At 48.8% G+C, this 144,179-nt stretch overlaps 4 protein-coding genes across 8 annotated transcripts in view; 2 read left to right on the top strand and 2 right to left on the bottom strand.

Annotated features, from left to right (window-relative positions):
• Nucleotides 1-26,647, bottom strand: part of POGZ (pogo transposable element derived with ZNF domain) — a 122,037-nt gene extending 95,390 nt beyond the window's left edge. For both annotated transcript variants that reach the window (XM_083167646.1, XM_083167645.1), the window contains exons 1-2: nucleotides 26,559-26,647; nucleotides 7,238-7,419 (exon numbers count right to left, since the gene is read on the bottom strand). The gene's annotated coding sequence lies outside the window, so the exon portion shown is untranslated. The remainder of the gene's footprint in view (nucleotides 1-7,237; nucleotides 7,420-26,558) is intronic.
• TUFT1 (tuftelin 1) lies at nucleotides 14,374-20,920 on the top strand. Of its 3 annotated transcripts, none has more exons than XM_083165996.1 (13): nucleotides 14,374-14,446; nucleotides 15,284-15,352; nucleotides 15,542-15,649; nucleotides 16,035-16,121; nucleotides 16,684-16,761; nucleotides 16,897-16,959; nucleotides 17,045-17,149; nucleotides 17,236-17,364; nucleotides 17,980-18,074; nucleotides 18,303-18,408; nucleotides 18,540-18,623; nucleotides 19,296-19,396; nucleotides 19,601-20,920. In XM_083165996.1, exons 1-13 carry the CDS (start codon nucleotides 14,396-14,398, stop codon nucleotides 19,665-19,667), a joined length of 1,143 nt encoding a protein of 380 aa, XP_083022122.1. In that variant the 5' UTR covers nucleotides 14,374-14,395; the 3' UTR covers nucleotides 19,668-20,920. The 3 variants fall into 3 exon arrangements, with proteins under 3 accessions (XP_083022122.1, XP_083022123.1, XP_083022121.1); XM_083165997.1 differs by having other exon boundaries at nucleotides 15,284-15,358; nucleotides 16,035-16,103; XM_083165995.1 differs by having other exon boundaries at nucleotides 15,284-15,358.
• Nucleotides 26,648-28,419: 1,772 nt separating the features above from the next.
• SNX27 (sorting nexin 27) lies at nucleotides 28,420-40,974 on the top strand. Its single transcript, XM_083167649.1, has 13 exons — nucleotides 28,420-28,767; nucleotides 31,209-31,440; nucleotides 31,600-31,792; nucleotides 32,741-32,805; nucleotides 32,887-32,991; nucleotides 33,074-33,152; nucleotides 33,563-33,726; nucleotides 33,828-33,917; nucleotides 35,934-36,083; nucleotides 36,160-36,288; nucleotides 37,594-37,653; nucleotides 37,727-37,789; nucleotides 39,451-40,974. Exons 1-13 carry the CDS (start codon nucleotides 28,502-28,504, stop codon nucleotides 39,496-39,498), a joined length of 1,644 nt encoding a protein of 547 aa, XP_083023775.1. The 5' UTR covers nucleotides 28,420-28,501; the 3' UTR covers nucleotides 39,499-40,974.
• A 15,642-nt stretch (nucleotides 40,975-56,616) lies between these two features.
• Nucleotides 56,617-136,083, bottom strand: LOC146050496 (CUGBP Elav-like family member 3-A). 2 transcript variants are annotated; one of them, XM_083167540.1, is made up of 13 exons: nucleotides 135,514-136,077; nucleotides 125,378-125,460; nucleotides 106,508-106,556; nucleotides 105,898-106,026; nucleotides 84,946-85,025; nucleotides 81,264-81,419; nucleotides 79,050-79,212; nucleotides 67,525-67,674; nucleotides 67,364-67,429; nucleotides 67,138-67,236; nucleotides 66,908-67,051; nucleotides 66,632-66,768; nucleotides 56,617-58,515 (listed from the first exon to the last, which is right to left on the bottom strand). In XM_083167540.1, exons 1-12 carry the CDS (start codon nucleotides 135,656-135,658, stop codon nucleotides 66,641-66,643), a joined length of 1,392 nt encoding a protein of 463 aa, XP_083023666.1. In that variant the 5' UTR covers nucleotides 135,659-136,077; the 3' UTR covers nucleotides 56,617-58,515; nucleotides 66,632-66,640. The 2 variants fall into 2 exon arrangements, with proteins under 2 accessions (XP_083023666.1, XP_083023667.1); XM_083167541.1 differs by lacking the exon at nucleotides 125,378-125,460 and having other exon boundaries at nucleotides 135,514-136,083.
• Between the last annotated feature and the right edge of the window lie 8,096 nt (nucleotides 136,084-144,179).

The following is a 144,179-nucleotide window of genomic DNA, read 5'->3' as shown; positions in this document are numbered from 1 at the left end:
GAGAGGGGTATGTATAATGGGGGAGAGGGGTATGTATAATGTAGGGGAAGGTGAGAGGGGTATGTATAATGTAGGGGAAGGTGAGAGGGGTATGTATAATGTAGGTGAGAGGGAGAGGGGTATGTATAATGTAGGTGAGGGGGAGAGGGGTATGTATAATGTAGGTAAGGGGGAGAGGGATATGTATAATGTAGGTAAGGGGGAGAGGGATATGTATAATGTAGGGGAAGGTGAGAGGGGTATGTATAATTTAGGGGAAGGTGAGAGGGATATGTATAATGTAGGTAAGGGGGAGAGGGGTATGTATAATGTAGGTAAAGGGGAGAGGGATATGTATAATGTAGGGGAAGGTGAGAGGGGTATGTATAATTTAGGGGAAGGTGAGAGGGATATGTGTAATGTAAGTAAGGGGGAGAGGGATATGTATAATGTATGTGAGGGGGAGAGGGGTATGTATAATGTAGGGGAAGGCGAGAGGGGTATGTATAATTTAGGGGAAGGTGAGAGGGATATGTGTAATGTAGGTAAGGGGGAGAGGGGTATGTATAATGTAGGTAAGGGGGAGAGGGATATGTATAATGTAGGGGAAGGTGAGAGGGGTATGTATAATGTAGGTAAGGGGGAGAGGGGTATGTATAATGTAGGTAAGGGGGAGAGGGATATGTATAATGTAGGGGAAGGTGAGAGGGGTATGTATAATGTAGGTAAGGGGGAGAGGGATATGTATAATGTAGGTGAGAGGGGTATGTATAATGTAGGTAAGGGGGAGAGGGATATGTATAATGTAGGTAAGGGGGAGAGGGATATGTATAATGTAGGGGAAGGTGAGAGGGGTATGTATAATTTAGGGGAAGGTGAGAGGGATATGTATAATGTAGGTAAGGGTGAGAGGGGTATGTATAATGTAGGGGAAGGTGAGAGGGGTATGTATAATGTAGGTGAGGGGGGAGAGGGGTATGTATAATGTAGGGGAAGCTGAGAGGGGTATGTATAATGTAAATGAGAGGGAGAGGGGTATGTATAATGTAGGTGAAGGGGTATGTATAATGTAGGGGAAGGTGAGAGGGGTATGTATAATGTAGGTGAGGGGGAGAAGCATCCTGCAGTTGAGGTAGTGTTATGCATGAGGGTGTAGTAAGCCGGGTCAAGAATTCGGGAGCGCAAAGATGCCTCATGAGGACTCACAGCGTTGCGGGCACACTGACATGCCACAGGTTCTGTTCTCTCTCTATGGGGGTCGTGGACCCCTACGATGGAGAATAGCTCCTGTAAGTCGGGATCTCAGCTTTTGGGCAATTAACAGTAGGGATTCCTGACCATCGGGAGGTCATCAGTCACCCATGCACGATCCCCCTCCTGTGTAAATCCACCATCAGGAGAGAATGACTACACCAGCTTACAGTAACATTAGACAATGCGGCCAGGCTCTGAGCATACCATGCTGTGCACTATAAATGCAGCCATTAGGGATCGTGTGGACTACTCTCTGCCCTGTGACTGAATGCAGGAGATGCTGGTTGTAACAACCTGTCTGACAGTTTCCATCCTGTTTGTGGAGTCCTGTTACTTCCAGTCCAATCCCAGGGGTCAGGCATGATGGATAGGTGAGTAGTGTAACAGCTGGAGGGGACATGTTTCCCCTGGTCCATAGCCCTAGGTAACAGCCCTGAATACTGTATGTCCATGCTGCTCCTCGTCACCACACCTTCCCGTCACTGTGTATAGCAGGAGCTGACGTCTGTGGGCTGCGGCCTACGTGCTGGTTGTTCTGTCTTCCCAGCAGGCTGGGATGGGGAGTGGGTTTCTCCATGCGTCCTGGTGAGGTCATGCCTCATTCTTCAGGCCCCTGTTAGATTCCTGGAGCCTGAGATCATCCCATAAAGCCAGGACTATGCCAGGATCCAGCATAAACGGGCGTCTGTTTTCGGTGCTCTGTCTGAGGGACACGTCCATGGGTTCTGACTGGCAACCAATTACATTGGTAACACTGAAAACTCCACATTAATACTTTTATTCCTCTAGTGTCCCCTCTCTGGGTCTCTGCTGCGTGTGACACTGTGACCTCCCCTCATACAGACACTACATACCTAGGTCCTCAGATCACTGTCCTATCCTGGTGTCATCCTACTTATCTAATCGCTCTGTGTCCCCTCTCTGGGTCTCTGCTACATGTGACACTGTGACCTCCCGTCATACAGACACTACACCCCGAGGTTCTCAGGGCACTGTCCTATCCTGGTCTCATCCTACTTATCTAATCGCTCTCTGTGTCTCTGCTGCGTGTGACACTGTGACCTCTCCTCATACAGACATTACACCCCTAGGTCCTCAGGGCACTGTCCTATCCTGGTCTCATCCTACTTATCTAATCGCTCTCTGTGTCTCTGCTGCGTGTGACACTGTGACCTCTCCTCATACAGACACTACACCCCGAGGTCCTCAGGTCACTGGCCTATCCTGGTCTCATCCTACTTATCTAATCGCTCTGTATCTCCTCTCTGGATCTCTGCTGCATGTGACACTGACCTCTGCTCAGGATGTAGTATCCCTAGGTCCTCAGGTAACTCCTATCCTAGTCTCATCCTAGCTGCATGTGACACTGTGACCTTTCCTCATACAGACACTACACCCAGGGGTCCTCAGGGCACTGTCCTATCCTGGTCTCATCCTACTTATCTAATCGCTCTGTGTCCCCTCTCTAGGTCTCTGCTGTATGTGACACTGTGACCTCTCCTCATACAGACACTACACCCCGAGGTCCTCAGGTCACTGTCCTATCCTGGTCTCATCCTACTTATCTAATCGCTCTGTGTCTCTGCTGCATGTGACACTGTGACCTCTCCTCATACAGACACTACACCCCGAGGTCCTCAGGTCACTGTCCTATCCTGGTCTCATCCTACTTATCTAATCGCTCTGTGTCTCTGCTGCATGTGACACTGTGACCTCCCCTCATACAGACACTACACCCCTAGGTCCTCAGGTCACTGTCCTATCCTGGTCTCATCCTAATTATCTAATCGCTCTGTGTCTCCTCTCTGGATCTCTGCTGCATGTGACACTGTGACCTCCCCTCATACAGACAATACACCCCTAGGTCCTCAGGTCACTGTCCTATCCTGGTCTCATCCTACTTATCTAATCGCTCTGTGTCCCCTCTCTGGGTCACTGCTGCATGTGACACTGTGACCTCCCCTCATACAGACACTACACCCCTAGGTCCTCAGGTCACTGTCCTATCCTGGTCTCATCCTACTTATCTAATCGCTCTGTGTCCCCTCTTTAGGTCTCTGCTGCATGTGACACTGTGACCTCCCCTCATACAGACACTACACCCCGAGGTCCTCAGGTCACTGTCCTATCCTGGTCTCATCCTACTTATCTAATCGCTCTGTGTCTCTGCTGCATGTGACACTGTGACCTCTCCTCATACAGACACTACACCCCTAGGTCCTCAGGTCACTGTCCTATCCTGGTCTCATCCTACTTATCTAATCGCTCTGTGTCCCCTCTCTAGGTCTCTGCTGCATGTGACACTGTGACCTCCCCTCATACAGACACTACACCCCGAGGTCTTCAGGTCACTGTCCTATCCTGGTCTCATCCTACTTATCTAATCGCTCTGTGTCCCCTCTTTAGGTCTCTGCTGCATGTGACACTGTGACCTCCCCTCATACAGACACTACACCCCGAGGTCCTCAGGTCACTGTCCTATCCTGGTCTCATCCTACTTATCTAATCGCTCTGTGTCTCTGCTGCATGTGACACTGTGACCTCACCTCATACAGACACTACACCCCTAGGTCCTCAGGTCACTGTCCTATCCTGGTGTCATCCTACTTATCTAATCGCTCTCAGTGTTCCAACTCCTGTTGGTATTACTAGCCGAGGTGACGACTTAATAGCATCCTGCATTGGAAAGTTGATCTCTGCGTAAGCCGCTTATAATGGAGAGTATCGCTCAGTGTGTATGGCCCCTTTAGGCACCATGATGTCATTTGCAGCAGTGGGGTGGTCGGACTGAGAATGTTATAGCTGATTGGTATAATAAGACTGATGGTGTATGACTTCATGTTCTACACCCAGCCCTTTCCCCCTCGGCTACCTACCCTGCTGTAATGACAAAGGCTGCATCCTAATCACATTATTGTCCTATTAATCAGCAGAACAATACTAATATTATGCATACCAAGCATAATGATGATATCTCTTATCTAGTATGATACTATCTTCCCTGATACACCCAGCAATGCAATGTGACCCCCAACCTGGTGGCCCTAATCCGCAGCAGGGGCCTGGCAACAGCATATGGACAGGTAACATTAACCCCTGCTTCGCCGCCTCACAGACAGCATCCTGATTACACATTGACGTGTATCCCTGAGATGTGCCGGAACAATGCACCGAGACCTCACAGGAACCCATATGTTGGGGAAGAGACATTTCCATTCTCATGTATTAGTATATCAGCAGCACAGTGAGAGGCTGCCACCACCAAACTCTTACCCCTGGCACTTGGAACCACTTCCCTCTGGGTAGGAGATGACCGCTGCAGCACCTCCTGGATGGTGTCGGCTAATTCTTCCCTGTGCGCTTACTGTAGACCAGTGCTGCTGTGGTAGTGGGCGGAGATATGATTGGTCGCAGGATACAAGCAGTATTCCCAGCTGACTGTACCAGGTATACACAGCAGACAGAGGGACTACAGGTCATACACATACAACAACATGCTGGTGAAGATGATACACAAGGGATCCGGGCAGCATGCCGCGTTCTCCACGAAGGCCCGGAGACTGGCGCTGGAATTCTCAGGATGCCCCTCACTGGCATTTACACACCACTGACATCAGGGTTTCTCTTCAGGACAGAGAGTCATCACGCAGACTACACAGTCTCACTAGCTGTTTGGGTTTATAGAGGTATAGGATATACAATATGCTTCCTTAGTTGTACAGGAAAGTCACAGACTACCCAGTGACCAGCGCCATCCCTCCGGTTACCTGTACCTATTACTGGCACAGAGATCTGTACACAGACGCAGGTGTGCTCTCCCAGCACCACCCGGCTCCGGTTACACTAGCCTTTGTTAGTGCCAGGATAACTGACATATGGATTGCATTGGCGGCGGTATTACTGAGGCATCACATTCTGTAGCGTGCAACAGCCGCCACATAGTAAATCCTGAATGTCACAGAACAAGGTGAGTCCCCGAAGAGTTCCACCATCCCTGGTCTGACCAACCTATCCAGATGGTGTGAAACTACAAGGCTACCTATGGAAAAACTGTGGCAGGGCATGCTGGGATGTGTAGTTTCATAACAGCATTTTGCATCGTACCAATTTCTCCATATGCACATTTTAGTCCACATACCATAGGGGTGTGTGTATATCTGCCATATGTGCAGCACAGGAGCACACCTGGAATGGATCCCTATATAAAGCCAATATCGGCATCTTCAGGGGGAGTCATACAGACCACGCCGCTGTGACTGCACCATATACTGATGGAGGTGGGTGTGGCCAGTACATTCCCGCTGACCGCTCTGTCCTTCTGGCTGACGGGTGATATGCCCAGAGCACTACTGTGTGACGTGTTATTGTCAGAGCAAGGAGGAACATATATGTGATGATGGGGTTAAATGAATAGCCCGGAAAACCAAATTGTGAAAAATCTGTCTTTTTCACATCCGAAAACCGTACAGGTCTAAATAAATAATCCCCCATAGGTACTGTGTAGCTATATAGCAGCATAAACCAGAATACATGACTATAATAGGCTATACACAAAGAATACGCACATATACTAGGAACTACATCCGGCATACAGGAGTAGAGAAGTGATACTGTGTAACTAGTAATACATAGTGGCTGAGAATGTATACTAGGAAGTACATCCGGCATACAGGAGTAGAGAAGTGATACTGTGTAACTGGTAATACATAGTGGCTGAGAATGTATACTAGGAACTACATCCGGAATACAGGAGTAGAGAAGTGATACTGTGTAACTGGCAATACATAGTGGATGAGAATGTATACTAGGAAGTACATCCGGAATACAGGATTAGAGAAGTGATACTGTGTAACTGGTAATACATAGTGGATGAGAATGTATACTAGGAAGTACATCCGGCATACAGGATTAGAGAAGTGATACTGTGTAACTAGTAATACATAGTGGATGAGAATGTATACTAGGAAGTACATCCGGCATACAGGATTAGAGAAGTGATACTGTGTAACTGGTAATACATAGTGGATGAGAATGTATACTAGGAAGTACATCCGGCATACAGGATTAGAGAAGTGATACTGTGTAACTAGTAATACATAGTGGCTGAGAATGTATACTAGGAATTATATCCGGCATACAGGATTAAAGAAATGATACTGTGTAACTGGTAATACATAGTGGATGAGAATGTATACTAGGAAGTACATCCGGCATACAGGATTAGAGAAGTGATACTGTGTAACTGGTAATACATAGTGGATGAGAATGTATACTAGGAAGTACATCCGGCATACAGGATTAGAGAAGTGATACTGTGTAACTAGTAATACATAGTGGATGAGAATGTATACTAGGAAGTACATCCGGCATACAGGATTAGAGAAGTGATACTGTGTAACTGGCAATACATCATGGATGAGAATGTATACTAGGAAGTACATCCGGCATACAGGATTAGAGAAGTGATACTGTGTAACTGGTAATACATAGTGGATGAGAATGTATACTAGGAAGTACATCCGGCATACAGGATTAGATAATTGATACTGTGTAACTAGCAATACATAGTGGGTAAGAACATATACCAGGCATTTCATTAGGCATGCAGTATTACAGAAGTGATACTGTGTAACTGGCAATACATAGTGGATAAGAACATATACTAGGAAATACATTAGGCATACATGATAATAGAAGTGGTACTGTGTAACTGTCAATACATCGTGGATAGGAACATATAGTAGGAATTACATTAGGCATATAGGATTAGGGAAGTGATACTGTGTATCTGCAATACATAGTGGATGAGAACATTTACTAGGAATTACATTAAGCACACAGGATAATAGAAGTGGTACTGTGCAACCAGCAAGGCATAGTGGATGGGAATGTTATACTAGGAATTACATTGGGTGAGCAGGATTAGAGAAGCGGCCCTGGGTAGCTGGCTATACATAGGAATCGGGAGAAGTAGTACTGTGCATGTGTCCTTACAGAGTCTTACCTGCAGACAGGTGTGTCAGTCTCACAAGCTCATCCCGCCTGTGTGTTTACATCCAGCGCCCTTACTCCATATTAGGACATGTTGTCCTCAGAGACGTCACCTGGAGACATGACTCACACAATAATCTCCTGCTTTGTGTAGCACGAATACCTGGATCTCACCGCCTAAAATACCAGTTTCACCTGTATGAAAAGATGTATTGTAATGAGTAAATGTTGACTGATAAACACTTTAAAATATGAGATAATCCCTTCTGTCATAGACAGCAAAAGCAACTGCAACGCTGCAGAACATATTCTCACTGTCCTTATATTGCATCATCCTGTACCACCTCTGCCAGGGGACGGCTCAGTGCACCTACAACATACCTCACTCATATATCCTTCCTGGCTGCCCAACACAAGGAATACATGTCCAGACATATGGATGCTATAGTGAGTGAAAGCAGCAGCTCTGCCATACTTTACCATGCACGTGGACTACGCCTGCCAAACAAGTGGTAATGTCCCAAGGAGCTTGCACTCTAATGATACAATGACAGAACCTGTCCACAGGAGCTTGCGCTCTAATGATACAATGAGAGAGCCTGTCCCCAGGAGCTTACACTGTAATGATACAATGAGAGAGCCTGTCCCCAGGAGCTTGCACTCTAATGATACATTGACATAGCCTGTCCCCAGGAGCTTGCACTCTAATGATACAATGACATAGCCTGTCCCCAGGAGCTTGCGTTCTAATGATACAATGACAGAGCCTGTCCCCAGGAGCTTGCACTCTAATGATACAATGACAGAGCCTGTCCCCAGGAGCTTGCACTCTAATGCTACAATGACAGAGCCTGTCCCCAGGAGCTTGCACTCTAATGATACAATGAGAGAGCCTGTCCCCAGGAGCTTGCTCTCTAAGGATACAATGACAGAGCCTGTCCCCAGGAGCTTGCGCTCTAATGATACAATGACATAGCCTGTCCCCAGGAGCTTGCACTCTAATGATACAATGACAGAGCCTGTCCCCAGGAGCTTGCACTCTAATGATACAATGACAGAGCCTGTCCCCAGGAGCTTGCGCTCTAATGATACAATGACATAGCCTGTCCCCAGGAGCTTGCGCTCTAATGATACAAGGAGAGAGTCTGTGCCCAGGAGCTTGCACTCTAATGATACAATGACAGAGCCCGCCCCAGGAGCTTGCGCTCTACTGATACAATGACATAGCCTGTCCCCAGGAGCTTGCACTCTAATGATACAATGACAGAGCCTGTCCCCAGGAGCTTGCACTCTAATGATACAATGAGAGAGCCTGTCCCCAGGAGCTTGCACTCTAATGATACAATGAGAGAGCCTGTGCCCAGGAGCTTGCACTCTAATGATACAATGACAGAGCCCGTCCCCAGGAGTTTGCAGTCTAATGATACATTGACAGAGCCTGTCCCCAGGAGCTTGTGCTCTAATGATACAATGACAGAGCCTGTCCCCAGGAGCTTGCGCTCTAATGATACAATGACAGAGCCTGTCCCCAGGAGCTTGCGCTCTAATGATACAATGACATAGCCTGTCCCCAGGAGCTTGCGCTCTAATGATACAATGACAGAGCCAGTCCCCAGGAGCTTGCGCTCTAATGATACAATGAGAGAGCCCGTCCCCAGGAGCTTGCGCTCTAATGATACATTGACATAGCCTGTCCCCAGGAGCTTGCACTCTAATGATACAATGACAGAGCCCGTCCCCAGGAGCTTGCGCTCTAATGATACAATGAAAGAGCCCGTCCCCAGGAGCTTGCGCTCTAATGATACATTGACATAGCCTGTCCCCAGGAGCTTGCACTCTAATGCTACAATGACAGAGCCTGTCCCCAGGAGCTTGCACTCTAATGATACAATGAGAGAGCCTGTCCCCAGGAGCTTGCTCTCTAAGGATACAATGACAGAGCCTGTCCCCAGGAGCTTGCACTCTAATGATACAATGACAGAGCCTGTCCCCAGGAGCTTGCGCTCTAATGATACAATGAGAGAGCCTGTCCCCAGGAGCTTGCAGTCTAATGATACATTGACATAGCCTGTCCCCAGGAGCTTGCGCTCTAATGATACAATGACAGAGCCCGTCCCCAGGAGCTTGCGCTCTAATGATACAATGACATAGCCTGTCCCCAGGAGCTTGCGCTCTAATGATACAATGAGAGAGCCCGTCCCCAGGAGCTTGCGCTCTAATGATACATTGACATAGCCTGTCCCCAGGAGTTTGCAGTCTAATGATACATTGACATAGCCTGTCCCCAGGAGCTTGCGCTCTAATGATACAATGACAGAGCCCGTCCCCAGGAGCTTGCGCTCTAATGATACAATGACATAGCCTGTCCCCAGGAGCTTGCGCTCTAATGATACAATGAGAGAGCCCGTCCCCAGGAGCTTGCGCTCTAATGATACATTGACATAGCCTGTCCCCAGGAGCTTGCGCTCTAATGATACAATGACATAGCCTGTCCCCAGGAGCTTGCGCTCTAATGATACAATGAGAGAGCCCGTCCCCAGGAGCTTGCGCTCTAATGATACATTGACATAGCCTGTCCCCAGGAGCTTGCGCTCTAATGATACAATGACAGAGCCTGTCCCCAGGAGCTTGCGCTCTAATGATACAATGACATAGCCCGTCCCCAGGAGTTTGCAGTCTAATGATATGACAGAGTCTGTCCCCAGGAGCTTGCGCTCTAATGACACAATGACAGAGCCTGTCCCCAGGAGCTTGCGCTCTAATGATACAATGAGAGAGCCTTTCCCCAGGAGGTTGCACTCTAATGTTACAATGACAGAGCCCGTCCCCAGGAGCTTGCGCTCTAATGATACAATGAGAGAGCCTGTCCCCAGGAGCTTGCGCTCTAATGATACAATGAGAGAGCCTGTCCCCAGGAGCTTGCGCTCTAATGATACAATGAGAGAGCCTGTCCCCAGGAGCTTGCGCTCTAATGATACAATGACAGAGCCTGTCCCCAGGAGCTTGCACTCTAATGATACAATGACAGAGCCCATCCCCAGGAGCTTGCACTCTAATGATACAATGACAGAGCCTGTCCCCAGGAGCTTGCGCTCTAATGATACAATGAGAGAGCCCGTCCCCAGGAGCTTGCGCTCTAATGATACAATGACAGAGCCCGTCCCCAGGAGCTTGCGCTCTAATGATACAATGACAGAGCCTGTCCCCAGGAGCTTGCGCTCTAATGATACAATGACAGAGCCGGTCCCCAGGAGCTTGCGCTCTAATGATACAATGACAGAGCCCGTCCCCAGGAGCTTGCGCTCTAATGATACAATGACAGAGCCTGTGCCCAGGAGCTTGTGCTCTAATGATACAATGGCAGAGCCTGTCCCCAGGAGCTTGCGCTATAATGATACAATGAGAGAGCCTGTTCCCAGGAGCTTGCGCTCTAATGATACAATGACAGAGCCTGTCCCCAGGAGCTTGCGCTCTAATGATACAATGACAGAGCCCGTCCCCAGGAGCTTGCGCTCTAATGATACAATGACAGAGCCTGTGCCCAGGAGCTTGTGCTCTAATGATACAATGACAGAGCCTGTCCCCAGGAGCTTGCGCTCTAATGATACAATGACAGAGCCTGTCCCCAGGAGCTTGCGCTGTAATGATACAATGACAGAGCCTGTCCCCAGGAGCTTGCACTCTAATGATACAATGACAGAGCCCATCCCCAGGAGCTTGCACTCTAATGATACAATGACAGAGCCTGTCCCCAGGAGCTTGCGCTCTAATGATACAATGAGAGAGCCCGTCCCCAGGAGCTTGCGCTCTAATGATACAATGACAGAGCCCGTCCCCAGGAGCTTGCGCGCTAATGATACAATGACAGAGCCTGTCCCCAGGAGCTTGTGCTCTAATGATACAATGGCAGAGCCTGTCCCCAGGAGCTTGCGCTCTAATGATACAATGACAGAGCCCGTCCCCAGGAGCTTGCGCTCTAATGATACAATGACAGAGCCCGTCACCAGGAGCTTGCGCTCTAATGATACAATGACAGAGCCTTTCCCCCGGAGCTTGCGCTCTAATGATACAATGACAGAGCCTGTCCCCAGGAGCTTACGCTCTACTGATACAATGGCAGAGCCTGTCCCCACGAGCTTGCGCTCTAATAAAACAATGAGAGAGCCTGTCCCCAGGAGCTTGTGCTCTAATGATACAATGACAGAGCCTGTCCCCAGGAGCTTGCGCTGTAATGATACAATGAGAGAGCCTGTCCCCACGAGCTTGCGCTCTAATGATACAATGACAGAGCCTGTCCCCAGGAGCTTGCACTCTAATGATACAATGAGAGAGCCTGTCCCCAGGAGCTTGCGCTCTAATGATACAATGACAGAGCCCGTCCCCAGGAGCTTGCGCTCTAATGATACAATGAGAGAGCCCGTCCCCAGGAGCTTCCGTTCTAATGATACAATGAGAGAGCCTGTCCCCAGGAGCTTGCGCTCTAATGATACAATGACAGAGCCTGTCCCCAGGAGCTTGCACTCTAATGATACAATGAGAGAGCCTGTCCCCAGGAGCTTGCGCTCTAATGATACAATGACAGAGCCCGTCCCCAGGAGCTTGCGCTCTAATGATACAATGAGAGAGCCCGTCCCCAGGAGCTTCCGTTCTAATGATACAATGAGAGAGCCTGTCCCCAGGAGCTTGCGCTCTAATGATACAATGAGAGAGCCCGTCCCCAGGAGCTTCCGTTCTAATGATACAATGAGAGAGCCTGTCCCCAGGAGCTTGCGCTCTAATGATACGATGACATAGCCTGTCCCCAGGAGCTTGCGCTCTAATGATACAATGAGAGAGCCTGTCCCCAGGAGCTTGCGCTCTAATGATACAATGACATAGCCTGTCCCCAGGAGCTTGCGCTCTAATGATACAATGACAGAGCCTGTCCCCACGAGCTTGCGCTCTAATGATACAATGACATAGCCTGTCCCCAGGAGCTTGCGCTCTAATGATACAATGAGAGAACTAGGTCATCATGGGGAAGGTCGACAGTCAAAAGTTTTTCACTCTTTTTGAGTCGACATGTGCTGACAGGCGGTATTTCATGCCCTACCATTCACTTGGGCATTGAGGGAGGATACAATATTGTGCCGAGCGCAGTGCGCCATGCCAGGTGATGTGCTGCACCGATACAGTGTCTATGTCGACTGTGTCGACATTTGGGACAAAGAAAACGGGGAAAAACCCATGTCAACCTAATGCTTGTGTCGACCCAATGACCCTGTCAACCTTTTCAGGTATCGACCTTAGTGCTGTGGACAGGTCCGACAAGAGGGGGGGGGGGGGGAGCAGGTACAGTTTACCCGGGCCCAGACCTGTCAAGTTTTTATATTATTTGGTTGCTAGGTGCTCTGTGTCTGCTGCCTCCCTGCATGCTGCTGGGGCTGAGATCCAACTCCGGAAGTCAGCCTGTAACCAATGACTGAGCATGTACTGTAACTCCATGTTAACCCCTGGCAGAGAATGTTAACCCCTGGCAGAGCATGTAACTCCTGGCAGAGCATGTAACCCCTGGCATCAAGCATGAAACCCATAGCAATGAGCATTTAGGTAAGCGGAACTTACTGTATGTGGCATAAAATGTGTGGTATATGTAATAGGCATTGAAGTGTGTTGCATAATATGTAATGAGCATTATAGTGCATGGAATAACATGGGGTGTGGCATAATGTGTAATGAGCATTATAGTGCATGGAATAACATGGCGTGTGGCATAATGTGTAATGAGCATTATAGTGCATGGAATAACATGGCGTGTGGCATAATGTGTAATGGGCATTATAGTGCATGGAATAACATGGCGTGTGGCATAATGTGTAATGGGCATTATAGTGCATGGAATAACATGGCGTGCGTCATAATGTGTAATGAGCATTATAGTGCATGGAATAACATGGCGTGTGGCATAATGTGTAATGGGCATTATAGTGCATGGAATAACATGGCGTGTGGCATAATGTGTAATGAGCATTATAGTGCATGGAATAACATGGCGTGTGGCATAATGTGTAATGGGCATTATAGTGCATGGAATAACATGGCGTGCGGCATAATATGTAATGGGCATTATAGTGCATGGAATAACATGGCGTGCGGCATTATGTGTAATGGGCATTATAGTGCATGGAATAACATGGCGTGCGGCATAATGTGTAATGAGCATTATAGTGCATGGAATAACATGGCGTGCGTCATAATGTGTAATGGGCATTATAGTGCATGGAATAACATGGCGTGTGGCATAATGTGTAATGGGCATTATAGTGCATGGAATAACATGGCGTGTGGCATAATGTGTAATGGGCATTATAGTGCATGGAATAACATGGCGTGTGGCATAATGTGTAATGGGCATTATAGTGCATGGAATAACATGGCGTGTGGCATAATGTGTAATGAGCATTATAGTGCATGGAATAACATGGCGTGCGGCATAATGTGTAATGGGCATTATAGTGCATGGAATAACATGGCGTGCGGCATAATGTGTAATGGGCATTATAGTGCATGGAATAACATGGCGTGCGGCATAATGTGTAATGGGCATTATAGTGCATGGAATAACATGGCGTGTGGCATAATGTGTAATGGGCATTATAGTGCATGGAATAACATGGCGTGTGGCATAATGTGTAATGGGCATTATGGCATGCAGTATAATATGTAATGATGTAATGGATGTGTGACATGTGTAATAGGAATTACGGTGTCAATTTTTTCGGCGCACAAAAAAAAAGCAAGTCTGCAGACCACGCAACGGTTTGGGGGAGGCAGCGCCGGCAGAGCTCTGTCCGTGGGGAAATTTGTTTTACCTGGGCCCAGGATTTCTCTTTGCGGCCCTGGCTGTAGACCCTATGAGCCATCCCCCGTTAGGAGCTAACACTCAGTCCCCGCTGGCACTGCAGCACACAGGTGATAGCAGAACAGGCAGCTGTGTGTAGTACAGTTGAAGCTGAGCCTGAGAGCAGCATGAAGGGGTGTTCTTCTTTAGATGAAACATCCCCAGTGCCCAGGACCAATCACTGGGTGTGAGGTGGGTGGAGACAGCTGCAGGACATCCCCTGTCTGTTATATGCCCATGCTCCCCGCCCCCCGGCTCAGTGAGCAGGTGCCCTGGTACTGCGAGAGCAGAATGTCTGCCAGCCTGTGTACCCTGCAGCAGCTCCAACCCGAGCCGGAACCGGTCAGTCTGTCTGTATGTCTCTGTCTGTCTATGCAGTAGGGGATGGGGATATATATATATATATAGTGTACGGTGCTGTATCATTCTGCATTAATACACACGTAGATACAGATTACAGTCTATATGCTGGGTACTAGTCTGTATAGTAGCAGTGTGTATATCTATCTCATGTATGTAGGTGTTGGTCCTGTTTATATGACTGGCGAGTGGTGGTCCCTGTAACTGACAGATGTGGGCACAGTGATACTGTTGGTGAATGAGAGTAGTAAGTGGAGTGACTTCTAGCTGCATACTGTCCCCCAGAGCTGACAATCTGTGCGCAGGGGCACATGGCAGGGCAGCATCGCCCCTCTGGTATAAGCCCTTCTTATTGCAGAATGTGCCGGATCACATTACGCCCTGGGATGTCTGGATTCCTGTGGGGAAAAGATGGGAGTGTAACCCCTGCAGTGCTGGCACAGTGTGACTGTGTGTGATATGTGGGAAGAGGTTATTGGGCGACAGGAAGATAAGCGCTATATAGGACTCAGACAGGGGAGCCCTCCCGTGTACTATGCATTATGCGATGTGACTCTTCTGTAATAATTTACAGAAAACTGACTCATTAAACAGCAAGCCGCATAAAGTGTGTCATGAGCAACGTCACACAGTGACCCATTAAAGTGTGAGCTTACTGGGCAAGGGTTGAATAGTCGGTCAGGGGTTATGACTACCATTACCAGTAAACTGGATCTCGCTGTTCTCAGAATGATCACACTGCTGTGTTTGGAATCTGGAAGGGGGGGGGGGGGGGGTTTCTGGTGTGCATTGTTTGACAACTTTCTCTTTCACCCTCAGGACAATGTAAAAACTCTGCGCCTGACCCTCCGCAATGACCAATCTCCGGAGAGGGGCGACGCTGCCAAGGTGAAGGTGAGGAGGAGGAGGGGGTACTCCCCTGCCCACTCATACTTGGCTGATGACGTGTTTGCTGTGTGTTGACATTTCTGTGTAGTGTATCATTGTTGTGCAATCGTGGAGATGCGGCTAAATTTATCTCCCGGTATCTGTTACGCAGAAAACAGCTGTCACTAATTCTTTCTTGTTTGTCCTCAGCCAGTGGGACGTGCCTTTGCTCTCATCTCGTCCCGGCCGCTCAGGGGGTCCCGGACGCTTAATTCAGAACTGATCAAGTCCAGGGATGGAGATGAAGAAATCATTAAGGTACTAGACCCCCACAGCCCACCATGCAGGTGCCACAAAGCAGCCGCCCGCCCTATGTCACTCCTGTGGAATGTACAGAGGCGGAGTCATATACAGGGCTATAGGTTACATCCTGTGCACAATGCTGCTGGGACTTTGCAGTAAGATAGGATAATTGCATGGGTTGGAACACAGATAAGGTCCTGCTCATTCCCAGGTATTATTGTGCGGTGTGCTAAGGCCTTGTACCTGGCTAGGTGTGCCTAGTACTGCAGTCAGATGTCAGGGTCCCTGCAGACAGATGCCTGCCTGCTCCATGTCTCCTGGATGCTTTGTGTCACTGTGATGAAATGTTATAGCGCTACACCATACAGAATCATTATATTGTTTATCTCTGCTCCTCCAGGTGTACCTGAAGGCGAAAGCCGAGGACAAAGCCAACCACGAGTGGAACGTGAGCCAGCTAAAGAACGAGGTACGACACATCCAAGAGGTGAGGCATCTGGATTGGGGCACGAGGGAGAATGCTTAGATCCAAGTTGCCAGATTCTGGATTTCATAAGGAAGGGCCATGATGGGAGGGGTTGGTTGAGCTTGTGCGAGTCAACGCAAGAGTCATAAAATTGTGTGGAATTCAGGTGTAAAGGTAGGAAGACTAGAGGACAATGTTCAGGGATGTGACGTCAGACATTGCTGCTGCTGGAGAGATTGAGGACTGTAGGTATTCTCCACAAAGCCTTAGTACATGTTCCCATAACATAGTGCTAGTACTTACTGTCCCTGTAAGTATTGCCATTCCGCATTTCCCATATCCCTACCAGTGCATGTACTCTCTGTCCTTGGGGACCCTTCCCTGATTCTTCATAGATTGAGTTGCAGTGCTGATACAGCAGCTAATCAATTATTAATCGGGGTGTTCTGTTACTGTTCTCACTTCCTGTGTGTAAGCCTAGCCAGGAGTTCATAATATTCTAAGCTTGGGAACAATGGTTGAACATATTAGCAGTGTTTAGCGTGTACTTGATGTAACCCACCCATGTCTTTACTCCTCCAAGGCTCGCACCTCCCTCACACTCCTCAGGAAAGACATTGATGCCTCAAAGCAGGGAAACGAGGGACAGCAGTTGGACAAGGTAAGCCGGCAGTGGCTATCATACATCTCAAAGCTTGTGTAAGGTCCATGATCTTTTACAATGCCGCCCATCTGGGCTTGGCCTGTTCCTGCAGAAGACACATTTATCCTGACTTAGAGTGGTCTCGTTATTTAGGGTCTCCAGAATGGAGGTGGGCACTTTCCAGCACCATGGTCGGAGTCACAAGATGGTGAAGAGGTGAGAATGGACAGCTACCAGGGCTTCGGTCAATAGTATCCCTTATCGCTGTCCTTCCCTTATCTGATCATTAATCTCCTAACAGTTCCCACTGGACAATGGGAAGAGCTTGCGGGAGACCGCTCAGAGACTGTACGCCAAGCTGCAGGAGTCCGAGAAGCGCCATCAGTCTGACCGCAAGATGTACGAGGTTAGTTCTCTAGTGTGCTGCATTCACCCCAACACTTGCAGGAGGTCGACAGAGGTACCATAATTGTAATGGTCTCTTGTCTCCAGGAGAGATTGACCCAGTGGCAACGAGAAGCAGAGCAAAGCAGCAAGGCGCGGCAGGAGGCACAGGAAATGGCTGCTGAAAGACAGGAAGAGGTGGACATGCTACGAAGGCTGATGTCCAGTATGGAGAAGGTAACATAGATACATACATAGAAGGTGACAACAGATAAGAACCACTTAGCCCATAGTCTGCCCATAAATGGAGAAAAATATGATCACAATATGATCTGTATCTGGGCCAGACTTACTAATCTCTGCCCTCGAACACCCACAACACATTCTCAGATCATTGCCTATTAGGTCCATGCATATAACATAACATTCCATCAGTCAGACAAGTACCAAAGCGCTTAGGACAGTAGATTAAGGACACTTTACGTATAATTCTTGATCATCTTCTGGGAAATGCAACTCCTTTAAGAAATGTTCCTACAGCCTAATTGTGTGTCGATGAGTAATACCAGTTGTCAGAAATGATTACCAGTAATTCTGTAATAGTACTCAGTGATGAGCAGATGCCAGGGAGGTTATGAGATTATCAGTATTTTGCCAGAAATGTATTGGTGGCCTTGTTCTCTACTGACGGCCACTCTTGTGGTCTGATGTCGCCTCTGGACTGGCTACATACAGCCTTTGGCTCTCGCATAAACCCATGCGTGTGACGGTCAGCAGCTGAGCAATGGGCTTTTATGTGTTCACATGTTGGGTGTGGAGCAGCTTCTAATACCCCCTGATTTGTATCTCAAGGAACACCAAGAACTGCTGCAGAGGGTGCAGAATAACGAAAAAGAGATGGAGAATATGAGAGAGGCGAAACAACAAGATGGCCCCCTACAGGAGAGGTGAGAGTTGGCCCTGGGAATGGCGGGTGGGAAATACATTGGGAACATGAAGCTTGACCCCCGCAGGGGAGAAGATCACAAGCCCTAGAAATATGGTGGTGGTGGGGGCAGCCTGTTAGATACAGGACAGAACAAAAACTGCAGGTGTATGATAAATGGGAGTAGTCAGCTTTTCTCTCCTGTGATTATTCCAGCTCATTAATTATCCCCCCCCCCCCCCCCCCAAAGGTGTCAAGAGCTAGAAAAAACAGTGTCGGGACTTAAGGAGAAGATCCACCACCTAGACGACATGCTAAAGAGCCAGCAACGTAAAGTGCGTCAGATGATTGAACAGGTTAGTGTAAACAATTCCGACGTGGCTGTATGTCAACATGGAAACCCAGCAGCTTTACTACTCTATGCATAGAAGCATACTTTAATAGATGATGGAGAACCTCAGTTGAAGCTTTTATTTCTGGTCCTCAGCTGCAGAATTCAAGGACCACCATTCAAGAGAAGGACTCGATGATTCAGGAGTTACGGGAGAAAGTGTCGTGGCTTCATTCGGAGGTGAGGAAAATTCTGGATCCTGGCGCTCGAACCTCCAGGCAGAGTCCATTTTAGACTTAAATATGAGGGGGGCTATCCTGTGACCCAGACTTGTAAATGAGGAATGTCCTTTAACTCAGACCTCCATGTAGAGCCCTCATCAGACTTGTACATGGAGACTGTCCTGTCACTCAGACCTTCCAGTAGAGCCCTCATCAGACTTGTACATGGGGACTGTCCTGTCACTCAGACCTTCCAGCAGAGCCCTCACCAGACTTGTACATGGGACTGTCCTGTCACTCAGACCTTCCAGCAGAGCCCTCACCAGACTTGTACATGGGGACTGTCCTGTCACTCAGACCTTCCGGCAGAGCCCTCACCAGACTTGTACATGGGACTGTCCTGTCACTCAGACCTTCCAGCAGAGCCCTCACCAGACTTGTACATAAGAACTGTCCTGTCACTCAGACCTTCCAGCAGAGCCCTCACCAGACTTGTACATAAGAACTGTCCTGTCACTCAGACCTTCCAGCAGAGCCCTCACCAGACTTGTACATGGGACTGTCCTGTCACTCAGACCTTCCAGCAGAGCCCTCACCAAATTTATAGAGTGACTGTGGTTAGACTTGCTTCCTGCGTCTTTGATTTCTCATGTAAATAGTAGAATGATCTCATGTTTTGTTTATTCTCTAGAACCTGGAACTACAGGACAAACTGGAACACTTTCTATCCTCCCAACCAGGACACACATCCTACCAGCCGAGAAATTATCCCAACCCCAACCCAAAGAATGTGTACGTTACTAGGCTTCTTTATGTGGCTTTGCGATTTTTAACTGGGATTCTTTTTCTCTTCCACTTTGGAAATATTTTGATTTTTCAGGGCCAATATGGCGGATTTTTGGATACATAATAATAATGTCCATATGTTAGAGGGAGCTGGTATGTTTTTACTATACGTGTTTCATTTTGCTAATAATGGTTTCTCTCTCCTAACAGAAAGCGAGTGTACATCCCTGCAGGATCTGGCAGGCCCTTACCGCTTATAAAATTAGTAGAGACATGAGCGGTGATGTGGGTTGGACCCTGTTGTCTGGTATGTTGTCCATGGGCACTCACCAGACTAGGAACAGTGGATTTTACACTTTTGTTTACCCGTTGCCTTTTCTAAGACTTCCCCCAGTGGAATGTTCACTTTTCATCCGAGTCTTTGTGTAATGAAAAGAGCATTACGGCACCGAATTTGTAGGATTGTAGACCTTGCTGGATGAGGAGTGTGTTCCAGGAATCTGCAAACCAAGACACCTCATTGTGGACTCCTGAGCCTTCTGGATGTCTACTTCTGGCCAGAGATGGGACCTTCTATTTGGCTGTGCATTGGTCACTTAGTCTGGACCTTGGGCTATGCAAAAATGATAAGCATTAAATCTGTCCCTGAAACCAAAGATCTTCAAGAGGGACAACACACCGGGTGTTGCCCATCATGGCTGACCTCCGACCAGCTACCTCTACGTATTCCTCTCCTGGTTCCAATGTCCCCAGTAAAAGGTGCTGCTGTCTCCTCCCGAAACTGGCTGGGAGTGTGGAGACAAGGGAAGCCCCGGGAAACTCGGGCTCCCAGCTGTCTGTTGGGTCTCTGCCAAGTGTGCTGAGCTCCAGGTTATATAATCTGGTGATGTTCCAGGCCCCCCTCCTAATTACCCAGACTTGTAACAAAATGATTTCCAATGAGAACTGAATGTCCCGTCCTATAAATATATGTACCACTGTGATTCCCCCCCAGGCCCTTCTCCCCTCTTTCTGGATGCACGGCACGCTGAATGGAAACTAGCGGTTTATAACAAACGGATGATGGATCTAACATCTTATTAACCAAAACATTACAGCCCAAACCTGGAGGGTGTTCCGGATCTTCTCCTGCAAAGTGAAACATTACAGGAACCCTTCCGTCCTGCCGTCTCCCTTTTTAGGTGTTAAAGTACTGAGGTGTGGGGGCGCAGCTGTGCCTTATATTACCTCAGGGGGCAAATACATATATGGTTACAAAATCAATAGTGAACATATTTAAAGCAGACTAGGGCAAACTGTGGCTCGCCGTGTGACTGGTTATGTTGGGACTTGTAGTTCTATAACAGCTGGTGACAAATACATAATGCATAAAGAGCTGCTTTACGGTCTCACAGTCTGCAGAACAATTTGCCTGTAGCTCGGCCATGTCAGTACTAATGTCTATTTATTTAGGTCGCACCTAAACCTGTAACTAAAAGGGCTGTAATATATGTGCAAGTGTAGATAGTGTTAATAAATGCTAGTATGTAACGCTGTTTGTGTTACGTCTCATGTCTGGGCAGAGAAATGGAGTCTTTGATGTGCAAGCTTTTCTAAGGCTGGGAACATGTATGTGCATGATTGTGTTGTGTGGGACGGGAGAAGCAACTACACAGGAGTTTCGTCTGGGGCACACACCCAGCATAATTGGTGTCACACACCCACCAGCACAGCTCCGCACCCCCCCTCCCCTGTCTTATAAATATATCCAGGTCATGTTTACAACCAGATCACACTTCATAAGCAACTGTATGTAACGTGAGTAGGGGTCTGGGCCTTCTGAATGGAGCCTCTCTGTGTTCAGGATGTCATTTCACAGGATACACCAGAGGTGGTTAGGTATGTTTACCTTAGGCGTCTAACAGGAGATATGATTATTATATACCCATACATTAACCCCTTCAGTGGTGGGGTTTTTTTTGGGGGGGGGGGGGGAGCGCTTCCCACTGGGTGAGTTTTTTTATGGGGAGCTCTCCCTTAAAAAAAACCCACCACTGCCTCCCTGGGTCCGGGCAGCCGCACTGAACTGTCAATCAGCGGCTGCCCGGACCTGCGTACCCGCACCCCATCCCTGTCATAAGCCAGCACCGGGGACTTCAATAGAAAACCCGGAGGGGAGGGGGGAGGATGTGGCGCGTCAGAGGGGAGGGAGCCGGGCAGCGCCGAAGCTGCCGGCGTTCAGTGATTGAACTCCACTGTTTGGAGCGCTGCCAAGCTCCAAACAGTGGCAATCCCGAGAATTTTCCAGGCTTGCCAGACTGGACCCTGAGGCACAGCCTGGTAAATTCTCGGGATTGCCACTGAAGGGGTTAAGGGACAATACAAACAACTATAAGGTGAGGTTTACTAAAGAGGACTGTACACAGGACAGCGGGCACCCCCTAAGTTAAGAGGAGAGGAAGTTCCACACCCAGCGAAGGAGGCGATTCTTTACAGTAAGGGCAGGTACGATACGGAATACTCTGCCAGAAAAGGCAGTGATGGCGGACACACAGGATACGTGTAAGAGAGTTAGACACATTTTTAGCAGAAAAAGTATCCTAACCAGCCTTAACACTATATTCCCTGAAGGAAGGGGAAACAAACACACAGGTATACAAAACAAATGGTGACTAGGCGCTCCTCCAAAATCCTTAGGAGGGATGTTAAGCACAAAATGGAGTTAATCTTCCATTATCCAAAAATGTAAATATAAGCATCCTCCAAATGAGTTTATTAAAGAGTTCTTCATGCACTGCATTCAATATTTTTCATAAAACAATCCCAACGCGTTTCGTCTTTTATAGACTTCATCAGGGGTCACAATTTCTAAAAATGACATACAACATATTAAAATAAATAAAATATAAAGTACACTTATGCTTCACATTAATGATGTGCGAGTAAGAGTAGGTAGTGCTTAACTTTGCACTCAGCACTCCCTACTCTTATATTTTATATTGTATTTATTTTAATATGTTGTATGGAATTTTTAGAAATTGTGACCCCTGATGAAGTCTATAAAAGACAAAACGCGTTGGGCATGTTTTATGAAAAACTCTGAATACAGCGCAATACCGCATTTAGAACTCTTTCACAAAACTCATTTGGAGGACGGTATGTTTACATTTTTGGATAATGGAAGATTAACTCCCTTTTGTGCTTCACATTCCTCCTAAGGACTTTGGAGGAGCGCCTAGTCACCATTTGTTTGTTTGTTTTATACATACACACACACACACCTGTGTCCGTACAATAGTGGAAATAATAACCAACGGTTCGGGGTTAACAATACAAGGCATTGAGGCAGCTGTATATATGATTTGGGTTAGCGCCAATCCTCCCCTCACAGATACATAAAGTCTGTCAGTGACCACTAAACGCAACTCAACAGAGACAGACCAAATTACTCCTTACCAGAAAGTGAAAGCAAAATGATCTGTTTTGGATATGGAGAGAGGGAGCTGTGAAGACCAAGATTGGAGGTAGGGATGGACTTCGACCATCGATGATTCAAAATCATCGATGGCTTATGGCTGATGTAGAATACTTTTGCCATCAATGGGGGAGAACCAGATGGTTTCAATGGCACAGCAGAACCAATGTTTTTTTTTCCTTCAAGCTGGTGGGACGCTGAGTATAGTTTCCCCCGACAACCCTGAAGCCTTGCCCACACATTCTGATTGGCCCACAGGACAGTCAAAGAAAATGGATGATCATCGAACTACTGTATCAATGGTCATCATTCACAAAGTTTACCATTAATAGCGGATTGCAGTATCACCATCAATAGCAAACACCGACGGGGACTGCACCGATAGCCATCCCTAATTAGAGGTAGGAACAGACAGGGACTAAGACGTAATTTTCACAGGCTATTAACTAGTTAATTATTATTATTATTATTATAGATAGCGAGAGAGAGAGAGAGAGAGAGAGAGAGAGAGAGAGAGAGAGAGAGAGAGAGAGAGAGAGAGATTTGTAGCAGCCAGGCACTCCCCCTCTGTGTGCAGCTACCTCGTGCCTTCTGGATACAGTTGCTAGAAGGTAACACACAAACAGCGGCACTCAGCAGGTTTTTTCAAAATAGTGTATTAATGACCATAAGATGACCATACCAACATTTTGGGGACACCTGTAGGTGAAAAAACTTTTTTTCACCTACACCTTGACAAAGAGGGGACCGGTGCGTCCCCGAAAAGTTGGTATGGTCATCTTTTAAAACACTATTTTTGAAAAAAACTTCCAAGTGCCGCTGTTTGTGTGTTATATATATATATATATATATATATATATCAAAAGAAAAGTCCAATTAGCGCGCAAGTCCTTGTTCTTTTTATAGCAGGAATGAAACTGGCTTCTTCCACACAGAATATCACAGCACTTCAGGTCATATGAGACCGGCAGCTTCCTCAAATTACCCTTGCGGGCACCTGGATTCTCAGGTAGTGGATTTTCTAAGAGAAGAAAAGAGGAGCGCTCCAAATAGTGCTTTATCTTTTTTTATTTTTCAGCACAATAAAATATCCGACAGGTACACTTCAAAATAGCATCACGTACCGCAATGAACGGTTAGGCACAACCGCGGGTGATAAACAGCATAAATCAAAGCTGACAAGCAGCAGAATAGCAGGATGACTGGATACAAGTGCTCTCACCACTTTCTCCAACACGGAGTTCAGACCGACGCCAGGCCACGCCCCTACGCGTTTCGTCACGAGGACTTCGTCAGAGGGCTGGTCCTGGCGTCGGTCAGCACCCCCTTTGTAGCCTGGAACCAACCCCACGTCACTCCCAGTGACGTGTTGGTTGTTACAGCTGAAATCAATTAACAATGCTTATGCAGTTTCTATGGGTCTTTACAGGTGCAGGCACCCATAGAAACTGCATAAGCATTGTCAATTGATTTCAGGGTACTTATGTAATATCTGGGCTCCCATTTTTCTTATGACACCGCGTGCGCTCGCCACGCTTCGGGCACGGTGGCTCGCTGCGCTCGCCACACTATATAAAATCAACTCCATGCGTAATTGGATAGTAGGGGTATGAAAAAATGGGGTGCATTTAACATGGGAGCCCAGATAATACATAAGTACCGATTTCAGCTGTAACAACCAACACGTCACTGGGAGTGACGTGGGGTTGGTTCCAGGCTACAAAGGGGGTGCTGACCGACGCCAGGACCAGCCCTCTGACGAAGTCCTCGTGACGAAACGCGTAGGGGCGTGGCCTGGCGTCGGTCTGAACTCCGTGTTGGAGAAAGTGGTGAGAGCACTTGTATCCAGTCATCCTGCTATTCTGCTGCTTGTCAGCTTTGATTTATGCTGTTTATCACCCGCGGTTGTGCCTAACCGTTCATTGCGGTACGTGATGCTATTTTGAAGTGTACCTGTCGGATATTTTATTGTGCTGAAAAATAAAAAAAGATAAAGCACTATTTGGAGAGCTCCTCTTTTCTTCTCTTAGATATATATATATATATATATATATATATATATATATATATATCTCTATATATATATATATATCTATAGATAGATAGATATATAGATAGATATCTATATACAGAAAGATAGATATAGATACAGGGGCGGATTGGCCCACCGGCAAACCTGGCAATTTCCCGGTGGGCTGGCCCAAAACTCTGCCAGCCCTGGGCTGGCTGGGCCGCAGCACTTTGCCCAAATAAAAAATGGCAGCAGGAGGGCTGCTGCGCATGCATGCACAGCACCTCCCAGCTTTCCCCCCCGCTGCCTGATTCAAGATCACCACCTCAGTGACGCCTCTATCACCGCCCAGCCGGGACCAGAGCGGCGGAGTGGCGCCAGTAATTGACAGCCCCCACCAAAGAACAGACGGCGGGAGGAAGCCGCCCCAGGTGAGCCGTCCCCCTCCCCCCGAGCTCGCATCACTATAGCCGCCACCTCCCCCTCTGGCCCTCATTACTATCGTCCTCAAACCCCCCCCCCCCCCCGGTGCACATCACAACCGCCGCCGACACCCCCCGCTCCCACGCCGGTTTTGGGTCCCAATCTGCCCCTGTATAGATAGATATCTAGTGTCTGTGCAGCACAGAAGCACCCACTACCCTCTGTGAGACTACATCTACTAGCTTTAGAAGCATTTGCTACGAGCAGGCGTACTAGTAATGTATAACAGTCAATCTCCCCAGAGAGGAATAGGACAGCGTCTTGGGTCATCGGGGATTCTAGCTTAAAGCAGTAACTTCATCTGTGCACCGCAGGAAATCAAACATAGGTGAAACTGGATGCACTAATGTCTTTTTTTCACCCTCATCTACTATGTTACTATATGATATGCTGTTATGATAGATTGGCAAAATGGTGCTGTCCTAGCCTCTGCCTCCACCTGCTGGCCGCCTGTGGTATTGTGCTATATAACCCAGAAGACCAACAGTCCTAATGCTCAGTGTGCTGATGTATAAGAGCTATGCATTCATTCCCACACCCTGCAGAGGAATCTGCTGCCTGTGTACTAAACCTGCCATGTGCAATCATTTGTTTCCGGTAGCAGCTTCTTATGCTGTCCATCCAGCAATGTCCACAGATAGACTTGGGGTGACATTCTATGGGATGAGATTTTTTTCGCACTTTCAAAATCGCCCATTATTGCACTTTTTTCATATCGCATTTTTGCAGTGAATTCGCATATTTAATGAGGTGCGAATTTTGGAATGAAAAGTGCGATTAGGTGCGATAATGTGCGAATTTTAGGCATGAAAATGTGCGAATTTTAGGCATGAAAATGTGCGAATTTAAGGAAATGTGCGATTTTTTTGTTCATAAAAAAAATTGGCGTGGGGTCCCCCCTCCTGAGCATAACCAGCCCCGGGCTCATTGAGCCGGGGCTGGTTCCAAAAATACGGGGGACAAAAAGCATAGGGGTCCCCTGTATTTCTGAAACCAGCCCTGGACTCTTGGACCGGTCCTGGTTCCAAAAATACGGGGGACAAAAAATCTGGGGGTCCCCCGTATTTTGAAACCAGCACCGGGCTCCAACAGCCCTCGGTGTCATGCCACAGCCGGGGGACACTTTTTATATAAGGTTATATACCCTCCAACATGACCCATTCCATAGGTGCACAATGCTCTGCTCCTGTGCTTCACTCTTACTGTATGACTGCCCTCACCTGTGCTGCACTAGGTATGGCTGGGACAGGAGTCAGCACAGGTGGCTGCAGCATACCCTCCAACATGACCCATTCCATAGGTGCACAACGCTCTGCTCCTGTGCTTCCCTCTTACTGTATGACTGCTCTCACCTGTGCTGCACTAGGTATGGCTGGGACAGGAGTCAGCACAGGTGGCTGCAGCATACCCTCCAACATGACCCATTCCATAGGTACACAGTGCTCTCCTCCGGTGCTTCCCTCTTACTGTATGACTGCTCTCACCTGTGCTGCACTAGGTATGGCTGGGACAGGAGTCAGCACAGGTGGCTGCAGCATACCCTCCAACATGACCCATTCCATAGGTGCACAATGCTCGGTACTTGTTTCCTATCTGGGCGCCCAGGTTTTCTACGTACAGCACCGTAATGAAATCGGATCGCATCGGATTCGGTACTCGATGATGTACGATGGCATACGATGCTATCCGATCTGATTTCATTTTAAAATTGGATCGCATCGCATGCGGTGACGCGATCAACCTGATTTTTACATTGAAATCAATGTTAAATGGTCCCTGAGACCCGATTTTACATTGATTTCAATGTAATAACCCCGCAAACCCACGATTTGTATAGGAAACCCCCCCTGATGCTTTAAAATGCGCCTCCATTGTTAACGCCACCCCAGTATTGACGTCAACCCGAAGCGTGGCGAGCGCAGCGAGCGCAGCGAGCCCCGCGCGGGGCGGCGGTACGCGTCCTCCGACTTTTTCATACCCCCACTATCCACGTCGGCGTGGAGTTGAGAATAGAATAGTGTGGCGAGCGCAGCGAGCCACCGAGCCGGAAGCGTGGCGAGGGGACGCGGATACCTGTGAAGCCCGCGAGGGGACACGGATACCTGTGAAGTATCCGCGTCCGCTCGCCACGCTTCGGGCTCGGTGGCTCGCTGCGCTCGCCACACTATTCTATTCTCAACTCCACGCCGACGTGGATAGTGGGGGTATGAAAAAGTCGGAGGACGCGTACCGCTGCGCTCGCCACGCTTCGGGTTGACGTCAATACTGTGTTTCTGTGCAGATGTGACAAGGGGAGGGCTTTGAAGGGTTAATAAATACAGTAGTGTTACAGATGGCCCATCCTATGGGCCAACCATAAAAGCGGCAACGAAATCGGATCGGATCGCATCGTTCAATATCGTGTATGTGCATTTGTGGTATCCGATGCGATCCGATTTTGATACGGAGAATAGCATGGTGCGCAATTAACTTAGCGGGCGCCCAGATAGGAAACAAGTACCCAATGCTCTGCTCCTGTGCTTCCCTCTTACTGTATGATTGATTGTCATCACCTGTGCTGCACTAGGTATGGCTGGGACAGGAGTCAGCACAGGTGGCTGCAGCATACCCTCCAACATGACCCATTCCATAGGTGCACAACGCTCTGCTCCTGGACTTCCCTCCGACTGCCCTCATCTGTGCTGCACTAGGTATGGTACAGGTGGCAGTAATGTGGGACCCTGGTGACCAGTATGCCAGCAATGTGGGAGGTCTAGTTGCCATGGTTATCGGGCGCAATGAGCAGCAGAGAACACAGAGGTGCCCGGGCGGCCGGGAGAAGCGGGCGAGCCCCCACCGATTTTCCCGCCTCTTCTTACCTCACACACAGCACAGTCACATGACGGTGCCGCAGGACATAACAACTCAGCCTGGCATTCCCGCCCTCAGCCCTAACCCCGCCTTTTTCGTCCCTCTGATTGGCTGCTACCTTCCCTGTCAGAGCAGTGATTGGCCCGCTTTCCTACCGCTCTGGTTGGTGTTGCCCAGCTGTGATCGGCCGAGCGCTGTGAATCCCAACCCCCTGATCTGACAGCTTCCGCACTACATTTCCCACCAAGCCCTGCGTGTGACGCGCCGGTCCTGTGACTTCCCCCCCACCTCGCTCCTCCCGGTCTGTGGAAAGATGGCGGATGAGGACGGGATCCACTCCAGCCAACGGAACGGGGGCGGGGGTCCGACATTCACCCAAGCCGGTGGCCCGCGGGTGGTCCGGATAGTGAAGTCCGAGTCTGGCTACGGCTTTAACGTGCGGGGCCAGGTGAGCGAGGGCGGACAGCTGCGGAGCATCAACGGCGAGCTGTATGCCCCTCTCCAGCATGTCAGCGCCGTGCTGCCCGGGGGAGCCGCTGATCGCGCCGGGATCCGCAAGGGGGACCGCATCTTGGAGGTGTGAGTACCCGCATCCGGGATTCCGGGTGTTCCTCTGCCTGACAGGGTAACAGTGACCCGACGTGGGGTGTCCCTCTGCCTGACGGGGGTAACTGTGACCCGACGTGGGGTGTCCCTCTGCCTGACAGGGGTAACAGTGACCCGACGTGGGGTGTCCCTCTGCCTGACAGGGTAACAGTGACCCGACGTGGGGTGTCCCTCTGCCTGACGGGGTAACAGTGACCCGACGTGGGGTGTCCCTCTGCCTGACGGGGTAACAGTGACCCGACGTGGGGGGGACTAAGTAAAAACCGGACCCGGATAAGACACCGGAACGCCGGACCAGACATCAAACTCTGCATTCCGGAGCTTATAGTGTCTGGTCCGAGGGGTGTCCCATGCGGGGGGTGTCTTGTCCGGGGGGATGCCTGTGATTGCTCACACCAGGGACATGGGGAAGGGGAGATTACAGCCTCCCCGTGTGGTCTGGACCGTTCCAGTTTTTATTACACCCCCGGACCATGCGGTGAGGCTGTATTCTCCCCCCTCTCCTCTCCCAGGTGACAGGTGCGAGAGCAGCCTCATCAGATGGAGCACCCCCGGACAGGACACCCCCGGACCGGATACTACATGCTCCGGAATGCAGAGTTTGATGTCCAGTCCGGCATTCCGGTGTCGTATCCGATTCCGGATTTTACCCATACCCGACGTGGGGTGTCCCTCTGCCTGACGGGGTAACAGTGACCCGACGTGGGGTGTCCCTCTGCCTGACGGGGGTAACTGTGACCTGACGTGGGGTGTCCCTCTGCCTGACAGGGTAACAGTGACCCGACGTGGGGTGTCCCTCTGCCTGACGGGGTAACAGTGACCCGACGTGGGGTGTCCCTCTGCCTGACGGGGTAACAGTGACCCGACGTGGGGTGTCCCTCTGCCTGACGGGGTAACAGTGACCCGACGTGGGGTGTCTCTCTGCCTGACGGGGGTAACAGTGACCCGCCGTGGGGTGTCCCTCTGCCTGACAGGGTGACAGTGACCCGACGTGGGGTGTCCTTCTGCCTGACGGGGGTAACTGTGACCCTACGTGGGGTGTCCCTCTGCCTGACGGGGGTAACTGTGTCCCGACGTGGGGCGTCCCCCTGCCTGACGGGGGTAACTGTCTGACAGGGTAACAGTGACCCGACGTGGGGTGTCCCTCTGCCTGACGGGGGTAACTGTGACCCGACGTGGGGTGTCCCTCTGCCTGACGGGGGTAACTGTCTGACAGGGTAACAGTGACCCGACGTGGGGTGTCCCTCTGCCTGACGGGGGTAACTGTGACCCGACGTGGGGTGTCCCTCTGCCTGACGGGGGTAACTGTGACCCGACGTGGGGCGTCCCCCTGCCTGACGGGGGTAACTGTGACCCGACGTGGGGCGTCCCCCTGCCTGACGGGGGTAACTGTGACCCGACGTGGGGCGTCCCCCTGCCTGACGGGGGTAACTGTGACCCGACGTGGGGCGTCCCCCTGCCTGACGGGGGTAACTGTGACCCGACGTGGGGCGTCCCCCTGCCTGACGGGGGTAACTGTGACCCGACGTGGGGCGTCCCCCTGCCTGATTGGGGGGGGCTGTGACCCGACAAAGGGGCGTCCCCCTGCCTGATTGGCGGGGGGGCTGTGACCTGATGTGGAGGGTGCAGATAATGTAGCTGATCTGTACATTACACTCTGGGGCGTCAGGTGGTGGCTGTATTCTCCTATTATATAACGGCTCAGTCTCCCGGCCCACCCGCAATGATGGACTGCCCTATACAGGTGTCCATAATACTCTCACTCTCTACTCAAAGCCGCCAGCCTGTACCTGACACGCGGGTTCTCCTATAGTCCTGAGACTTGTAGTACTCCAGCAGTGAGTGAGCTCACAGGTTGTGTAGCAGTAGTATGGCTATAAATATGGCAGGATATGAGCCCTCAGGACGGAGTCTGTACAGATTCTCCCTTTGGGTGTAGTTCCTGTTCTGCGCTTCCCCCTTTCCTCCTATCTGTACAGTGAGGTTCTCTAATGAGCCGCGGCTAATCCACATTACTCGCTCTCTATTCATGTCGGTTATTGAGTAACGCAGGGACTGCCGGGGGTGAAGGGGGGCTGCAAGATGTTTTGTAAGACACCCTTGTTGTGGGCTGGGTGACCTCTCGGAGGGAGGAAGGAAGTGTACTGCTACTGCCACAACAATCTGTCTTTATTCCAGCTCAGCCCTAGAAGTCCTGTATTGCACAGAGGTTGTTCCCAGGTCCCATAATGGACCTCTGACAGGCAGTGAGCCTGCGCATACTGTGTGCTGGATTGTGATTTCCACAACAGATGTGATCAGCATTAGACTCTCCTCCCTGACTCACCTTTCTATGTCTCCTAGTTATACCCCAGGGGTCTATAAAGCCCTCATCCCAGAGTCTAAACATGTTCTGACCCATGTATCTCATCCAGGAATGGAGTAAACGTGGAAGGGGCCACTCACAAGCAGGTGGTAGACCTAATTCGGGCAGGAGAGAAAGAGCTGGTCCTCACTGTCCTGTCTGTACCTCCGCACGAGGCTGAGAACCTGGACCCCAGCGATGACTCCTCGGGACAGTCCTTCTACGACTATACAGAGAAGCAGGCGGTTCCCATCTCCATCCCCACTTACAAACATGTGGAGCAGAACACAGAGAAGTTTGTGGTGAGACTTAGTATGTGATGTATGGTGGCCAATATGTGGGAAAGGTTAATATGAGTGCCAAACTCCTTTCTGTTGGAGACAATGGCTGTTCATATTCTCACTTCTCCATAATCCTAGATCATTTTGTCCACCTTTATGAGTACGTTCTTATTCTCACAGGTGTATAATGTCTACATGGCTGGCCGGCAGCTTTGCTCCAAGAGATACAGAGAGTTTGCCATCCTGAACCAGAACCTGAAACGGGAATTCGCCAACTTCACTTTTCCCCGGCTTCCCGGGAAGTGGCCGTTTTCCTTATCGGAACAGCAGCTGGACGCTCGGCGGAGGGGCTTGGAGGAGTACCTGGAGAAAGGTGTGTTGTTGGCCTGGTCAAAGTGCCCGTTTGTTATGAATCAAGGCAGAGTATTACATGGAGGCAGGTGTGATTGGTTTACTGGACTAAAACAGAAGTTTGAGTGTATCTTGATGGAGGAACATCTAGTGGCAGGTGCAAGACTGGTTGGTGGACCTAGGTGGAAAGCTGGAAACATGTAAGTGGTTGGTGTACTAAGATGGAGACGCTGGAAGCAGGTGTGAGTGCATGGTGGACCAAGATGGAGAGGTAGAAGTGAATGCGTGGTGGACAATAATGGAGATGCTGGAGACAGGTGTGAATGCGTGGTGGACAATAATGGAGATGCTGGAGACAGGTGTGAATGCGTGGTGGACAATAATGGAGATGCTGGAGACAGGTGTGAATGCGTGGTGGACAATAATGGAGATGCTGGAGACAGGTGTGAAATGCGTGGTGAACAATGATAGAGATGCTCGAAGCAGGTGAGTTGCTTGGTAGATGTAGAGTTAGTAGTGCATCAATGGATCAGGGGTACATGGAATATGGTGTTTGGGTTGTATGAAGTAGATTAAGCAGAGGTGGTGTGATTGGTGGGGCAAGGCTGAGGACTATTTGTGAGGAGATAGAGGAATACCTTGGTGTAAGTGGAAATCATTGCTCAGATTTAGCTGGTGGTTTATCTTGGTGGGTAGTGTAAATTAATGGTGACACTGTGTAGAGGATGTGTATAAGGGTTGCAATCCTGGTGGTCTGAGATAACTACCGGTGGTGGACCAAGATGGAGAAGCTGGAGGCACGTGTGAGTGAAGGCTGCGGATGCATTCTTGTAGTGATCCCTGCTCTGGTATGCTGGATTCAGAGCTTTGCAGTATGGGTGGGTGTATAACTGGTATGGAGTATGTACCATTACACAGCTGGAACATGGACTGTTGGCCGGTTTCCTGACCTCTTCCTGTTTCTGTGCAGTCTGCTCCATACGAGTCATCGGAGAGAGTGACATCATGCAGGAGTTCCTGTCGGAGTCAGATGAGGTAAGGCCAATACTCCTCTCCCTCTGAGGCGCTTGGCCTGTGACATGGTAACCTGTATCTGACAACCCTCGCCCTCCACAGAACTACAATGGGGTATCTGATGTGGAACTGCGCGTAGCATTGCCTGACAAGACCACCGCAACTGTTAGGGTGAAGAAGAACAGTACTACAGACCAGGTGTACCAGGTAGGTGCTGGTGCTGTCCTAATAACAGGGGTCTTCTGCCCAGCTACCCTACTGTGCCTCTCACTGTGACTTCTTCCCACAGACACTTGCTGCCAAGATCGGGATGGATGGAATCACAGCCAATTACTTTGCCTTGTTTGAAGTCATTAATCATTCCTTTGGTACGTTGTGGCTGTGGATAGTCACTAGGCCCCCTACTGTCCAGTGTGCTCATCGCATACATAACACATTACCACTCCACTTTGTAGAATGATATGGGCTTGTGTGAGGTAATTATGAGCTGGCTGCTGGCTTGTTCCACCATAACCACCTGCATTTGCACTATATCACTAATGGAAACTATGGGGTGTATATACGAAGCCTTGGAGGGACATAAAGTACAACCCATGATAAGGCAGTTAGGAGATGAATGGCTGGTACTTTATCTCTCTCTCAGGGTTAGTACATAGAGCCCTACTCTGTGCTCACATGGAGGTAATATGTTCCATGTGCACCGCCCACATTGTGGTGATGGTCTCCTATGATTGGGTGGCCTGCTGTAGCTGCTGGTGACCTGCTTGTCCTCTCTCAGTCAGGAAGTTGGCCCCAAACGAGTTCCCCCACAAGCTGTATGTACAGAACTATACCTCGGCCGTTCCTGGGACCTGTCTCACCGTCCGCAAGTGGCTCTTCACCACCTCTGAGGAGTCTCTGCTGAAAGACAACGACTTGGCAGTATCTTACTTCTTCCATCAGGTAACGGGGCAGATGGCCGGGGGGTGGGACACACAGGCTGGGGCTCTACACTATTTCTTTGTGTTACTAGCAGTCAGCGATGGTGTATTTTCTGATTCCAGGCAGTGGATGATGTGAAGAGAGGGTATATAAAGGCAGATGACAAAACGTACCAGCTACAGAAGCTATGCGAACAGAGGAAGATGTTAATGGTGAGAACTCATCACATCCACATTTCAGTCTTCGTCCCCGCTCCCCGGCTGGGGCTGCCTGTCCTCTCCTGCTCTGTGCTAGGTGCTGCTTGTCCTCTCCCGCTCCCCGGCTGGGGCTGCCTGTCCTCTCCCCTCGCCTGCTCTGTGCCAGGTGCTGCTTGTCCTCTCCCGCTCCCCGGCTGGGGCTGCCTGTCCTCTCCCCTCGCCTGCTCTGTGCCAGGTGCTGCTTGTCCTCTCCCGCTCCCCGGCTGGGGCTGCCTGTCCTCTCCCCTCGCCTGCTCTATGTCAGGTGCTGCTTGTCCTCTCCTGCTCCACGGCTGGGGCTGCCTGTCCTCTCCCCTCTCCTGCTCTGTGCCAGGGGCTGCTTGTCCTCTCCTGCTCCCCAGCTGGGGCTGCCTGTCCTCTCCCCTCCCCTCTACTGCTCCCCGGCTGGGGCTGCCTGTCCTCTCCCCTCTCCTGCTCTGTGCCAGGTGCTGCTTGTCCTCTCCCGCTCCCCGGCTGGGGCTGCCTGTCCTCTCCCCTCGCCTGCTCTGTGCCAGGTGCTGCTTGTCCTCTCCTGCTCCACGGCTGGGGCTGCCTGTCCTCTCCCCTCTCCTGCTCTGTGCCAGGGGCTGCTTGTCCTCTCCTGCTCCCCGGCTGGGGCTGCCTGTCCTCTCCCCTCCCCTCTCCTGCTCCCCGGCTGGGGCTGCCTGTCCTCTCCCCTCTCCTGCTCTGTGCCAGGTGCTGCTTGTTCTCTCCGCTGTCCTGCTCTGTGCCAGGTGCTGCTGGGGCTGCCTGTCCTCTCACCTCTCCTGCTCTGTGCCAGGTGCTGCTTGTCCTCTCCTGCTCCACGGCTGGGGCTGCCTGTCCTCTCCCCTCTCCTGCTCTGTGCCAGGTGCTGCTTGTCCTCTCCCGCTCCCCGGCTGGGGCTGCCTGTCCTCTCCCCTCGCCTGCTCTGTGCCAGGTGCTACTTGTCCTCTCCTGCTCCACGGCTGGGGCTGCCTGTCCTCTCCCCTCTCCTGCTCTGTGCCAGGGGCTGCCTGTCCTCTCCTGCTCCCCAGCTGGGGCTGCCTGTCCTCTCCCCTCCCCTCTCCTGCTCCCCGGCTGGGGCTGCCTGTCCTCTCCCCTCTCCTGCTCTGTGCCAGGTGCTGCTTGTCCTCTCCCGCTCCCCGGCTGGGGCTGCCTGTCCTCTCCCCTCGCCTGCTCGGTGCCAGGTGCTGCTTGTCCTCTCCTGCTCCACGGCTGGGGCTGCCTGTCCTCTCCCCTTTCCTGCTCTGTGCCAGGGGCTGCTTGTCCTCTCCTGCTCCCCAGCTGGGGCTGCCTGTCCTCTCCCCTCCCCTCTCCCCGGCTGGGGCTGCTTGTCCTCTCCCCCCTCCTGCTCTGTGCCAGGTGCTGCTTGTCCTCTCCCCTCTCCTGCTCTGTGCCAGGGGCTGCTTGTCCTCTCCTGCTCCCCAGCTGGGGCTGCCTGTCCTCTCCCCTCCCCTCTCCCGCTCCCCGGCTGGGGCTGCTTGTCCTCTCCCCCCTCCTGCTCTGTGCCAGGTGCTGCTTGTCCTCTCCCCTCTCCTGCTCTGTGCCAGGTGCTGCTTGGCCGCTTCCCGGCTGGGGCTGCCTGTCCTCTCCTGCTCTGTGCCAGGTGCTGCTTGTCCTCTCCCCTCTCCTGCTCTGTGCCAGGTGCTGCTTGTCCTCTCCCCTCTCCTGCTCTGTGCCAGGTGCTGTTTGGCTGCTCCCCGGCTGGGGCTGCCTGTCCTCTCCTGCTCTGTGCCAGGTGCTGCTTGGCAGCTCCCTGGCAGGTGCTGCCTGTCCACCCCTCGCTCCCTATCCTCTTCTCGCTCTGCGGCCTGTCCTCTCTGCTCTTTTTGCCTGAGGGTTGGTGGCCTGTCCTCTCCTTGCTCTTGGGCTGCCTGTCCACTCCTGGCGGCCTGTCCTCTGCTCCCTGTGCCTGCAGGTTGGCGGCCTGTCCTCCTGTCCGTGCTCTCACCTGCTGTGGCTTGGGTGTCTCTCCCTCCTGTGCTATATGTCTCGCCTTTCTTCCTGTAGTATCTGAACATGTTACGGAGCTGCGAGGGATATAACGAGATCATGTTCCCGCACTGTTCCTGCGATTCCCGTAGGAAGGGCCACGTAATTACCGCTATAAGTATCAAGCATTTCAAACTTCTGGCGTGCACGGAGGAGGGGCAGCTGGAGGTGAGCTGGGCGCTGGGTCTGACACTCGCTGGTGTACAGCGCGACTCCTGTTCTGACTATTGCTTTCTGTCCACAGAATCAAGTGATCGCCTTTGAGTGGGATGAGATGCAAAGGTGGGACACAGACGAGGAGGGCATGGCTTTCTGTTTTGAATATGCCCGGGGGGAGAAAAAGCCTCGATGGGTGAAGATCTTCACTCCTTACGTTAGTATGGGGAGCTGTGCGTGGTGCTCTATAGCTGGGGAATAAGTCTGTGTCCACAGCACAAGGTTCTCTACACCAGCTAGACGGTTACATGTATATACTGACTGACAAACCTGACCATCGCTACCATAGGGAGTCACAGGAGGGGGCACACATGGTATTACTGTATCTCACTGCCTGCAGGGTTGTGTGCTGGGAGTCACAGGAGGGGGCACACAGGGTAGTACTGTATCTCACTGCCTGCAGGATTGTGTGCTGGGAGTCACAGGAGGGGGCACACAGGGTATTACTGTATCTCGCTGCCTGCAGGGTTGTGTGCTGGGAGTCACAGGAGGGGGCACACAGGGTGTTACTGTATCTCACTGCCCGCAGGGTTGTGTGCTGGGAGTCACAGGAGGGGGCACACGGTATTATTGTATCTCACTGCCCGCAGGGTTGTGTGCTGGGAGTCACAGGAGGAGGGCGCACACAGGGTATTACTTTATCTCACTGCCCGCAGGGTTGTGTGCTGGGAGTCACAGGAGGAGGGCGCACACAGGGTATTACTGTATCTCACTGCCCGCAGGGTTGTGTGCTGGGAGTCACAGGAGGAGGGCGCACACAGGGTATTACTGTATCTCACTGCCCGCAGGGTTGTGTGCTGGGAGTCACAGGAGGAGGGCGCACACAGGGTATTACTGTATCTCACTGCCCGCAGGGTTGTGTGCTGGGAGTCACAGGAGGAGGGCGCACACAGGGTATTACTGTATCTCACTGCCCGCAGGGTTGTGTGCTGGGAGTCACAGGAGGGGGTACACAGGGTATTACTGTATCTCACTGCCCGCAGGGTTGTGTGCTGGGAGTCACAGGAGGGGGCACACAGGGTATTACTGTATCTCACTGCCCGCAGGGTTGTGTGCTGGGAGTCACAGGAGGAGGGCGCACACAGGGTATTACTGTATCTCACTGCCCGCAGGGTTGTGTGCTGGGAGTCACAGGAGGGGGCACACAGGGTATTACTGTATCTCACTGCCCGCAGGGTTGTGTGCTGGGAGTTACAGTAGGAGAACCTGCAGGAGGGGGCACATAGGGTATTACTGTATCTCGCTGCCTGCAGGGTTGTGTGCTGGGAGTCACAGGAGGAGAACCTGCAGGAGGGGGCACACAGACACATAGGGTATTACTGTATATCGCTGGGAAATGTGGCCATGTCCTGCTAGAACATGTTAGTGACCCTGAGCAGTCAGTACTGAAGGGGATAAATGTACAGGTGATACCTGGGGGTGCTGGTGTCTGTTGTGTAACGTTCTGCCTCATCTTTTGCAGTTTAACTACATGCACGAATGCTTCGAGAGGGTGTTCTGTGAGCTGAAGTGGAGGAAAGAGGTAAGTGCTTTCTCCCCGGTGCCCTGCGCTGATAGGTGGCTATTCCTAAGTGTCTGTCTGTCTCTCCCTCCAGGTGGAAGAGGAAGCCACAGATAAAGACAACAAGAACTGCACTAATGACAGTACGTGCAGCAAGGTAACGCTTCCCCAGCTGGGCACCAGCCTCACCCCACCTGTGCCAGCCACACGCTGCCCAGGGTTCCTTCCTCCTTACTGTGTCTGCCACTCCCTGCCCTCCAATCACTGCCGGGGCTCCCTCCTCCTCGCTGACCCTGCCACTTCATGTGCAGTGACACTTTTCTCCTCTCTCCATTGGGCAGCATGTGGCTTCTGTATAGTTTTGCACGTAACCTAATGTGTGTAGTTTGCTTCTGTGTACAGTTCTGCATGTGGCTGAGTGTGTAATGCACGTGGCCCAGTGTGTAACGCTTTTCTTCTGCCCCCAGTGTACAGCGCTGTACGTGGCTCAGTGTGTGACGCTCTTCTTCTGCCCCCAGTGTACAGCGCTGTACGTGGCTCAGTGTGTAACGCTCTACCTCTACCCCCAGTGTACAGCGCTGTACGTGGCCCAGTGGGTAACGCGCTTCCTCTGCCCCCAGTGTACAGCGCTGTACGTGGCTCACTGGGTAACGCTCTTCCTCTGCCCCCAGTGTACAGCGCTGTACGTGGCTCAGTGTGTAACGCTCTTCCTCTGCTCCCAGTGTACAGCTCTGCACGTGGCATAGTGTGTAACGCTTTTCCTCTGCCCCCAGTGTACAGCTCTGCATGTGGCTCAGTGTGTAACGCTTTTCCTCTGCCCCCAGTGTACAGCTCTGCATGTGGTTCAGTGTGTAACGCTCTTCCTCTGCCCCCAGTGTACAGCGCTGTACGTGGCTCAGTGTGTAACGCTCTTCCTCTGCCCCCAGTGTACAGCGCTGTACGTGGCTCAGTGTGTAACGCTTGTCCTCTGCCCCCAGTGTACTGCTCTGCATGTGGCTCAGTGTGTAACGCTTCTCCGCTGTCCCCAGTGTACTGCCCTGCACGTGGCACAGTGTGTAACGCTTCTCCGCTGTCCCCAGTGTACTGCCCTGCATGTGGCTCAGTGTTTAACGCTCTTCCACCAGTGTACTGTCCTGCATGTGGGTCAGTGTGTAATGCTTGTCCTATGCTCCCAGTGTACTGCCCTGCACGTGGCTCAGTGTGTAACACTCTTCCCCCAGTGTACTGCCCTGCACGTGGCTCAGTGTGTAACACTCTTCCCTCAGTGTACTGCCCTGCACGTGGCTCAGTGTGTAACGCTCTTCCACCAGTGTACTGTCCTGCACGTGGCTCAGTGTGTAACGCTCTTCCACCAGTGTACTGCCCTGCACGTGGCTCAGTGTGTAACGCTCTTCCCTCAGTGTACTGCCCTGCACGTGGCTCAGTGTGTAACACTCTTCCCTCAGTGTACTGCCCTGCACGTGGCTCAGTGTGTAACGCTCTTCCCCCAGTGTACTGCCCTGCACGTGGCTCAGTGTGTAACGCTCTTCCACCAGTGTACTGTCCTGCACGTGGGTCAGTGTGTAATGCTTGTCCTATGCTCCCAGTGTACTGCCCTGCACGTGGCTCAGTGTGTAACACTCTTCCACCAGTGTACTGCCCTGCACGTGGCTCAGTGTGTAACACTCTTCCACCAGTGTACTGCCCTGCACGTGGCTCAGTGTGTAACGCTCTTCCCTCAGTGTACTGCCCTGCACGTGGCTCAGTGTGTAACGCTCTTCCCTCAGTGTACTGCCCTGCATGTGGCTCAGTGTGTAACACTTTTTCCTTTGTCCACAGAACATATTTCAGATTGTACGCCTGCAGCACAAGGATACTAGTACCTAGCGGCAGGGTTCAGGTGTCCCTGGATCAGTACTGCGCTCCGCTCCGCAGAGCCCAGCCGCCACTCGGCAACATCTCATTGTCACGACGATGGACTGAACTGTTTAACCTCTTCAGCCTGGGCTCTGGATGTTTTGTACAGCATTGCAGGGGTTAATCATTCCACACCGCACATTAGATCTGTCACCAGGATTCATTTCAGTGTCATTTTAACCATCTCTTGGGCGGCTGAGACGTCTGATGTCATCAGTCCCACTAATGCTTTGTAGTTTGCCTCCTCCCCTCCGTTGTGTGTGTCCCCGTCCCCTTTCTGCATGTGTAACTCTCTAACACTACTACCTGGCCAACACTCCAGCCTCCGTCACTGCTCCTCACTGGCCGCTCGCTGAGCGTGCGTAGAGGTTGGAGCAGGGGGCGGGGCTACTGCATCATTTCAGGCCTCTACCCCAGACCATTTCCCTTGGGATGGGGCCCAGTACAACATTTGCACGTACACCTGTATATACAAGACCTCTTTCTACTTTTCATACTGAACCTGTATCTGATGAGCAAGTGTCAGAATCACTGCTGTGCGCACGTTTACCTGTCCGCCATTCCCGCTCCCATCGTCCCGAGATGAGGTCTCTCCTACTGTCAGTATTTGCAGCAGTTTTTGTAGGGTACCTCTTGTTGGGGTCACTGATGATGGGTGCTAGGCTGTCCGTCAGCTGCTGGGTTACAGTGCGGTGGAGGTGATTGGAACGCTCAGGCCATGCTGGGGTTGGGGCATTAGGCAATAGGACATTCTGTTTTCTATAGAATAGGCTTTATGTGCCAAACAAATGCTGCTCTCGCTCACAGAGGTAGAAGAATGTGCCCCGTGGCTGTGCCTGGAGTGTCTCCTGATTGGTGGTTGCAGAGAATAATGCCCATGTTTCTCACACTACGGAAGCGTCTGATTGGCTCACCTAACGATAGTCTTTGCTGTACCTATAATGCACCTGGTGTCACACTATATCCCCGCCCACACTTCCAGGTATTGTGCAAATGTCCGTTACAGTTGCTGCACACGGTCGCTGGATCAGAAGCTCCTCCATTGCCCCAGGAAGCGGTACACGCATGCGGTCCGTTGCCGGCAAGACTTACTCTTCCATTGGTGACCTCACACCGACATGACAGCAATAACCTAACCATTGCCAGCCGCTAGCCCGTGGCGCTGTTACCAGATCACACCCCTCCCCTCCGCTTTTTCTCCATGCCCCCTAGCGTGTGGCTGGCTTTTTTTTTTTTTGACTATTTATTTTTTGAGAAACATTATAGGGTACCGGCATCTCTTCTGTTTGCGAATGAATGTGAAAAGATTGGAGAGAGTGACCCTGCTCATCAGTGTTTTATCTTCATGTCCGGAGCTAACCACTCTAATGTCGTTCAGTAAGAGTCACCTTAGTGTAATTAATTGTAACATATTCTTTTAAATAAATCAATTTATTGATGAGATAATCCCTGCGTCTGTCACTGACTCCTCTTCGGCTCTGGGGTATTGTACAGGGTGAGGCAAACACCCTCCCGGATGGTGAAGGAGATCGCACAAAAGGCCGAGTAAGTGCTGCCGGCCGGGTTGCTATATATGGTGGAGGTGCCTGGGATACAGATTATTACTGCATACGGTGTAACCCACAATCTGAGGTGACCTCCCTTGTGTGTCTTCCCCCCACCATCGCACGTCCGATGGTGCAATCCTGCCATGTACACAGCTTCAGGACAGGCCAGACGGTCAGGTGGTCTCCAGGTGGGGCTGTTTCCATGGTAATTCCCATTTACACATTCCACTGAGCCGCTGCCCCCTGCTCACACATTTTTCTCTCACCCCAATTATTCAAGAGGACTCCTCAGTGCTTAATACATTCTATTTCAGGAAGCAGCTGGTAACATCACCAGCACCTGGATAAACCTGTCTGATGGGCGCCAATTTGTGACCTTCTAGATTGTCTCACTGGCAAGGGAGAGGTGTATATACAGTAACCTTAATGCAGGGCTTCTCAAACTCGGTCCTCAGGTCCCCACACAGGTCACGTTTCCAGGTCACAGTTTCAGGTGCACTCATTACTCGCTGACACATTTTAAAAGATCCACACAGGTGGAGCTAATTATTTCCCTTGTGATATTGTGAGGAGACCTGCAACACATGCACTGTGTTCCCGACAGTCATTTACCTGACGTCGGGATCCCGACTATCAATACGCCAACAGCCGGGTGCCTGACGGCCACCCGCTAATTTCCCTCGTGGGGGTCCACGACCCCCATAGAGGGAGAATAGAAAGCGAGCCACAGTGCCCGCATCGTGGCGAGCCCGCAAGGGGCTTTTTTTGCGCCCGCCATGCTGTCTGAGTATGGGCAGTCGGGATCCCGACTGTCGGAGCCCTATACCACACCCCTGTGTGGACTGGGTTTGAGAACCTGTACCCTAAAGTAACTGCTTTTAGCGCAGGGCCGTACGGAGCTACCCGGCTTTGTAGACCGGGACTATCGCAGAGTCTGAACACCAAGTACAGCGCTACGTGACACAAGGGAGTTGGTTTGGGATTCGTCTTGCTGGGAATCCTCAGCTGCCATGTTACTCTACCAGAGAGCAGCTAGGGGTAAATTTACTAATGCCCGGTACACACCAGGGCGACCCGCTCATAATCAGGCGGCGCTCACGATGTGCACCGTAAGCGGGTTCCGATGGCGGCCCGCACCCGGGTGTATGGTCGTTTTCTGATCCTACCTGCTGCAGTTAGGATCTGAATAATGACCGTACGACCCACGGGACCGCACATACGATCGGATCAGAGCAGGACAGAAAAGGGCCCAATCACCACATAATCTACATCCAATCGGTCGGAATCGATGGGATTGGGCCCTTGTTGTCCTGGTGTGTACCCAGCATTAGGCTTCTAAGTAGTGATGTTGCAAATAGCAACCAATCCGCTTCCATCGGCCAAATGGGCAACCGCACCTCTTCACAACTGGAAGATTTAGTAAATGTATCCCATAGTCCAGTGATGGCTAACCTTGAGACTCCACCTGTTATTAAACTACACATCCCAGCATGCCCTTCATCAGTTTTAACATAGTCAAATAGTAAAACTAGCAGGGCATGCTGGGATGTGTAGTTGAACAACAGCTGGAGCATCAAGGGTAGCCTAGAAGGCGCTTCCTAGAAAAGGGATGAATGCGGCTGCTGTACCCGTATAAGTGGGAGCAATGCTGTCTTACACTAGTGCAGTACGCGCTTCCTGCGCACAGGTTTGATCCGCTGCTGTGTCCTGCGCACAGGTTTGATCCGCTGCTGTGTCCTGTGCACAGGTTTGATCCGCTGCTGTGTCCTGCGCACAGGTTTGATCTGCTGCTGTGTCCTGCGCACAGGTTTGCTCCGCTGCTGTGTCCTGCGCACAGGTTTGCTCCGCTGCTGTGTCCTGCGCACAGGTTTGCTCCGCTGCTGTGTCCTGCGCACAGGTTTGCTCCGCTGCTGTGTCCTGCGCACAGGTTTGATCCGCTGCTGTGTCCTGTGCACAGGATTGCTCCGCTGCTGTGTCCTAGGATGTGTTATTCCATTGCTGTAACAATATTGGCTGGCAGAGTAACCTTTAGGCCACCACAGCTCTACCAGTGATGCAAGGAATTTCCCGGCAAATCCTTCCAGAGAATGGGGACTGCACCTTCCCTGGCAATCAGGCTGTGAGGGTCTGGGCACTGAGAGCATGCACAGAGAACCCACCATCCGATGCTATGGAAACCATTGGTGACCACTGTGTCCAGCATTAGGATAGGTCCTGCTGCAGTACCAATACTCTCCACAAGAGGGAGACAGGCATTTAGCACTGGTAATATTTCTACTAATTACATCCAATAGCAAATAAATGTGGCTGCACCTAAACGGGTGTGGGAGTACTTACATGGCCACAGGGGTACTTACGTGGTACAGGAGCACTAAGGGCGTTCTATACCAGGGTTGCCTACCTGCCCCTCTCCTTCCGGGAGAACATGCTCTGTTCCTGCCCTTCCCTGGTAATGTATGATTGCCAGCACCTGTGGTGACACCTTTCTTATCAGTTACCTAGCTCCCCACAGGTGCTGGCAATCATACATTATCCATACCTCCCAGCATGCCCCTCTCCAGGAGGACACAATGCTTTGCTCCTGGGCTTCCCTGGTAATGTATGATTGCCAGCACCTGTGGTGACACCTTTCTTATCAGTTACCTAGCTCCCCACAGGTGCTGGCAATCATACATTATCCATACCTCCCAGCATGCCCCTCTCCAGGAGGACACAATGCTCTGCTCCTGGGCTTCCCTGGTAATGTATGATTGCCAGCACCTGTGGTGACACCTTTCTTATCAGTTACCTAGCTCCCCACAGGTGCTGGCAATCCTACATTATCCATACCTCCCAGCATGCCCCTCTCCAGGAGGACACAATGCTCTGCTCCTGGGCTTCCCTGGTAATGTAGGATTTCCATCACCTGTGGTGACACCTTTCTTATCAGTTACCTAGCTCCCCACAGGTGCTGGCAATCCTACATTATCCATACCTCCCAGCATGCCCCTCTCCAGGAGGACACAATGCTCTGCTCCTGGGCTTCCCTGGTAATGTAGGATTTCCATCACCTGTGGTGACACCTTTCTTATCAGTTACCTAGCTCCCCACAGGTGCTGGCAATCCTACATTATCCATACCTCCCAGCATGCCCCTCTCCAGGAGGACACAGTGCTCTGTTCCTGCCCTTCCCTGGTAATGTAGGATTGCCAGCACCTGTGGTGACACCTTTCTTATCAGTTACCTAACTCCCCACAGGTGCTGGCAATCATACATTATCCATACCTCCCAGCATGCCCCTCTCCAGGAGGACACAGTGCTCTGTTCCTGCCCTTCCCTGGTAATGTAGGATTGCCAGCACCTGTGGTGACACCTTTCTTATCAGTTACCTAGCTCCCCACAGGTGCTGGTAATCCTACATTATCCATACCTCCCAGCATGCCCCTCTCCAGTAGGACACAATGCTCTGCTCCTGGGCTTCCCTGGTAATGTAGGATTGCCAGCACCTGTGGTGACACCTTTCTTATCAGTTACCTAGCTCCCCACAGGTGCTGACAATCATACATTATCCATACCTCCCAACATGCCCCTCTCCAGGAAGACACAATACTCTGTTCCTGGGCTTACCTGGTAATGTATGATTGCCAGCACCTGTGGTGACACCTTTCTTATCAGTTACCTAGCTCCCCACAGGTGCTGGCAATCATACATTATCCATACCTCCCAGCATGCCCCTCTCCAGGAGGACACAATGCTCTGTTCCTGGGCTTCCCTGGTAATGTATGATTGCCAGCACCTGTGGTGACACCTTTCTTATCAGTTACCTAGCTCCCCACAGGTGCTGGCAATCATACATTATCCATACCTCCCAGCATGCCCATCTCCAGGAGGACACAATGCTCTGTTCCTGGGCTTCCCTGGTAATGTAGGATTGCCATCACCTGTGGTGACACCTTTCTTATCAGTTACCTAACTCCCCACAGGTGCTGGCAATCATACATTATCCATACCTCCCAGCATGCCCCTCTCCAGGAGGACACAGTGCTCTGTTCCTGCCCTTCCCTGGTAATGTAGGATTGCCAGCACCTGTGGTGACACCTTTCTTATCAGTTACCTAGCTCCCCACAGGTGCTGGTAATCCTACATTATCCATACCTCCCAGCATGCCCCTCTCCAGTAGGACACAATGCTCTGCTCCTGGGCTTCCCTGGTAATGTAGGATTGCCAGCACCTGTGGTGACACCTTTCTTATCAGTTACCTAGCTCCCCACAGGTGCTGACAATCATACATTATCCATACCTCCCAACATGCCCCTCTCCAGGAAGACACAATACTCTGTTCCTGGGCTTACCTGGTAATGTATGATTGCCAGCACCTGTGGTGACACCTTTCTTATCAGTTACCTAGCTCCCCACAGGTGCTGGCAATCATACATTATCCATACCTCCCAGCATGCCCCTCTCCAGGAGGACACAATGCTCTGTTCCTGGGCTTCCCTGGTAATGTATGATTGCCAGCACCTGTGGTGACACCTTTCTTATCAGTTACCTAGCTCCCCACAGGTGCTGGCAATCATACATTATCCATACCTCCCAGCATGCCCATCTCCAGGAGGACACAATGCTCTGTTCCTGGGCTTCCCTGGTAATGTAGGATTGCCAGCACCTGTGGTGACACCTTTCTTATCAGTTACCTAGCTCCCCACAGGTGCTGGCAATCCTACATTACCCATACCTCCCAGCATGCCCCTCTCCAGGAGGACACAATGCTCTGTTCCTGGGCTTCCCTGGTAATGTATGATTGCCAGCACCTGTGGTGACACCTCTCTTATCAGTTACCCAGCTCCCCACAGGTGCTGGTAATCCTACATTATCCATACCTCCCAGCATGCCCCTCTCCAGGAGGACACAATGCTCTGTTCCTGGGCTTCCCTGGTAATGTATGATTGCCAGCACCTGTGGTGACACCTTTCTTATCAGTTACCCAGCTCCCCACAGGTGCTGGCAATCATACATTATCCATACCTCCCAGCATGCCCCTCTCCAGGAGGACACAATGCTCTGTTCCTGGGCTTCCCTGGTAATGTATGATTGCCAGCACCTGTGGTGACACCTTTCTTATCAGTTACCCAGCTCCCCACAGGTGATGGCAATCCTACATTACCAGGGAAGCCCAGGAGCAGAGCATGTTCTCCCTGAAGGAGAGGGTCAGATAGGCAGCTCTGTTCTATACTGGACAGAAGACGGAGCCATATGTTATACTGGGCCCAGGGTTGTACTGTATGCTGGGTATTGCTCTGTGTTATATGATGGTGTTCTCAGTAGCTGTGCCATGACAGATTCCTCCATCTCCAGACGCTACTAAGGTGCCGCTCTCTGACCCTGCTACGTGCCAAGTCTCGGCCTGCTGGCATCCATTCATGAGGTTGTTCAGAGCACCCTTCGTGTATCCTGACTATCCTTACCGAGACCACGCCCTGGCTTCTTAGTAAGGGGGCCACAACGTATCAGTCCCCTCCTTGTGGGGGTCACTGGTGGACGCCGGGCCTTCATTCCTATTCTGTGCCAAATCCAGTAGCAGGCATGTAGGCCCGGTATCAGCCTGATGATGCCCAGCCACCCAGCTGGCCACACAGTCGTCCATAAATCATATGTAGTATCATTGTATGTCTGTTATATTCTCATATGTATGTATGTATGTGTGATATAACTGTACTGTCTCTACCTATATTGTTACCCACCTGACTGCTACAACGACCAGTGGCGCCGCCGATGGCTGCCTAGGCGCTGTGCAGCTCAGTGAATATATGTTCCCTGTGTCTATAATCCCCAGGGCACATCTAGCGTACACCTGTGTGTGTTATGTATATCTGTACTGTCTCTGCTTGTACTGTTACCTAACCGGCTGCTGCCCAGCAATGCAAACAAAATTCCTAGTATACGCAAGTGTACCTGGCCAATAAAGCTGAGTCTGAATCTGATCTCAATTCTTCTACTGTATGTAAGAGATTGCCCACGTGGCACAAGCAACAGTGAATGAGAACTGGTCAAACCCACGTGGCACAAGCCACAGTGAATGAGAACTGGTCAAACCCACGTGGTACAAGCCACAGCGACTGAGGACTGGTCATAACCCGTGTTGTACAAGCCACAGCGACTGAGGACTGGTCATAACCCGTGTTGTACAAGCCACAGCGACTGAGGACTGGTCATAACCCGTGTTGTACAAGCCACAGTGACTGAGGACTGGTCATAACCCACGTGGTACAAGCCACAGTGACTGAGGACTGGTCATAACCCATGTTGTACAAGCCACAGTGACTGAGGACTGGTCACACCCACGTGGTACAAGCCACAGCGACTGAGGACTGGTCACACCCATGTTGTACAAGCCACAGTGACTGAGGACTGATCACACCCACGTGGTACAAGCCACAGCGACTGAGGACTGATCACACCCACGTGGTACAAGCCACAGCGACTGAGGACTGGTCACACCCATGTTGTACAAGCCACAGTGACTGATAACTGGTCAAACCCACGTGGTACAAGCCACAGTGACTGAGGACTGGTCACACCCACGTGGTACAAGCCACAGTGACTGAGGACTGGTCACACCCATGTTGTACAAGCCACAGCGAATGAGGACTGGTCACACCCACGTGGTACAAGCCACAGTGACTGAGCACTGGTCACACCCACGTGGTACAAGCCACAGTGACTGATAACTGGTCAAACCCACGTGGTACAAGCCACAGTGACTGAGGACTGGTCAAACCCACGTGGTACAAGCCACAGCGACTGAGGACTGGTCATAACCCGTGTTGTACAAGCCACAGCGACTGAGGACTGGTCACACCCATGTTGTACAAGCCACAGTGACTGAGGACTGGTCACACCCACGTGGTACAAGCCACAGTGACTGAGCACTGGTCACACCCACGTGGTACAAGCCACAGTGACTGAGGACTGGTCACACCCATGTTGTACAAGCCACAGTGACTGAGGACTGATCACACCCACGTGGTACAAGCCACAGTGACTGAGGACTGGTCACACCCACGTGGTACAAGCCACAGTGACTGAGCACTGGTCACACCCACGTGGTACAAGCCACAGTGACTGAGGACTGGTCACACCCATGTTGTACAAGCCACAGCGACTGAGGACTGGTCACACCCATGTTGTACAAGCCACAGCGACTGAGGACTGGTCACACCCATGTTGTACAAGCCACAGCGACTGAGGACTGGTCACACCCATGTTGTACAAGCCACAGTGACTGAGGACTGGTCACACCCACTTGGTACAAGCCACAGTGACTGAGGACTGGTCAAACCCACGTGGTACAAGCCACAGCGACTGAGGACTGGTCACACCCATGTTGTACAAGCCACAGCGACTGAGGACTGGTCACACCCATGTTGTACAAGCCACAGCGACTGAGGACTGGTCACACCCATGTTGTACAAGCCACAGCGACTGAGGACTGGTCAAACCCACGTGCTACAAGCCACAGCGACTGAGGACTGGTCACACCCATGTTGTACAAGCCACAGTGACTGAGGACTGGTCACACCCATGTTGTACAAGCCACAGCGACTGAGGACTGGTCACACCCACGTGGTACAAGCCACAGCGACTGAGGACTGGTCACACCCATGTTGTACAAGCCACAGCGACTGAGGACTGGTCACACCCATGTTGTACAAGCCACAGCGACTGAGGACTGGTCACACCCATGTTGTACAAGCCACAGCGACTGAGGACTGGTCAAACCCACGTGCTACAAGCCACAGCGACTGAGGACTGGTCACACCCATGTTGTACAAGCCACAGCGACTGAGGACTGGTCACACCCACATGGCATTGATTCCCCCCCCCCCAGTTGGCACTGGTCCCATGCACATGACACTGGTCCTACCCACATGGCAGCGGTCACACCCATACGGAACTGATCCCCCCCCCCCCCAGTTGGCACCGGTCCCATGAACTTGTTGAATCCACACAGGACAGCTCGCAGATCCCCTGCCTCTTACTATAGGCTCTTGTCCATTTACAGCATCAGGTTGCCCTTGGGCTGTTCCAGTGGTTGAACTTATGGGTTGTGGATCCAGGTGCAAAAATATTCACAATATGCAACAAGGCAATTGGTGACAGGGAGAGACAGGGGGTGACAGAGATAGGGAGACCAGTAGAGGCATAGGATGACAGAGAGAAGCGATGGGTGATAGGGAGAGGCAGAGGGGGACAGAGGCAGAGGGTGATAGAGAGAGACAGAGGGTGACAGGGAGATGCAGTCTGTGACAGAGAGAGGAAGAGGGGGACAGAGGCAGAGGGTGATAGAGAGAGACAGAGGGTGACAGGGAGATACAGTCTGTGACAGGGAGATGCAATCTGTGACAGAGAGAGGCAGAGGGTGATCATAGGTGTGCGCACATTGAGTGTTAGGGGTGCACAGGCACCCCCAAATGCTGTGCCCACCCTTATGTACACCTCCCTGCCACTAGCAAAACCTTTTACCAAAGACTTTTGCTTTTTAGAACTGTATTCCGTTAAAAGAAGCGCCCATAAATGAATTGTGTGTTTTGCATTGGTAATTGCACTAGGCATGGTCATATCACTACATATCTGCGTAATCCATATACGTTTGTTACTTTATTTGCATGTACTCAGAGTAAGAGAGATGTTTTATATTGTAGTTAGTGCCAATAAATGTGGTAGACACGCCTGATTGGCAGTGTTAGACATGCCCAATGGGCGGTGTTAGACATGCCCAATAGGTGGTGCCAGGCACATCCCTTTGACGGTGCACCCCCTAATAAAATGTGCGGCGCACGCCTATGAGGGTGACAGAGGCAAATGCAATTAGTGACAGGGAGAGACAGAGGGTGACAGGGAGAGACAGAGGGTGACAGGGAGAGGCAGCAGAAGGCAGAGCGTAATAGAGATTATGGGGAGACAGAGAGTGACAGGGAATAACAATGTGTGACAGGAAGGCACCTGCGGTGCCAGTGGTAGTTCCAATTTTGGACTGTTCAATGTTTCATTTATTATATGCTAAGCATTTGGGCTGTACTATACTATATGCTGTGTATTATATACTGGACATCTGGGCTGTACTATACTATATGCTGTGTATTATATACTGGACATCTGGGCTGTACTATACTATATGCTGTGTATTATATACTGGACATCTGGGCTGTACTATACTATATGCTGTGTATTATATACTGGACATCTGGGCTGTACTATACTATATGCTGTGTATTATATACTGGACATCTGGGCTGTACTATACTATATGCTGTGTATTATATACTGGACATCTAGGCTGTACTATACTATCTGCTGTGTATTATATACTGGACATTTGGGCTGTACTATACTATCTGCTGTGTATTATATACTGGACATTTGGGCTGTACTATACTATATGCTGTGTATTATATACTGGACATCTGGGCTGTACTATACTATATGCTGTGTATTATATACTGGACATTTGGGCTGTGCATTATATACTGGACATTTGGGCTGTACTATACTATATGCTGTGTATTATATAATGGACATTTGGGCTGTGTATTATATACTGGACATATAGGCTGTGCTATACTATATGCTGTGTATTATATACTGGACATCTGGGCTGTACTATACTATATGCTGTGTATTATATACTGGACATTTGGGCTGTACTATACTATATGCTGTGTATTATATACTGGACATCTGGGCTGTACTATACTATATGCTGTGTATTATATACTGGACATTTGGGCTGTACTATACTATATGCTGTGTATTATATACTGGACATCTGGGCTGTACTATACTATATGCTGTGTATTATATACTGGACATATAGGCTGTACTATACTATATGCTGTGTATTATATACTGGACATCTGGGCTGTACTATACTATATGCTGTGTATTATATACTGGACATCTGGGCTGTACTATACTATATGCTGTGTATTATATACTGGACATCTGGGCTGTACTATACTATATGCTGTGTATTATATACTGGACATCTGGGCTGTACTATACTATATGCTGTGTATTATATACTGGACATCTGGGCTGTACTATACTATATGCTGTGTATTATATACTGGACATCTGGGCTGTACTATACTATATGCTGTGTATTATATACTGGACATCTGGGCTGTACTATACTATATGCTGTGTATTATATACTGGACATCTGGGCTGTACTATACTATATGCTGTGTATTATATACTGGACATCTGGGCTGTACTATACTATCTGCTGTGTATTATATACTGGACATTTGGGCTGTACTATACTATATGCTGTGTATTATATACTGGACATTTGGGCTGTACTATACTATATGCTGTGTATTATATACTGGACATCTGGGCTGTACTATACTATATGCTGTGTATTATATACTGGACATTTGGGCTGTGCATTATATACTGGACATTTGGGCTGTACTATACTATATGCTGTGTATTATATAATGGACATTTGGGCTGTGTATTATATACTGGACATATAGGCTGTGCTATACTATATGCTGTGTATTATATACTGGACATCTGGGCTGTACTATACTATATGCTGTGTATTATATACTGGACATTTGGGCTGTACTATACTATATGCTGTGGATTATATACTGGACATCTGGGCTGTACTATACTATATGCTGTGTATTATATACTGGACATTTGGGCTGTGCAATACTATATGCTGTGTATTATATACTGGACATCTGGGCTGTACTATACTATATGCTGTGTATTATATACTGGACATTTGGGCTGTACTATACTATATGCTGTGTATTATATACTGGACATATTGGCTGTACTATACTATATGCTGTGTATTATATACTGGATATCTGGGCTGTACTATACTATATGCTGTGTATTATATACTGGACATATTGGCTGTACTATACTATATGCTGTGTATTATATACTGGACATTTGGGCTGTACTATACTATATGCTGTGTATTATATACTGGACATTTGGGCTGTACTATACTATATGCTGTGTATTATATACTGGACATTTGGGCTGTACTATACTATATCCTGTGTATTATATACTGGACATTTGGGCTGTACTATACTATATGCTGTGTATTATATACTGGACATTTGGGCTGTACTATATTATATGCTGTGTATTATATATACTGGACATTTGGGCTGTACTATACTATATGCTGTGTATTATATACTGGACATCTGGGCTGTACTATACTATATGCTGTGTATTATATACTGGACATTTGGGCTGTACTATACTATATGCTGTGTATTATATACTGGACATTTGGGCTGTATTATACTATATGCTGTGTATTATATACTGGACATCTGGGCTGTACTATACTATATGCTGTGTATTATATACTGGACATTTGGGCTGTACTATACTATATGTTGTGTATTATATACTGGACATTTGGGCTGTACTATACTATATGCTGTGTATTATATACTGGACATTTGGGCTTTACTATACTATATGCTGTGTATTATATACTGGACATTTGGGCTGTACTATACTATATGGTGTGTATTATATACGGGATATTTGGGCTGTACTATACTATATGCTGTGTATTATATACTGGACATTTGGGCTGTACATTATATACTGGACATTTGGGCTGTACTATACAAAATGCTGTGTATTATATACTGGACTTTTGTACTGTGCTATATGCTGTGTATTATATACTGGACATTTGGGCTGTGCATTATATACTGGACATTTGGGCTGTACTATACTATATACTGTGTATTATATACTGTACATTTGGGCTGTGTATTATATACTGGACATATAGGGTGTGCTATACTATATGTTGTGTATTATATACTGGACATTTGGGCTGTACTATACTATATGCTGTGTATTATATACTGGACATATAGGCTGTGCTATAATATATGCTGTGTATTATATACTGGACATCTGGGCTGTACTATACTATATGCTGTGTATTATATACTGGACATTTGGGCTGTACTATACTATATGCTGTGTATTATATACTGGATATTTGGGCTGTACTATACTATATGCTGTGTATTATATACTGGACATTTGGGCTGTACTATACTATATGCTGTGTATTATATACTGGACATTTGGGCTGTACTATACTATATGCTGTGTATTATATACTGGACATTTGGGCTGTACTATACTATATGGTGTGTATTATATACGGGATATTTGGGCTGTACTATACTATATGCTGTGTATTATATACTGGAAATTTGGGCTGTACATTATATACTGGACATTTGGGCTGTACTATACAAAATGCGGTGTATTATATACTGGACTTTTGTAATGTGCTATATGCTGTGTATTATATACTGGACATTTGGGCTGTGCATTATATACTGGACATTTGGGCTGTACTATACTATATACTGTGTATTATATACTGTACATTTGGGCTGTGTATTATATACTGGACATATAGGGTGTGCTATACTATATGTTGTGTGGAGCAGGGCTTATTATTGCTGGCGGAGCGCCAGGACCGTGTCCCTGGCGATCCGCCAGCAATCTGGCGCTCTGGCTGAATGAGACGCTCGTGCGTCTCCCACGCACGAGCGTCTCAATAGCCGGGCGGCGAGGCGGCGCGGCGGGTGCAGTCCTGCCCGTCTCCAGCTTCAGGGAGACGGGCAGGGCTGCGGGGGGCTGCGGGGGGCTGCGGGGGGGCGGTGTGGACCGGCGGGGACCCGGGGAAGCCGGCGGGGACCCGGGCAAAAGCTCCGTCGGAACGGGACGCGCGTGCACCTCGTGCACGCGCGTCCCCTTCCGACATACAGATGGCGCGGGGCGGGGGATGGCGGGTGGCGAGTCCTCCGCCATCCCCAGCAAAGACAAGCCCTGCGCTATCTGTATATACTGGACATTTGGGCTGTACTATACTATATGCTGTGTATTATATACTGGACATTTGGGCTGTACTATACTATATGCTGTGTATTATATACTGGACATATAGGGTGTGCTATACTATATGTTGTGTGGAGCAGGGCTTATTATTGCTGGCGGAGCGCCAGGACCGTGTCCCTGGCGATCCGCCAGCAATCTGGCGCTCTGGCTGAATGAGACGCTCGTGCGTCTCCCACGCACGAGCGTCTCAATAGCCGGGCGGCGAGGCGGCGCGGCGGGTGCAGTCCTGCCCGTCTCCAGCTTCAGGGAGACGGGCAGGGCTGCGGGGGGCTGCGGGGGGGCGGTGTGGACCGGCGGGGACCCGGGGAAGCCGGCGGGGACCCGGGCAAAAGCTCCGTCGGAACGGGACGCGCGTGCACCTCGTGCACGCGCGTCCCCTTCCGACATACAGATGGCGCGGGGCGGGGGATGGCGGGTGGCGAGTCCTCCGCCATCCCCAGCAAAGACAAGCCCTGCGCTATCTGTATATACTGGACATTTGGGCTGTACTATACTATATGCTGTGTATTATATACTGGACATTTGGGCTGTACTATACTATATGCTGTGTATTATAAACTGGACATTTGGGCTGTGTATTATATACTGGATATTTGGTCTGTGTATTATATACTGTACATATAGACTGTGCTATACTATATGTTGTTTATTATATACTGGACATTTGGTCTGTGTATTATATACTGGACATTTGGTCTGTGTATTATATACTGGACATATAGGCTGTGCTATACTATCTGTTGTGTATTATATACTGGACATTTGGTCTGTGTATTATATACTGGAAATTTGGTCTGTGTATTATATACTGGACATATAGGCTGTGCTATACTATATGTTGTGTATTATATACTGGACATTTGGTCTGTGTATTATATACTGGACATTTGGTCTGTGTATTATATACTGGACATATAGGCTGTGCTATACTATATGCTGTGTATTATATACTGGACATTTGGGCTGTACTATACTATATGTTGTGTATTATATACTGGACATTTGGGCTGTACTATACTATATGCTGTGTATTATATACTGGACATATAGGCTGTGCTATACTATATGCTGTGTATTATATACTGGACATTTGGGCTGTGTATTATATACTGGACATATAGGCTGTGCTATACTATATGTTGTGTATTATATACTGGACATTTGGTCTGTGTATTATATACTGGACATTTGGTCTGTGTATTATATACTGGACATATAGGCTGTGCTATACTATATGCTGTGTATTATATACTGGACATTTGGGCTGTACTATACTATATGTTGTGTATTATATACTGGACATTTGGGCTGTACTATACTATATGCTGTGTATTATATACTGGACATATAGGCTGTACTATACTATATGTTGTGTATTATATACTGGACATTTGGGCTGTGCTATACTATATGTTGTGTATTATATACTGGACATTTGGGCTGTGTATTATATACTGGACATTTGGGCTGTGTATTATATACTGGATATTTGGGCTGTACTATATATTATAAATGTTTCCGTTTTGCCGCGAAAATCGCATGCCATTGCATACCATCGCATACTGTACCTTATTTAGTGGTATGCGATGCAATGCGATGGGCGCCGTTATAATACACAAGTACTGAGTATACTCCCGATGAAACTCTCTGTGACCTGCCAGCGAGAAATGATTTGAACCAGCTAAGGACTGTGCCACCCAGGCCACAGAAATTCTTCAGGCGCTCAATTAGAATCCCATGGTCAATGGTGTCAAATGCTGCAGAGAGGTCCAGAAGGATCAGGATTGAACAGTCTCCTCTATCCCTTGCATTTAGAAGATCATTGAGCACAGATACCAGGGCTGTTTCTGTGCTATGTCTTCTCCTGAATCCTGACTGGAATGGATCATAAATGTCATGGGTTTACAGGTGGGTCTCTAGTTGAGTTGCAACCACTTTCTCACTAACCTTTCCTAGAAAAGGAAGATTTGATACTGGCCTGTAGTTGGTCATGCAGTCAGAGTCTAAATTATATTTTTTAAGAAGTGGTCTGACTATTGCTTCCTTTAGTGGTTCGGGAAAACACCTGTCTGCAAAGAGCATTAAACTATTTTTGTGAATGCAGGGCCGATTATGTCCATACACCCTAAAAGCAGCTTGGATGGGGCAGGGTCCAGATCACAGGAGGAGGGACGCAACAGTGAGGAAATTCCAGCAATGTATTGTACATCCCCTTGGGCAAAGATGTCCCATGAAGGCAGGTGTCTTACACTGGCAGGCTTGGTCATATAGGCTGGGCTATACGCTATGTATAATATACTGGAATTTGGTGTGTTGTATCCTGGGGTTTGTACTGTATTCTATACTTATCATCAGAGCATATTATGTTCGGATTATCACAGTCCTGTGGTCTATGTCAGATGATATGTACTAACACCAAAACCCAACTGATGGGATACGCACACGCCAATATGGAGAAGGAAACACCGCGCACTATTCATCAAATTTATTTCATTTAAAACAGAAAAAAATTAAATAATTCAAAATAAACAGCAATAAATAAGAAATAAGTTATGCATTATATAATCACCAAGAACTGGTCTGTTTTATCCCTCCCTTCCCCCTCCCTATTTTATATTAAAATACCCTTTACCCCACTCCCACAAAAAAAAAAAAAAAACTAGATTTGACGATAAAATGGCGGAGACTTTTCTCTCATGAGGAACAAAATTATTTACACTTCTGGGAGATTTCAGATACTGTAAACATATACCTTCTTTCCGAGCTGACGTGAGCCGCTGATTGGCCAGTTGCGACCTCTGACCTTTGATATGCAGTTTTGGACCGGCCCACTATGGGGCTGAGGCCCTCACCCCACAAATGATAATAACTATGTAAAGACCTTTTTATTTCCTCCTCTTTCCCAGCGGGCGGCCATACCCTGTCTCGGTGGTCCTATGGTTTACCTAAGCGGCAATGTACGAGGGGGAGGGAGCTGAGTAAAGGTGCGCCCGACATGGCGGTATCAGTACACAATTTCTAGTGTGATGCGCAGGGATTTATATATATTTTTGCGATCTTTGCACCATTGAAAACATTAAATTGCAGTATAATATTAGCTTTCAGGCTGGGGATTAAGTCTCAGGTCAGTAAAGGGCCAACTGGAACACAGCAGAGGCAGCCATTTTGTGTGCTGAGGGAACCAGCGTCCCCCATGATGCAATAACGTCAGTGAAAAGTTTTGGCTTCTTTGCCTTCAACTTTCGTGCCCCCCATAGGCCTTGTGTGACTTTGGCATTCATGCAGTAGAGGGAACCAATTTGAGAATGCCTCTGTATGGTCGTCAGTTCCACGTGAATGAGCCTACAAAATGGCTGCCTCCGCTGTGCCTCCCTATGTCCAGTTTTGTCCGGGAGCACTGGCACTGCTGGGAAACAGTAATGGCTGCATGTGCAGTCGCATTTCATGGGGGTGGCGCCGTCCCTCACAATGTCCCCATACTCTCATGTAACTCGTTTATGGCGGACGTGCCACCACATGATGCCCACATGATCTTGCGATCGGACTTTAGTGACCACAGAGAATGACTCGGGGCCTCTACTTCCTAGCGGACATGTTCCTGTAGTGGTGTTCCGTTATGCGCCACCTCTGCATATAATCCGGCATATCGTGCCCCGCGTGGCCACAAGCTTTAATAACACCCGTCTAAACTGTGCCTTAGGCCACCTAACCCCAAAACGTTACTGAGAGGCTTGTGGCTGCGAAAAACAGGTTCCGTTCAGGGTCGCCCAGGACAGGAGGTTAAATAAACACCAGCCAAATGTAAGGTGGAGATATTGCACTACGCCCTCCGACATATCTCTATTTACACAGCAGCTCTCACTAAATATCAGCGCGGGGGGAGGAATTGGCAGTCGCCATGGGCGCGCCACCACCTCCCCGGTATTCTCTGTACCTGCATAAAGTCGGGTTGTGTGTGCGGAAAGGGTGTATGGGGGGGGAATCAGTTCTCGCAGGAAAGAAATCTACAGACAATATTATCGTTCTCCAGAACCTGTGCCTTTCCAACTACACGAAATCTCGCTTTGCGGCGGACGAGCCGCCATTATTATTTTGTCTTTTTTTTTTTTTTTTATATATAATTTTTTTTTTCTTTTTCCAATTTTTGCTCAACGTTAAAAAATAAATCCAGAGCCCATTAGAGAAGGCTGGAAGCGGCACAATAGGCCCAGTCCGCTTCTGTGACGTGTGCAGATCCAGGAGTGTCCCAGTCCTCCACCTCCAGGGGGAAGGTGGGGCGAGGAGGAGTCCGGAGATCCTTGCTGGTTAAGAGTTGGGTGATTATCAGATTCAGCGGTTTTAGAGATTTCCCCTGAAAAAAATGTCCTTTCTTGGTCCAGCAGCAGAAATAGTTTGGAGTTCTTTACGAGGTGTGAAGAGAAAAAGGGGGAGGGTCTGGACCCAGGATCCCCTCATAACCCCCAAATCAGGTGCACCCCTGAAATGAAAATCAAACAGGAACAGGTCAGTGATTGGTCAACATCCAAACCTAGAAGCTGCACGTAGCAAGCATCTGACATGCCTTATAACCCCCCTTCCTCCCATCTGGGCTTGAATCCTGGGGGAGGCTTGGTGTAATGACGTCTACAGTGGTGGAACATAGCAACAGTCCTATGTCAGGACTGGTAAACCATTAGAGAACCTCTGCAACTGCCTAAGGCTTCCATTATATCAGAAGGGAGGGTGGCCATACTGGTTTCTTATGGGTGTCACCAATAGTTCCTCTCTTTGGCTTTATTGAACACCCAACCGCCATGCACTCCTAGCCGCGGCTATCCGAGTAGCCATTTAATTAACTGCTAGGGCTACTGCTGTAGTAAACACTATCGGGGGATATTTCCACGGAGGAAGAGGACGCACATCATGGATGGCTCCATAAAAGTTCCTGAATGGTTTCTGGCCTCTGCATTATTTTTTACACCCTTGCACAGAGTTCCCCAAACATGGGCCCTTATTCTAATCGGCTCGGTACGGCCCGCGTGCGGCCGTACCGCCGATGTTTTCTCTCTGCACATGCGCAGAGGTCACTCTGCGCATGTGCAGGGGAATTCTCCGTGTTAAAAATTTAGACGCCGCAAAGGGGGCGTATAGGGGCGTGAGGGGCTTCATCCCCTCATTTCCCTATGTGTACGCCCCGCGTTTCATGGGCGTTCCCATGCAAACGCGGGGCGTACGCATGGTAATGAGGGCATGACGCCACTCATGGGGGCGGAAAGCTGACGTCGCCGGATGTCAGCTTTCAGCCCCCATACAAGCTACCACACGGACGATTGTCCGTGTGGTCTCAGCTTGCGGGAGCTGCCGCGGCGTGCGGTCCTGCCTTCGATGGTCGTCGACCATCGAATGCAGGGGGCAGCTCCCAGCATGGTGGAGGCGTACGCCTCCACCATTTTCGTGCGGTTCGCCAGCCGTCCGTGTACGGACGGCCGTGGCGAACCGTATGGTGGGCGGGGATTCGTCTGGTGCGGTCGGAGCCGCATATGCGGCTCGACCGCACCAACCAGAATAAGGGCCATGGTCCTCAAGGCCCCCAGGGTTTCAGTATGTCCACAGCTCAGCACTGATGGTTAATTTGGAATGACTGAGGTACTAAGTCACCCGTGGCCAAGCATGGGTACCTAAACCCTGGACCGTTGGGTGACTTGAGGGCTACGTCTGGGAACCTCTGCCCTTGCATGCGCTAAGTCATATAATTGATAAGACGATGAAGCATGGAGAGATATGAGGCTGGCAGCAGTCTAGGGGCACTAAGAGCAGATGGCAGTGCCCTTTGATTTATTGGTAGCATCACCCAGAATTCAAAAAGAACCAGATGCATGAGGAGAACAAGTCACAGGACAAACACCCCATTCACAGGAGATGCTGCTGGAGATCCACGGGGCCAGGCGTGGGCCGAGGGGTGACCTCTAGATGCAGCATCCCACAGCTGACTAGGCCACACCGGATGAGCTGTTTATGTATATGTCCAGCCACAGAACACTCTACAGTAGGCCTGGCCTAGGGTCCAGTATAGGGATAGGTTCCTCCGCACACCATTGTCTAATACCTGGACTATATTATACAAGTATAAACATATAAAGGGCAGTCCATGCTAGTCCCATTCACATGTCCTAGCATCCCGCCGCAGTCCAGAGGAGAAGCACTTCAGTACGGATCAGATATGGTCAACACAGTTATGCCAGGCAGTGATGCTGAGGTGGCAAAGGTATGCCAGGCAGTGATGCTGAGGTGGCAAAGGTATGCCAGGCAGTGATGCTGAGGGGGCAAAAGTATGCCAGGCAGTGATGCTGAGGGGGCACAGGTATGCCAGGCAGTGATGCTGAGGGGGGCACAGGTATGCCAGGCAGTGATGCATAGGGGGCACAGGTATGCCAGGCTGTGATGCTGAGGGGGCACGGGTATGCCAGGCAGTGATGCTGAGGGGGCAAAGGTATGCCGGCGGTGATGCTGAGGGGGGCGCAGGTATGCCAGGCTGTGATGCTGAGGGGGGCACAGGTATGCCAGGCAGTGATGCTGAGGGGGGCGCAGGTATGCCAGGCAGTGATACTGAGGGGGGCACAGGTATGCCGGGCGGTGATGCTGAGGGGGGCGCAGGTATGCCAGGCAGTGGTACTGAGGGGGGCGCAGGTATGCCGGGCAGTGATGCTGAGGGGGGCGCAGGTATGCCGGCGGTGATGCTGAGTGGAACACAGGTATGCCGGGCGGTGATGCTGAGGAGGGCACAGGTATGCCCGTCAGTGATACTGAGGGGGGCACAGGTATGCCAGGCAGTGATACTGAGGAGGGCACAGGTATGCCGGGCAGTGATGCTGAGGGGGGCACAGGTATACAGGGCAGCAGTGAATTATAGTGCAGGTGAATGTACCAGAGGAGAGCACAAGAGGGCCACATGTCCCAATGGCTCACAGGCTGAAGGACATGTATAGTGACATACAGGAAGGAGACAATACATGCACAATGAAGGGCAATAGCAATATGGCTGTTATAATGATTGGGGGGATATATACACCATTGCCCAGGGATGGCATGCACCCCCATACCTTCCCCTGCCAGCATATGCAGACTGGACACAGCAGTAATGGCGCAGACGCCATGTTCCTGCACATACGTGCTCGCTACCACTGCCGGTCACTTCCTGTCACCAGGACACCCTGACACAAGCACATTGTGATCGCAGCCGCCTGTGCGCAGTCTAGCGATCCATTGTGCAAACATCGCCCTTTATTCTGTAGAAATAAGGCGCGGACCTCTGAGCGCTCTAGGTAATGACAGAACCCTGCCCGTGTCATGGTGCTGGCAATGACCGGAACTGGGCGCTGCACTTGGTATGAGAGTTTTTGTTGACTTGTTAAAGAGTAAAGTAATTAGAAAGTAATAAGAATGGCACAAGGCCTTCATCCTGTGCAGTACCAGCAGAACCCAGAGGGGGTGCTGTACTGGCCTTCATCCTGTGCAGTACCAGCAGAACCCAGAGGGGGTGCTGTACTGGCCTTCAACCTGTGCTGTACCAGCAGAACCGTGAGGGGGTGCTGTACTGGCCTTCATCCTGTGCAGTACCAGCAGAACCCAGAGGGGGTGCTGTACTGGCCTTCATCCTGTGCAGTACCAGCAGAACCCAGAGGGGGTGCTGTACTGGCCTTCATCCTGTGCTGTACCAGCATAACCCAGAGGGAGTGTTGTACTGGCCTTCATCCTGTGCTGTACCAGCATAACCCAGAGGGAGTGTTGTACTGGCCTTCATCCTGTGCAGTACCAGCAGAACCCAGAGGGGGTGCTGTACTGGCCTTCAACCTGTGCAGTACCAGCAGAACCCAGAGGGGGTGCTGTACTGGCCTTCATCCTGTGCAGTACCAGCAGAACCCAGAGGGGGTGCTGTACTGGCCTTCATCCTGTGCTGTACCAGCAGAACCGTGAGGGGGTGCTGTACTGGCCTTCATCCTGTGCAGTACCAGCAGAACCCAGAGGGGGTGCTGTACTGGCCTTCATCCTGTGCAGTACCAGCAGAACCCAGAGGGGGTGCTGTACTGGCCTTCATCCTGTGCTGTACCAGCATAACCCAGAGGGAGTGTTGTACTGGCCTTCATCCTGTGCTGTACCAGCATAACCCAGAGGGGGTGTTGTACTGGCCTTCATCCTGTGCAGTACCAGCAGAACCCAGAGGGGGTGCTGTACTGGCCTTCAACCTGTGCAGTACCAGCAGAACCCAGAGGGGGTGCTGTACTGGCCTTCATCCTGTGCAGTACCAGCAGAACCCAGAGGGGGTGCTGTACTGGCCTTCATCCTGTGCAGTACCAGCAGAACCGTGAGGGGGTGCTGTACTGGCCTTCATCCTGTGCAGTACCAGCAGAACCCAGAGGGGGTGCTGTACTGGCCTTCATCCTGTGCAGTACCAGCAGAACCCAGAGGGGGTGCTGTACTGGCCTTCATCCTGTGCAGTACCAGCAGAACCCAGAGGGGGTGCTGTACTGGCCTTAATCCTGTGCTGTACCAGCAGAACCGAGAGGGGGTGCTGTACTGGCCTTCATCCTGTGCAGTACCAGCAGAACCCAGAGGGGGTGCTGTACTGGCCTTCATCCTGTGCAACCTGTACAGTACCAGCAGAACCCAGAGGGGGTGCTGTACTGGCCTTCATCCTGTGCAGTACCAGCATAACCCAGAGGGAGTGTTGTACTGGCCTTCATCCTGTGCAGTACCAGCAGAACCGAGAGGGGGTTCTGTACTGGCCTTCATCCTGTGCAGTACCAGCAGAACCCAAAGGGGGTGCTGTACTGGCCTTCATCCTGTGCAACCTGTACAGTACCAGCAGAACCCAGAGGGGGTGCTGTACTGGTGCTGTACTGGCCTTCATCCTGTGCAACCTGTACAGTACCAGCAGAACCCAGAGGGGGTGCTGTATTGGTGCTGTACTGGCCTTCCAACCGGCCGGATACAACACTGAACTGTCTGAGAATGTGGCAGGAGGAATTGGGGCAAGGGAGGGGGAGACGAAGGACAACTGATTATGGAAGGTGGTGTAAGTGTAAGTTCAGGGTGCACAGACCACATGGAGCATTGCCAGCACACAGGGAGGGGGGCACATACAGTACACAGTTACAGATGAATGGGGGGGTGGGGGACACAGAAGGAAGAGTATCACAGAGTTACAGCTATCAGTTGTGTTATATCTGTGATGGTGGGGGGCAGGTGAACCCCTTTATCAATGCAGCCCCAGAACGGACAGAAACCAATGAATGCCTTATGGGATAACCTCAGCACTGTATGATCTGCGCTCAGTGTCTCTGCAGGCCATGGCATGGGGGCAGCTGCTTAAAGGAACCAATCACTTACGGTGCGTCTCACATTAATCAGCAAGTTTGGACATTACTTTTAGAATTTATATAGCAGCCATTTATTGTAGTTTTTGTCACTTTACATCCTGTTGCTATCACTGATTGTAATGAGGCTTATTCAGAAGATAGCAGGTCAGGTCGCATAATAATCATTTGTTCATTCATTATACATGAGGATGCATTGATAAAAAGGCGTCCCCTGTCCGTTACACAGCACCCAGGACAGCCTAGACAGACAATCATATTTACACAGCACATAAATTCCAGATTCACAGCACTCCATGCATCCTAAACATCACGAGACCTCCCTTGGAGCTGCTCCTCAGGGGTGGGGCTTGAGGATGGGGAAGGGGAAGGCAATTAGGGGAGGAGTCTCAAATACAACACGGTCATTCCAGTGGATGCAACTTACAAGGGGTGGTGCTACGAGTCCCAGGGCAGCCAATGGACGCTAGGTATACATCAAAGCGACAGAGTCGTCTCAAGATTTCATTGGGCCCTGGCACGAGGTGGGCGGGTTTCAAGCAGCAGAAAAAGAGAAGCTTTTTTTTTGGTCATCTGGTTAATATATCCTTTATTTATTTTTTACATAAAACTCCTTTTGTTATATATACCTAGTCCTGTACTTTATTTATTTAAATGTACACAAAGAATAATTGTTCTGTAATCCTGATTCATTAGCAGTAATCATTCCCTATACAGAACACGTCTCTGGACTGTGCACAGGGCTGGGACACCGGTGCGCTGTGTAATGTTACCAACATCATTCTATGTAGCAGCTTTATCTCATTTGTGGTAGACAGGGGGGCATGTACTAAGACGGTAGTTCTATTGCCCATAGCAACCAACCAGAATCTACTTCTTATTTATTTAGCACCTTCTAGAAGATAATAGATTAAATCTGATTGGTTTCCCATAGCAACATCCCATCTTTAATGAAACTCCCATCTTAGTAAATAAACCCCTTAGGACGTAGTTGACGATTTTCCAGTCCCCCAGTCTGTGAGGTGCAGAGGGTAGCTCCGGGAACTTGCATCGGTCTGCATTGTAACACTGCAGACACAGCGGCACCCTGGTGACATCATTAGATCTCATGTACTAGGCTTACAGTACTTTGTGACATCACTAAATCATATATTCTAGACTTGAAGAATCCTGGTGACATCACCAGATCTCACGTACTAGGCTTACATTACTTTGTGACATCACTAAATCGTATGTTCTAGACTTGAAGAATACTGGTGACATCACCAGATCTCACGTACTAGGCTTACATTACTTTGTGACATCACTAAATCATATGTTCTAGACTTGAAGAATCCTGGTGACATCACCAGATCTCACGTACTAGGCTTACATTACTTTGTGACATCACTAACTCATATATTCTAGACACAAAGAATCCTGGTGACATCACCAGATCTCACGTACTAGGCTTACATTACTTTGTGACATCACTAAATCATATGTTCTAGACTTGAAGAATCCTGGTGACATCACCAGATCTCACATACTAGGCTTACATTACTTTGTGACATCACTAAATCGTATGTTCTAGACTCAAATAACCCTGGTGACATCATTAGATCTCACGTACTAGGCTTACATTACTTTGTGACATCACTAAATCAGAATGCTGGTGACATTACCAGATCTTATGTACTAGGCTTACATTACTTTGTGACATCACTAAATCATCTGTTCTAGACTCAAATAACCCTGGTGACATCACCAGATCTCACGTACTAGGCTTACATTTACTTTGTGACATCACTAAATCATATGTTCTAGACTCAAAAAAGCCTGGTGACATCACTAGATCTCATGTACTAGGCTTACATTACTTTGTGACATCACTAAATCATATGTTCTAGACTCAAAAAAGCCTGGTGACATCACTAGATCTCATGTACTAGGCTTACATTACTTTGTGACATCACTAAATCATATGTTCTAGACTTGAAGAAGCCTGGTGACATCACTAGATCTCACGTACTAGGCCCACAGTACTTTGTGACATCACTAAATCATATGTTCTAGACTCAAAAAAGCCTGGTGACATCACCAGATCTCACGTACTAGGCTTACATTACTTTGTGACATAACTAAATCATATGTTCTAGACTTGAAGAAGCCTGGTGACATCACTAGATCTCACGTACTAGGCCCACAGTAATTTGTGGCATCACTAAATCATATATTCTAGACTCAAAGAACCCTGGATCTCATAAACTGGGCTCAGGCTACTGCCTGGCATTACTAGATAATATGTTCTTGGCTTGTAGAGCCCATCTCTCATCACTAGATTACATGTACTAGGCCCAGGGTACTTTCTGGCATCACCTGATCACATGTACTTTGCTCGCAATAGTTTAGTGAACCACTAGATCTTATATTCTAGGCTTGTAGGACCCTGGTTACACCACTAGATGACATGTAGTTGGCTCTCGGTAATTTGCTGCGACAATAGATTACATGTTACAGGCTCATAGAACCCTGGTGACATCATTAGATCACATGTACCAGTATCACGGTACATTAGATCACATGTTCTATGTTTCCATATTATCCGACAAAATGGCAATTATCTAGATTTATGGGATCGAATCCGATCGGATAAACAAGTTCATGCTACCTTCTAGACTCATAGTTTTGGGTGGTTTTATTTAATGAAGGGTTCTAAGTTTTGAACCCTCAAGCGATCATGAAGTTCTAGCATCATAAGTTCTAGAGGATTGCTGCTACCACCTAGTAAGTTCAACAGACTACTTAGGTTTCTAGGTTCCCTAGCGGCATCTGTCTCCTCTTTTCTCTTTGCCCACTGCACCAGAGGTCGCTGGAAATTAAATAATGACACCGAAATGAGGACAACTGGCTATGAGAACAGAGACTGACGATCCAGGAGACAGATAGGACACACACAGGGTGAACGAAGACCACACTCACAGCGTGACAACGAGAAGCACTTACCAGGCTCCTCACAGCAAGCACCTTCAGAAGACATCCCAGCAGATTTCTAGGTGTCTACTAGGTGTTTGGATGGTGTCTGCTGGTGTTGCAGATGGTGAGGAAAGGGGGAGGGGAGCTTGGTGCTACATTAAAATTCTGCCTAACCCCCAAATCTCCTCATGATGGTGACCCTTTGGTCTCTGCCTGGATCTGCTGTGTGGTCTGTGTGTTGCTGCTGTCTGCCCCAAGACACAGCTCGCCATGACTGGTACCCACCTGAACCCCTCAGTACGGTCGGTTAGCATCTTTTGGTCGCTTTAGTTGTACTTTCAGCCTCTTCATGCCAATCTGGAAACCGTTCATGGCCTGAATAGCAGCCTGGGCACTGCCGGGATTGTCAAAACTTACAAAGCCTGCGGGTCAATGATGAGAAAAGAGGTCAAGGATCATCCGGCAGTGTTCTCTCTGCTAGCTCGCTAGTCGTGTGGGCAAAGGCTACGAGACATCATGGCGGCCACACTGCGCCAAGGACAGGTCGGAGGTCGCACTCACCGAAACACTTGCTCTGATTGGTGGCTCTGTCTACAAACACTTTGGCGGAGATAACATTTCCGAACGGGAGGAACATCTGCAGAATCTCAGAATCTGTGAATTCCTGGGGCAGGTGGTAGATAAATATGTTGCAGCCCTCCGGACCTGGGACAAAGGGACACAGTGATGTCATGTGGAGAATAGCGCAGGGTTTGGCGAGTCTGTTGGTGGTTGGGGGAGGTGTAACTCACCCTCTCTCTGTTGCTGCTGCTGTGGAGGCTGCTGTTGTAACAGAGGTGGAGGCTGGGTAAACGCCGGACTCACCAGACCATATGCCGCAGGGTAAGCAGCTGTAAAGTGTCCAGAGACAGGAGATATTAGAACAGGAAGTGCCCCTGTGTATATGTACCCCAGCATGTTTTAACCCTTGCCCTCCAGTATTGTGCATACCCAATGGTGGGTTTCCCACAGACGTACCTGTATAATGCTGCATGCCAGCATAGGCCTGTTGTAGCGGGTCTAGCTGGGTGACTGGGCTCTGTGCTGCGGGAGAAGGACAGTGCGTTACATGATTAGGTGGTCTGTGGCTGGTAATATGTCTACACGTGGCACTCAGATACTGTACATGCCAGTGTTACCTGGGTATGGGTGTAAACCATTGGTGTAGATAGCCTCCGAGGTGGGCTGTACGCTGCTCTGGGTGGGGACTGCGCTGTACCCATTCACTCCCAGTGTGGCAGGGATGGCGGATACTGGAGTGGCAGCGAGTGTGGGGGGTGTACTGGTACCTGCACAGATGATAAAGGTTGTAGTATGAGGTAATATTACATTCTGCCATTATACTTCTAATATCACAATATATAATATTACGCTTCTATCAGGAAATGTTCTGTTACATCAGAATTCCCTCCTAATCTTATAATGACAGAAATCCCTACTCTCCCCTAATCTATGTGCACCCAGAAATCCCTACTCTCCCCTAATCTATGTGCACCCAGAAATCCCTACTCTCCCCTAATCTATGTGCACCCAGAAATCCCTACTCTCCCCGAATCTATGTGCTCCCAGAAATCCCGACTCTCCCCTAATCTATATGCACCCAGAAATCCCTACTCTCCCAAAATCTGTATGCACTCAGAAATCCCTACTCTCCCAAAATCTGTATGCACCCAGAAATCCCTACTCTCCCCTAATCTATGTGCACCCAGAAATCCCTACTCTCCCCTAATCTATGTGCACCCAGAAATCCCTACTCTCCCCTAATCTATGTGCACCCAGAAATCCCTACTCTCCCTTAAACTATGTGCTCCCAGAAATCCCTACTCTCCCCTAATCTATGTGCACCCAGAAATCCCTACTCTCCCCTAATCTATGTGCACCCAGAAATCCCTACTCTCCCCTAATCTATGTGCACCCAGAAATCCCTACTCTCCCCTAATCTATGTGCACCCAGAAATCCCTACTCTCCCCTAATCTATGGGCACCCAGAAATCCCTACTCTCCCCTAATCTATGTGCACCCAGAAATCCCTACTCTCCCAAAATCTGTATGCACCCAGAAATCCCTACTCTCCCCTAATCTATGTGCACCCAGAAATCCCTACTCTCCCCTAATCTATGTGCACCCAGAAATCCCTACTCTCCCCTAATCTATGTGCACCCAGAAATCCCTACTCTCCCCTAATCTATGTGCTCCCAGAAATCCCGACTCTCCCCTAATCTATATGCACCCAGAAATCCCTACTCTCCCTTAAACTATGTGCTCCCAGAAATCCCTACTCTCCCCTAATCTATGTGCACCCAGAAATCCCTACTCTCCCCTAATCTATGTGCACCCAGAAATCCCTACTCTCCCCTAATCTATGTGCACCCAGAAATCCCTACTCTCCCCTAATCTATGTGCACCCAGAAATCCCTACTCTCCCCCCTAATCTATGTGCACCCAGAAATCCCCACTCTCCCAAAATCTGTATCCACCCAGAAATCCCTACTCTCCCCTAATCTATGTGCACCCAGAAATCCATACTCTCCCCTAATCTATGTGCACCCAGAAATCCATACTCTCCCTTAATCTGTATGCACCCAGAAATCCCTACTCTCCCCTAATCTATGTGCTCCCAGAAATCCCTACTCTCCCCTAATCTATGTGCACCTGGAAATCCCTACTCTCCCCTAATCTATGTGCACCCAGAAATCCCGACTCTCCCCTAATCTATGTGCACCCAGAAATCCATACTCTCCCCTAATCTGTATGCACCCAGAAATCCCTACTCTCCCCTAATCTATGTGCACCCAGAAATCCCTACTCTCCCCTAATCTATGTGCTCCCAGAAATCCCTACTCTCCCCTAATCTATGTGCACCCAGAAATCCCTACTCTCCCCTAATCTATGTGCACCCAGAAATCCCTACTCTCCCCTAATCTATGTGCACCCAGAAATCCCTACTCTCCCCTAATCTATGTGCTCCCAGAAATCCCGACTCTCCCCTAATCTATATGCACCCAGAAATCCCTACTCTCCCTTAAACTATGTGCTCCCAGAAATCCCTACTCTCCCCTAATCTATGTGCACCCAGAAATCCCTACTCTCCCCTAATCTATGTGCACCCAGAAATCCCTACTCTCCCCTAATCTATGTGCACCCAGAAATCCCTACTCTCCCCTAATCTATGTGCACCCAGAAATCCCTACTCTCCCCTAATCTATGTGCACCCAGAAATCCCTACTCTCCCCTAATCTATGTGCACCCAGAAATCCCTACTCTCCCAAAATCTGTATGCACCCAGAAATCCCTACTCTCCCCTAATCTGTATGCACACAGAAATCCATACTCTCCCAAAATCTGTGCACCCAGAAATCCCTACTCTCCCACGTCTGTATGCACCAAGAAATCCCTATGCTGCCTCTATGTGCACCCCTCTTTCCTACATTCTCTGTACTCAGAACTCACCTCCTATCCTACTCTCCCCAAACACAAGACTCTCTCCTCTGTCCTCCTCTCTATACTGAGAACTCTCTCCTTTGTCCTACTCTTTCCAAACTCAGGACTCTCCTCCTATCTTCTGTCATACTTTCTCTATACTCAGGACTCTCTCCTCTGTTCTACTCTACACATATTCAGGACTCTCTCCCTGTCCTACTCTCTCCATACTCAAGACTCTCTCGTCTGTCTTATGCTGGGTACACACCAGGACGACTAGGGCCCGATCCCCACAATCTAGATCCAATTCCGATCAATTGGATGTAGATTGTGTGCTGATTGGGCCCTTTTCTGACCTGGTGTGGACCGATACCGATCCGATGCGCGGTCCCGCGGGTCGGTCGTTATTGAGATCCTACCTGCTGCAGGTAGGATCTCAATGACGACCATACAGCCGGGTGCGGGTCGCCATCGGATCGGACCCGCTCACGGTGCACATCGTGAGCGGGTCGTGCCCCCCCGCGTCATCGTGAGCGGGTCGGACGAGACACTGACGACCCGCTCACGATGTGCATCGTGAGCGGGTCGTCCTGGTGTGTACCCCGCACTACTCTCTATACTCAGGACTATCTCTTCTGTCCTACTCTCTCTATACTCAGGACTCTCTCCTCTGTCCTTCTCTCTATACTCAGGACCCACTCTTCTGTCCTACTCTCTCCATACACAGAACTCTCTCTGTCCTTCTCTCTATACTCAGGACTCTCCTCCTATCCTCTGTCCTACTCTTTCTATACTCAGGACTCTCTCCTCTGTCCTACTCTCTCCATACTCAGGACTCTCTCCTCTGTCCTACTCTCTCCCTAATCAGGATTCTCTCCTCCTCTCTCTATATTCAGGACTATCTCCTCTGTCCTTCTCTCTCCATACTCAGGACTCTCTCCTCTGTCCTTCTTTCTATACTCAGGACTCACTCTTCTGTCCTAACCTCTCCATACTCAGGACTCTCTCTGTCCTTTTCTCTATACTCAGGACTCTCTCCTCTGTCCTACTCTCTCCATACTATAGACTCTTTCCTCTGTCCTCTCTATACTCATGACCCTCTCCTCTGTCCTACTCTCTCCCTAATCAGGACTCTCTCCTCCTCTCTCTATATTCAGGACTCTCTCCTCTGTCCGACTCTCTCTATACTCAGAACTCTCTATTCTGTCCTACTCTCTCCATACTCTGGACTCTCTCCTCTGTCCTTCTCTCTATACTCAGGACTCTCCTCCTATCCTCTGTCCTACTCTCTCTATACTCAGGACTCTCTCCTCTGTCCATCTCTCTATTCTCAGGACTCTCTCCTCTGTCCTACTCACTCTAAACTCAGGACTCTCTCCTCTGTCCTACTCACTCTAAACTCAGGACTCTCTTTTCTGTCCTTCTCTCTATACTCAGGACTCTCCTATCCTCTGTCCAACTCTCTCCATACTCAAGACTCTCTCCTCTGTACTTCTCTCTATACTCAGGACTCTCCTCCTATCCTCTGTCCTACTCTCTCTATACTCAGGACCCTCTCCTCTGTCCCGCTCTCTATTCTCAGGACTCTCTCCTCTGTCCTATTCACTCTAAACTCAGGACTCTCTCCTCTGTCCTTCTCTCTATACTCAGGACTCTCCTCCTATCCTCTGTCCAACTCTCTCTACACTCAGGACGCTCTCCTCTGTCCTACTCTCTCTATACTCAGGACTTTCTCCTCTGTCCTACCCTCTCTATACTCATGACGCTCTCCTCTGTCCTACTTTCCATACTCAGGACTCTCTCCTCTGTCCTACTCTCTCTATACTCAGGACTCTGTTCTTGTCCTACTCTCTCTATACTCAGGACTCTCTCCTCTGTCCTTCTCTCTATTCTCAAGACTTTCTCCTCTGTCATACTCTCTCCCTAATCAGGACTGTCTCCTCTGACTTTCTCAATATTCAGGACTCTCTACTCTGTCCTACTCTTTGTATACTCAGGACTCTCTCCTCTGTCCTACTCTCCATGTACTCAGGACTCTCTCCTCTGTCCTATTATCTCCATACTCAGGACTCTCTCCTCTGTCTTTCTCTCTATACTCAGGACTCTCTCCTCCGTCCTTCTCTCTATACTCAGGACTCTCTCCTCTGTCCTAGTCTCTATACTCAGGACTCTCTACTCTGTCCTTCTCTCTATTCTCAGGACTCTCTCCCTAATCAGGACTCTCTCCTCTGACTTTCTCTATATTCAGAACTCTCTCCTCTTTGCTATTCTTTGTATACTGAGGACTCTCTCCTCTGTCCTATTATCTCCATACTCAGGACTCTCTCCTCCGACCTTCTCTCTATACTCAGGACTCTCTCCTCTGTCCTACTCTCTACACTCAGGACTCTCTCCTCTGTCCTGCTCTCTCCATAATCAGGACTCTCTCCTCTGTCTTTCTCTCTATTCTCAGGACTTTCTCCCTAATCAGGACTCTCTCCTCTGACTTTCTCAATATTCAGGACTCTGTCCTACTCTTTGTATACTCAGGAATCTCTCCTCTGTCCTATTATCTCCATACTCAGGACTCTCTCCTCTGTCTTTCTCTGTATACTCAGGACTCTCTCCTCCGTCCTTCTCTCTATACTCAGGACTCTCTCCTCTGTCCTACTCTCTATACTCAGGACTCTCTCCTCTGTCCTACTCTCTCCATACTCAGGACTCTCTCCTCTGTCCTTCTCTCTATTCTCAGGACTCTCTCCCTAATCAGGACTCTCTCCTCTGACTTTCTCTATATTCAGGACTCTCTCCTCTGTCCTACTCTTTGTATACTCAGGACTCTCTCCTCTGTCCTATTATCTCCATACTCAGGACTCTCTCCTCCGTCCTTCTCTCTATACTCAGGACTTTCTCCTCTGTCATACTCTCTAAAGTCAGGCCTCTCTCTTCTGTCCTGCTCTCTCCATAATCAGAACTCTCTCCTCTGTCTTTCTCTATATACGCAGGACTCTCTCCTCTGTCCTTCTCTCTATACTCAGAACTCTCTCCTCTGTCCTACTCTATATACTCAGGACTCTATCCTCTGTCCTACTCTATCCATACTCAGGACTCTCTCCTCTGTCCTTCTCTCTATACTCAGAAATCTCCTTCTATCCTACTCTCCCCAAACACAAGACTCTCTCCTCTGTCCTTCTCTCTATACTAAGAACTCTCTCCTTTTTCCTACTCTTTCCAAACTCAGGACTCTCCTCCTACCTTCTGTCACACATTCTCTATACTCAGGACTCTCTCCTCTGTCCTACTCTCCATATACTCAGGACTCTCTCCCTGTCCTACTCTCCACATACTCAGGACTCTCTCCTCTGTCCTACTCTCCACATACTCAGGACTCTCTCCTCTGTTCTACCCTCTCTATACTCATGACGCTCTCCTCTGTCCTACTTTCCATACTCAGGACTCTCTCCTCTGTCCTACTCTCTCTATACTCAGGACTCTGTTCTTGTCCTACTCTCTCTATACTCAGGACTCTCTCCTCTGTCCTTCTCTCTATTCTCAGGACTTTCTCCTCTGTCATACTCTCTCCCTAATCAGGACTGTCTCCTCTGACTTTCTCAATATTCAGGACTCTCTACTCTGTCCTACTCTTTGTATACTCAGGACTCTCTCCTCTGTCCTACTCTCCATGTACTCAGGACTCTCTCCTCTGTCCTATTATCTCCATACTCAGGACTCTCTCCTCTGTCTTTCTCTCTATACTCAGGACTCTCTCCTCCGTCCTTCTCTCTATACTCAGGACTCTCTCCTCTGTCCTAGTCTCTATACTCAGGACTCTCTACTCTGTCCTTCTCTCTATTCTCAGGACTCTCTCCCTAATCAGGACTCTCTCCTCTGACTTTCTCTATATTCAGAACTCTCTCCTCTTTGCTATTCTTTGTATACTGAGGACTCTCTCCTCTGTCCTATTATCTCCATACTCAGGACTCTCTCCTCCGACCTTCTCTCTATACTCAGGACTCTCTCCTCTGTCCTACTCTCTACACTCAGGACTCTCTCCTCTGTCCTGCTCTCTCCATAATCAGGACTCTCTCCTCTGTCTTTCTCTCTATTCTCAGGACTTTCTCCCTAATCAGGACTCTCTCCTCTGACTTTCTCAATATTCAGGACTCTGTCCTACTCTTTGTATACTCAGGAATCTCTCCTCTGTCCTATTATCTCCATACTCAGGACTCTCTCCTCTGTCTTTCTCTGTATACTCAGGACTCTCTCCTCCGTCCTTCTCTCTATACTCAGGACTCTCTCCTCTGTCCTACTCTCTATACTCAGGACTCTCTCCTCTGTCCTACTCTCTCCATACTCAGGACTCTCTCCTCTGTCCTTCTCTCTATTCTCAGGACTCTCTCCCTAATCAGGACTCTCTCCTCTGACTTTCTCTATATTCAGGACTCTCTCCTCTGTCCTACTCTTTGTATACTCAGGACTCTCTCCTCTGTCCTATTATCTCCATACTCAGGACTCTCTCCTCCGTCCTTCTCTCTATACTCAGGACTTTCTCCTCTGTCATACTCTCTAAAGTCAGGCCTCTCTCTTCTGTCCTGCTCTCTCCATAATCAGAACTCTCTCCTCTGTCTTTCTCTCTATACGCAGGACTCTCTCCTCTGTCCTTCTTTCTATACTCAGGACTCTCTCCTCTGTCCTACTCTATATACTCAGGACTCTATCCTCTGTCCTACTCTCTCCATACTCAGGACTCTCTCCTCTGTCCTTCTCTCTATACTCAGAAATCTCCTTCTATCCTACTCTCCCCAAACACAAGACTCTCTCCTCTGTCCTTCTCTCTATACTAAGAACTCTCTCCTTTTTCCTACTCTTTCCAAACTCAGGACTCTCCTCCTACCTTCTGTCACACATTCTCTATACTCAGGACTCTCTCCTCTGTCCTACTCTCCATATACTCAGGACTCTCTCCCTGTCCTACTCTCCACATACTCAGGACTCTCTCCTCTGTCCTACTCTCCACATACTCAGGACTCTCTCCTCTGTTCTACTCTCCACATACTCAGGTCTCTCTCCCTGTCCTACTCACTCCATACTCAGGAGTCTCTCCTCTGTCCTTCTCTCTATACTCAGGACTCTCTCCTCTGTTCTACTCTCCACGTACTCAGGACTCTCTCCCTGTCCTACTCTCTCCATACTCAAGACTCTCTCTGCTGTCCTACTCTCTATACACAGGACTATCTCTTCTGTCCTACTCTCTCCATACTCAAGACTCTCTCTTTTGTCCTACTCTCTATACTCAGGACTATCTCTTCTGTCCTACTCTCTCTATACTCAGGACTCTCTCCTCTGTCCTTCTCTCTATACTCAGGACTCTCCTCCTATCCTCTGTCCTACTCTCTCTATACTCAGGACTCTCTCATTTGTCCTACTCTCTCCATACTCAGGACTCTCTCCTGTGTCTCTCCCTAATAAGGATTCTCTCCTCCTTTCTCTATATTCAGGACTATCTCCTCTGTCCTTCTCTCTCTATATACTCAGGACTCTCTCTTCTGTCCTACATTCTCCACACTCAGGACTCTCTCCTCTGTCCTTCTCTTTATACTCAGGACTCTCCTCCTATCCTCTGTCTTACTGTCTCTATCTCCTCTGTCCTTCTTTCTATACTCAGGACTCACTCTTCTGTCCTAACCTTTCCATACTCAGGACTCTCTCTGTCCTTCTCTCTATACTCATGACTCTCTCTTCTGTCCTACTCTCTCCATACTATAGACTCTCTCTTCTGTCCTCTCTATACTCATGACTCTCTCCTCTGTCCTACTCTCTCCCTAATCAGGACTCTCTCCTCCTCTCTCTATATTCAGGACTCTCTCCTCTGTCCTACTCTCTCTATACTCAGGACTCTCTTCTGTCCTACTCTCTCCATACTCGGGACTCTCTCCTCTGTCCTCTCTATACTCAGGACTCTCCTCCTATCCTCTCTCCTACTCTCTCTAAACTCAGGACTCTCTCCTCTGTCCTTCTCTCTCTACTCAGGACTCTCCACCTATCCTCTGTCCAACTCTCTCAATACTCAGGACTCTCTCCTCTGTTCTACTCTCCACGTACTCAGGACTCTCTCCCTGTCCTACTCTCTATACTCAGGACTATCTCTTCTATCCTACTCTCTCCATACTCAAGACTCTCTCTTCTGTCCTACTCTCTATACTCAGGACTATCTCTTCTGTCCTACTCTCTCTATACTCAGGACTCTCTCCTCTGTCCTTCTCTATACTCAGGACTCACTCTTCTGTCCTACTCTCTCTATACACAGAACTCTCTCTGTCCTTCTCTCTATACTCAGGACTCTCCACCTATCCTCTGTCCAACTCTCTCTATACTCAGGACTCTCTCCTCTGTTCTACTCTCCACGTACTCAGGACTCTCTCCCTGTCCTACTCTCTCCATACTCAAGACTCTCTCTGCTGTCCTACTCTCTATACTCAGGACTCTCTCATCTGTCCTACTCTCTCCATACTCAGGAATCTCTCCTCTGTCATACTCTCTCCATAATCAGGATTCTCTCTTCCTCTCTCTATATTCAGGACTATCTCCTCTGTCCTTCTCTCTATACTCAGGACTCTCTCTTCTGTCCTCCTCTCTCCATACTCAGGACTCTCTCCTCTGTCCTTCTCTCTATACTCAGGACTCTCCTCCTATCCACTGTCCTACTCTCTCTCCTCTGTCCTTCTTTCTATACTCAGGACTCACTCTTCTGTCCTAACCTCTCCATACTCAGGACTCTGTCTGTCTGTCCTTCTATCTATACTCAGGACTCTTTCCTCTGTCCTACTCTCTCCATACTATAGACTCTCTCTTCTGTCCTCTCTATACTCATGACTCTCTCCTCTGTCTTACTCTCTCCCTAATCAGGACTCTCTCATCCTCTCTCTATATTCAGTACTCTCTCCTCTGTCCAACTCTCTCTATACTCAGGACTCTCTCTTCTGTCCTACTCTCTCCATACTCGGGACTCTCTCCTCTGTCCTTCTCTCTATACTCAGGACTCTCCTCCTATCCTCTGTCCTACTCTCTCTATACTCAGGACTCTCTCCTCTGTCCATCTCTCTATTCTCAGGACTCTCTCCTCTGTCCTACTCTCTGTAAACTCAGGACTCTCTCCTCTGTCCTTCTCTCTATACTCAGGACTCTCCTCCTATCCTCTGTCCAACTCTCTCCATACTCAGGACTCTCTCCTCTGTCCTTCTCTCTATTCAGGACTCTTCTCCTATCCTCTGTCCTACTCTCTCTATACTCAGAACTCTCTCTTCTGTCCTGCTCTCTATTCTAAGGACTCTCTCCTCTGTCCTACTCTCTCTAAGCTCAGGACGCTCTCCTCTGTCCTTCTCTCTATACTCAGGACTCTCCTCCTATCGTCTGCCCAACTCTCTCTATACTCAGGACGCTCTCCTCTATCCTACTCTCTCTATACTCAGGACTCTCTTCTTGTCCTACTCTCTCTATACTCAGAGATTTCCCTGTGTCCTACTCTCACTATACTCACGACTCTCTCCTCTGTCCTCTCTACTCTCAGGACTCTCTCCTCTGTCATACTCTCTCCCTAATCAGGACTCTCTCATCCTCTCTCTATATTCAGTTCTCTCTCCTCTGTCCAACTCTCTCTATACTCAGGACTCTCTCTTCTGTCCTACTCTCTCCATACTCGGGACTCTCTCCTCTGTCCTTCTCTCTATACTCAGGACTCTCCTCCTATCCTCTGTCCTACTCTCTCTATACTCAGGACTCTCTCCTCTGTCCATCTCTCTATTCTCAGGACTCTCCTCTGTCCTACTCTCTGTAAACTCAGGACTCTCTCCTCTGTCCTTCTCTCTATACTCAGGACTCTCCTCCTATCCTCTGTCCAACTCTCTCCATACTCAGGACTCTCTCCTCTGTCCTTCTCTCTATACTCAGGACTCTTCTCCTATCCTCTGTCCTACTCTCTCTATACTCAGAACTCTCTTCTGTCCTGCTCTCTATTCTAAGGACTCTCTCCTCTGTCCTACTCTCTCTAAGCTCAGGACGCTCTCCTCTGTCCTTCTCTCTATACTCAGGACTCTCCTCCTATCCTCTGCCCAACTCTCTCTATACTCAGGACGCTCTCCTCTATCCTACTTTCTTTACTCAGGACTCTGTCCTACTCTCTCTATACTCAGGACTCTCTTCTTGTCCTACTCTCTCTATACTCAGAGATTTCCCTGTGTCCTACTCTCACTATACTCACGACTCTCTCCTCTGTCCTTCTCTCTACTCTCAGGACTCTCTCCTCTGTCATACTCTCTCCCTAATCAGGACTCTCTCCTCTGACTTTCTCAATATTCAGGACTCTCTCCTCTGTCCTACTCTTTGTATACTCAAGACTCTCTCCTCTGTCCTACTCTCCATGTACTCAGGACTCTCTCCTCTCTCCTATTATCTCCATACTCAGGACTCTCTACTCTGTCTTTCTCTCTAAACTCAGGACTCTCTCCTCCGTCCTTCTCTCTATACTCAGGACTCTCTCCTCTGTCCTACTATCTCCATACTCAGGACTCTCTCCTCTGTCCTTCTCTCTATTCTCAGGACTCTCTCCCTAATCAGGACTCTCTCCTCTGTCCTACTCTTTGTATACTCAGGACTCTCTCCTCTGTCCTATTATCTCCATACTCAGGACTATCTCCTCTGACCTACTCTCTATACTCAGGACTCTCTCCTCTGTCCTGCTCTCTCCATAATTAGGACTCTCTCCTCTGTCTCTCTATACTCAGGACTCTCTCCTCTGTCCTTCTCCCTATACTCAGGACTCTCTCCTCTGTCCTACTCTCTCCATAATCAGGACTCTCTACTCTGTCTTTCTCTCTAAACTCAGTACTCTCTCCTCCGTCCTTCTCTCTATACTCAGGACTCTCTCCTCTGTCCTACTCTCTCCATAATCAGGACTCTCTCCTGTGTCCTACTATCTCCATACTCAGGACTCTCTCCTCTGTCCTTTTCTCTATACTCGGGACTCTCTCCTCTGTCCTTCTCTCTATACTCAGGACTCTATCCGCTGTCCTACTCTATATACTCAGGACTCTCTCCTCTGTCCTACTCTCTCTATACTCAGGACTCTCTTCTTGTCCTACTCTATCTATACCCAATACTCTCTCCTCTGTCCGACTCTCTCTATACTCAGGACTCTCTCCTCTGTCCTACTCTCCACAATCATGTTCTCTCTCCTTAGTATACAGAGTAGTGCACAGCTTTTTGTCACCTGAAGAGGAAGTAATGGGTGTAATCGGAGTGATGGGAGTGGCTATGAGTCCATTGGGGTTGATTGTCGCCATTTGTTGCATCTGGACGGCAGCCATTGTGGCCATTGGGTTGAGGTAAGCAGCACTGTGCGCGGCCACCAGGGCGGCCTGCTGCTGCATCAGCTGCGGGGGACAGAAGGACAGAACAAGTGTTACACAATAGCACAGTCAGAGGAGGAGACAACACAGGGTGGGATGAGTGCAGATGTCACACTATCAGGGAGAGGTGAGATCACACTATTAGGGAGAGGTGAGGTCACACTATTAGGGAGAGGTGAGGTCACACTATTAGGGAGAGGTGAGATCACACTATTAGGGAGAGGTGAGGTCAGACTATTAGGGAGAGGTGAGGTCACACTATTAGGGAGAGGTGAGGTCACATTATTAGGGAGTGGTGAGGTCACACTATTAGGGAGCGGTGAGGTCACACTATTAGGGAGTGGTGAGGTCACACTATTAGGGAGCGGTGTGGTCACACTATTACGGAGTGGTGAGGTCACACTATTAGGGAGTGGTGAGGTCACACTATTAGGGAATGGTGAGGTCACACTATTAGGGAGAGGTGAGTTCACACTATTAGGGAGAGGTGAGGTCACACTATTAGGGAGTGGTGAGGTCCCACTATTAGGGAGCGGTGAGGTCACACTATTAGGGAGTGGTGAGGTCACACTATTAGGGAGTGGTGTGGATACACTATTAGGGAGAGGTGAGTTCACACTATTAGGGAGCGTTGAGGTCACACTATTAGGGAGTAGTGAGGTCACACTATTAGGGAGTGGTGTGGATACACTATTAGGGAGAGGTGAGTTCACACTATTAGGGAGTGGTGAGGTCACACTATTAGGGAGTGGTGAGGTCACACTATTAGGGAGTGGTGAGGTCACACTATTAGGGAGTGGTGAGGTCACACTATTAGGGAGTGGTGAGGTCACACTATTAGGGAGCGGTGAGGTCACACTATCAGGGAGAGGTGAGATCACACTATATTAGGGAGTGGTGTGGGTACACTATTAGGGAGTGGTGAGGTCACACTATTAGGGAGAGGTGAGGTCACACTATTAGGGAGTGGTGAGGTCACACTATTAGGGAGCGGTGAGGTCACACTATTAGGGAGTGGTGAGGTCACACTATTAGGAAGTGGTGTGGATACACTATTAGGGAGCGGTGAGGTCACACTATTAGGGAGAGGTGAGGTCACACTATTAGGGAGAGGTGAGGTCACACTATTAGGGAGTGGTGAGGTCACTCTATTAGGGAGTGGTGAGGTCACACTATTAGGGAGTGGTGAGGTCACACTATTAGGGAGTGGTGAGGTCACACTATTAGGGAGTGGTGAGGTCACACTATTAGGGAGTGGTGTGGATACACTATTAGGGAGTGGTGAGGTCACATTATTAGGGAGTGGTGTGGATACACTATTAGGGAGTGGTGAGGTCACACTATTAGGGAGAGGTGAGGTCACACTATTAGGGAGTGGTGAGGTCACACTATTAGGGAGAGGTGAGGTCACACTATTAGGGAGTGGTGAGGTCACACTATTAGGGAGTGGTGAGGTCACACTATTAGGGAGTGGTGAGGTCACACTATTAGGGAGAGGTGAGGTCACACTATTAGGGAAAGGTGAGGTCACACTATTAGGGAGTGGTGAGGTCACACTATTAGGGAGCGGTGAGGTCACACTATTAGGGAGTGGTGAGGTCACACTATTAGGGAGTGGTGTGGATACACTATTAGGGAGCGGTGAGGTCACACTATTAGGGAGAGGTGAGGTCACACTATTAGGGAGAGGTGAGGTCACACTATTAGGGAGTGGTGAGGTCACACTATTAGGGAGAGGTGAGGTCACACTATTAGGGAGCGGTTAGGTCACACTATTAGGGAGTGGTGAGGTCAAACTATTAGGGAGAGGTGAGGTTACACTATTAGGGAGAGGTGAGGTCACACTATTAGGGAGTGGTGAGGTCACACTATTAGGGAGTGGTGTGGATACACTATTAGGGAGCGGTGAGGTCACACTATTAGGGAGAGGTGAGGTCACACTATTAGGAATCAGTGATGTCATTTTAGAATGCAGATATGAAATAATAATGATCTGAGCATGTGATGATCAGGGATGTCACAATGATGATGTCATACACAGATAATTGTAGATAAAAAGAGGGCTCTGAATTCACCTGATCACTTACTGCCTGTGTATACGCGCTATACGCTCCAAACTGGAGGGCAATCGGACTGAACATCCCAAGCTGATTGGCTACTTGCTGCATCCTTCGGAGTCCTCGCTCCTTCTCTGTGTCTGCAAACTTTACTACCAGACTGGAGGAAGCTCCCTGTAGAGCACAGAGCATAGCATCATATCACAGGCAGCACAGAGTATACTGCCATATTACACCCAGCACAGAGTGTACCATAATATTACACCCAGTGCAGAGTATACAGTCATGGTACACACACAGCACAGAGTACACAGCCATAGTACACACACAGCACACAGTATACTGCCATATTACACCCAGTACAAAGTATACAGACATAGTACACACACAGCACAAGTACACACACAGCAGAGTATAAAGCCATAGTACACACACACAGCACAGAGTATACAGCCATAGTACACACACAGCACAGAGTATACAGCCATAGTACACACACAGCACAGAGTATACAGCCATAGTACACACACACCACATAGTATACAGCCATAGTACACGCACATCACATAGTATACAGCCATAGTACACACCCAGCACAGAGTATACAGCATAGTACACACACAGCACAGAGTATACAGCATAGTACACACACAGCACAGAGTATACAGCCATAGTACACACACATCACAGAGTATACAGCATAGTACACACACAGCACAGAGTATACAGCCATAGTACACACACATCACAGAGTATACAGCCATAGTACACGCACATCACAGAGTATACAGCATAGTACACACACAGCACAGAGTATACAGCCATAGTACACACACACATCACAGAGTATACAGCATAGTACACACAGCACAGAGTATACAGCCATAGTACACACACAGCACACAGTATACAGCCTTAGTACACATACAGCACAGAGTATACAGCCATAGTACACGCACAGCACAGAGTATACAGCCATAGTACACGCACAGCACAGAGTATACAGCCATAGTACACACACAGCACAGAGTATACAGCATAGTACACACACATCACATAGTATACAGCCATAGTACACGCACATCACATAGTATACAGCCATAGTACACACCCAGCACAGAGTATACAGCATAGTACACACACAGCACAGAGTATACAGCATAGTACACACACAGCACAGAGTATACAGCCATAGTACACGCACATCACATAGTATACAGCCATAGTACACACACAGCACAGAGTATACAGCCATAGCACACACACATCAGAGTATACAGCCATAGTACACACACAGCACAGAGTATACAGCCCAGCACAGAGTATACAGCCATAGTACACACACAGCACAGAGTATACAGCCATAGTACACACACAGCACAGAGTATACAGCCCAGCACAGAGTATACAGCCATAGTACACACACAGCACAGAGTATACAGCCATAGTACACACACATCACAGAGTATACAGTCATAGTACATGCACATCACATAGTATACAGCCATAGTACACGCACAGCACAGAGACTACAGCCATAGTACACACACAGCACAGAGTATACAGCCATAGTACACACACAGCACAGAGTATACAGCCATAGCACACACACACACACCACAGAGTATACAGCCATAGTACACACACACAGCACACAGTATACAGCCATGGTACACACACAGCACACAGTATACAGCCATAGTACACATACAGCACAGAGTATACAGCCATAGTACACACACATCACAGAGTATACAGCCATAGTACACACACAGCACAGAGTATACAGCCATAGTACACGCACATCACATAGTATACAGCCATAGTACACACACAGCACAGAGTATACAGCCCTAGTACACACACAGCACACAGTATACAGCCCTAGTACACACACAGCACACAGTATACAGCCATAGTACACACACAGCACAGAGTATACAGCCATAGTACACACACAGCACAGAGTATACAGCCATAGTACACACACAGCACAGAGTATACAGCCATAGTACACACACAGCACAGAGTATACAGCCATAGTACACGCACATCACATAGTATACAGCCATAGTACACACACAGCACAGAGTATACAGCCATAGCACACACACAGCACAGAGTATACAGCATAGTACACACGGGAAGCGGTCATCTATTAGAATGAACTTAGGTCTACAGTCATTAGGTCGACCCCACTAGGTCGACTGGCAGGAAGGTCGACCTGTATTAAGGTCGACATGGGCCAAGGTCGACATGACTTAAGGTCGAATTTGCATAAAGGTCGACATGAGGAAGGTCAACTGGTCATAAGGTCGACATGGGTTTTTCACTGTTTTTTGAGCCGACATGTGCCGACAGGCGGTATTTCATGCCCTACCATCCACTAGGGCGTGGTGGGAGAATAAAATAGTGTGCCGAGCGCAGCGAGGCACCGTGCCCGAAGCATTGCGAGCGAAGCGAGCGATGCGAGGGTCCGATTCTCATTGCCAACTGTGTCCATGTCGACTGTGTCGACATTCGGATCAAAAAACAGTGAAAAACCCATGTCGACCTTATGACCAGTCGACCTTCCTCATGTCGACCTTTATGCCAATTCGACCTTAAGTAATGTCGACCTTGGCCCATGTCGACCTTAAGTCAGGTCGACCTTCCTGCCAGTCGACCTAGTGGGGTCGACCTAATGACTGTAGACCTAAGTTCATTCTGACAGATGTACCGATTCCATACACACACAGCACAGATTATACAACCATAGTACACACACATCACAGAGTATACAGCATAGTACACACACAGCACAGAGTATACAGCCATAGTACACACACAGCACAGAGTATACAGACATAGTACACGCACATCACATAGTATACAGCCATAGTACACACACATCACATAGTATACAGCCATAGTACACACACAGCACAGAGTATACAGCCATAGTACACACACATCACATAGTATACAGCCATAGTACACACACAGCACAGAGTATACAGCCATAGTACACACACAGCACAGAGTATACAGCCATAGTACACACACAGCACAGAGTATACAGCCATAGTACACGCACATCACATAGTATACAGCCATAGTACACACACAGCACAGAGTATACAGCCATAGCACACACACATCAGAGTATACAGCCATAGTACACACACAGCACAGAGTATACAGCCCAGCACAGAGTATACAGCCATAGTACACACACAGCACAGAGTATACAGCCATAGTACACACACAGCACAGAGTATACAGCCTAGGGTGACCAACTCATCCCTTTAATCCGGGACACATATTAATTACACAGGTTCTGTGGCTGGCTTTCACCTGTTTATAAACTGCCACAGAACCTGTGTAATTAATATGTGTCCCGAATTAAAGGGATGAGTTGGTCGCCCTAATACAGCCAATGTACACATACAGCACCGCGTAGGCCGGGACACGGTCAGCTCTGCGTAGGCCGGGACACACTCAGCTCTGCGTAGCCCGGGACACGGTCAGCACTGCCTAGGCCCGGACATACTCAGCGCTGCCTAGGCCGGGACGTACTCAGCGCTGCGCAGGCCGGGACACAGTGCTTTCCCGCATCACCCTCCGCCACTGCTTGTACACACCACCAACACGGCACATTCTCCATAGCCTACGTAATTCCCACATACATAACACACACGTGGCTGACGTCTTGTCTTACCGGCAGAGTCCGGCTTCCATGCAGAGTATTAATGGCAGCCTGAGCTTCCGTGTGTGTCTGAAACTTCACAAATGCACAACCTAAGTATGGGAGATACCACATTACTACACAGCCACAGCACAGCACAGCACAGCGATCACAGGCATGGGGGAGTAATGTCCTGTGTATCCCTACAGAATCCCCCCAGTATAACACAGAGGATCCCCCCTGGTCTGTCTATGTGATGGATCCATACAGAACCCCCCAGTATAACACAGAGGATCCCCCCTGGTCTGTCTATGTGATGGATCCATACAGAACCCCCCAGTATAACACAGAGGATCCCCCCTGGTCTGTCTATGTGATGGATCCATACAGAAACCCCCCCCCCCCAGTATAACATAGTGGATCCCCCCTGGTCTGTCTATGTAATGGATCCATACAGAACCCCCCCAGTATAACACAGAGGATCCCCCCTGATCTGTCTATGTGGTGGATCCATACAGAACCCCCCAGTATAACACAGAGGATCACCCTGGTCTGTCTATGTGATGGATCCATACAGAATCCCCCCAGTATAACACAGAGATCCCCCTGGTCTGTCCATGTGATGGATCCATACAGACCCCCCCCAGTATAACACAGAGGATCCCCCCTGATCTGTCTATGTGATGGATCCATACAGAACCCCCCAGTACAACACAGAGGATCCCCCCTGGTATGTCTATGTGATGGATCCATACAGAACCCCCCAGTATAACACAGAGATCCCCCCTGGTCTGTCTATGTGATGGATCCATACAGAACCCCCCAGTATAACACAGAGGATCCCCCCTGATCTTTCTATGTGATGGATCCATACAGAATCCCCCCAGTATAACACAGAGGATCCACCCTTGTCTGTCTATGTGATGGATCCATACAGAACCCCCCAGTATAACACAGAGGATCCCCCCTGGTCTGTCTATGTGGTGGATCCATACAGAACCCCCCCAGTATAACACAGAGGATCCCCCTGGTCTGTCTATGTGATGGATCCATACAGAACCCCCCAGTATAACACAGAGGATTCCCCCCTGATCTGTCTATGTGATGGATCCATACAGAATCCCCCCAGTATAACACAGAGGATCCCCCCTTGTCTGTCTATGTTATGGATCCATACAGAATCCCCCCAGTATAACACAGAGATCCCCCTGGTCTGTCTATGTGATGGATCCATACAGAACCCCCCAGTATAACACAGAGGATCCCCCTGGTCTGTCTATGTGATGGATCCATACAGAATCCCCCCAGTATAACACAGAGGATCCCCCTGGTCTGTCTATGTGATGGATCCATACAGACCCCCCCAGTATAACACAGAGGATCCCCCCTGATCTGTCTATGTGATGGATCCATACAGAACCCCCCAGTACAACACAGAGGATCCCCCCTGGTATGTCTATGTGATGGATCCATACAGAACCCCCCAGTATAACACAGAGATCCCCCCTGGTCTGTCTATGTGATGGATCCATACAGAACCCCCCAGTATAACACAGAGGATCCCCCCTGATCTTTCTATGTGATGGATCCATACAGAATCCCCCCAGTATAACACAGAGGATCCACCCTTGTCTGTCTATGTGATGGATCCATACAGAATCCCCCCAGTATAACACAGAGATCCCCCTGGTCTGTCTATGTGATGGATCCATACAGAACCCCCCAGTATAACAAAGAGGATCCCCCCTGGTCTGTCTATGTGGTGGATCCATACAGAACCCCCCCAGTATAACACAGAGGATCCCCCTGGTCTGTCTATGTGATGGATCCATACAGAACCCCCCAGTATAACACAGAGGATCCCCCCTGATCTGTCTATGTGATGGATCCATACAGAATCCCCCCAGTATAACACAGAGGATCCCCCCTTGTCTGTCTATGTTATGGATCCATACAGAATCCCCCCAGTATAACACAGAGATCCCCCTGGTCTGTCTATGTGATGGATCCATACAGAACCCCCCCAGTATAACACAGAGGATCCCCCCTGGTCTGTCTATGTGATGGATCCATACAGAATCCCCCCAGTATAACACAGAGGATCCCCCTGGTCTGTCTATGTGATGGATCCATACAGAACCCCCCAGTATAACACAGAGGATCCCCCCTGATCTGTCTATGTGATGGATCCATACAGAATCCCCCCAGTATAACACATAGGATCCCCCCTGGTCTGTCTATGTGACGGATCCATACAGAATCCCCCCAGTATAACACAGAGGATCCCCCCTGGTCTGTCTATGTGATGGATCCATACAGAATCCCCCCAGTATAACACATAGGATCCCCCCTGGTCTGTCTATGTGACGGATCCATACAGAACCCCCCCAGTATAACACAGAGGATCACCCTGGTCTGTCTATGTGATGGATCCATACAGAACCCCCCAGTATAACACAGAGGATCCCCCTGGTCTGTCTATGTGATGGATCCATACAGAATCCCCCCAGTATAACACAGAGGATCCCCCCTGGTCTGTCTATGTGATGGATCCATACAGAATCCCCCAGTATAACACATAGGATCCCCCCTGGTCTGTCTATGTGATGGATCCATACAGAATCCCCCCAGTATAACACAGAGGATCACCCTGGTCTGTCTATGTGACGGATCCATACAGAATCCCCCCAGTATAACACAGAGGATCCCCCTGATCTGTCTATGTGATGGATCCATACAGAACCCCCCAGTATAACACAGAGGATCCCCCCTGGTCTGTCTATGTGATGGATCCATACAGAACCCCACAGTATAACACAGAGATCCCCCTGGTCTGTCTATATGATGGATCCATACAGAATCCCCCCAGTATAACACAGAGGATCCCCCCTGGTCTGTCTATGTGATGGATCCATACAGAATCCCCCCAGTATAACACAGAGGATCCCCCTTGTCTGTCTATGTGATGGATCCATACAGAACCCCCCCAGTATAACACAGAGGATCCCCCTTGTCTGTCTATGTGATGGATCCATACAGAATCCCCCCCCAGTATAACACAGAGGATCACCCTGGTCTGTCTATGTGATGGATCCATACAGAATCCCCCCAGTATAACACAGAGGATCCCCCTGGTCTGTCTATGTGATGGATCCATACAGAATCCCCCCAGTATAACACAGAGGATCCCCCTGGTCTGTCTATGTGATGGATCCATACAGAACCCCCCAGTATAACACAGAGGATCCCCCTGGTCTGTCTATGTGATGGATCCATACAGAACCCCCCAGTATAACACAGAGATCCCCCCTGGTCTGTCTATGTGATGGATCCATACAGAACCCCACAGTATAACACAGAGGACCCCCCTGGTCTGTCTATGTGATGGATCCATACAGAACCCCCCCCCCCAGCATAACACAGAGATCCCCCCTGGTCTGTCTATGTGATGGATCCATACAGAATCCCCCCCCCCCCCCCCCAGTATAACACGGAGGATCCCCCCTGGTCTGTCTATGTGATGGATCCATACAGAAACCCCCCCCCCCCCCAGTATAACACAGAGGATCCCCCCTGGTCTGTCTATGTGATGGATCCATACAGAATCCCCCCAGTATAACACAGAGGATCCCCCCTGATCTGTCTATGTGATGGATCCATACAGAATCCCCCCAGTATAACACAGAGATCCCCCTGGTCTGTCTATGTGATGGATCCATACAGAAAACCCCAGTATAACACAGAGGATCCCCCTGGTCTGTCTATGTGATGGATCCATACAGAACCCCCCCAGTATAACACAGAGGATCCCCCCTGATCTGTCTATGTGATGGATCCATACAGAACCCCCCTAGTATAACACAGAGGATCCCCCCTGATCTGTCTATGTGATGGATCCATACAGAATCCCCCCCAGTATAACACAGAGGATCCCCCCTGGTCTGTCTATGTGATGGATCCATACAGAACCCCCCAGTATAACACAGAGGATCCCCCCTGGTCTGTCTATGTGATGGATCCATACAGAACCCCCCCAGTATAACACAGAGGATCCCCCTGGTCTGTCTATGTGATGGATCCATACAGAACCCCCAGTATAACACAGAGGATCCCCCCTGATCTGTCTATGTGATGGATCCATACAGAATCCCCCCCAGTATAACACAGAGGATCCCCCCTTGTCCGTCTATGTGATGGATCCATACAGAATCCCCCCAGTATAACACAGAGATCCCCCTGGTCTGTCCATGTGATGGATCCATACAGAACCCCCCAGTATAACACAGAGGATCCCCCCTGGTCTGTCTATGTGATGGATCCATACAGAATCCCCCCAGTATAACACAGAGGATCCCCCTGGTCTGTCTATGTGATGGATCCATACAGAACCCCACAGTATAACACAGAGATCCCCCTGGTCTGTCTATATGATGGATCCATACAGAATCCCCCCAGTATAACACAGAGGATCCCCCCTGGTCTGTCTATGTGATGGATCCATACAGAACCCCCCCAGTATAACACAGAGGATCCCCCTTGTCTGTCTATGTGATGGATCCATACAGAATCCCCCCCAGTATAACACAGAGGATCACCCTGGTCTGTCTATGTGATGGATCCATACAGAATCCCCCCAGTATAACACAGAGATCCCCCCTGGTCTGTCTATGTGATGGATCCATACAGTACCCCCCCCCCAGTATAACACAGAGGATCCCCCCTGGTCTGTCTATGTGATGGATCCATACAGAATCCCCCCAGTATAACACAGAGGATCCCCCCTGGTCTGTCCATGTGATGGATCCATACAGAACCCCCCAGTATAACACAGAGGATCCCCCCTGGTCTGTCTATGTGATGGATCCATACAGAATCCCCCCAGTATAACACAGAGGATCCCCCCTGATCTGTCTATGTGATGGATCCATACAGACCCCCCCAGTATAACACAGAGGATCCCCCCTGGTCTGTCTACGTGATGGATCCATACAGAATCCCCCAGTATAACACAGAGCATCCCCCTTGTCTCTCTATGTGATGGATCCATACAGAACCCCCCCAGTATAACACAGAGGATCCCCCCTGGTCTGTCTATGTGATGGATCCATACAGAATCCCCCAGTATAACACAGAGGATCCCCCTTGTCTCTCTATGTGATGGATCCATACTAAATCCCCCCAGTATAACACAGAGGATCCCTCTTGTCTGTCTATGTGATGGATCCATACAGAACCCCCCAGTATAACACAGAGGATCCCCCTGGTCTCTCTATGTGATGGATCCATTCAGAACCCCCAGTACAACACAGAGGATCCCCCTGGTCTGTCTATGTGATGGATCCATACAGAACCCCCCCCCCAGTATAACACAGAGGATCCCCCCTGGTCTGTCTATGTGATGGAACCATAAAGAACCCCCCAGTATAACACAGAGATCCCCCTGGTCTGTCTATGTGATGGATCCATACAGAACCCCCCAGTATAACACAGAGATCCCCCCTGGTCTGTCTATGTGATGGATCCATACAGAACCCCACAGTATAACACAGAGGACCCCCCTGGTCTGTCTATGTGATGGATCCATACAGAACCCCCCCCCCCAGTATAACACAGAGATCCCCCCTGGTCTGTCTATGTGATGGATCCATACAGAATCCCCCCCCCCCCCCCCAGTATAACACGGAGGATCCCCCCTGGTCTGTCTATGTGATGGATCCATACAGAACCCCCCCCCCCCCAGTATAACACAGAGGATCCCCCCTGGTCTGTCTATGTGATGGATCCATACAGAATCCCCCCAGTATAACACAGAGGATCCCCCCTGATCTGTCTATGTGATGGATCCATACAGAATCCCCCCAGTATAACACAGAGATCCCCCTGGTCTGTCTATGTGATGGATCCATACAGAAAACCCCAGTATAACACAGAGGATCCCCCTGGTCTGTCTATGTGATGGATCCATACAGAACCCCCCCAGTATAACACAGAGGATCCCCCCTGATCTGTCTATGTGATGGATCCATACAGAATCCCCCCAGTATAACACAGAGGATCCCCCCTGATCTGTCTATGTGATGGATCCATACAGAATCCCCCCCAGTATAACACAGAGGATCCCCCCTGGTCTGTCTATGTGATGGATCCATACAGAACCCCCCAGTATAACACAGAGGATCCCCCCTGGTCTGTCTATGTGATGGATCCATACAGAACCCCCCCAGTATAACACAGAGGATCCCCCTGGTCTGTCTATGTGATGGATCCATACAGAACCCCCAGTATAACACAGAGGATCCCCCCTGATCTGTCTATGTGATGGATCCATACAGAATCCCCCCCAGTATAACACAGAGGATCCCCCCTTGTCCGTCTATGTGATGGATCCATACAGAATCCCCCCAGTATAACACAGAGATCCCCCTGGTCTGTCCATGTGATGGATCCATACAGAACCCCCCAGTATAACACAGAGGATCCCCCCTGGTCTGTCTATGTGATGGATCCATACAGAATCCCCCCAGTATAACACAGAGGATCCCCCTGGTCTGTCTATGTGATGGATCCATACAGAACCCCCCAGTATAACACAGAGGATCCCCCCTGGTCTGTCTATGTGATGGATCCATACAGAACCCCCCAGTATAACACAGAGGATCCCCCCTGGTCTGTCTATGTGATGGATCCATACAGAAACAACCCCCCCCCCCCCCCCAGTATAACATAGTGGATCCCCCCTGGTCTGTCTATGTAATGGATCCATACAGAATCCCCCCAGTATAACACAGAGATCCCCCTGGTCTGTCTATGTGATGGATCCATACAGACCCCCCCCAGTATAACACAGAGGATCCCCCCTGATCTGTCTATGTGATGGATCCATACAGAACCCCCCAGTACAACACAGAGGATCCCCCCTGGTATGTCTATGTGATGGATCCATACAGAACCCCCCAGTATAACACAGAGATCCCCCCTGGTCTGTCTATGTGATGGATCCATACAGAACCCCCCAGTATAACACAGAGGATCCCCCCTGATCTTTCTATGTGATGGATCCATACAGAATCCCCCCAGTATAACACAGAGGATCCACCCTTGTCTGTCTATGTGATGGATCCATACAGAACCCCCCAGTATAACACAGAGGATCCCCCCTGGTCTGTCTATGTGGTGGATCCATACAGAACCCCCCCAGTATAACACAGAGGATCCCCCTGGTCTGTCTATGTGATGGATCCATACAGAACCCCCCAGTATAACACAGAGGATCCCCCCTGATCTGTCTATGTGATGGATCCATACAGAATCCCCCCAGTATAACACAGAGGATCCCCCCTTGTCTGTCTATGTTATGGATCCATACAGAATCCCCCCAGTATAACACAGAGATCCCCCTGGTCTGTCTATGTGATGGATCCATACAGAACCCCCCCAGTATAACACAGAGGATCCCCCTGGTCTGTCTATGTGATGGATCCATACAGAATCCCCCCAGTATAACACAGAGGATCCCCCTGGTCTGTCTATGTGATGGATCCATACAGACCCCCCCAGTATAACACAGAGGATCCCCCCTGATCTGTCTATGTGATGGATCCATACAGAACCCCCCAGTACAACACAGAGGATCCCCCCTGGTATGTCTATGTGATGGATCCATACAGAATCCCCCCAGTATAACACAGAGGATCCACCCTTGTCTGTCTATGTGATGGATCCATACAGAATCCCCCCAGTATAACACAGAGATCCCCCTGGTCTGTCTATGTGATGGATCCATACAGAACCCCCCAGTATAACAAAGAGGATCCCCCCTGGTCTGTCTATGTGGTGGATCCATACAGAACCCCCCCAGTATAACACAGAGGATCCCCCTGGTCTGTCTATGTGATGGATCCATACAGAACCCCCCAGTATAACACAGAGGATCCCCCCTGATCTGTCTATGTGATGGATCCATACAGAATCCCCCCAGTATAACACAGAGGATCCCCCCTTGTCTGTCTATGTTATGGATCCATACAGAATCCCCCCAGTATAACACAGAGATCCCCCTGGTCTGTCTATGTGATGGATCCATACAGAACCCCCCCAGTATAACACAGAGGATCCCCCCTGGTCTGTCTATGTGATGGATCCATACAGAATCCCCCCAGTATAACACAGAGGATCCCCCTGGTCTGTCTATGTGATGGATCCATACAGAACCCCCCAGTATAACACAGAGGATCCCCCCTGATCTGTCTATGTGATGGATCCATACAGAATCCCCCCAGTATAACACATAGGATCCCCCCTGGTCTGTCTATGTGACGGATCCATACAGAATCCCCCCAGTATAACACAGAGGATCCCCCCTGGTCTGTCTATGTGATGGATCCATACAGAATCCCCCCAGTATAACACATAGGATCCCCCCTGGTCTGTCTATGTGACGGATCCATACAGAACCCCCCCAGTATAACACAGAGGATCACCCTGGTCTGTCTATGTGATGGATCCATACAGAACCCCCCAGTATAACACAGAGGATCCCCCTGGTCTGTCTATGTGATGGATCCATACAGAATCCCCCCAGTATAACACAGAGGATCCCCCCTGGTCTGTCTATGTGATGGATCCATACAGAATCCCCCAGTATAACACATAGGATCCCCCCTGGTCTGTCTATGTGATGGATCCATACAGAATCCCCCCAGTATAACACAGAGGATCACCCTGGTCTGTCTATGTGACGGATCCATACAGAATCCCCCCAGTATAACACAGAGGATCCCCCTGATCTGTCTATGTGATGGATCCATACAGAACCCCCCAGTATAACACAGAGGATCCCCCCTGGTCTGTCTATGTGATGGATCCATACAGAACCCCACAGTATAACACAGAGATCCCCCTGGTCTGTCTATATGATGGATCCATACAGAATCCCCCCAGTATAACACAGAGGATCCCCCCTGGTCTGTCTATGTGATGGATCCATACAGAATCCCCCCAGTATAACACAGAGGATCCCCCTTGTCTGTCTATGTGATGGATCCATACAGAACCCCCCCAGTATAACACAGAGGATCCCCCTTGTCTGTCTATGTGATGGATCCATACAGAATCCCCCCCCAGTATAACACAGAGGATCACCCTGGTCTGTCTATGTGATGGATCCATACAGAATCCCCCCAGTATAACACAGAGGATCCCCCTGGTCTGTCTATGTGATGGATCCATACAGAATCCCCCCAGTATAACACAGAGGATCCCCCTGGTCTGTCTATGTGATGGATCCATACAGAACCCCCCAGTATAACACAGAGGATCCCCCTGGTCTGTCTATGTGATGGATCCATACAGAACCCCCCAGTATAACACAGAGATCCCCCCTGGTCTGTCTATGTGATGGATCCATACAGAACCCCACAGTATAACACAGAGGACCCCCCTGGTCTGTCTATGTGATGGATCCATACAGAACCCCCCCCCCCAGCATAACACAGAGATCCCCCCTGGTCTGTCTATGTGATGGATCCATACAGAATCCCCCCCCCCCCCCCCAGTATAACACGGAGGATCCCCCCTGGTCTGTCTATGTGATGGATCCATACAGAACCCCCCCCCCCCCCCCCAGTATAACACAGAGGATCCCCCCTGGTCTGTCTATGTGATGGATCCATACAGAATCCCCCCAGTATAACACAGAGGATCCCCCCTGATCTGTCTATGTGATGGATCCATACAGAATCCCCCCAGTATAACACAGAGATCCCCCTGGTCTGTCTATGTGATGGATCCATACAGAAAACCCCAGTATAACACAGAGGATCCCCCTGGTCTGTCTATGTGATGGATCCATACAGAACCCCCCCAGTATAACACAGAGGATCCCCCCTGATCTGTCTATGTGATGGATCCATACAGAACCCCCCTAGTATAACACAGAGGATCCCCCCTGATCTGTCTATGTGATGGATCCATACAGAATCCCCCCCAGTATAACACAGAGGATCCCCCCTGGTCTGTCTATGTGATGGATCCATACAGAACCCCCCAGTATAACACAGAGGATCCCCCCTGGTCTGTCTATGTGATGGATCCATACAGAACCCCCCCAGTATAACACAGAGGATCCCCCTGGTCTGTCTATGTGATGGATCCATACAGAACCCCCAGTATAACACAGAGGATCCCCCCTGATCTGTCTATGTGATGGATCCATACAGAATCCCCCCCAGTATAACACAGAGGATCCCCCCTTGTCCGTCTATGTGATGGATCCATACAGAATCCCCCCAGTATAACACAGAGATCCCCCTGGTCTGTCCATGTGATGGATCCATACAGAACCCCCCAGTATAACACAGAGGATCCCCCCTGGTCTGTCTATGTGATGGATCCATACAGAATCCCCCCAGTATAACACAGAGGATCCCCCTGGTCTGTCTATGTGATGGATCCATACAGAACCCCACAGTATAACACAGAGATCCCCCTGGTCTGTCTATATGATGGATCCATACAGAATCCCCCCAGTATAACACAGAGGATCCCCCCTGGTCTGTCTATGTGATGGATCCATACAGAATCCCCCCAGTATAACACAGAGGATCCCCCTTGTCTGTCTATGTGATGGATCCATACAGAACCCCCCCAGTATAACACAGAGGATCCCCCTTGTCTGTCTATGTGATGGATCCATACAGAATCCCCCCCAGTATAACACAGAGGATCACCCTGGTCTGTCTATGTGATGGATCCATACAGAATCCCCCCAGTATAACACAGAGATCCCCCCTGGTCTGTCTATGTGATGGATCCATACAGTACCCCCCCCCCCCCCCCCAGTATAACACAGAGGATCCCCCCTGGTCTGTCTATGTGATGGATCCATACAGAATCCCCCCAGTATAACACAGAGGATCCCCCCTGGTCTGTCCATGTGATGGATCCATACAGAACCCCCCAGTATAACACAGAGGATCCCCCCTGGTCTGTCTATGTGATGGATCCATACAGAATCCCCCCAGTATAACACAGAGGATCCCCCCTGATCTGTCTATGTGATGGATCCATACAGACCCCCCCAGTATAACACAGAGGATCCCCCCTGGTCTGTCTACGTGATGGATCCATACAGAATCCCCCAGTATAACACAGAGCATCCCCCTTGTCTCTCTATGTGATGGATCCATACAGAACCCCCCCAGTATAACACAGAGGATCCCCCCTGGTCTGTCTATGTGATGGATCCATACAGAATCCCCCAGTATAACACAGAGGATCCCCCTTGTCTCTCTATGTGATGGATCCATACTAAATCCCCCCAGTATAACACAGAGGATCCCTCTTGTCTGTCTATGTGATTGATCCATACAGAACCCCCCAGTATAACACAGAGGATCCCCCTGGTCTCTCTATGTGATGGATCCATTCAGAACCCCCAGTACAACACAGAGGATCCCCCTGGTCTGTCTATGTGATGGATCCATACAGAACCCCCCCCCCCCCAGTATAACACAGATGATCCCCCCTGGTCTGTCTATGTGATGGAACCATAAAGAACCCCCCAGTATAACACAGAGATCCCCCTGGTCTGTCTATGTGATGGATCCATACAGAACCCCCCAGTATAACACAGAGATCCCCCCTGGTCTGTCTATGTGATGGATCCATACAGAATCCCCCCAGTACAACACAGAGGATCCCCCATGGTCTGTCTATGTGATGGATCCATACAGAATCCCCCCAGTATAACACAGAGGATCCCCCCTGATCTGTCTATGTGATGGATCCATACAGAATCCCCCCAGTATAACACAGAGGATCCCCCTTGGTCTGTCTATGTGATGGATCCATACAGAACCCCCCCAGTATAACACAGAGGATCCCCCCTGGTTTGTCTATGTGATGGATCCATACAGAACCCCCCAGTATAACACAGAGGATCCCCCCTTGTCTGTCTATGTGATGGATCCATACAGAACCCCCCCAGTATAACACAGAGGATCCCCCTGGTCTGTCTATGTGATGGATCCATACAGAATCCCCCCAGTATAACACAGAGATCCCCCTGGTCTGTCTATGTGATGGATCCATACAGACCCCCCCAGCATAACACAGAGGATCCCCCTGGTCTGTCTATGTGATGGATCCATACAGAACCCCCCAGTATAACACAGAGGATCCCCCCTGATCTGTCTATGTGATGGATCCATACAGAATCCCCCCCAGTATAACACAGAGGATCCCCCCTGGTCTGTCTATGTTATGGATCCATACAGAATCCCCCCAGTATAACACAGAGGATCCCCCCTGGTCTGTCTATGTGATGGATCCATACATAATCCCCCATTATAACACAGAGGATCCCCCCTGGTCTCTCTATGTGATGGATCCATACATAATCCCCCCAGTATAACACAGAGGATCCCCCCTGGTCTCTCTATGTGATGGATCCATACAGAACCCCCCAGTATAACACAGAGGATCCCCCCTGGTTTGTCTATGTGATGGATCCATACAGAACCCCCCCAGTATAACACAGAGGATCCCCCTGGTCTGTCTATGTGATGGATCCATACAGAACCCCCCCAGTATAACACAGAGGATCCCCCCTGGTCTCTCTATGTGATGGATCCATACAGAACCCCCCAGTATAACACAGAGGATCCCCCCTGGTCTGTCTATGTGATGGATCCATACAGAATCCCCCCAGTATAACACAGAGGATCCCCCCTGGTCTCTCTATGTGATGGATCCATACAGAACCCCCCAGTATAACACAGAGGATCCCCCCTGATCTGTCTATGTGATGGATCCATACAGAACCCCCCAGTATAACACAGAGGATCCCCCTGGTCTCTCTATGTGATGGATCCATACAGAATCCCCCCAGTATAACACAGAGGATCCCCCCTGAGCTGTCTATGTGATGGATCTATACAGAACCCCCCAGTATAACACAGAGGATCCCCCCTGGTCTGTCTATGTGATGGATCCATACAGAATCCCCCCAGTATAACACAGAGGATCCCCCCTGATCTGTCTATGTGATGGATCCATACAGAACCCCCCAGTATAACACAGAGGATCCCCCCTGATCTGTCTATGTGATGGATCCATACAGAATCCCCCCAGTATAACACAGAGGATCCCCCCTTGTCTGTCTATGTTATGGATCCATACAGAATCCCCCCAGTATAACACAGAGATCCCCCTGGTCTGTCTATGTGATGGATCCATACAGAACCCCCCCAGTATAACACAGAGGATCCCCCTGGTCTGTCTATGTGATGGATCCATACAGAATCCCCCCAGTATAACACAGAGGATCCCCCTGGTCTGTCTATGTGATGGATCCATACAGACCCCCCCAGTATAACACAGAGGATCCCCCCTGATCTGTCTATGTGATGGATCCATACAGAACCCCCCAGTACAACACAGAGGATCCCCCCTGGTATGTCTATGTGATGGATCCATACAGAACCCCCCAGTATAACACAGAGATCCCCCCTGGTCTGTCTATGTGATGGATCCATACAGAACCCACCAGTATAACACAGAGGATCCCCCCTGATCTTTCTATGTGATGGATCCATACAGAATCCCCCCAGTATAACACAGAGGATCCACCCTTGTCTGTCTATGTGATGGATCCATACAGAATCCCCCCCAGTATAACACAGAGATCCCCCTGGTCTGTCTATGTGATGGATCCATACAGAACCCCCCCAGTATAACACAGAGGATCCCCCTGGTCTGTCTATGTGATGGATCCATACAGAACCCCCCAGTATAACACAGAGGATCCCCCCTGGTCTGTCTATGTGGTGGATCCATACAGAACCCCCCCAGTATAACACAGAGGATCCCCCTGGTCTGTCTATGTGATGGATCCATACAGAACCCCCCAGTATAACACAGAGGATCCCCCCTGATCTGTCTATGTGATGGATCCATACAGAATCCCCCCAGTATAACACAGAGGATCCCCCCTTGTCTGTCTATGTTATGGATCCATACAGAATCCCCCCAGTATAACACAGAGATCCCCCTGGTCTGTCTATGTGATGGATCCATACAGAACCCCCCCAGTATAACACAGAGGATCCCCCCTGGTCTGTCTATGTGATGGATCCATACAGAATCCCCCCAGTATAACACAGAGGATCCCCCTGGTCTGTCTATGTGATGGATCCATACAGAACCCCCCAGTATAACACAGAGGATCCCCCCTGATCTGTCTATGTGATGGATCCATACAGAATCCCCCCAGTATAACACATAGGATCCCCCCTGGTCTGTCTATGTGACGGATCCATACAGAATCCCCCCAGTATAACACAGAGGATCCCCCCTGGTCTGTCTATGTGATGGATCCATATAGAATCCCCCCAGTATAACACATAGGATCCCCCCTGGTCTGTCTATGTGACGGATCCATACAGAACCCCCCCAGTATAACACAGAGGATCACCCTGGTCTGTCTATGTGATGGATCCATACAGAACCCCCCAGTATAACACAGAGGATCCCCCTGGTCTGTCTATGTGATGGATCCATACAGAATCCCCCCAGTATAACACAGAGGATCCCCCCTGGTCTGTCTATGTGATGGATCCATACAGAATCCCCCAGTATAACACATAGGATCCCCCCTGGTCTGTCTATGTGATGGATCCATACAGAATCCCCCCAGTATAACACAGAGGATCACCCTGGTCTGTCTATGTGACGGATCCATACAGAATCCCCCCAGTATAACACAGAGGATCCCCCTGATCTGTCTATGTGATGGATCCATACAGAACCCCCCAGTATAACACAGAGGATCCCCCCTGGTCTGTCTATGTGATGGATCCATACAGAACCCCACAGTATAACACAGAGATCCCCCTGGTCTGTCTATATGATGGATCCATACAGAATCCCCCCAGTATAACACAGAGGATCCCCCCTGGTCTGTCTATGTGATGGATCCATACAGAATCCCCCCAGTACAACACAGAGGATCCCCCTTGTCTGTCTATGTGATGGATCCATACAGAACCCCCCCAGTATAAGACAGAGGATCCCCCTTGTCTGTCTATGCGATGGATCCATACAGAATCCCCCCCCCCAGTATAACACAGAGGATCACCCTGGTCTGTCTATGTGATGGATCCATACAGAATCCCCCCAGTATAACACAGAGGATCCCCCTGGTCTGTCTATGTGATGGATCCATACAGAATCCCCCCAGTATAACACAGAGATCCCCCTGGTCTGTCTATGTGATGGATCCATACAGAACCCCCCAGTATAACACAGAGGATCCCCCTGGTCTGTCTATGTGATGGATCCATACAGAACCCCCCAGTATAACACAGAGATCCCCCCTGGTCTGTCTATGTGATGGATCCATACAGAACCCCACAGTATAACACAGAGGACCCCCCTGGTCTGTCTATGTGATGGATCCATACAGAACCCCCCCCCCCCAGTATAACACAGAGATCCCCCCTGGTCTGTCTATGTGATGGATCCATACAGAATCCCCCCCCCCCAGTATAACACGGAGGATCCCCCCTGGTCTGTCTATGTGATGGATCCATACAGAACCCCCCCCCCAGTATAACACAGAGGATCCCCCCTGGTCTGTCTATGTGATGGATCCATACAGAATCCCCCCAGTATAACACAGAGGATCCCCCCTGATCTGTCTATGTGATGGATCCATACAGAATCCCCCCAGTATAACACAGAGATCCCCCTGGTCTGTCTATGTGATGGATCCATACAGTTAACCCCAGTATAACACAGAGGATCCCCCTGGTCTGTCTATGTGATGGATCCATACAGAACCCCCCCAGTATAACACAGAGGATCCCCCCTGATCTGTCTATGTGATGGATCCATACAGAATCCCCCCAGTATAACACAGAGGATCCCCCCTGATCTGTCTATGTGATGGATCCATACAGAATCCCCCCCAGTATAACACAGAGGATCCCCCCTGGTCTGTCTATGTGATGGATCCATACAGAACCCCCCAGTATAACACAGAGGACCCCCCCTGGTCTGTCTATGTGATGGATCCATACAGAACCCCCCCAGTATAACACAGAGGATCCCCCTGGTCTGTCTATGTGATGGATCCATACAGAACCCCCAGTATAACACAGAGGATCCCCCCTGATCTGTCTATGTGATGGATCCATACAGAATCCCCCCCAGTATAACACAGAGGATCCCCCCTTGTCCGTCTATGTGATGGATCCATACAGAATCCCCCCAGTATAACACAGAGATCCCCCTGGTCTGTCCATGTGATGGATCCATACAGAACCCCCCAGTATAACACAGAGGATCCCCCCTGGTCTGTCTATGTGATGGATCCATACAGAATCCCCCCAGTATAACACAGAGGATCCCCCTGGTCTGTCTATGTGATGGATCCATACAGAACCCCACAGTATAACACAGAGATCCCCCTGGTCTGTCTATATGATGGATCCATACAGAATCCCCCCAGTATAACACAGAGGATCCCCCCTGGTCTGTCTATGTGATGGATCCATACAGAATCCCCCCAGTATAACACAGAGGATCCCCCTTGTCTGTCTATGTGATGGATCCATACAGACCCCCCCCAGTATAACACAGAGGATCCCCCTTGTCTGTCTATGTGATGGATCCATACAGAATCCCCCCCAGTATAACACAGAGGATCACCCTGGTCTGTCTATGTGATGGATCCATACAGAATCCCCCCAGTATAACACAGAGATCCCCCCTGGTCTGTCTATGTGATGGTTCCATACAGAACCCCCCCCAGTATAACACAGAGGATCCCCCCTGGTCTGTCTATGTGATGGATCCATACAGAAACCCCCCCCCCCCCCAGTATAACATGGAGGAACCCCCTGATCTGTCTATGTGATGGATCCATACAGAATCCCCCCAGTATAACACAGAGGATCCCCCCTGGTCTGTCCATGTGATGGATCCATACAGAATCCCCCCAGTATAACACAGAGGATCCCCCCCTGATCTGTCTATGTGATGGATCCATACAGACCCCCCCAGTATAACACAGAGGATCCCCCCTGGTCTGTCTATGTGATGGATCCATACAGAATCCCCCAGTATAACACAGAGCATCCCCCTTGTCTCTCTATGTGATGGATCCATACAGAACCCCCCCAGTATAACACAGAGGATCCCCCCTGGTCTGTCTATGTGATGGATCCATACAGAATCCCCCAGTATAACACAGAGGATCCCCCCTGGTCTGTCTATGTGATGGATCCATACAGAATCCCCCAGTATAACACAGAGGATCCCCCCTGGTCTCTCTATGTGATGGATCCATACTAAATCCCCCCAGTATAACACAGAGGATCCCTCTTGTCTGTCTATGTGATGGATCCATACAGAACCCCCCAGTATAACACAGAGGATCCCCCTGGTCTCTCTATGTGATGGATCCATTCAGAACCCCCAGTACAACACAGAGGATCCCCCTGGTCTGTCTATGTGATGGATCCATACAGAACCCCCCCCCCCCCCAGTATAACACAGAGGATCCCCCCTGGTCTGTCTATGTGATGGAACCATAAAGAACCCCCCAGTATAACACAGAGATCCCCCTGGTCTGTCTATGTGATGGAACCATACAGAACCCCCCAGTATAACACAGAGATCCCCCCTGGTCTGTCTATGTGATGGATCCATACAGAACCCCCCCCCCCCCCAGTATAACACAGAGGATCCCCCCTGGTCTGTCTATGTGACGGATCCATACAGAATCCCCCCAGTATAACACAGAGGATCCCCTCTGATCTGTCTATGTGATGGATCCATACAGAATCCCCCCAGTATAACACAGAGGATCCCCCCTGATCTGTCTATGTGATGGATCCATACAGAATCCCCCCAGTATAACACAGAGGATCCCCCCTGGTCTGTCTATGTGATGGATCCATACAGAATCCCCCCAGTATAACACAGAGGATCCCCCCTGGTCTGTCTATGTGATGGATCCATACAGAACCCCCCAGTATAACACAGAGGATCCCCCCTGGTCTGTCTATGTGATGGATCCATACAGAACCCCCCAGTATAACACAGAGGATCCCCCCTGGTCTGTCTATGTGATGGATCCATACAGAACCCCCCAGTATAACACAGAGGATCCCCCTGGTCTGTCTATGTGATGGATCCATACAGAACCCCCCAGTATAACACAGAGGATCCCCCCTGGTCTCTCTATGTGATGGATCCATTCAGAACCCCCAGTACAACACAGAGGATCCCCCCTGATCTGTCTATGTGATGGATCCATACAGAAATCCCCCCCCCCCCCCCCCCCGGTATAAAATGTATGATCCCCCCTGGTCAGTCTATGTGACGGATCCATACAGAAACCCCCCCCCCCCCAGTATAAAATGTATGACCCCCCCTGATCTGTCTATGTGATGGATCCATACAGAACCCCCCCCCCCCCCTCCCGGTATAAAATGTATGACCCCCCCTGATCTGTCTATGTGATGGATCCATACAGGAAACCCCCCCCCCGGTATAAAATGTATGATCCCCCCTGGTCTGTCTATGTGATGGATCCATACAGAACCCCCCAGTATAACACAGAGGATCCCCCATGGTCTGTCTATGTGATGGATCCATACAGAACCCCCCAGTATAACACAGAGGATCCCCCCTGATCTCTATGTGATGGATCCATACAGAACCCCCCAGTATAACACAGAGGATCCCCCTGGTCTGTCTATGTGATGGATCCATACAGAATCCCCCCAGTATAACACAGAGATCCCCCTGGTCTGTCTATGTGATGGATCCATACAGAATCCCCCCAGTATAACACAGAGGATCCCCCCTGATCTGTCTATGTGATGGATCCATACAGAATCCCCCCAGTATAACACAGAGGATCCCCCTTGGTCTGTCTATGTGATGGATCCATACAGAACCCCCCCAGTATAACACAGAGGATCCCCCCTGGTCTGTCTATGTGATGGATCCATACAGAACCCCCCAGTATAACACAGAGGATCCCCCCTTGTCTGTCTATGTGATGGATCCATACAGAACCCCCCCAGTATAACACAGAGGATCCCCCTGGTCTGTCTATGTGATGGATCCATACAGAATCCCCCCAGTATAACACAGAGATCCCCCTGGTCTGTCTATGTGATGGATCCATACAGACCCCCCCAGTATAACACAGAGGATCCCCCTGGTCTGTCTATGTGATGGATCCATACAGAACCCCCCAGTATAACACAGAGGATCCCCCCTGATCTGTCTATGTGATGGATCCATACAGAATCCCCCCCAGTATAACACAGAGGATCCCCCCTGGTCTGTCTATGTTATGGATCCATACAGAATCCCCCCAGTATAACACAGAGGATCCCCCCTGGTCTGTCTATGTGATGGATCCATACATAATCCCCCATTATAACACAGAGGATCCCCCCTGGTCTCTCTATGTGATGGATCCATACATAATCCCCCCAGTATAACACAGAGGATCCCCCCTGGTCTCTCTATGTGATGGATCCATACAGAACCCCCCAGTATAACACAGAGGATCCCCCCTGGTTTGTCTATGTGATGGATCCATACAGAACCCCCCCAGTATAACACAGAGGATCCCCCTGGTCTGTCTATGTGATGGATCCATACAGAACCCCCCCCAGTATAACACAGAGGATCCCCCCTGGTCTCTCTATGTGATGGATCCATACAGAACCCCCCAGTATAACACAGAGGATCCCCCCTGGTCTGTCTATGTGATGGATCCATACAGAATCCCCCCAGTATAACACAGAGGATCCCCCCTGGTCTCTCTATGTGATGGATCCATACAGAACCCCCCAGTATAACACAGAGGATCCCCCCTGATCTGTCTATGTGATGGATCCATACAGAACCCCCCAGTATAACACAGAGGATCCCCCTGGTCTCTCTATGTGATGGATCCATACAGAATCCCCCCAGTATAACACAGAGGATCCCCCCTGAGCTGTCTATGTGATGGATCTATACAGAACCCCCCCAGTATAACACAGAGGATCCCCCCTGGTCTGTCTATGTGATGGATCCATACAGAATCCCCCCAGTATAACACAGAGGATCCCCCCTGATCTGTCTATGTGATGGATCCATACAGAATCCCCCCAGTATAACACAGAGGATCCCCCTGGTCTGTCTATGTGATGGATCCATACAGAACCCCCCAGTATAACACAGAGGATCCCCCCTGGTCTGTCTATGTGATGGATCCATACAGAATCCCCCCAGTATAACACAGAGGATCCCCCCTGATCTGTCTATGTGATGGATCCATACAGAATCCCCCCAGTATAACACAGAGGATCCCCCTGGTCTGTCTATGTGATGGATCCATACAGAATCCCCCCAGTATAACACAGAGGATCCCCCCTGGTCTGTCTATGTGATGTATACTTGTCTCATTAAGGTACACTATTCCCCTTGCTTATAATACTCTGTAATCCCTTATAATGAGACTGAGGTAGGTCAGACAGTCTCTGTTACATATTTCTCTGTTGGAAGACTGATTGGCGCATTATTCTCTAGAAACGCACAAAATGCGAAACGCGTCAAATTAATGGTACGAGCTGAGACCAAACTCCACCATCTTTTCTATATCACTGCTGCTACATTTGCCGGTGTCACACCGGTTGAAATTGATGAAGACTGTCCTGGCCACTGTGTTGTGGTTAGTTAGGGTGGTGAAACGCACACAGGACTTACAGCAAAAACAAGGCGCTGCGCCCAGCTTTACGTCTCTCAAACTAGGCCCATTGTCTTACTGCGCACGGCAGATGTGAGAAAATTGTCGATTGGCTGCTGTAGTCCCGAGTGGTGTTTGGTATGTAAATAATATGTAAATGATGCCACAGACAGAGGAACTACACAGAGAGATAAGAGGGGGATTACAGACAGGACGAGATGCCATACCTTTGCTGGTCCCATCCGGCCCCCGCAGAACTGTACATTCATCAATGTTTCCAAACGCTTCAAACATTCTTCGCACGTCCTCATCTGTCTGCTGCTTCCCCAGCATCCCGACAAAGAGCTTCCGGTCCTCTGTATGCACATAGAAGAGGGTATGTATATATATACACACGCACATACACACACACACCGGTAATGCAATGTAGGCAGTCCTCTCTACGGACAGAGGATGGGCGCATATATATATATATATATATACACACACACACACACACATACATATATACACACACCGGTAATGCAATGTAGGCAGTCCTCTGTACGGACAGAGAAGATATATATATATATATGTATATATATAGGAGGATGGGGATATATAGAGTAGGTATATGAGATAGATATATATAAGAGGATGGGGGGATATATAGGATATATATATATATATATATATATATATATATATATATGAGGATGGGGATATACAGTATACATGAGGAGATGTGAGATATACATAAGAAGATAGGGGTATATAAAGTAGGAGATATGAGACAGATAGATATACTGTATAAGATGATAGAGGGAATAATATATACTGTAGGAGGATATACTGTACCTCCCCGACTCTCACTGTCTGCCGGTTTCACCTGAATTGGTCGGTTCATCTGGGAAATAAAGTGTAATAAACATGATGTCACATTGTATCACAGTGTCAGTGTAACCTGATGTCACATTGTATCACAGTGTCAGTGTAACCTGATGTCACATTGTATCACAGTGTCAGTGTAACATGATGTCACATTGTATCACAGTGTCAGTGTAACCTGATGTCACATTGTATCACAGTGTCAGTGTAACATGGTGTCACATTGTATAACAGTGTCAGTGTAACCTGATGTCACATTGTATCACAGTGTCAGTGTAACCTGATGTCACATTGTATCACAGTGTCAGTGTAACATGGTGTCACCTTGTATCACAGTGTCAGTGTAACCTGATGTCACATTGTATCACAGTGTCAGTGTAACATGATGTCACATTGTATCACAGTGTCAGTGTAACCTGATGTCACATTGTATCACAGTGTCAGTGTAACCTGATGTCACATTGTATCACAGTGTCAGTGTAACATGATGTCACATTGTATCACAGTGTCAGTGTAACATGGTGTCACATTGTATCACAGTGTCAGTGTAACCTGATGTCACATTGTATCACAGTGTCAGTGTAACATGATGTCACATTGTATCACAGTGTCAGTGTAACATGGTGTCACATTCTATCACAGTGTCAGTGTAACATGATGTCACATTGTATCACAGTGTCAGTGTAACATGATGTCACATTGTATCACAGTGTCAGTGTAACCTGATGTCACATTGTATCACAGTGTCAGTGTAACCTGATGTCACATTGTATCACAGTGTCAGTGTAACATGGTGTCACATTGTATAACAGTGTCAGAGTAACCTGATGTCACATTGTATAACAGTGTCAGTGTAACATGGTGTCACATTGTATAACAGTGTCAGTGTAACCTGATGTCACATTGTATCACAGTGTCAGTGTAACCTGATGTCACATTGTATCACAGTGTCAGTGTAACATGGTGTCACCTTGTATCACAGTGTCAGTGTAACCTGATGTCACATTGTATCACAGTGTCAGTGTAACATGGTGTCACATTGTATCACAGTGTCAGTGTAACATGGTGTCACATTGTATAACAGTGTCAGTGTAACATGGTGTCACATTGTATCACAGTGTCAGTGTAACACGGTGTCACATTGTATCACAGTGTCAGTGTAACATGGTGTCACATTGTATCACAGTGTCAGTGTAACCTGATGTCACATTGTATAACAGTGTCAGTGTAACATGATGTCACATAGTATCACAGTGTCAGTGTAACATGATGTCACATTGTATCACAGTGTCAGTGTAACATGATGTCACATTGTATCACAGTGTCAGTGTAACATGATGTCACATTGTATCACAGTGTCAGTGTAACCTGATGTCACATTGTATCACAGTGTCAGTGTAACATGATGTCACATTGTATCACAGTGTCAGTGTAACATGGTGTCACATTGTATCACAGTGTCAGTGTAACCTGATGTCACATTGTATCACAGTGTCAGTGTAACATGATGTCACATTGTATCACAGTGTCAGTGTAACATGGTGTCACATTGTATCACAGTGTCAGTGTAACCTGATGTCACATTGTATCACAGTGTCAGTGTAACATGATGTCACATTGTATCACAGTGTCAGTGTAACATGGTGTCACATTCTATCACAGTGTCAGTGTAACATGATGTCACATTGTATCACAGTGTCAGTGTAACATGATGTCACATTGTATCACAGTGTCAGTGTAACCTGATGTCACATTGTATCACAGTGTCAGTGTAACCTGATGTCACATTGTATCACAGTGTCAGTGTAACATGGTGTCACATTGTATAACAGTGTCAGAGTAACCTGATGTCACATTGTATAACAGTGTCAGTGTAACATGGTGTCACATTGTATAACAGTGTCAGTGTAACCTGATGTCACATTGTATCACAGTGTCAGTGTAACCTGATGTCACATTGTATCACAGTGTCAGTGTAACATGGTGTCACCTTGTATCACAGTGTCAGTGTAACCTGATGTCACATTGTATCACAGTGTCAGTGTAACATGGTGTCACATTGTATCACAGTGTCAGTGTAACATGGTGTCACATTGTATAACAGTGTCAGTGTAACATGGTGTCACATTGTATCACAGTGTCAGTGTAACACGGTGTCACATTGTATCACAGTGTCAGTGTAACATGGTGTCACATTGTATCACAGTGTCAGTGTAACCTGATGTCACATTGTATAACAGTGTCAGTGTAACATGATGTCACATAGTATCACAGGGTCAGTGTAACATGGTATCACATTGTATAACAGTGTCAGTGTAACATGATGTCACATTGTATAACAGTGTCAGTGTAACCTGATGTCACATTGTATAACAGTGTCAGTGTAACCTGATGTCACATTGTATAACAGTGTCAGTGTAACATGATGTCACATAGTATCACAGGGTCAGTGTAACATGGTATCACATTGTATAACAGTGTCAGTGTAACATGATGTCACATTGTATAACAGTGTCAGTGTAACCTGATGTCACATTGTATAACAGTGTCAGTGTAACATGGTGTCACATTGTATCACAGTGTCAGTGTAGCATGGTGTCACATTGTATCACAGTGTCAGTGTAACATGGTGTCACATTGTATCACAGTGTCAGTGTAATATGGTGTCACATTGTATCACAGTGTCAGTGTAACCTGATGTCACATTGTATAACAGTGTCAGTGTAACATGGTGTCACATTGTATCACAGTGTCAGTGTAACATGGTGTCACATTGTATCACAGTGTCAGTGTAACATGGTGTCACATTGTATCACAGTGTCAGTGTAACATGGTGTCACATTGTATCACAGTGTCAGTGTAACCTGATGTCACATTGTATCACAGTGTCAGTGTAACATGGTGTCACATTGTATCACAGTGTCAGTGTAACATGGTGTCACATTCTATCACAGTGTCAGTGTAACATGATGTCACATTCTATCACAGTGTCAGTGTAACATGGTGTCACATTGTATAACAGTGTCAGTGTAACCTGATGTCACATTGTATCACAGTGTCAGTGTAACCTGATGTCACATTGTATCACAGTGTCAGTGTAATATGGTGTCACATTGTATCACAGTGTCAGTGTAACATGATGTCACATTGTATCACAGTGTCAGTGTAATATGGTGTCACATTGTATCACAGTGTCAGTGTAACATAATGTCACATTGTATCACAGTGTCAGTGTAATATGGTGTCACATTGTATCACAGTGTCAGTGTAACATGATGTCACATTGTATCACAGTGTCAGTGTAACCTGATGTCACATTGTATCACAGTGTCAGTGTAACATGGTGTCACATTGTATCACAGTGTCAGTGTAACATGGTGTCACATTCTATCACAGTGTCAGTGTAACATGATGTCACATTCTATCACAGTGTCAGTGTAACATGGTGTCACATTGTATAACAGTGTCAGTGTAACCTGATGTCACATTGTATCACAGTGTCAGTGTAACCTGATGTCACATTGTATCACAGTGTCAGTGTAATATGGTGTCACATTGTATCACAGTGTCAGTGTAACATGATGTCACATTGTATCACAGTGTCAGTGTAATATGGTGTCACATTGTATCACAGTGTCAGTGTAACATAATGTCACATTGTATCACAGTGTCAGTGTAATATGGTGTCACATTGTATCACAGTGTCAGTGTAACATGATGTCACATTGTATCACAGTGTCAGTGTAACATGGTGTCACATTGTATCACAGTGTCAGTGTAACCTGATGTCACATTGTATCACAGTGTCAGTGTAACCTGATGTCACATTGTATCACAGTGTCAGTGTAATATGGTGTCACATTGTATCACAGTGTCAGTGTAACATGATGTCACATTGTATCACAGTGTCAGTGTAACATGGTGTCACATTGTATCACAGTGTCAGTGTAACATGGTGTCACATTGTATAACAGTGTCAGTGTAACATGGTGTCACATTGTATCACAGTGTCAGTGTAACATGGTGTCACATTGTATCACAGTGTCAGTGTAACCTGATGTCACATTGTATAACAGTGTCAGTGTAACATGATGTCACATAGTATCACAGGGTCAGTGTAACATGGTATCACATTGTATGACAGTGTCAGTGTAACATGATGTCACATTGTATAACAGTGTCAGTGTAACCTGATGTCACATTGTATAACAGTGTCAGTGTAACCTGATGTCACATTGTATAACAGTGTCAGTGTAACATGATGTCACATAGTATCACAGGGTCAGTGTAACATGGTATCACATTGTATAACAGTGTCAGTGTAACATGATGTCACATTGTATAACAGTGTCATTGTAACCTGATGTCACATTGTATAACAGTGTCAGTGTAACATGGTGTCACATTGTATCACAGTGTCAGTGTAGCATGGTGTCACATTGTATCACAGTGTCAGTGTAACATGGTGTCACATTGTATTACAGTGTCAGTGTAATATGGTGTCACATTGTATCACAGTGTCAGTGTAACCTGATGTCACATTGTATAACAGTGTCAGTGTAACATGGTGTCACATTGTATCACAGTGTCAGTGTAACATGGTGTCACATTGTATCACAGTGTCAGTGTAACATGGTGTCACATTGTATCACAGTGTCAGTGTAACATGGTGTCACATTGTATCACAGTGTCAGTGTAACCTGATGTCACATTGTATCACAGTGTCAGTGTAACATGGTGTCACATTGTATCACAGTGTCAGTGTAACATGGTGTCACATTCTATCACAGTGTCAGTGTAACATGATGTCACATTCTATCACAGTGTCAGTGTAACATGGTGTCACATTGTATAACAGTGTCAGTGTAACCTGATGTCACATTGTATCACAGTGTCAGTGTAACCTGATGTCACATTGTATCACAGTGTCAGTGTAATATGGTGTCACATTGTATCACAGTGTCAGTGTAACATGATGTCACATTGTATCACAGTGTCAGTGTAATATGGTGTCACATTGTATCACAGTGTCAGTGTAACATGGTGTCACATTCTATCACAGTGTCAGTGTAACATGATGTCACTGTATCACAGTGTTAGTGTAACATAATGTCACATTGTATCACAGTGTCAGTGCAACATGATGTCACATTGTATCACAGTGTCAGTGTAATATGGTGTCACATTGTATCACAGTGTCAATGTAACATAATGTCACATTGTATCACAGTGAAAGTGTAACATGGTGTCACACAGCACGCTGCATCAGGGTATAAAGGTGTCACAGTATCATGGTGTCACATTGTATAACTCTGTGCGTGCTCTCTCATATTAACAATCCAATGTGTAATTAGCATCCATGTGTGAGACACCCGCTCTCTACACAGGATTCCTTTAAAGGCCTACACCTGACACCATGACAGTGTTCTGCACCCAATGTCTCCATGCTGTTTCCTTGTTGCAATATCCTGGCCATTAATAATGAACTGATAATTAAAACACTATTCTCATTAATTATTTAACACAGGAGTGAATTATGATGTTCAGGGAAGAGCGCACTGTACAAGTGATGGGACTACATACACAGGGGTAATAGAGAATCTGGGACAGATGTGCTGGACCCTCTGACATTACCACAGCCATGTACCTATTGTTCCGTCCTCTTTTTAGTAAGTAAAATTATAGTCACATCTGTGGCAGTGATGGGGTATATATAGGGTATCTGGCAGTGATGGGTATATAGAGTATTTGGCATAGATGGGGTATATATAGGGTATCTGGCAGTGATGGGTATATAGACTATTCGGAAGTGATGGGGTATATATATAGGGTATCTGGCAGTGATGGGTATATAGGGTATCTGGCAGTGATGGGTATATAGGGTATCTGGCAGTGATGGGTATATAGGGTATCTGGCAGTGATGGGTATATAGAGTATTTGGCAGTGATGGGGTTATATATAGGGTATCTGGCAGTGATGGGTATATAGACTATTCGGAAGTGATGGGGTATATATATAGGGTATCTGGCAGTGATGGGTATATAGGGTATCATGCAGTGATGGGTATATAGGGTATCATGCAGTGATGGGTATATAGGGTATCTGGCAGTGATGGGGTATATATATGGGGTTTCTGGAAGTGATGGGTATATAGACTATTCGGAAGTGATGGGGTATATATATAGGGTATCTGGCAGTGATGGGTATATAGGATATCTGGCAGTGATGGGTATATAGGGTATCTGGCAGTGATGGGTATATAGGGTATCTGGCAGTGATGGGTATATAGGGTATCTGGCAGTGATGGGGTATATATATGGGGTTTCTGGAAGTGATGGGGTATATATATGGGGTTTCTGGAAATGATGGGGTATATAGACTATTCGGAAGTGATGGGGTATATATAGGGTATCTGGCAGTGATGGGTATATAGGGTATCTGGCAGTGATGGGTATATAGGGTATCTGGCAGTGATGGGTATATAGGGTATCTAACAGTGATGGGTATATAAGGTATCGGCAAGTGATGGGTATATAAGGTATCTGGCAGTGATGGGGTATATATGGTATCTGGCAGTGATGGGGTATATAGGGTATCTGGCAGTGATGGGGTATATAGGGTATCTGGCAGTGATGGGTATATATGGTATCTGGTAGTGATGGGGGTATATATATAGGGTATCTGGCAGTGATGGGTATATAGAGGGTATCTGGCAGTGATGGATATATAAGGTATCTGGCAGTGATGGGGTACATAGGGTATCTGGCAGTGATGAGGTACATAGGGTATCTGGCAATGATGGGGCATATATACGGTATCTGGCCGTGATTGGGTATATAGGGTACCTGGAAGTGATGGGTATATAGGGTATCTGGCAGTGATGGGGGTATATATATATATATATATATATAGGGTATCTGGCAGTGATGGGTATATAGAGGATATCTGGCAGTGATGGGTATATAGAGGGTATCTGGCAGTTATGGCGGTATATATATATAGGGTATCTGACAGTGATGGGGCATATATAGGGTATCTGGCAGTGATGGGTATATATAGTATCTGGTAGTGATGTGGGTATATATATAGGGTATCTGGCAGTGAAGGGTATATAAGGTATCTGGCAGTGATGGGTATATAAGGTATCTGGCAGTGATGGGGTACATAGGGTATCTGGCACTGATGGGGCTTACATAGGGTATCTGGCAGTGATTGGGTATATAGGGTACCTTGAAGTGATGGGGGTATATAGGGTATCTGGCAGTGATGGGTGTATAGGGTATCTGGTAGTGATGGGGTATGTGTGTGTGTGTGTATATATATATATATATATATAGGGTATCTGGCAGTGATGGATATATAGAGGGTATTTGGCAGTTATCGGGGTATATATATATATATATATATATATATATATATAGGGTATCTGGCAGTGATGGGTATATAGGGTATCTGGCAGTGATGGGTATATAGGGTATCTGGCAGTGATGGGGGGTATATATATATATATATATATGGTATCTGGCAGTGATGGGGCATATATAGGGTATCTGGCAGTGATGGGTATATAGAGGGTATCTGGCAGTGATGGGTATATAGGGTATTTGGTAGTGATGGGGGTATATATATATATATATATATATATATATATATATATATATATGGTATTTGGCAGTGATGGTTATATAGAGGATATCTGGCAGTGATGGGTATATAGGGAATCTGGCAGTGATGGGGGTATATATATATACAGGGTATCTGGCAGTGATGGGAATATAGGGTACCTGTAAGTGATGGGGTATATAGGGTATCTGGCAGTGATGGGAATATAGGGTACCTGTAAGTGATGGGGTATATAGGGTATCTGGCAGTGATGGGTATATAGGGTATCTGGTAGTGATGGGAGTATATATATATATATATATATATATATAGGGTATATATGCTATCTGGCAGTGTCATGATGGGTATATAGGGAATCTGGCAGTGATGGGGGTATATATATATATATATATATATATATATATATAGGGTATCTGGCAGTGATGGTTATATAGAGGGTATCTGGCAGTGATGGGTATATAGAGGGTATCTGGCAGTTATGGGGGTATATATATATATATATAGGGTATATATGCTGTCTGGCAGTGTCATGATGGGTATATAGGGAATCTGGCAGTGATGGGGGTATATATATACAGGGTATCTGGCAGTGATGGGTATATAGAGGGTATCTGGCAGTTATGGGGGTATATATATATAGGGTATATATGCTATCTGGCAGTGTCATGATGGGTATATAGGGAATCTGGCAGTGATGGGGGTATATATATATAGGGTATCTGGCAGTGATGGTTATATAGAGGGTATCTGGCAGTGATGGGTATATAGAGGGTATCTGGCAGTTATGGGGGTATATATATATATATATATATATATAGGGTATATATGCTATCTGGCAGTGTCATGATGGGTATATAGGGAATCTGGCAGTGATGGGGGTATATATATATATATATATATATATATATATATATATAGGGTATATATGCTATCTGGCAGTGTCATGATGGGTATATAGGGAATCTGGCAGTGATGGGGGTATATATATACAGGGTATCTGTCAGTGATGGGTATATAGGGCACAGACGGGGTCACAGTCTGGGGTACGTGGTGAGCAGGGTACTGCTTTGGACAGAGACGTTAATAGAATTATTATGCGACCACTCATGGCCTTTAATTGCTGGTCCTGGGGTGACAGAGTGGATTGTTGCCATGGTAACTAGCTCTACATAAATTAAAAACTGTTGCTTGGAAACCAATGTTACCCCCAGCAATGACTGCCAGGGGCTGGCAGACATGATGAGGGACAGGGGTGAGGGGCAGAAGATATTTGTATGCCCCTATACCATACCCGATGTGCGGCCAGGTCCTCCAGAAGATATTATCTATGTACAGAGTGCGATGGTCCGAGCATATCATGCACACAGAGCCAGATGCTCTGTAACCATGGAAACCAGAGAACATGTTCCCTAGCAACCACCCACTCGCCCCGATTTATCCGTAAGGTTGCCGGGTAACTACAGTGACATCATCACTTCTCCATGTAAACAATGGAAGGAGGGGATGGAGCAGAGAGAGAGATGGAGAGATACAGGGAATGATAAAGGAAGAAGGGGGATGGGACTGTAGGGTGGGGTCCCAGACGCTGTGTGGGGTACAGTCACTCAGGTGGTGGTGTGGGGGGGAGGATCAGGGTCTGTCACAAATGATCACCCTGTCACAAATGATCATTACACCTGTTGCATTCTGCCTATAGGGAGGCACCAAGGCGGTTATCTCCAACAGGTGCCTCTGGGGCAGATGTATGAAGCAGTGATAAATCAGAAGTGGCCCATGGAAACCAATCAGCACTATCCATAATTTGCATACTGTAAAATGATACAGAGCAGCTGATTGGTTGCCATGGGCCACTCCCTTATCATTGCTTCATACAGCTACCCCTCTGTGCGATATGCAACATTCTCTGCTCATATATAATGGTGTGTGGTAGTACAGGATAACCAAGGTGTGACGCTCTCCATGCTTGCCTATAATATCTGGTACCTTATATATATGTCACCAACAGCAATGCAATACATCATATCTATACACTGCTATGTATAGAATTATATAGTGGTACACCCCCCATACACACATACACCCCCCATACACACACATGTCATGCACACATACACCCCCATATATATGTCACGCACACATACACCCCCATACACACGTCACGCACACATACACTTCCTGTCACTGACACACTTCCCCTCCTGTCATCGACTCCCTTCCCTTCCTGACACGCTACCCTTCCCTTCCTGACACGACATCCTTCCCTTCCTGTCACTGAAACCCTTCCTTTCATGTCACCAACACCCTTCCCTTCCTGACATGACACCCTTCACTTCCTGACATGACACCCTTCCCTTCCCTACACCGACACCCTTTCCTTCCCGACACAGACACCCTTCCCATCCTGTCACCAACAACCTTACCAAAACCCTTCCCTTCCTGACACAGACACCATTCCATTCCTGACATGTCACCCTTCCCTTCCTATTACTGACACCCTTCTCTTCCTGACACCAACATCCTTCCCTTCCTGACACCAACACCCTTCCCTTCCTGACATGACACCCTTCCGGTTCTGTCACCGACACCCTTCCCTTCCTGACCCCAACACCCTTCTCTTACTAACACTGACACCCTTCGCTTAGTGACACTGACACCCTTCCCTTCCTGACGCAACAGCCTTCCCTTCCTGTCACTGACACCATTCCCTTCATGTCACCGACAACCTTTCCTTACTGACATGACATATTTTCCTTCCTGTCACTAAAACCCTTCCCTTACTGACACAACACCTTTCCCTTCCTGTCAACGACACCCTTCCCTTCCTGACACGATACCCTTCCCTTCCTAACACGACATCCTTTCCTTCCGGACACAGAAACCCTTCCCTTCTTATCACTGACACCCACCCCTTCCTGACATGACACCCTTCTAGACACCGACATCCTTCCCTTCCTGACACAACACCCTTCTCTTCCCGACACCAACATCCTTCCCTTCCTGACACGACACCCTTCCCAACACCCTTCTTGTCATTGACACCCTTCCCTACACCGACACCCTTTCCTTCCCGACACAGACACCCTTCCCTTCCTGACACGACGCCCTTCCCTTTTCCCTTCCTGACACAACACCCTTCCCTTCGTGACATGACACCCTTCCAACACCGACATCCTTCCCTTCCTGTCACTGACACCCTTCCCTTCCTGACACCGACATCCTTCCCTTCCCGACACCGACATCCTTCCCTTCCTGACACAACACCCTTCCCTTCCCGACTCCGACATCCTTCCCTTCCTGACACAACACCCTTCCCTTCCCGACTCCGACCTCCTTCCCTTCCTGACATGACACCCTTTTGACACCGACGTCCGACACTGACATCCTTCCCTTCCTGTCACTGACACCATTCCCTTCATGTCACCAAAAACCTTTCCTTACTGATATGACATATTTTCCTTCCTGTCACTGAAACCCTTCCCTTACTGACACAACACCTTTCCCTTCCTGTCAACGACACCCTTCCCTTCCTGAAACGATACCCTTCCCTTCCTAACACGACATCCTTTCCTTCCCGACACAGAAACCCTTCCCGACACCGACCTCCTTCCCTTCCTGACATGACACCCTTCCCTTCCCGACATTCTTCCCTTCCTGACATCCTTCCCTTCCTGACATGATACCCTTCTCTTCCCGACACCAACATCCTTCCCTTCCTGACACGACACCCTTCCCAACACCCTTCCTGTCATTGACACCCTTCCCTACACTGACACCCTTTCCTTCCCAACACAGACACCCTTCCCTTCCTGTCACCAACACCCTTCCTGACACCCTTCCTGTCATTGACACCCTTCCCTACACCGACACCCTTTCCTTCCCGACACAGACACCCTTCCCATCCTGTCACCAACACCCTTCCCAAAACCCTTCCCTTCCTGACTTGACGTCCTTCCCTTTTCCCTTCCTGATACAACACCCTTCCCTTCCTGACATGACACTCTTCCGACACCGACATCCTTCCCTTCCAGACACCGACATCCTTCCCTTCCTAACACGACACCCTTCCCTTCCTGACATCCTTCCTGACACAACACCCTTCTCTTCCCGACACCAACATCCTTCCCTGACATGACACCCATCCCGACACCTTTCCTGTCATTGACACCCTTCCCTACACCGACACCCTTTCCTTCCCAACACAGACACCCTTCCCATCCTGTCACTGACACCCCTCCCTTCCTGACACGGTGCCCTTCCCTTTTCCCTTCCTGACACAACACCCTTCTCTTCCTGACATGACACCCTTCCAGACACTGACACCCTTCCCTTCCTGACATGACACCCTTCCAGACACTGACACCCTTCCCTTCTTGACACTGACACCCTTCCCTTCCCTTCCTGACACCGACACCCTTCCCTTCCTGACATGACACCCTTCCAGACACCGACACCATTCCCTTCCTGACACAACACCCTTCCCTTCATGTCACTGACACCCTTTCCTTCCAGACACAGACACCCTTCCCTTCCTGACACCGATACTCTACCCTTTCCTGACACAACACCCTTCCCTTCCTGACACCCCCCTTCCCTTCCAGACACCCACACCCTTCCCTTTCTGACACCGACACCCTTCCCTTCCTGACACCAACACCCTTCCCTTCCTGACACCGACACACTTAGAATATGGCAGCCACCTTCGGTATTATTGCTGGGATCCTGAGATATCTGAACTCGTCCCCTGCGCTACCACGTCAGACTGGTCACAGCCAGCGGCTGCAGCAGCCTGACCACACACATAGAAAGATTAAACGCATCTAGATGCCCAGCCGCTGGTGGTAGGTTGTGGCAGCGACTCACCCCGTTACGACGCAGTAGGAGGAGCTAGTAACAGGTGGGTGGGATTTCCTATACTTCTTGGGTAGGAAAGTAAGCCAAAATGGATCCCTAAGGAATAGCAACTCCTATACCAGGCGCTGGCATCATCCCAACCGGCCACTGGAGGACACAGCATGGAGTGGACACTAGTCCTGGAATGGTGGCCAGACAGGGACGCAGATCTTGGACAGTGCATGCAGCATGCTGGGGGATATTCTCAGACTCCTGCCCCATATGATTCTCTTATGGTACTGGTTATAGATCGGCACACAGATGGAGTGGCGCTAAGTTGCCACGAGATACGGTGGCACTTCAAGAACACGGCACCCATAAGCGGGGAAGAACAACAAGTAAGACCTTGTACTCTCTCCTCACATGCCACAGAGCCCCCCTCACACAGCATAAGGAGAGACACACACAAATGCTGCAGGCAGCGTCAACACAGATGCGAAGAGAGCGCTTGTCTGTACAGATCCGTTATTACCCGGACTGGGAGCTCTCTGCCTGTTACTGCCTTTGATACATGCCCTCTGAATCTCCAGCTCACACTGAGATAGGTTGACAAATAGAACTTTTTTTATTTTTGTAAACCCGCTTCTTTAGCATTACATCGATTATCGGTGGCCGGGACGCCTGCAGTAGTGGTCTTGTATTATACGGTATAAACTGTACGATGCTAATAATACTGAGACTGGACGCAAGGGGAGGGTGGGAAAGGCAGATCGTGCTTCTAGAGAAAAAGATGGCAGCATTGGTCCCATAGGGAGACATGTAGGATAATAGACCTCAGTTATCTGAACTATTATAATATAATGCACAATTCATGTTGATCGCTTTCTATAATCCTGGACATGGTGTAAAAATGAAAGACTTCCGCCATCCCTGTAATCTACCCCAGCGATGGCCCTAAGCGGGTGAGAGAGGGTACCCATGGTTTGGGTGTTACGAGTAGGAGACAGCGTGGCCTGCAGATCAGAAGCCAGCTGTGTACTGATTCCTACTGTAATCGCCTGCACAAAATCCAAGAGCCCTCGCTAATCCCAGGATTATCCAATCATGCCGTAATCTCCCCGCGTCCCAGCATGCTCTGTGCCTGCCCAGATTACCGATTTAGACCCTGAACCATGCTACAGCTAAGAGAGAGAGAGCGCGGAAAGTATAGGCCCGAAGCCTGCGGACAGACAGACCAGGCGCTGTGCTATCCCCGATGTGACATCACTGATGACATCATTGCTAAGCACACGATACAACTAGGCACAAATCCGAAGCAAGATACCGCAACAATACAGGGGGCGTACACAAACATACACTCACATACAATACACGTAGCACACACAGCTCAGTAATGGGAGTGCGGAACCGGCGGGCGGGAGGCCCTGATTGTAAGCGGATGAGAGAGACTGAGGATTAGTGTCCCGGGACACACTGTCACTTATTGTGTAACTGCTGAGCCAGACTTGTGTAGCTGTTGTGTGTTTGCTGCTGTGTTGTGTAGCTGTGTGTTTGTTGTGTGGATTGTGTGACACACATGTTGCTCTTTGATCTCCTGACCTTCAGCACTTCGGCCCTGAAAAGAACATCATACGGATTGGGGAAGGGGGCAGCGCTACAGATCCTGAGAGGATTATCGGCTAAGGGGCCGCTAAGCCTGTTATTGCAATTAGGAGAGAGAGAGTCACTGCTCCTGTCGGGGTAATTCCACAACTGCCCCAATGTACTGCCCCTGCTGGGGTAACTGCACAACTGCCCCAATGTACTGCCCCTGGTGGGGTAACTGCACAACTACCCCTATGTACTGCCCCTGCTTGGGTAACTGCAGAACTACCCCTCTATACTGCCCCTGCCGGGGTAACTGCACAACTACCTCCTATATACTGCCGGGGTAACTGCACAACTACCTCTATATACTGCCCCTGCCGGGGTAACTGCACAACTACCTCTAGATACTGCCCCTGCCGGGATCACTGCACAAATACCCCTATGTACTGCCCCTGCCGGGGTAACTGCCTACTACCTCTACACACTGCCCCTGCTGGGGTAACTGCACAACTACCTCTAGATACTGCCCTTGCCGGGGTAACTGCAATGTTCTGTGGCGTAAAACTACCTCTATATACTGCCCCTGTTGGGATAACTGCACAACTACACTTCTATACTGCCCCTGCCGGGGAAACTGCACAACTACCTCTATATACTGCCCCTGCTGGGGTAACTGCACAACTACCCTTCTATACTGCCCCTGCCGGGGTAACTGCAATGTTCTGAGCTGCACAACTACCCCTATATACTGCCCCTGCCGGGGTAACTGCAAAACTACCTCTATATACTGCCCCTGCCGGGGTAACTGCAATGTTCTGAGCTGTATAACTACCCCTATATACTGCCCCTGCCGAAGTAACTGCAAAACTACCCCTATGTATTGCCCCTGCCGGGGTAACTGCAATGTTCTGAGCTGCACAACTACCCCTATATACTGCCCCTGCTGAGGTAACTGCAGAACTACCCCTTTGTACTGCCCCTGCCGGGGTAACTGCAAAACTACCTCCATATACTGCCCCTGCTGGGGTAACTGCACAACTACCCCTTTGTACTGCCCCTGCCGGGGTAACTGCAAAACTACCTCCATATACTGCCCCTGCTGGGGTAACTGCACAACAACCCCTATATACTGCCCCTGCCGAAGTAACTGCAAAACTACCCCTATGTACTGCCCCTGCCGGGTTAACTGCAAAACTACCCCTATGTACTGCCCCTGCCGGGTTAACTGCAAAACTACCTCTATATACTGCCCATGCCGGGGTAACTGCAATGTTCTGAGCTGCACAACTACCCCTATATACTGCCCCTGCAAAGGTAACTGCAGAATTACCCCTTTGTTCTGCCCCTGCCAGGGTAACTGTAAAACTACCTCTATATACTGCCCCTACCGGGGTAACTGCACAAATACCCCTACATACTGCCCTTGCCGGGGTAACTGCAAAACTACCTCCATATACTGCCCCTGCCGGGGTAGCTGCCAACTACCTCTATATACTGCCCCTGCAGGAGTAATTGTACAAATACCCCTACATACTGCCCCTGCCGGGATAACTGCAATGTTCTGAGCTGCACAACTACCCCTATATACTGAACCTGCTGAGGTAACTGCAGAACTACCACTTTGTACTGCCCCTGCCGGGGTAACTGCAAAACTACCTCCATATACTGCCCCTGCTGGGGTAACTGCACAACTACCCCTATGTACTGCCCTTGCCAGGGTAACTGCACAACTACCCCTATGTACTGCCCCTGCCAGGGTAACTGCAATGTTCTGAGCTGCACAACAACCCCTATATACTGCCCCTGCTGGGGTAACTGCACAACAACCCCTATATACTGCCCCTGCCGAAGTAACTGCAAAACTTCCCCTATGTACTGCCCCTGCCGGGGTAACTGCAAAACTTCCTCTATATACTGCCCATGCCGGGGTAACTGCAATGTTCTGAGCTGCAAAACTACCTCCATATACTGCCCCTGCTGGGGTAACTGCAAACTACCTCTATATACTGCCCCTACTGTGGAAACTGCACAAATACCTCTACATACTGCCCTTGCCGGGGTAACTGCAAAACTACCTCCATATACTGCCCCTGCCGGGGTAACTGCCATCTACCTCTATACACTGCCCCTGCCGGGGTAACTGCACAACTACCCCTATGTACTGCCCCTGCCAGGATAACTGCACAAAAATCCCTACGTACTGCCCCTGCCGGGGTAACTGCCAACTACCTCTATATACTGCCCTTGCCGGGGTAACTGCTGAACTACCTCTAGATACTGCACTTGCAGGGGTAACTGCAGAAATACCTCTAGATACTGCCCTTGTTGGTGTACCTGCAAAACTACCCCTATGTACTGTCCCTGCCAGGATAACTGCACAACTACCCCTCTATACTGCCCCTGCCCGGGTAACTGCGATGTTCTGTGCTGCAATAACCATCCCCCACTACACTCCCGATATCCACCCCCTGTCTATACTACACTCCCACCCTCCCCCACTACACTCCCTACATCCACCCCCTGTCTATACTTCACTCTATCCCCTCCCCCATTACACTCCTTACACTCCTACACTCCCCTGTCTATACTACACTCCCTCCCCCACTATACTCCCAACATCCACCTCCTGTCCATATTACACTACGTCCCATCCCCCACTACACTCCTAATATCCACCCCATATATACTACACTCCGTCCCCTCCTCCACTACACTCCCAACATCCACCCCATATATACTACACTCCCTTCCCTCCCTGACTACACTCCCTACATCCCACACTGTCTATACTACACTCCCTCCCCCACTACACTCCCAACATCCACCTCCTGTCCATATTACACTACCTCCCCTCCCCCACTACACTCCTAATATCCACCCCGTATATACTACACTCCGTCCCCTCCTCCACCACTACACTCCCAACATCCAACCCATATATACTACACTCCCTTCCCTCCCCGACTACACTCCCTACATCTACCCACTGTCTATACTACACTCCCTCCCCCACTACACTCTGTACATCCACCCACTATCTATACTACACCCCCTCCCCTCCTCCACTACACTCCTAACATCCAACCTGTCTATACTACACTCCCACCCGTACCCCACTACACTACCTACATCCACCCCCTGTCTATACTACACTCCCTCCCCTCCACCACTACACTTCATACATCCACCCCCTGTCTATACTTCACTCCCTCCCCTCCACCACTACACTACCTACATCCACCCCATATATACTACACTCCCTCCCCTCCCCCACTACACTACGTACATCCACCCACTGTCTATACTACACTCCCTCCCCGACTACACTCCCTACATCCACCCACTATCTATACTACACCCCCTCCCCCACTACACTCTGTACATCCACCCCCTGTCTATACTACACTCCCTCTTCTCCCCCACTACACTCCTAACATCCAACCTGTGTATACACCCAACCTCCCCTCCTCCACCCTATACTGCCCTCCCTACCATCCCCCATTACACCCCCTCCACCCTATACTGCCCTCCCAACTATCGCCCATTACACCCCATCCTCCACCCTATACTGCCCTCCCTACCATCCCCCATTACACCCCCTCCACCCTATACTGCCCTCCCAACTATCGCCCATTACACCCCCTCCTCCACCCTATACTGCCCTCCCTACCATCCCCCATTACACCCCCTCCACCCTATACTGCCCTCCCTACCATCCCCCATTATACCCCTCCTCCACCCTATACTGCCCTCCCTACCATCCCCCATTATACCCCTCCTCCACCCTATACTGCCCTCCCTACCATCCCCCATTACACCCCATCCTCCACCCTATACTGCCCTCCCTACCATCCCCCATTACACCCCCTCCACCCTATACTGCCCTCCCAACTATCGCCCATTACACCCCCTCCTCCACCCTATATTGCCCTCCCTACCATCCCCCATTACACCCCCTCCACCCTATACTGCCCTCCCAACCATCGCCCATTACACCTCCTCCTCCACCCTATACTACCCTCCCTACCATCCCCCATTATACCCCTCCTCCACCCTATACTACCCTCCCTACCATCCCCCATTACACCTTCCCTCCTCTAGGGAATAGAGCTGCAGCTCATCTCTCCCATCATGCTGCAGCACATCTCACAGCTGAGCAGAGCAGAGCATGGTACATCAGCAGTCTATGTGTGGACTGCAGCACATCTCACAGCTGAGCAGAGCACAGCACATCCACAGCCTATGTGTGTGCTGCAGCACATCTCGCAGCTGAGCACAGCACAGCACATCCGCAGCCTATGTGTGTGCGGCAGCACATCTCACAGCTGAGCAGAGCACATCCGCAGCCTATGTCTGTGCTGCAGAACATCTCACAGCTGAGCACAGCACAGTACATACGCAGCCTATGTGTGTGCTGCAGCACATCTCACAGCACAACAGAGCACAGCACATCCGCAGCCTATGTGTGTGCTGCAGCACATCTCACAGCTGAGCTGAGCTGAGTACGGTACATCCGCAGCCTATGTGTGTGCTGCAGCACTTTCTGCCACCTCTGCCGGTCACCAACTCCACGATTCCCTGTGTACAGCGCTAGGAGGTCAGGAAACACGTTGGTCCCCGGCGGGATCTGTCCAAGGACCTGACACAGCTGGCAGAGCGTCACATGAGATGCCCTCCTCCCACAGCGCTGACACTTCCACAGGCAAATGTTAATTATAAGCAGCTATTTATACCCATCTGACAGAGTGAAGTGATATGTGGTGCGTGTAACCCTTCCTACGCCAGAGGTGGGCACTTACCCCAGGCAACGTCTTCTGCTCATGCAGCGCGCTCTGAGCTTTCAGCGCTGACTCCCGGGCACAGTATGTGAGGAAGGCGCATCCTGAAAGAGAGGTCCACAGTCATTGCATCTTCCCTGTATCCGTATACAGCTATATACCTATAGGACATGTTATTAGCCGCCTCCTCAGATCATCACACAGCTCATTATGGCGAATCACTTATCTGTAATACACATTTTATCACAATATAAAGTGCTACACATAGGCACATAGCATGACAGCGAATCGGGTACATCATACCGCAATACATGTGAGCAACACATGAAAACCAGGTTCTAGAATTGGCAGCAGTGTTACAATGACCCGGTGTCATAAATCCACCCATTTCTCATCCAGAAATCCAACTAAATATGTATCTATGCACCTCAGGGGTGGTGCTAACACAGAAGTGGGAGGAGCTTTGGGGGGAAATGGGCAGGTCTTATTTTAATCCCAATTAAATAAAATCCAGGTGATTTCTATTTCTGCAAGTTACTATCAGCCCTCTAACCTCGGCATATACCGGAGGAGAGCCAGTCGGGATGTGTGCGGGCATGGCCCTGCCCCCGAGGTACAATGCCATACAGCTGATTAGTCTGAGGAATGGTGACATCCGCGAGGCTAGTCTATTGTTTGGGTTGTTCAGGACTGTGTTATTAGTATTACATTAAAATAACCAGGGGAAGATGTATCAAACCTTAGTTGCCCATAGCAACCAATCAGCATCTATCTGCTATTCCATAGGCTGTACTAGATAAATGATATCTAGAAGGTGATCTCCATCTGTGATATATCCTGTCCCCCCAGGCACCTACCGGGACTGAAGAGGATTTCTAACCTATGAGTAGTCTGATAATGGGAGTATATCCGGTACAGTTATCTGCCAGCAGTATACACCCCCCCCCCAACATATGCACTACCGAGTATAACACTCTACAGCGGAAAGGCATTGCTAATGCACTGCAAGGGGTCCGTGGTCATGGAAACAGCGCCTCTCTCACCCTCAACCCCCCCCCCCTTCTTTCCCTCTCTCTTTCACACTCACGGTCTCTCCCTCTCTCTCCCTCCCACACTCTTTTTCTCTCTTCATTTCACCCTCTCCCTCTCTCTTTAACTCTTTATCTCCCTTTGGATACGATGTATGAAGCTTCACAAGTGATAAAATGGAGAGTGATAAACAGCCAACCAATCAGCTCCTACCTGACGTGTTACTTGCTGGGTTTAAAAAAAGACAAATGAGAGCTGATTGGCTGTTTATCACTCTTTACGTTATCACTTTTTGAAGCTTGATACATCTGGCCCATTATCTCTCCCTCTCACCCTCTCTTTCTCCCCCTCGCTCTTCTTCTTATCCTCTCTTTCTCCCCCTTTATCTCTCCCTCTAAGCCTCTCTTTCTCCCCCTTTATCTCTCCCTCTCACCCTCTCTTTCTCCCCCTTTAATTCTCCTTCTCACCCTCTCTTTCTCCCCCTTTATTTCTCCCTCTTTCTCTTTCTCACCCTCTTTTTCTCCCCCTTTATGTCTCACTCTTTCTCTTGAGACCCCCCCATATAAGAAGGAGACACCCTTATATAAGAGGGTGACCCCATGATATAGGAGGGAGACCCCCCTGATATAGGAGGGAGACCCCATAATTTAGGAGGTAGACCCCCCTGATATAAGAGGGAGACCCCCTGATATAAGATGGAGACCCCCCTGATATAGAAGGGAGACCTCGTGATATAAGGTGTAGACCCCCTGATATAAGAGGGAGACCCCCCTGTTATAAGAGGGAGACCCCCTGATATAGGAGGGAGACCCCCTGATATAAGAGGGAGACCCCCCTGATATAAGAGGTAGACCCCCCTGATATAAGATGGAGACCCCCTGATATAAGATGGAGACCCCATGATATAAGATGGAGACCCCCCTGATATAAGAGGGAGACCCCCTGATATAAGATGGAGACTCCCCTGATATAAGATGGAGACCCCCCTGATATAAGAGGAAGACCCCCTGATATAGGAGGGAGACCCCCTGATATAAGAGGGAGACCCCCCTGATATAAGAGGTAGACCCCCCTGATATAAGATGGAGACCCCCCTGATATAGAAGGGAGACCTCGTGATATAAGGTGTAGACCCCCTGATATAAGATGGAGACCCCCCTGATATAAGAGGAAGACCCCCTGATATAGGAGGGAGACCCCCTGATATAAGAGGGAGACCCCATGATATAAGATGGAGACCCCCCTGATATAAGAGGGAGACCCCCTGATATAAGATGGAGACCCCCCTGATATAAGATGGAGACCCCATGATATAAGATGGAGACCCCCCTGATATAAGAGGGAGACCCCCCTGATATAAGATGGAGACTCCCCTGATATAGGAGGGAGACCCCATGATATAGGAGGGAGACCCCCTGATATAAGATGGAGACCCCCTGATATAAGATGGAGACCCCCCTGATATAGGAGGGAGACCCCCCTGATATAAGAGGGAGACCCCATGATATAAGATGGAGACCCCCCTGATATAAGATGGAGACCCCCCTGATATAAGAGGGAGACCCCCCTGATATGAGAGAGACCCCATGATATAAGAGGGAGACCCCCCCGTTTATCTGGCACCTTGTCCAGTGTATGAGAGCCCAGACATTACCCAGGATTTCCTGACGAGCGAATGTACAATGTGCACCTGTTACTGACACTTATTATTGCTAAATTATTCACGTCCCCCTCGGTCAACGTGATACGGGAGGGTGTTATCTCACCCTCTACACAAAGGCGTACAACAGCCGACACAACAGCACAAAGTGTATGCCACACATCCAACACTGTCATGACAACACCTGCAAGAATGGACGGTACTCCACAGCCAAGGAGTTACAATGTGATGAGGGCCCAGAGGTTTGGGTGCTACTGTATCACTACTGCCTGCTGCATATATATATATATATATATATATATATATATATATATATCACTACTGCCCCATCATCACTACTATCAGAGGCATATATATATATATCACTACTGCCCCATCATCACTACTATCAGAGGCATATATATATATATATATATATATATATATATACATATATATATATATATATATATATATCACTACTGCCCCATCATCACTACTATCAGAGGCATATATATATATATCACTACTGCCCCATCATCACTACTATCAGAGGTATATATATATATCACTACTGCCCCATCATCACTACTATCAGAGGTATATATATATATATATATATATATATATATATCACTACTGCCCCATCATCACTACTATCAGAGGTATATATATATATATACATATATATATATATCACTACTGCCCCATCATCACTACTATCAGAGGCATATATATATATCACTACTATCAGAGGCATATATATATATATATATCACTACTGCCCCATCATCACTACTATCAGAGGCATATATATATATATATATCACTACTGCCCCATCATCACTACTATCAGAGGCATATATATATATATATATATATCACTACTGCCCCATCATCACTACTATCAGAGGTATATATATATATATATATATATATATATATATATCACTACCGCCCCCTCATCACTACTATCAGAGGTATATATATATATATATATATATATCACTACTGCCCCATCATCACTACTATCAGAGGTATATATATATATATATATCACTACTGCCCCATCATCGCTACTATCAGAGGTATATATATATATATATCACTACTGCCCCATCATCACTACTATCAGAGGTATATATATATATATACATATATATATATATATATATATATCACTACTGCCCCATCATCACTACTATCAGAGGCATATATATATCACTACTATCAGAGGCATATATATATATATATCACTACTGCCCCATCATCACTACTATCAGAGGCACATATATATATATATATATATATATATATCACTACTGCCCCATCATCACTACTATCAGAGGTATATATATATATATATATATATATATATACATCCATCAATACTGCCCCATCATCGCTACTATCAGAGGTATATATATATATATATATCACTACTGCCCCATCATCACTACTATCAGAGGTATATATATATATATCACTACTGCCCCATCATCACTACTATCAGAGGTATATATATATATATATCACTACTGCCCCATCATCGCTACTATCAGAGGTATATATATATATATCACTACTGCCCCATCATCACTACTATCAGAGGTATATATATATATATACATATATATATATATATATCACTACTGCCCCATCATCACTACTATCAGAGGCATATATATATATATCACTACTATATATCACTACTGCCCCATCATCACTACTATCAGAGGCATATATATATATATATATATATATATCACTACTGCCCCATCATCACTACTATCAGAGGTATATATATATATATCACTACTGCCCCATCATCGCTACTATCAGAGGTATATATATATATATATATATCACTACTGCCCCATCATCACTACTATCAGAGGTATATATATATATATATACATATATATATATCACTACTGCCCCATCATCACTACTATCAGAGGCATATATATATATATATATATATCTCACTACTATCAGAGGCATATATATATATATATATCACTACTGCCCCATCATCACTACTATCAGAGGCATATATATATATATATATATATATATATATCACTACTGCCCCATCATCACTACTATCAGAGGTATATATATATATATATATATATATATATATAGATATATATCTATATATCTATATATATATATCACTACTGCCCCATCATCACTACTATCAGAGGTATATATATATATATATATATATCACTACTGCCCCATCATCACTACTATCAGAGGTATATATATATATATATATATCACTACTGCCCCATCATCGCTACTATCAGAGGTATATATATATATATATATCACTACTGCCCCATCATCACTACTATCAGAGGCATATATATATATCACTACTATATATCACTACTGCCCCATCATCACTACTATCAGAGGCATATATATATATATATATATATCACTACTGCCCCATCATCACTACTATCAGAGGTATATATATATATATCACTACTGCCCCATCATCGCTACTATCAGAGGTATATATATATATATATATATATATATATCACTACTGCCCCATCATCACTACTATCAGAGGTATATATATATATATATACATATATATATATCACTACTGCCCCATCATCACTACTATCAGAGGCATATATATATATATATATATATATATATATCTCACTACTATCAGAGGCATATATATATATATATCACTACTGCCCCATCATCACTACTATCAGAGGCATATATATATATATATATATATATATATATATATATATATATATATATATCACTACTGCCCCATCATCACTACTATCAGAGGTATATATATATATATATATATATATATATATATATAGATATATATCTATATATCTATATATATATATCACTACTGCCCCATCATCACTACTATCAGAGGCATATATATGTATATATATATATATATATATATATATATATATCACTACCGCCCCCTCATCACTACTATCAGAGGTATATATATATATATATATCACTACTGCCCCATCATCACTACTGCCAGCTGCATATATATATATATATATATATATCACTACTGCCCCATCATCTCTACTGCCAGCTGCATATATATATATATATATATATATATATATATGCAGCGATAATAAGCGGCACTCGGAGACTGACTTAAATGGTGAAAAAAACAGGAAATTTATTCCTTGTGCAGAAGTGAAAACGTTTCGGAGCTCGGGGGCCCCGTCCTCAGTTCAGGGAAACTGACGACGGGGCCCCCGAGCTCCGAAACGTTTTCACTTCTGCACAAGGAATAAATTTCCTGTTTTTTCACCATTTAAGTCAGTCTCCGAGTGCCGCTTATTATCGCTGCATATACATCCTGAGGATCCATCCCCTCTCGTGAGTGGGCACCGGAGCAAGTATTCGCTGGCATCTACCCTTAAGACCTGAGTGCCGGTCTCATTGGACTGTGTATATATATATATCACTACTGCCCCATCATCACTACTATCAGAGGCATATATATATATATATATATATATCACTACTGCCCCATCATCACTACTATCAGAAGCATATATATATATATATCACTACTATCAGAGGTATATATATATATATATCACTACTGCCCCATCATCACTACTATCAGAAGCGCGCTCGCCACGCAGCGGGCCCGGTGCCTCGCTGCGCTTGTCACACTCATTTATTCTCCCTCTATGGGTGTCATGGACACCCATAGAGGGACAAAGTACCGGGATTTCGGCGGTCGTTATTCCGGTGTCGGGATTTTGACCGCCGGAATTCCGTCCGCTGGGATTTCAGACCATTATACACACACTAATATCTTTAATATATTCATGGGGGGGGGAGACGACCGATTGTTTGTTCTTTCTGCGCATGTGCTGACGCTGTGTACAGGCGCCCACAGCGCTCACATGCAGAAGTCCGGATGGGGGGGCGTGGGGCCGAGCAATGTGCATATGGGAACGCCTAGCATTTCATGGGCGTTACCATGAGAACGCTAGGCGTTCGCATGCAAATTGCCCAGTGGCACGGGTGCGCGCGGGGGGGGGGGGGGGCGAGGTTGGCGGATGTCAGCTGCCCACAGGGATCATAGAAATCATACGATAGTCACCGAACATCGAATGATTTCTGCTCCGCACCCAAGGCTGCGAATGGATGATTGTGCAGATCACCTGTACGCAGCCTGCGGGGCTTAGGTCCTATGGACACAATCATTTTACCAGGGCAGAGGTCTACAGTGAGGCTGACCTGCTCTCTCACTATGGGGCAGATGAATTAAGCCTGGCGAAGAGATAAACTGGAGATAAAGTGGAAGGAGATAACGCACCAGCCAATCAACTTCCAACTGTCATATTTCAAGCACAGCTGATTGGCTGGTGCGTTATCTCCTTCCACTTTATCTCCAGTTTATCTCTTCTCCAGGCTTAATACATCTGCCCCTATATGTGTGTGTGTGTGTGTGTGTGTGTGTGTGTGATATGTATATGTGTGTGTGATATGTATATATGTGTGTGTGTGTGTGTGTGTGTGTGTGTGTGTGTGATATATGTATATATGTGTGTGTGTGTGTGTGTGATATATGTATATATGTGTGTGTTTGTGTGTGTGTGTGTGTGTGTGATATATGTATATATGTGTGTGTGTGTGTGTGTGTGATATATGTATATATGTGTGTGTGTGTGTGTGTGTGTGTGTGTGATATATGTATGTGTGTGTGTGTGTGTGTGTGTGTGTGTGTGTGATATATGTATATATGTGTGTGTGTGTGTGTGTGTGTGTGATATATGTATATATGTGTGTGTGTGTGTGTGTGTGTGTGTTATATGTATATATGTGTGTGTGTGTGTTATATGTATATATGTGTGTGTGTGTGTGTGTGTGTGTGTTATATGTATATATGTGTGTGTGATATGTATATATGTGTGTGTGTGTGTGTGTGTTATATGTATATATGTGTGTGTGTGTGTTATATGTATATATGTGTGTGTGTGTGTGTGTGTGTGTTATATGTATATATGTGTGTGTGTGTGTGTGTGTGTGTGTGTGTGTGTGTGTGTGTGTGTGTGATATGTATATATGTGTGTGTGTGTGTTATATGTATATATGTGTGTGTGTGTGTGTGTGTTATATGTATATATGTGTGTGTGTTATATGTATATATGTGTGTGTGTGTGTGTTATATGTATATATGTGTGTGTGTGTGTGTGTGTGTGTTATATGTATATATATGTGTGTGTGTGTGTGTTATATGTATATATGTGTGTGTGTTATATGTATATATGTGTGTGTGTGTTATATGTATATATGTGTGTGTGTGTGTGTTATAGACAGAGAGAAATGGCAACAATCTATATATATATATATACACACACATATACACCTATATTTATACACACACGCACATATATATATACAGTGTTGCAAATTCTGTGTGTGTGTGTTTGTGTGTATTCCTTTACAGACACACATACTGTTGCTGATTCATACACACACACACACACACACACACACATTTACTAAGATGGGAGTTTTATTTCACATGGGATGTTGCTATGGGCCAACCAATCAGATTCTGTCTGTTATCTTCTAGAAGGTGGTAAAGTAGATTCTGATTGGTTGCCCCTAGCAACAACACATGTGAAATAAAACTCCCACCTTAGTAAATGTCCCTCACACAGTGTTGCTTACATTATCTCTCTCTCTATATACACACACACACACACACACACACACATACACACACACACACACACACACACATACAGTTTTTCCTTTGTCTATATATCATATATGTGGATATATATATATATGTAGGTATGTACGTATATATATATATATATTTGTGGGTGTATACGTATATATGTGGGTATGTACGTGTGTATATATATATATATATATATATATATATATATATACACACACTCACAATCTCTGCTGGATGGTGCGGCACTCCCCGCATATTAACAAGTCGGGAGACAGGTTGAAGGGCAACGTTTCACTGTCTTTTATTAGACCTTTTCCTCAGGCTGTAACATACCTTTATATACACTCACACGCGTCAGCCCAGTCGCTGGCAGCGGCACCATATCGGGCAGCATTGGCACTACCTGGCAGGAGAAGAAGGAGCGGGTCACCTGAGAGGTTTGGGTGCCTGTACACCCGTCAGACACCAGATCACCTTCCAGGTTCCCTGCTGTAATTAATGTCAGCTGCCAGCTGGCCCCTCACCTGGTCTCCAGCAGCTGGGGGGTTAATGATAACATCACAGGAACCTATTCGTGGACCCTCCTCATTAGCCTCAGGATCCAGGGGCTGTTGCAGGATTAAGTAGATACCAGCTATTAAACACAACAGACTGGCCCAGCATGCTGGGATTTGTTGTGCCACAGTATCTGGACCACCCACCCAAACCTCTCAGAGCCCTGGTTTATTTACGGGCACTGTCTGTTTAGCAGCCAAGGGGTATACACAGCACTGTACAATGTTACATTCCACTAAGGCAGCATACAGAAAACAATCCCTGCACCAAGGAGCTTACACTCTAGTAGAGCTACAGAAGACCAGAACCCTGGATACAATCTTCTGGTGCCAACAAGGTTTGCAATCTAGTAGTACAACACAAAGGCATGACCCAAGATTACACATTACACTGAAATGTCTCTTGCCCACAGAGCTTACAATCCATCTCGCTAGCAGGAGGCAGGGGGAGCACTGAGGACACTATGGAGTGACTACAGGCACTTTCCTGGAGGGAGATCAGCAGCCGGAGGTGGAAGTTTGGGTGATGGTGGCAGAAAGCGAGGGGGGGGGGGGGGATTTGGCTGACAGGACCTGGCTGAGATTTAGGCCCCTGATGCCCATGGAAGCAGGCAGTGCCCCAATATATGCCCCTCCCCAGCTAAGCTTAACCAGTGTAGCTTCATTAAAGTGTTCCTTGATCTCAAGTCCCCCCCCCCCTCCCCTGCCATCTGTCACACCATCTTCCTCAAATATCACACATCACCCTCCCCCATCCCACCCCAAGCAAGCACCAGGAGCAATGGGCATTTCTATGTCATCTCCACATCTCCTCAATGTCACCCAGACCCATTGTTCCTCTTCTCCCAGCCTTTGTCTCTCTCTCTTTCCTTCCACCATGTCTTCTTCTTCTTCTTGCCACCACATCTGGGAATTGTCCCTCTCTTCTCTTTGTTACAGTCCATGATTTCCACCCTGTCGCCCTCTGACAATTGCTGCCTCACCTTGGAGGCACCTGCTACCTCTCCCTCTTCTCCATCCATCCCAACCTTCCTGGAAAATACATCTCTATATATCTATATATAGGTTTCAGGGCTTCTGAGGGACATGTTCCTTGGGAGGGAACAATGGTCTGTGCATGGAACAGCTGTGACATGGGTACCTGGAGCCCCATCCCTCATCACCCCCCCCCCCCCCCCCCCCCCATCTCTCTTACCTTTGTGGACCCCGGTGAATTTGTCTTTGATGACTGTAAGTTCATAGATTTTCCCAAACTGCTCAAAGATGGGCTTGAGGTCCTTCTCCTCCAGGTTCCGGGGTATCTGCCCAATGAAAAGTTTGATTGCATCTGGTTCCTTCATTGGGGCGAAGTGGGTAGGAGGGAAAGGGGGGCGCAGAAGGCACTGGAGCCCAAAAGATGCCCAAGGATCCCTCTAGCCAACTGTGGATCTCCCCCTGATGCAGGGAGCCTGGCTCAGCCTGTCCTGCAGGGTCTGGCGGTCTCCTTCTGCCAGCTGCCACTCTGTGTATTTGGTCAGTGCCAGGCCAGCCAGAGAAGTGCCCAGGTCTGGGGGTGGGGGGGAGGGGGGCTGGAGGCTGATAGTGCCTGGGGTTGGGGAGTGGAGTCCTTGCACTGTGCTGGGTTTTGGTGGAGTGATGGACCAGGACCTCTCCCCCCCTCCTCTGGAATCAGCTGCTGCTTCTCCCTCCAGTGAATCTTCAGGTCTGATTCAAAATCTTTTCTTTTCCCAACAAATTTGCCCCCACCCTGGGTGCCCAGTGCCCGCCCCAGCCTGACAAGGGATGATGTCAGAGTGAGGGGCCGGGGAGAAAGAGACGCTCCCGCCCGCGAACGTACACAGCCAATCTCATTGTAGTGTGGAGAGGGGGAGAGAGGGAGGGGGCGGGGGTGGTGGAAGATTTAGGAAAGCTGCCCCGTGGTCACTCATTGGATGCCACCCCACCCAGGAGACCCCACACCAGGGCAGCCACCAGGATCTGGCAGTGAAGCTACACATTTACAGCACAGCTTATTCCCAGGCTGGACATAGAGACAGGCTGATACGGGGCAGATGGCTCCCTGGGACCACTATTAGGCTGGGATCGTCTGGCAAAGAGATAGCTGTATTGCATTGATGGAGGAGGGGGGTGGGGTCCTGTCTGGAGCAGCTCCCCAGCCCCTGATAAGTCTGGGGGGATAGTTTCCAGGGCCCAGGCTGTATGCAGGGGATAGGGGGCTGATATTACACCCCCTGCCTGTGAGGGGGGAGGAGGGACATGTCACACCTGCTTTGCGCCTTCTCTGGGATCTGACACTTTGCAGACGCTCCCTGCCTTGGCCATTGTTCTGCCGCTCTCCTTGGTGCTGAAGCTCTCACACTGGGGGAGGGGAGATCAGGGGGTGGGTTGGAGGGTACAGGGGGGCAAGGTGTGTAAGAAGTGGGGGGTAAGGGTACTACAAAGGATCCCAGGACACAGGGGTATCAGAGGAAGGGACGGGGCTACATTTTCACAATGCGGGAATAAATGGTATTTGCAAGCGCCTGGATGCACAGAGTAACCCACTGCCTGCTGGATCCGAGGGCACAGTAACCCTCTGCCTGCTGGATCCTAGGGCACAGTAACCCTCTGCCTGCTGGATCCTAGGGCACAGTAACCCTCTGCCTGCTGGATCCTAGGGCACAGTAACCCTCTGCCTGCTGGATCCTAGGGCACAGTAACCCACTGCCTGCTGGATCCTAGGGCACATTAACCCTCTGCCTGCTGGATCCTAGGGCACAGTAACCCTCTGCCTGCTGGATCCTAGGGCACATTAACCCTCTGCCTGCTGGATCCTAGGGCACAGTAACCCTCTGCCTGCTGGATCCTAGGGCACAGTAACCCTCTACCTATTTACTAGGGCACAGTAACCCTCTGCCTGCTGGATACTAGGGCACAGTAACACCCTGCCTGCTGGATACTAAGGCACAGTAACCCTCTGCCTGCTGGATCCTAGGGCACAGTAACCCACTACCTGATGGATCATAGGGCACAGTAATCCACTGCCCGCTATTTATTAGGGCACAGTAACTCTCTGCCTGCTGGATACTGGGGCACAGTAACCCCCTGCCTGCTAGATACTGGGGAACAGTAACCCCCTGCCTGCTGGATTCTAGGGCACAGTAACCCACTGCCTGATGAATCCCAGGGCATAGTAATCCACTGCCTGCTGGCTCTTAGGGCACATTAACCCTCTGCCTGCTGGATACTAGGGCACAGTAACCCTCTGCGTGATGAATCCTAGGGCAAAGTAACCCACAGCCTGATGGATTCTAGGGCACAATAACTCACTGCTGGATCCGAGGGCACAGTAATCCACTGCCTGCTGAATCCTAGGGCAGAGTAACCCACTGCCTGCTGAATCCTAGGGCACAGTAACCCACTGCCTGATGGATCCTAGGGCATAGTAATCCACTGCCTGCTGAATCCTAGGGCACAATAACTCATTCACTGCTGGATCCTAGGGCACAGTAATCCACTGCCTGCTGAATCCTAGGGCACAGTAACCCATTGCCTGATGGATCCTAGGGCACAGTAACACACTGCATGATGGATCCGAGGGCACAGTAACCCTTTGCCTGCTGGATAATATAGCACAGTAACCCACTGTCTGCTGGATCCCAGGGCACAGTAACCCACTGCGTGCTGAATCCCAGGGCACAGTAACCCACTGCCTGCTGAATCCCAGGGCACAGTAACCCACTGCCTGCTGGATCCTAGGGCACAGTAACACACTGCATGATGGATCCCAGGGCACAGTAACCCTTTGCCTGCTGGATAATATAGCACAGTAACCCACTGTCTGCTGGATCCCAGGGCACAGTAACCCACTGCGTGCTGAATCCCAGGGCACAGTAACCCACTGCCTGCTGAATCCCAGGGCACAGTAACCCACTGCCTGCTGGATCCTAGGGCACAGTAACCCACTGCCTGATGGATCCTAAGACACAGTAACCCACTGTCTGATGGATCCTAGTGCACATTAACCCACTGCCTGCTGGATCCTAAGGCACAGTGAGCCTCTGCCTGCTGGATCCAAGCCACAGAAACCCCCTGCCTGACGGATCCTAGTGCACATTATCCCACTGCCTGCTGGAACCTAGGACACAGTAACCCTCGGCCTGCTGGATCCTAGGGCACAGTAACCCACTGCCTGCTGGATCCTAGGGCACAGTCACCCACTACCTTCTGGATGCTAGGGCACAGTAACCCAGTGCATGCTGGATCCCTGGGCACAGTATTCCCCAGCCTTTTGGATCCTAGGGCACAGTATTCCACTACCTGCTGGATCCTAGGGCACAGTAAACTGCTGCCTGCTGGATCCTAGGACACAGTAACCCTCGGTCTGCTGGATCCTAATGCACAGTAACCCACTGCCTGCTGGATCCTAGGGCACAGTTACCCACTGCCTTCTGGATGCTAGGGCACAGTAACCCACTGCCTGCTGGAACCTAAGACACAGTAACCCACTGCCTGCTGGATCCTAGGGCACAGTAACCCACTGCCTGTTGGAACCTAAGACACAGTAACCCACTGCCTGATGGATCCTAGGGCACAGTAACCCACTGCCTGTTGGAACCTAAGACAAAGTAACCCATTGCCTGATGGATCCTAGGGCACATTAACCCACTGCCTGCTGGATCCTAGTGCACAATAAGCCTATGCCTGCTGGATACTAGCCACAGAAACCCTCGGCCTGCAGGATCTTAGGGCACAGTGACCCATTGCCTGCTGGATCCTAGGACACAGTAGCCCTCAGCCTGCTGGATCCTCGGGCACAGGAACCCACTGCCTGCTGGATCCTAGGGCACAGTGACCCACTGCCTTCTGGATGCTGGGGCACAGTAACCCCCTACCAGCTGGATCCTAGGGCACAGTATCCCACTGCCTGATGGATCCTAGGTCACAGTAACCCCTTGATGGTTGGATCCTAGAGCACAGTAACCCCCTACCTGCTGGATCTTTAGGAACAGTAACCCGCTGCCTGATGGATCCTAGGGCACAGTAACCCCTTGATGGTTGGATCCTATGGCACAGTATCCCACTGCCTGCTGGATCCTAGGGCACAGTAACCTACTCCCTGCTAGATTCTAGGGCACAGTAACCCTTTGCTGCTGGATCCTAGGGCACAGTAATCCACTGCTTGCTGGATCCTAGGGCACAGTATCCCTCGGCCTGCTGGATCCTAGAGCACAGTAACCCGCTGCCTGCTGCATCCTTGGGCACAGTAATCTGCTGCCTGCTGGATCCCAGGACACAGTAACACCCTGCCTGCTGGATCCTAGGGCACAGTAACCCCCTGCCTGCTAGATCATAGGGCACAGTAACCCACTGCCTGATAGATCCTAGGACACAGGAACCCACTGCCTGCTAGATCCTAGGACACAGCAACCCTCTGCCTCCTGGATCCTAGGGCACAATAACCCACTGCCTGCTAGATCCTAGGGCACAGGAACCCACTGCCTGCTAGATCCTGGGACACAGGAACCCACTGCCTGCTAGATCCTAGGACACAGCAACCCTCTGCCTCCTGGACCCTAGGGCACAATAACCCACTGCCTGCTAGATCTTAGGGCACAGTAACCTCCTGTCTGCTAGATCCTAGGTCACAGTAACCCACTGCCTGCTGGTTCCTTGGGCACAGTAACCCACTGCCTGCTAAATCCTAGGGCACAGTAACCTCCTGCCTGCTAAATCCTAGGGCACAGTAACCTCCTGCCTGCTGAATCCTAGGGCACAGTAACCCACTGCCTGCTAGATCCTAGGGCACAGTAACCCACTGCCTGCTAGATCCTAGGGCACAGTAACCTCCTGCCTGCTAGATCCTAGGGCACAGTAACCTCCTGCCTGCTAGATCCTAGGGCACAGTAACCTCCTGCCTGCTGAATCCTAGGGCACAGTAACCTCCTGCCTGCTAGATCCTAGGGCACAGTAACCTCCTGCCTGCTAGATTCTAGGGCACAGTAACCCACTACCTGCTGTATCGGGTGTGGGTTGTTAGGTGTACAACAACTAGGTCGACAAGCATTGGGTCGACACCACTAGGTCAACAGGCAGCACGTTTGACATCGGTCAAGGTCATCATGTGTCTAGGTCAAAATGGCTCTAGGTTGACAAGACATTAGGTCGGCACAAGCATTAGTTCAACATGAGCAAGGTCGACAGTCAAAAGGTCGACATGGGGTTTTTCACAGTTTTTTTACTCCAATGTCGACACAGTCGACATGGACACAGTTTGAAGTGCACCACATCCCCTCGCATTGTTCACTTAGCTTGTGATGCTTCGGGCACGGGTCTTTGCTGCGCTTGGCACACTATTTTATTCTCCCACCACGCCCTAGTGGATGGTAGGGCATGAAATACCGCCTGTCGGCACATGTCGGCTCAAAAAACTGTGAAAAACCCCATATTGACCTCGCCCATGTCGACCTAATGCTTGTGTCGACCTAATGACCTGTCAACCTAAACACATGTCGACCTTGCCTCATGTTGACATAAACACATGTCGACCTTGTTGCCTGTCGACCTAGTGGTGTCGACCCAATGCTTGTTGACCTATTTGCTGTAGACCTAATGACCGTATCCCGCTATATCAGGGGTCCTCAAACTACTTTGCTCTGGGACCCCATCAGACAATAAAAATAATGACAGGACCCCAGCAAGGTCCTGCAGAAGGTCATCACATCACATGTGTAGTCAGCAGGTAGCACATACATGGCAGAACTGTGGGGGCACAGAGTGATGGGAGGATTCTAATATACCATAACCCATCACATCACACGTGTAGTCAGCAGACAGCACATACATGGCAGCATTGTGGAGGTATAGAGTGATGGGAGGAGTCTGATATACCATAACCCATCACATCACACGTGTAGTCAGCAGACAGCACATACATGGCAGCATTGTGGAGGCACAGAGTGATGGGAGGAGTCTAATATACCATAACCCATCACATCACAGGTGTAGTCAGCAGACAGCACATACATGGCAGCATTGTGGAGGCACAGAGTGATGGGAGGAGTCTAATATACCATAACCCATCACATCACAGGTGTAGTCAGCAGACAGCACATACATGGCAGCATTGTGGGGGCACAGAGTGATGGGAGGAGTCTGATATACCATAACTCATCACATGTGTAGTCAGCAGACAGCACATACATGGCAGCATTGTGGAGGCACAGAGTGATGGGAGGAGTCTGATATACCATAACCCATCACATCACACGTGTAGTCAGCAGACAGCACATACATGGCAGCATTGTGGAGGCACAGAGTGATGGGAGTAGTGTAATATACCATAACCCATCACATCACACGTGTAGTCAGCAGACAGCACATACATGGCAGCATTGTGGAGGCACAGAGTGATGGGAGGAGTCTGATATACCATAACCCATCACATCACACGTGTAGTCAGCAGACAGCACATACATGGCAGCATTGTGGAGGCACAAAGGGATGGGGGGAGTCTGATATACCATAACCCATCACATCACACGTGTGGTCAGCAGACAGCACATACATGGCAGCACTGTGGGGGCACAGAGTGATGGGAGGAGTCTGATATACCATAACCCATCACATCACACGTGTAGTCAGCAGACAGCACATACATGGCAGCATTGTGGAGGCACAGAGTGATGGGAGGAGTCTAATATACCATAACCCATCACATCACAGGTGTAGTCAGCAGACAGCACATACATGGCAGCATTGTGGGGGCACAGAGTGATGGGAGGAGTCTGATATACCATAACCCATCACATCACACGTGTAGTCAGCAGACAGCACATACATGGCAGCATTGTGGAGGCACAGAGTGATGGGAGGAGTCTGATATACCATAACCCATCACATCACACGTGTGGTCAGCAGACAGCACATACATGGCATCATTGTGGAGGCAAAGAGTGATGGGAGGAGTCTGATATACCATAACCCATCACATCACAGGTGTAGTCAGCAGACAGCACATACATGGCAGCATTGTGGAGGCACAGAGTGATGGGAGGAGTCTAATATACCATAACCCATCACATCACACGTGTAGTCAGCAGACAGCCCATACATGGCAGCATTGTGGAGGCACAGAGTGATGGGAGGAGTCTGATATACCATAACCCATCACATCACACGTGTAGTCAGCAGACAGCACATACATGGCAGCATTGTGGAGGCACAAAGGGATGGGGGGAGTCTGATATACCATAACCCATCACATCACACCACACGTGTAGTCAGCAGACAGCACATACATGGCAGCACTGTGGGGGCACAGAGTGGTGGGAGGAGTCTGATATACCATAACCCATCACATCACACGTGTAGTCAGCAGACAGCACATACATGGCAGCATTGTGGAGGCACAGAGTGATGGGAGGAGTCTAATATACCATAACCCATCACAACACAGGTGTAGTCAGCAGACAGCACATACATGGCAGCATTGTGGGGGCACAGAGTGATGGGAGGAGTCTGATATACCATAACCCATCACATCACAGGTGTAGTCAGCACACAGCACATACATGGCAGCATTGTGGGGGCACAGAGTGATGGGAGGAGTCTGATATACCATAACCCATCACATCACACGTGTGGTCAGCAGACAGCACATACATGGCATCATTGTGGAGGCACAGAGTGATGGGAGGAGTCTGATATACCATAACCCATCACATCACACGTGTAGTCAGCAGACAGCACATACATGGCAGCATTGTGGAGGCAAAGAGTGATGGGAGGAGTCTGATATACCATATCTCATCACATCAAAGGTGTAGTCAGCAGACAGCACATACATGGCAGCATTGTGGAGGCACAGAGTGATGGGAGGAGTCTAATATACCATAACCCATCACATCACATGTGTAGTCAGCAGACAGCACATACATGGCAGCATTGTGGAGGCACAGAGTGATGGGAGGAGTCTAATATACCATAACCCATCACATCACATGTGTAGTCAGCAGACAGCACATACATGGCAGCATTGTGGAGGCACAGAGTGATGGGAGGAGTCTAATATACCATAACCCATCACATCACACGTGTAGTCAGCAGACAGCCCATACATGGCAGCATTGTGGAGGCACAGAGTGATGGGACGAGTCTGATATACCATAACCCATCACATCACACGTGTAGTCAGCAGACAGCACATACATGGCAGCATTGTGGAGGCACAAAGGGATGGGGGGAGTCTGATATACCATAACCCATCACATCACATGTGTAGTCAGCAGACAGCACATACATGGCAGCATTGTGGAGGCAAAGAGTGATGGGAGGAGTCTAATATACCATAACCCATCACATCACATGTGTAGTCAGCAGACAGCACATACATGGCAGCATTGTGGAGGCACAGAGTGATGGGAGGAGTCTGATATACCATAACCCATCACATCACACGTGTAGTCAGCAGACAGCCCATACATGGCAGCATTGTGGAGGCACAGAGTGATGGGACGAGTCTGATATACCATAACCCATCACATCACACGTGTAGTCAGCAGACAGCACATACATGGCAGCATTGTGGAGGCACAAAGGGATGGGGGGAGTCTGATATACCATAACCCATCACATCACATGTGTAGTCAGCAGACAGCACATACATGGCAGCACTGTGGGGGCACAGAGTGATGGGAGGAGTCTGATATACCATAACCCATCACATCACACGTGTAGTCAGCAGACAGCACATACATGGCAGCATTGTGGAGGCACAGAGGATATACCATAACCCATCACATCACAGGTGTAGTCAGCAGACAGCACATACATGGCAGCATTGTGGGGGCACAGAGTGATGGGAGGAGTCTGATATACCAT

The sequence above is a fragment of the Crinia signifera genome, chromosome 12 (genome assembly GCF_055691185.1).
Source record: "Crinia signifera chromosome 12, ASM5569118v1, whole genome shotgun sequence".
Lineage (NCBI taxonomy): Eukaryota > Metazoa > Chordata > Amphibia > Anura > Myobatrachidae > Crinia > Crinia signifera.
This window is presented reverse-complemented; position numbering and strand designations above follow the sequence as displayed.

Excerpts from the sequence above, each read along its gene's own strand:
- TUFT1 (XM_083165995.1), top strand. The coding sequence starts at position 14,396 with ATGTCTGCCAGCCTGTGTACCCTGCAGCAGCTCCAACCCGAGCCGGAA. Across the intron at positions 17,150-17,235 it reads CTGACCGCAAGATGTACGAG|GAGAGATTGACCCAGTGGCA; the intron begins GTTAGTTCTCTA and ends TCTTGTCTCCAG. Across the intron at positions 18,624-19,295 it reads TGTCGTGGCTTCATTCGGAG|AACCTGGAACTACAGGACAA; the intron begins GTGAGGAAAATT and ends TTTATTCTCTAG.
- SNX27 (XM_083167649.1), top strand. The coding sequence starts at position 28,502 with ATGGCGGATGAGGACGGGATCCACTCCAGCCAACGGAACGGGGGCGGG. Across the intron at positions 31,441-31,599 it reads AGAACACAGAGAAGTTTGTG|GTGTATAATGTCTACATGGC; the intron begins GTGAGACTTAGT and ends TTATTCTCACAG. Across the intron at positions 36,084-36,159 it reads CGGAGGAGGGGCAGCTGGAG|AATCAAGTGATCGCCTTTGA; the intron begins GTGAGCTGGGCG and ends TTCTGTCCACAG.
- LOC146050496 (XM_083167540.1), bottom strand. The coding sequence starts at position 135,658 with ATGAAGGAACCAGATGCAATCAAACTTTTCATTGGGCAGATACCCCGG. Across the intron at positions 85,026-105,897 it reads GCCGGATGGGACCAGCAAAG|GTTGTGCATTTGTGAAGTTT; the intron begins GTATGGCATCTC and ends TCCCATACTTAG. Across the intron at positions 66,769-66,907 it reads CAATCAGAGCAAGTGTTTCG|GCTTTGTAAGTTTTGACAAT; the intron begins GTGAGTGCGACC and ends ATTGACCCGCAG.